Raw genomic sequence first — 113943 nt, 5'->3', positions numbered from 1 at the left:
GGTAAGACACCTTTACTTGCCAAAATGCTCAATGTTTGCAATAATTTACTCTTGATAGCAACAACAGGCTTTCTCTGGCATTTTCTTTCGGGCTACATGTGTTATTTGGGGCCAGATATAGTTAGTTTTCATGTAAATAAATGTAATTCTTTTACACTTTAAAGTGGAGTGAGTCCTTGGTAACAGCGACTCATTCCTCAGTGTTAAATAACTTACCTTTCATGACCTTGCTGCTTTATGACCGCTGGAGTATAAATATAGGCCCTGGTGTGGAAAATTATTTAATAAAAGCAGAGACTACTGGGAGCGATGATCTGAGGCAGAGAGGGAAACAGACCAGGTGTCATCATGAGAGCACTGATAGATCAATGAGGGAAGGAACTCAGCTCGAGGTCAAAGAGAGACTGTCTGGCACTTGGAGGTCGCAGGTCTGATAACATAATTACTTATGTTGCTGGCGATGTGCGTCAGTGGTGCACTGCTGAGAGTCACACAGGGATAAAATGTGAAGCCTTGGTTTTATTTCATCAAATATATTGTATGTTATCTGTGACAACACTGACACCACAAGAGGGTAGCGTAAGACACCGAGATGGTGATAGAGATGGCGATGGAGACAGGCTTGTTAAGAGGAAAACACTGATAAGAGTGTACTTTAACTGCAGCCATGGTGAAACAAGTGAAAACCTACATTTAAAATCATTAATATTCCTACATACACAAGATGCAGTTTGTATAAATAACAATTTAAATGCTGATCATTCAGTCACTTGTTTTTAAAAAGGCAATCATCTCATTTTAATTAAGTTTAAATGTCTCAACAGTTTTATTGACCAGTTAACATATAAAGTAAACACACAAAAACTACTAGTGAATATTTATTATGATAATTTTTGCTTTTTAAAGAGCACAAATTCTCTACTGTACATTGCACACAGATTTTCTTTTCACATAATCGCAGATTGACTAAATTATGTATTTTATTATTATCATCGTCTCTTCATGTTTTTCATGCCACAGAATGAACTAAACGAATATGCTGGTATCAGGAGATGGATAGGATTTATAATTTTGAGCAAATGCCTGATTGTGTTTGCAGAAATACTGTCCGAGAAACCTTAACCAGGCAAAAATCTGTGGTCGAACATGTCACAAGAACGTCATAGTGTCGTACGTGGTCAAAAATGTTTAAAAAACGCCATCTGTGGTTAAAAAGTCACCAAAACTTCATGGCCAAAAGTTTCTGAAAAATGTCCTAGTTTAGGATGTGGTCAAAAATGTCACCAAAACATCATAGTTTAAAGGCATTATGGAGGATGGTTTTTTTTGTTTAATTTGTCTGATTCACATAAAATGAATATACTGACCTTTAGTGGACTTGTATGTATGGTCTCTAAAAGAATAAAAAAATAACTGTGGACATGGCAGGACCTGAAAAACATCAGCCAATCAACGCGCTCACACCGAGGCGTTTGGTTTGCTCCCTTTCCTGTCAATCAAAAATCTTCCGGCTCAGGCCTAGTTACGTAGATTACGTACGCCTTGGACTTACGTGTTTTCTGTATGTGTTGCTTTGGTATAGCTTCGTAGTTAGCTGGCGACTTGTTTTGCTCATCTTTTTTTACATAATGGCAGCTAAAGATCCAGGGGGACCCAGCTGTAAAAGACAACTTCACAAGTGCTACGCAAGTTTCTGGAGGGGGGCGTTTCTTCGTAAATGTTAAGAGGGGGGGAGGTTATATGTGCGCATGCGCATGCTACGTTCAAAGTCGTAGGAAATTAAATTTCCTCTAATGCCTTTAATATGTGGTCAAAAATGTGAAGAAAATATCAGATTTCAGTAAGTGGTCAAAAATGGTGAAAAAATGTCATAGTTTAGTATGTGGTCAAAAATTTTACCAAAACATCATAGTTTAGTATTGTCGTCAAAAATGTCTCAAAAAAAATCATAGTTTAGTATGTGGTCAAAAAATGACACCAAAACGACAAAGTTTTATATGTGGTCCAAAATGTCTCAGAAACACGATATGAGGTCAAAATGTCTCTAAAACATCATAGTTTAGTATGTGGTCAAAAATGCCTCAAAAACACCGTGTGTGATCAAGAAGTCACCAAAATGTCATAGTTTTGTTTGTTATCAAAATGTCTAAAAACACCATATGTGGTCAAAAAGTCACCAAAATGTCATAGTTAAGTATGTGGTCAAAAATGGCGAAAAAACATTATACTTTAGTATGTGGTCAGAAATGTCTCAAAAATGTCTCAAAAACATCATAGTTTAGTATGTGGTCAAAAATGGCAAAAAAAAAATGTCAGTTTCGTATGTGATCAGAAACGTCTCAAAAACGTCTGAGTTTCGTTTGTGGTCAACAATGTCTCAAAAACATCATAGTTTCGTATGTGGTCAACAATGTCTCAAAAACATCATAGTTTAAGTATGTGGTCAAAAATGTGAAGAAAATATCATAGTTTAGTATGTGGTTAAAAATGTCTCAAAAACACACGGGGTGGCCAATCAGATCACGTGGGGGGTGGGGTGGGGGCACTGTACCCCCCGTGCCCCCACGGAAGATCCGCCACTGGTTTGTGGTCAAAAATGTCACCAAAACATCATAGGTTAGCATGTGGTTCAAAATGTCTCAAAAAAGTCATAGTTTAGTATGTGGTCAAAAATGGGGAAAAACATCATAGTTTAGCATGTGGTCAAATTTGTCACCAAAACGTCATAGTTAAGTATGTGGTCAAAAATGTCACCAAAATGTGATAGTTTAGTATGTGGTCAAAAATGTCAACAATATGTCATAGTTTAGTATGTGGTCAAAAATGTCTCAAAAATGCCATATGTGGTTAAAAAGTTACCAAAACATCATAGTTTAGTACGTGGTCAAAAATGCCAACAAAATGCCATAGTTTTGTATGTGGTAAAAGATGGCGAAAAAACTTCATGGGTACTCCACCAAGGAATGGTGGAGTTATGTGACGATTGGCGTACATTTGTCTGTGAATCTGTTTTTCTTTCTGTTAGCAATATTACTCAAAAATGGACCAACAGATTTGGATGAAATTTTTAGGGAAGGTTAGAAATGACTCAAGGACCAAGTGATTAGATTTTGGCAGTGATGCTACATAAGTCTGGATCCACAGATTTGTTAGGTATTTCCCATTGGGAGATATAGCTGTCGGGTCACATGTTCATATTATATCTAGAATTGTACTTTAGCGGTTATGGGCAATAATTATTGGTGGAAGAAGTATTTAATTCCTTTATTTAAGTAAAAATAGCAGCCTTATAGTGTAAAAATTCACTGTTACATATAAAAGTCTTGCATTTAAAATTCTACTTGCATAAAAGCACCAAAGTATTGGCATCAAAATACAGTTAAAGTACCTAAAGTAAAAGTAGTCATTGGATACATAAATTATTAGATTATACACTATCGTTCAAAAGTTTGGGGTCACTTAGAAATGTCCTTATTTTTGAAAGAAAAGCATTTTTTTTCAATGAAGATAACGTTCAGAATTCCAGCCTACACACTGTTAATGTGGTAAATGACTATTCTAGCTAGAAACGGTTGATTTTTAATGGATTATCTCCATAGAGGTACAGAGGAACATTTCCAGCAACCATCACTCCTGTGTTCTAATGCTACATTGTGTTAGCTAGTGGTGTTGAAAGGCTCATTGATGATTAGAAAACCCTTGTGCAGTTATGTTAGCACATGGATAAAAATGTGAGTTTTCATGGAAAACATGAAATTGCCTGGATGACCCCAAACTTTGAACAGTAGTGTAATTGTTGATTTGTTAATGTGTACATTACTTTGAATGTCAAAATTGGAGCTAATTGTAATTACTTTGCATACTGCTGGGTAGCTCAATGCAATGTAGCATTCATTCATTGATTTACAGTCACCTAGATGTACAACATAGCCACTAATTAAAACTTTAAAATAAATATAGTGGAGTATAGTATTAGCCTCCAAAATAGAGCAGACACAGAATATAGCGTAACATTGAAATATTTTAGTACATCAAATTTATACTTGACTAAATGTACTTTTTCACCGCTGTCAGTACTAATATCTGTGTCACCTGTTTTTTTTTGTTTTGTTTTTTCAGATTCCAATTCTTCATCCAGAGACATGTACAAGAGGAGGGCAGCTGCAGGGACTCTGACCTACACTCAGGTAAAAACACACAGAACCATATGGTGCAAAGGATGACATGATCAAAATGGATGACAGTGACTTCACTGACCCGTGATTAAACTGTAACAGCTTTCATTATGTGCTGACACAGATACAGGACACTGCTGCTTAGAGCAATACTGCCAATATGGAAACTAAGACAGATTTGAGGTTTTAAAAAGTAATTTTAACAACAAATAATGTCACAGTAACAGATTTCATCCCTAAAATAAGATAAAGAATTTTGAATTTAGTCACTATCTTCAATTTTTTCCTTCTTAAAATCCACAAACTAGGACCTCCTCTGTCACTATAAATTCATACGTGTGCCCGAGTGACATAAGAATCCCTAGACTGTCCTTGATGTTATTTACAGCACTTGTTGGCTGACATTTAGCAAGATTTTAACCAATATATATTAATCCTGTTTCATGCCGCAGGGCGATGAGCAGGCCTGTCATTAGGAGTCTGATCAGCATTCAGTGTGGTGTTAGCATGCAGACTCTGTCCTTCAGAGCCACACCACTCTGCTAGAAACAGGCCCTTGTGCTCCCAGCAGGCTCCTCCTGTTTCATTTACATCTTAAGCATTTAACTGATGCTCCAGCCTCAGAGAGAGTCGGCGTCAAGCGTCTGACTCAAGGACACTTTTCACAGGACGCACGGCTGCAACAGGATTGGACCCATAACTTCCTGTTTATAGGACAGTCTCTTTAATGTCAGGCCACCTGGCTGCCTCAGATGTTGCTGTGTAATATTTTGGTCTGCCATTTTTTTTATTAAGGATGTGTGATTAAAGTTTTTAGAAGCCAAGTCGGTACAAGTCGCACCAGATGCCATGCAGCTGAGAACTGAGGGTGAAATCCCTTTTGAAGTGGTCTATTTTTGGAGATAATTTCTTGGACTAATCTCACAGTATGAAGAAAATCTTTTGACCAAAACCATGCAAATGGATGGAGCAGTTAAAAAGAGAGCAGCCCAGCATGGGTGGTTCTCACTTTGTAGAGTCTCGAGCTTATTTAAAGTCCAGGAAAACAGAAATGCAGTACTTTCTGGAGAGTCAGTGACTGTTAGTATGAGTGCAACTACAAATTAAAGGGCACAAAATCCTAAATTACAAATGACCCTGTGCAAAATTCATCAAGACTTTTTAAAAATGCAAATCTATCCTCAGAAACAGTAACCATGCAGAAAAGAGGAAACCAGTTGTTTATTGGAAGACAATCTTGGGAGCAAAAATCCAACTGATAACACTGAATTAATTGAATAGATGACATCATATACATCTCAGTACATTAACAATTCCAGCCGCCAGCATTCCCACATTCGATTCACTTGTGCACTTTTCCATTTCTGGTTCGATCTTTCTCTCGTAGTCTGCACTTCCATCTCTCGTGTCCAAAAAAAAAGTGCTTCATTAGTTTTGGCCTTCTGCAGTAGTTATGGCACTCGGCAGGTAACAGAACAAATCGACTCAGCACAACTTAACTTCGTCCTCATGTGCGTACAGTACTTACAATCATGCTACAAGATGTGGTGCATCTGATGCTACAGAATGCTTCGAGTAAAAATGACAATAAAAAATTCAAATGTCGATGCCTTAGCCCAGTAGCCCTCTTGACAATATGATTTTTGAGGTGTTTTGAGATGACTTACAACAACTGCAAAAAATAGGCTCTAATACACCAAGTAATATTTATTGTTAGTGCCTTTTTCTTCAAATTATAAATATTTACACGGTCTAGCCTTTTAAAAGAACATAAAAAATCACTACTTGGGCAATTAATTCTGTTAAATTAGGCCTATCGCAAGTAGGCAGTCCTTGATTTTAAGGTGTCTTACATTAAAATTTGAGAACCCATAAAGCATCTGAAAACTACTGATGTTTTCTCATCAGTGCTTATTTCTGAAAGTTAAATTCCAGACATTTTATTCTTTTTCACATCTTAAAAGACATAACATGATACAGGAGGAAATATTGCAGAAAGACTTTGGAGGATCAAGATAGAAACATTTTATTCCCACATAAGACAGAACACAGTTTTGGTTGATTAAACTTCTATCCTTAAACCTAAAAACATCGTAGAGAAGTGGCACATACAGGAATTATGGCAACGTCACATCGAAAGTTTGTAAAATTCAAATAGAGAGAAACAGTCCTCATGCTAAACTTGCATCATTTTGAACGTCCACGTTGTAAAAAATGTTCCCCAACCTCCTCTCGGTGAAATCTTGACAGCACCTGTGTCTTTAAAACCATCCATACTCGAGTCTTTTCTTGAGCAGATAAGGATCGTTTGTCCATCGGCCTCGCTGAGGTCAGCTGACAGCTCTCGGGAACAGCCTCTGGTGTAATTGGTCCCAGTGAAAGTGGCCAGTCGACTATTGCTTCATGGTGTTCTTGATGGTCCACCTCTGGCCCGAACACGGCTGCAGGACCAGCAGGTGGCCGAAGTAAACGTTAGCCGGCACCACCTCCAGACAGCGTCCTGTAGCTCGGTTTATGATCGATTCGTTCTGCAAGGCAGGAGGAGTGACAGCATTCTGGTTTGAACTGGTTTTACAGATGCAGCTCATGTGACCGCGACAGGATGGAGCAGGAACCAGACCTGAGGAGGACTTCTCTCTTAATGTTGAAGGTAATTTATTAGTACAGGGTTCTAATCCTTAAATATGAAGTGACATCAAGTAATTTTGACCTAATATTTATACTAGTACCAAATGTTGATTGATAGTGACTTTTTATTTGACCAAGAGGTTTCTTTTGGCTGGACAGAACATAAAAAGACAGTAAGACATTATGTTGGATTAAGTATTAACCATGACTTGCAACTGACTAGAAAACACCTACATCAATTGTTCCCTATTTATAGCGTGTTAGAACGCTCTATTACATGGTAGAAATGACCAAGACTCCATTTGAAGCTGTATAGAAGCTGGATTTTCTCAAGAATTTCTGACAATTTCATGAGTTTTGAACGATCGTGGACATAGCACTACAGTAAACAGATAACCTATCATTAACGTTGCTTGTTTATGTCATTTCCAGCCAGAAGAAACTTACCGATCAAATAAAAATTCAACATGGGCATGAACACTTTTGGCCTCAACAGCAGAGTCAAATAACTGCCACATTAACTTTAAGGCCTTAGTAATGCTATCACCACAAAATGGCCACTGCAGAAAACAACGACCTGCTTCTGCTGGACTCTTTGCTCATTTTCAAGCTGTGTGACAGGATCAATAAAGCAAAAGGTCCATCGTGTTCTGTGTCAGCTCTCTTCTTCCAGAGCAAACACAAGAAAAAGCGGAGACTCTTTAGTTTTGAAAGGCTGTCACATGGAACTAAAAGGCTGAAAGGAAAAGACTCACAAGTTTTTGTTTTCAGTCAAGAAAAAGAAAAAAATCTGTCACCTCAACAAATTACCTCATTAGTTTGCAACTGCACTATAAACACTTTGAGAATTGTCATTCAAAGGTACCGCATAAACACGAATATTTTTCTCAGAATGTTTTGATGGCTGTTTACTTAAAGTCTTCTGACAAGCAAGAAGTTTAATCTTATTCCAGCCCCATTCTTGCAGAAGATTAGAGTCACTTTCAAAAAACAATATAACTCTCACTTTAACCTCAGCAATATGCAAAAACAAAGCCAAAAACCTTATTTTATAGTCAGAATACTGAGGAAAGTCAGACATTTCTGAGGACTACTTTGACGTTTTCTTGCAAAATGCTTTGTAATTCCTCTTCTCCGTGTGGACAGTTAGTGTGTTTGATCCACTCCAGTTACAACACGCTGTCAGTTTAGAGAAACACTCTGCAGATTGGGAAGATGAAGAGGAATAATGTGACACTTTATGTGAAGCATTTATTGCTCATTATTCTTTTTTACTGGTCCATCTCTGACAGTATCCAGCTGCTGGTTGTGGGCACAGCTGCAGCTCGGCGTGCTGTGCTGGTGAAGCTGTGTCTCGATAGATGGTTACTGCTCGGACTTCAGCTGTGGAAAAGTCCAGCTGCTTATATCTAAACCCCCGGTGCATCTATGAAAAATGTGTTTATTTAGATGTTCAAGAATACAGCAGCTTTAATGTGAAAATTGCACATGCTAATGCTGCCTTAGTACCTTAAACATAACAGAAGGTCTGTGTATTCATAACTGTATGAGCTGCGTCTGTAGTTATGTAACTGGACATAACTACAGAGCCGGTGCACACTCAGCTATGGCTGCTCAGGCAACAGTCTGCACCATTGCATTAGGAAAGAAAACTAGAGTGGCTGGTTCAGCAGCTCTCACTGACCGCTGTATGACTGCAGCCTCTGGATGACAGGACTGTCACTGAAGTCCAAACAACAACCAAACATCCAGCTACAGCTTCAGCACCACAGCTGCACTCACAACCAGCAGCTGGATTCTGTTGGACGCTGGCCTTTCTAAATGAGTCATGAGCGATAAGTACATCATCTTTCTTTTCTGTAGTATCTGCAGAGTGTTCCCCTAAATTAGCAGTGAGTGTTCGGCGGAATAGAACGACACACTAAGTATTCTCATGGATCAGAAGAAATATTAAGTGTATTTCTAAGGAATGTGAACAAGCTTCATAGAATTTAGAGTTTAATCTTCAGATTTTAATCATATGTCAGCCCTCCCATTCTTACAGAAGAGGATTATCTTCAGTAAGAGAGAGAAAAGAATTTTCTTAGAATTTTTTACTTTGTTCATGTATTTCTGGGATTAAATCTAAATTCTGAGGGAAGGAAGGGAGGCAAAATTCTTATTTCTGTTCTCCCATTCTTACAGAAGAGTATTAGTTTTCACTATTTTTCTTAGTGTTTTGGCATACTTTGCATATTTTAATATTTATGAGACTAAATCATAATTCTGAGGGGGAAAAAAAACACTCAAAATTCTAACTGCATTTCTTAGTTTACAGTCAGAATTCCTTGGTGAGAACTGTGTTTCTCTCTGTGGTTAGAAAAAAAAGGCAGAATTCAAAATGAAAATTTCGCAGCAGTGATCCTCTTCTGTACATTTTCACCTCTGTACTCCTTGTTAATTGTAATTTTACATCACTCAACTCTCAACACGTTGAAAGTCAGTTTTTCTCGTAAGTAGACAATGTTATTTCATTATTTAAACACATTCCTTTCTTCTTCTCACCTGAGTGAAATGCCACGTCTTCTGCTTCACGTTGGCCACCTTGTCACAGTTGAGGAGCTGAGGAAAGCTGCTGATCTGGTCGTCCACCACACAGCGAGTGTCCTCACCGGTGCTGCCAAGCGGACCCAGGAACAGCTGACCCTCTTTGGTGAAACGTCCTAACTGAAGGAAAACAGAGAAAACGTATGTTGAGCTGTCTGAAGGGGATTTCGGATGTGCTGCATTGTTTTTACAAACTGCCTGGGTGAATATTGCACATGTTGAATCACACGCTGCACTAGTTCGGTCCTTGCAATACCAATTATGGTGCGAAAATGTGCAAGTTGTAGGCGATGAATGCAATTCTGGCAGGAATTTTCCTTCCATCATGAAAGCTGCTTTCTGGCTCTGTCTGAACAGGAGATGGTGTTGTTCCAAAACAGTCTTTGTTCTCTACCGAGTCTTATACTGTAGCCTCAAAAGATTTTCCTGTAAATCAGCGTTATCACTGTAAACACAGCGTCGCTTCTGCAACGTTCCCACCCACTGAGAGCCCAAGATTAGGCTGCATGAATCAAATTCAGTGTTGTCTGGTGTGGAAACTAAAAGAAATCTCCTTGCACAAGATGTGACGGAGTAGAACTCGAGAGAAACATGATAAAACAGTTTTGCCTGCAAATATTAAAGCTCATAAAAGCTCAGATTCTGCTCTGGCTGCTTATCACCTTTTTATTTTTGGTCACAGTTTCTGAAACCTTAAACATGCCCCTGCAGTTTTCTGTCAGTATTCTATGATAGAGTAAGGGCACAATCAGTAACACTAAATAGTTCAAACACAAATAAAACAATGTACACTGACAGTCATTAAAAACTTTGAGACCATATTTTTCAACATAATTTTTATTTTGAAGCCCGAAACTGGATTTTCTTCATATGAATCATTTGTTTAGCATATTGGCATACAGAAACAAAAACCTAAAGTTTCAAGAATGATTTCAAAATAAAGAATTTCACAAAAGAAAACGGCACCTGCCAAACACAAAGTCACAACAGTCAATACCGAGTATGGCCTCCATTTGCTTCGATGCAGGCAGCAATCCGTCGCCGCATGCTTTGGACCAGGCTTCTGATTGTGGGTTGGGAACAGCCCATACGCCTGGCTACATCACTGTAGCTCAAACCGGCCTCCACCATACCCAGTGCCCGGAGACGTTGTTCATGTGATAGACGCGGCATGATGCTGTTCACTGGACTAACAATGGTGGCCTTTTTTGGGCCTTTATATAGGCCTTCAAAACCCATTCTCAAATTGTGCAGATACTCACTGAGTATTGCTTGGTGTGTATTTGGTTCACTTTTGCAAAGTGACCAACCCATGTCCAATGAATCATGACAAAATGACAACTCATCATTATCTCAACTACCAGGGCACTAGATCATCAGTAAATCCACAGGGGCCCTTCCATGCAAGAAACTTTTGAAATTTAAAGGCTGAAATGGTGCATTCTGGTGAACTCTGACACCTAGAATTCTTTAAACATGAAGGCTTAAAAAAATGTCTGTATGGGACCTTCTAGGCACCCCCCAAAAACAGCACAAACTCATGTTAATGTGATGAAACCAAATATTTATACTGGATTCAAATTTAAATGAGCCACATGAAGTCATCACTATGTGTGCTTTCCGATCGACCATGGGAGTGAGCCTCTTCTGTTGAGGAACTTGTGGGGCAATGCCACTGTGTTGTTGCAAGTACACACTACTGATCCCGTATGTTTGGTCCTGTTGTTGCGTCTCTTCCCTCCGCCGGGTGAAAAAAATTGCTGGGCATTTGGTGGTTAGAGCGCTTTTCGTACAATTTCCTGGCATGATTTTTCGTTTTCATGTGGTCTATCAGCGCTTGGCATCCTCTGTCGCTGTATTTTGTCTCATCGTCGCACACCATGAATCTCGCTTTCCCAGCTACATCTAACTTTCGATAATGCTCTCCAATCGTTGTTTCCAACTCGTGCTTTTGCCAGCGCACTGTTGACAACTACGTGCGATCCAACCCTATACCCCTTACACCCCATATTTTTTTTCTCATCGAATTTGGGCGATTCACGTTGGGTCTCAAAATTGATACCTTGATAAGCGAATTTTCGCATATCCGCGACCAAATAACATGCCTGATATTAAGATGAATGATTTTTCAGTCAGCTGTTTTATGGATTCCTGCCACAGCTCTGTGCTAAACACAAAGACTAACTTAGAATGTACTGATAAGTGCAGCATCTGAAATTCTGAATTGAAAGAATAAGTTGCTCACATTGCAGTGCAGAGATTCACAGGAAAAAGTTAGCGACAACAAGATGAAAGCTTTTAGTTGTGCTTCATTTAAGTTAAGCATCCAGACATTCTTAATATTATGCAGTCAGTCTGTTATTCTCTTTAGAAATGCTTAAACACATGCAGAGAGACTGTGTCATATGTTTGCAGTTTATAAGACAGATTTCGTAGATGTATTTTCCACTTTAGATCCTACTTATGGTCCCTAGAGGTCACTACTGTTTCTTAACCCACTGTGGAATATACATTAAAGTGTGAGAAACTGCTGCTGAAGCATGTATATTTATCAAATGGATCATTTTAAAAATGCTACTGAAGAGTGAGAATTTAAAATATTTTTTCATGTCTGTCAGTTTTTTTTTAGCCTTTCACTAATGGAGCCAAAACTTGCCCCCTGAAGCACCTGTTCACCACTGCGAGCTAAAAAGAGACGCCCCGTGGGCCGATGGGCCGAGGAGCTGACACCGGCTGACTCAGGGCTTCGGCACCAAAAGTGCAACACAGAAACATTTTTATTCTGACAGAAGTCTCTCCTAAGAGGATTTCAGCTGAGCCTCTGTGAGAAACACACTAATGAGTTGTGTGTGTTTTCGAGCGAGAGCTGAGAAAGTGGAAAAAGCATCTCTCTGTGGCCGTTTTGCTGAGCGTGGAGTGTCCGTGTGGTACCTGAGGACCCCACCCGTGGCAGGGGTGCAGGGTGGCCGTGTGGTTCTCCTTCATACCCTGATCCATACACAGGTGGCTCACTTTAGAGTTGCGGATCTGAAATTAAAAAAAAAAAAAAAAAAGCATTCAAACGCTGAATATCCCCAACTGTATTCAGTTAAAGAAACAAAAAACATGGCTGCTATTGGCATAACTGTATGTGTCAGAGTGAGATAAAGAGAGTCGTTGGTATTAAAGTGCACACTGTCACTTACAGTGTATTAAGGTATTAGATAGAGCATTGTAATGTCTAAATAACGTCCATATATCCATAATGTCTTGCTACTAGAAAGACACACTAAAGCACCAAATATCAGTATCAGACAGCACTAGATAAAGACTCAGATGCAAATGTACATTAAAAATTTATACTATTTCAGCTGAAACTGTGTATATGGATATGGACATGCCCTCTGATAACAACAGAAATAAATAGCTATAAAAATGCAATTGAGAAAAGTAGGATAAAAAAGCAGCACAGTGACACTGTTATTAAAGTGCATAGTGTCAACTAAAGCATATTAATGTCTAAAGAGATGGATTTTAAACAATTAGTATTGCAATGTCTAAGTAATGTCCACACATCCACAATGTCCTGCTATTGGAAATACACAAAATACACACTAAAGCACCAAATATCAGCAAACTAAAATTTAGACCACATTTTTCAGCTACCAGCATATCTATATGCATCACACAGAGAGAGATAAAGACTTGGATGCAAATGCAGATGAACAATTTATAGTATTTAGGCTTGAAACTGTGTGTATGGATATACTCCCTGATAGCTATAAAAATACTACTCTCAGGGCTACACAGAAAGAAAAACAAGTACTCACATCTATGGACAATTTAGAATGATCAGTTAACCTCAGCATATTTTTGGACTGTGGGAGGAAGCTGGAGTGCCCAGAGAAAACCCACGCATGCACAGGGAGAACATGCAAACTCCATGCAGAAAGATCCCAGGCCCAGGCCAGGAAGTGAACCAGGGATCTTCTAGCTGAAAGGCAACAGTGCTAACCACTGAGGCACTGTGCAGGCCCATCTAAATACAGTATAAAATTCAAAATAAGAATAAGAAGCCTACAGAAGGTCTGCAGTGTAGTTCATTCTCAGTCAACCATACATCCACAATGTCCTGCTACTGGAAATACACACTAACGCACCAAATGCCAGCAAATCAAAATTTAGATCAAATTTTTCTGCTATCATCATGATTATGTGTCACACAGAGTTGGGTAAAGTCTTGGATGTAAATGCAGATACAGCCTGTACGGATATACTCTGTGTGCTTTCTCACTTTTGTCCTCATAAACCTCTTAGGATTTGTCTCACCAATTTCTCACTCATCTGTTTTCAGCGCTTCCGTCAGTTTCGTGCAAACGCGCCAGACTCTAGGTGTACAAGCTTTTCAGTCTCTGTCTCCTTCACGGTTGGACCGATGACTCACCTCACCGTAGAACAGCGTGTTGTTGTACCTCCTCATCTCGGGGTAAACGTTGTCGAGGTACCACTGAAAGCTCTTACACTGCAGACTCTTCCTCAGCGAAACCCTCTGAGATACGTCTCCGTAATCAATACCGTGGTTCTGCAAGAGAGCAACGAGTCTTAATGGGAAGTGTCTGCTTTACAGAGGCACCATTTCCACATGACTTGTGGAATTAAAGTGATCATTAACAACATTTAAACCAAACGCCCGCTTTGCTAGTGCTTATGGATTGCTGATATAACACGCTACTGTTCAGAAAAAATATCTGACAAACAGGATCAGCTGTAATGTAGATTTCTATCAACAGCAGTAATGGTTCATGCCCAATAAACCAACAAATTTCACAGCCACTGCAGTAAACTTTGCTTTATAAGACACTATTAACAACAGCCTCTCTGCAGGAGTTGTTGCCACAGCAGCACGTCTCTCACCTCCATGGGGATGTTCCAGGCCAGGTAGACGTTGGACTTGTACTCATCCATCCAGACCTCGGCCACACGTAGAGCGTTACGCCGAGTGTGAAAAGCTATATTACTGTGGTAGGGCTTCTTCATTCTTGCGATGTGAGCCACTCTGGAGCAGGGCAGCACCTCCATGCTACCTCCACACAACCACACCTGCAGACAGAAGGTGTTATTGGGGGAAATAAAGTTAAAAACTCACAATTTTTGGCCACTAGATGGCAGAAAATATAACAATGATCATGTCCCCTGGGTTAATAAAAGCAGGAGCACAGGGAACAATCAGATGGACAGGTGTTTGTTGGCCAGCATTTTCCTCTCTTTTTACCTCTGGTTTGGTCAACACCAACACCTGAGGAAAATATCAATCTAGATGTTCCACTTTTTAGCCTGCTAGTTGCTAATTTGTGTCTGGAACTGATGAGTAATGAGACCAAACCAGTCAATAATGTCAATTAAAACTAAAACAAAGAGCTAAAAGAAACTGAAACATGTACATTTGGATTGCTGAGCACCAACTGACACTACAGCACCATTTGATCAAATCAGATTAAAAGTCTCCACTAATTCAAAGTCAGAAAATCTGTTACTTATAGTCAGATTGGGCAAAAAACAAACTAATGCTGCAGACCAACAACAGACTCTTCAATCTCTCAAAAAGCACAGAAAAACTTGCCAACCTTGCTGCTCTATGTGACCTATTTATCTCCATTGCCCTGCTGTGAGCTGCACACACAGGCCTGGTCCTCCAGGACTCTTAATGGGGCCTCATTTATCAGCGGTGCCACGCAACGGTGGCCACTGCTCCACTTAAACCTACAGGGGTAAAGAGGGAGCAGGAACAGGAGGAAACTGGGTGACACACAAACCCTGATGCCCAGTTCGATGTTCTCCCCTCCGTAGACGTCCATCCCCGAGTCCAGCAGGCCGAGCTCTCCGAAGTAGTCACGGTTGGCCACGAAGGAGCAGCCGATCATGGCAGGAGTCCTGAGATGAAGAAACCACGACATGAAAACAAGTTACACTGAGCATTCTGTCATTTGGATTTGTCTGTTTGAATGTGGAACGGATTATTTGATGTATTTTCGCAGATGTTCAGAATGTGAGCCTTCGTGATTTTATGCATGTTTATAAGATGCTTCCATTTTCTGTTTATTTTTAAGAGATCTAAAATCAGATTCAAAACAAATACATGGGTGGAAATCAGATAATTAAAATCCCATTTGAGCACAACCACTCTTTACTTCAGGCTGTCACTTTTGAAATTGCCTTGAGGCAGTCTGGTACTCAAGCAGAAGCTTATTTCTCATTTTCCTCTCATTCTCCCGAAATCTAGGTGATTAAAAACTGAGTAAAATAATCTTTCTGAGATATACATCTGTTTTCTTGAAGTGTGAGACGCATGTGTGTATACACAGATCAGCCACAACTCTAAAACCACTGAAAGGCGAAGCAGTTAGCTTTGTCGATCATCTCATTACGATGAAATATTCTGCAGGGAAACCTTGAAAACTGGCATTCTTGTGGACATTGACACAGAACAACCATCTGACACTGATCCAAAATAAAGCGAACCTGTGTAGCCTGATCTTTTTCCAAGATCGTGCTAAAAAAAAAAGACATATGGGAAGATTTGTGCGTACATAAAGCAGACAAACAGTGGTAATTCAAATATTACTGCAGCTTATAGCAGATTTTTTTCTAAAATAGACATCTAAGACGAAGGCGGATAAGCTTAAACTGTATTTTTAGTTTACGCAGAAACTGCTTGAAGAACGCGACAAAGAGCCCAAAGTGCAGATCCCAGTCTGATTAGGCATCTGTGAGTTGTTATGAATAATTTCTACAACTGCAATTTACAACTTCATTTAGCAGACGCTTCTATCCAAAGCGACGTACATCTGGGAGGAGATACAGACGAGCAAGGATCTAGTCAGGAGAAAACAACCTGGACAAGAGCCACTAAACAAGTTCGAGTATGATAATTGGACCTTGGTGCCTACAGGAAGTGCCGGAGGTAATAGGAATTTTTCTTTTTTTTGCAGTCTGTCAAGTGCAAAGGTGTTCAGTAAAGAGCTCTTTAAAGGTCTTTAGTCTTTTCTTAAAGACGGAGAAGGACTCTGCAATTTGAACAGAGTTTGTTAACTCGTTCCACCACCAGGGAACCACAGAGGAGAGTCTAGCTATCGACCGGTCCTGTTGTGGTGGTTGGATCAGGCGCCTTTTGTTGGTTGAGTGTAGACCTGAAAGTGAGAGTTCTTCTCCTCTGTGGTTCCCTGGTGCTGGAACCAGTTCAAGTCTGTTTGATCTGCAGAATCCCTCTCAGTCTTTAAGGAAAGACTAAAGACCCAGTGTGATAATAGGATTGTACTGCCTACAGGAAGTGCAGTCTGTCAAGTGCAAAGGCATTCAGTGAAGAGCTCTTTAAACATACTCAGTCTTTTCTTAATGATTGACAAGGGCTACGTTTGGCAACTCGTTCTACCACCGGGTTCCACAGAGGAGAAGGCTGTCGATTAGCTCTGTTGTGGTGGGTCTAACAGGCATCTTTTGTTGGCTGAGCGCAGTGACCGGGAGGAAATGTAGACCCGAAAGACCTGGAAAAACCTGATCTACAGATGCCCCATCCTGTAATCTACAGGACCTTAAAAATTGCTGCAGACGTCCTTATACCAGAAACCAAAGGAGACCCTCAGAGGTCCCATGTCCATACCCCGACTGGTCTGAAATGTTTTTGCATCATAAAGGGGGCAAACACATCAAGTGGTCTTGAAGTTGTGGCTGATCGGTGTGAATGCTCTGTTTGTGAATGACTTTTTAAAAGTGCGTTCATGTCGGTGCAGTTTACTTGCCTGATGGGAGCAGACATGTCTCCCTCGTCCCACCACTGTTTGGGCGGATTGATGTACATACACCACAGCTCCCAGTTGTAGCCGTGTCCCGAGTTCTCGTAGCGCTCCACCTCGAACGTGTCGTGCTTGATGTTGTCGATCGAGGGCAAGATGATCCTCTTGTGGTCCTCTTTTATCCTGGCTAGGACCGGCTCGGCCCTGACAAGAGCAGAAAAGAAAAAAAACACACACACTTTAACAGAGGCAAAGTAAAAGGCCGACAGCACAGAGCTTCTCCTGAGCTCACTGCTCTTTTCATTCACTTCAGTCGGATAGATAGTCCCTCAAGTTGCACCAACTTTATTACTAATTCTATTTGATTCAGCTCAGTGCGGCTCTAGAGGGCATCTGTCTACTTACTCTGAAAGAACCGTGTTGTGTACATACTCTAAAGTACGCGCTGAGCTGGAAAATGACCGGACATACAAAAAGGCGTAAGCAGGACGTGACTACAATGTTGTGAGCGGTCAAGTGTTCAGATCTGTCAAATCAGCTTCACTTTCTAAATGGTTCTATAAAATGGACTTCTGCAAACAGGCCACCTGAAAATGTTCTATTTAATTGCCTGTTTTTTGTTCTATAGTATCCTTCAATCTGAATCCTTCACAACTTTAGAACTCTTTAGGTGTGAAACAGACTGAATGCATGTTTTTCCTACTGCTGCAGCTACTCTCTGTCTTCTCATTTTATTTTTCTATAAAGCCCTTTAGAACATTATTTTAAAAATCTATGCACAAAGTCCATTATTGTAATTGCTGTTATTATGATTTAGAAATGTCATACACTAATAGATTAAAAAAATTTAGTTCAAATATTCACAAAAGTGCAGTTCACTTGCCTTGAAAATTGAAAATTTATCCTGAGATGTTTTCAGAATGAGTATTTAAAAAAGTCAAGAAGAAGAAGAAGAAACAAAATAAAGCGCAAAATATGAGTAAAGCAACTTTTTGGAGGCAACACCAAAAGTGACAATATTTCTAATTTGCAAAATAAAAAAATGGGAGGGAAGGAGTGATGGAGAAGGTGAAAAAAGTCAAAAAATGCTGAAAATGCAGATGCTTTCTAATTAAAATGTTTCACCTCACAGCTGAAACAAACCTTATCCAGACATAGTCATTTCTGTCCCGCACTGTCTTCTATTCAGACTTACTCACCATGATGGCGTAAACTCCACGTGGGCGTCAAAAAATCCTGTCACCTCAGCGGTGGCCACCTTCCAGCCCTCGATTCTGGCCCTGATCAGCCCTTCTCTCTTCTGGTTTCTTACGATCTTCACCAAACCCGGGTAGCGCTTGTTCACGTACTCCTCCAGCGGTCCCTTCAGCTGCTCTGCAGTCCACAAAACGAAGATCACACAGAAGAAATAGACAAACAACAGGTTAGACAAACTGTTCTCGAATCTACAGCTCAGCATCCTCCTTCCTGCACACCAGTCCTTGAACAAAATATCACAGCCTGCCAATTGTAGGTTTGCTACAGCGAACATGATCCTCACCGCTGACCTGCTAAGCTAGAGGGTAAAAGAGTAGACTCTTTCTCTGAAGACCTCAGTAAAGTATCATGTTTTATGTCATAGCCAGTCCACCTACTACAGACAAGACATGTACAACTACTTGATTTCAAATAGATATTATAATTTGAAACATTGCAATTAGCACATCACAAAGCCTGCAACTTAGGATCGACGGGGTGTGGCTATTAAATAATGAGACTAATGCTGGAATTCACTTTTAATTCATTAGAGCAGATTAAAACATTCAACAGTTGTTTGTGGTTGCCTACTGATCTATGTGTACAATGTGGTTCGGGCACATGACTTAACAGCCATCCATGTTTACATTCAGCAGCAGTTTAAACTTTTGTGTCATTGGTTTTACAAATTCATTCTCATTCACGTTACATTCACATACACAGCATATACTGAAGTGAAGCTTGATTGTAAAAGACTATATGGCAAATAAAATCACAGCTAGATCCCAGTAACATATTTTTCCCACATCGTCCGGCCCTGCTGAAGACGAGGAACCAGAAACAGCCAATAAAACCTATGAGAACGTGGCCGTATTTAAATTTCATAAATGGCATGTACATCTATGCAAATCTTCGCACTAACCTGGATATGTGCTCTTTGCATATAAATGGTGTGAAATAAAAGCTGAAACCAGCCTCTCCTTTCATCTTAATACAGTGTTTTAATCTCAGAAATTAAGCAGTAAATCCAGACAGGATGATCCTGAAGCTCCCATTTGGAAAGCACTTGCACACAGTGTTGAACCACTGCTGAAGAGAAGACAATTGCATCAGCTAAGAACCTAATATTACATTATCTCCTGTCCAAGCTCACATCAACTCACTGCTACATTTTCCGGGACTGACACAGATACGAAAAAGCCTCACCACAAGTACACAATGATCCACTTTTTATAAAAAAAAAAAGACACACACACAAATGACAGAAACAGAAATATGACAGAAAAAAATTTACTTGTTCGGTTCCCTGCGGTGCTGTTTTGAGCTCAACCGACTCCAAACAACACCAAAGGGAAGAGTGAGGCTTCCTGAGCGTCACCGACTGCTCCACCTTTGATCTCTCGATCAACTCATCAGCCTTTTCCCTCCGGACCCAAACACTCACAGCGCCTCTTCCTCTGCATCGCACACACACACATTCGCTCAAACAAAAAAAAAACCCACATTTCTCATGCTCTCTGTACTTTCTTTGTCTTTTCCGCTTTTATTTCTTTCTTACTCACGCACTCTCTTGATCACAAACTCATTTCTCATGCTGTGTTTTCTCAAACAGATCATCTGGAATAGAAGCCTGTACGAGGCGAGGCCACGGAGCTGGTGACTCGTGCCGGCAGTGAGGGTGGCGAGTGGTATTTGTTTGCATGCCTCGCCTTCTGGGCTTCTGCAAAGTCTTCTCCTCCGTGATGGATAGCTGGCTGACGGCCAACCGGTGGTGTCAAGAGAGAAAGAAGGGTGGAGGTGGGCTTCAGCTGTCTTAATGTGTTCACTCTCCCTTCTAGCTTCTTGCTCTGACCCTCACTGCCATCTTAAAAATATTCTAACACGTCTCTGAGTCGTAGTGGGTGACAAGAGCCTTAATTAAATGGCCAAATAAGATTCAAGATTGTTTTGCTGTCAATTGCTGTGTATTTGCACACATTAAAAAAGGAAACGCTATTCTCCCAGTAGAGTACAAACAAAAATGATAATAATAAATATAAAAAAATAACTATAAAAATGAGAAATTTAGGTTGAAAAACAAGCAATGAGACTCGTACTAAAGTGCATATTGTAAGAAGACATATATGTAATATATGTGATAGATAGCTAACTTTGTCCTAAAACTTTAAAGACACAGTTTATAGTCTTTAAGCTGTATAAGTATATGGATGGATGGATTGATGGATGGATGGATGGATGGATGGATGGATGGATGGATGGATGGATGGATATTTCTTTGTAAACAGTATGTAAAACCGATCTCGCACATGTTGTCATGCTGCTGGAAATACAAACTATAGCACCAAATACGAGCAAACCATCCTACTTGAAAGTGAAATCAAAAGTGATAGTAATTCTGCTTTGCAACAAAAATACAAAATGATGACAGGCCAACAGTGGGTTTGCAGTTGGCGAAAAAAAATTGGAAAATGTTGAAAAATGTCAATCAGAATTTTGAAACGTCCGAAACGTCTTGTTTTGTTCCAAACCCAAAGATATTAAAAAGAAGCCATAGAGAACAAAAGAAACAGGAAGACATTCAAACGTAAGAAGCTAAAATTAGAGAATTTAGGCAGATCTGCTTAAAAAAAACAGTCAAACTGATCAAATCAGTACTTCACAACTGATCGATTCAGTGATAAATCATTGCAGCTCAAGCTGAAACTAGCCTGTAGTTTCCTATTCTCTACATCCTGCTCAGGAAACATTTGCTACATATTTCAGGAAATTAAACTGTACATTTGTGACACTTGAGTAAAAAACCAACTGGCGTGGAGCTCTGGGAGTGAAACAGGCGGAGGAGGGATGTCAGAGTGTGTTGCGTGACAGAATAACACATTGTTGGTTTTGATCTCTTCATGGGATTAGATGACAATGCTTGAATTAGATAATGCCAGCCTGATCCTTCAAAGCCTCGACTATCTCATCTCTTTCTTCCCGTTTCCTCGTTATTCGTCTTTGCTGTCAGTTCTGTTCGATTGCTCCTTCTCTCTCTCTCTCTACCGGATATTCATTGCCTGAACTCTCTCTCCTCCTCTCTGTCCGACCTCATTTATCTTAGTGCCTTTCTGTTTCTCATCCTTTCCTCTCTCTCGCTGCCACTTTCTCTAATAGCCTGGTTTGCTCTGTCCGCCTCTCCTTTCATTCTCTGATGCTTCCACGTCTTTGTTCCTCCTCCCTTCCTTTCATTTTAGCTATTTTCAAGCCCTTCAGCCTTCTCTTTTTCTTTTAGTTTCATCCCTTCTTCCCCAACTTCTCTCTCTCTCTCACACCAACACCTCTTTATCTTTCTCATGCCTCCTCTCTCCTTTTCCCTTTGCCTGGTTTAATCTCCTTCCCATCCCCTCGTTTCACAAAGCCCGGCTCGGCAGGCCGGCCCAATAAATAAGACAGAGACATCACCCCCGTGACATCCAATTGTGTGCTCTGCCTCTATCTGCCCTGCAAAAATTTGACACCATCAGTCACCTCAGCAAATACTACTCCTCAAAACCAATGACTAGAGCTTTTGTGGAGGAGACACTCCTCCCTTTGCCATGCCAGAAAAGCTCCATCATAAGTTAAGACACCTTTGTCCCATTAGCCACACTATATAGACCGACTTATTAGCATGTTCATGTTCAAAATGGATGCAAAATGTATGAAGACTGGCTTTATGTTGTGTTTTATGTCTACTCTCTGAATGCAAAAGCTGAGATCAGGCAGATTACATGTGCAATAATCAATCAAGCATAGGGAGTTTGTGTGAAGCTTGATAATGTATCCTGCAATACAATTTTGAAACCATAACATAACTCTTGCTGCTGGCTCATTCAAACAACACAATAACACTGTGATTAAAGCATCTGTTTCTGCCTAATATTACAAAATATAAATTTCTACTGACAGTTTAAAACAAGCCTGTCTGTCTGTCTACACATCTCCTTTCAAAGCTCCCAAAATGAAATCATTCATCACAGTGAGATGTAGGATAAAGGGAGCAGATGTTGTGAAAATCTTGTGCAAATAACTGAAAACTGTGACCTCTGATGTTCACATTTTCATAATTGGGCGCTTGGTAACACAGGATAAAATTTACTTTCATAATTCAATACCTGCATGATACATAAGCTAATAAACATAGGCGTCAGTTTAGGGGGGGACGGTGGGGATGTGTCCCCCCCACTTTTTGTCAGGGGTCATTTTGTCTCCAACACATTCAAATTCTTCACATGTAAGCCGTTGTAAACCCAGTTATTTTCAGCAGTATAGAAAATTCCGACGCTCCTGAACGCACCATCCACACTCGGCCGAGAGTTGTACAGACATGCAGCACACCTTCGTGAGGTTAAAAAAAAAATGTGCAGATGCTAAATTTGCGCCCGTGCCAAGTGGAAGCTCCGACCAGAGGCGTGCAGGGGCAAAATTTCGGCCCGGGAGAATTAGTACTATAGTGGCCCACAGACCCCTCTACCTGCTTGTACCGATAGCTCAACAGGTTGAGCCTCTGCCTTTGGTGTGGTGGTTGTGAGTTCAAGCCCAGCTTGTGGCATTTTGCCGCCATTCTTCGACATTTTCTCAAATGCTGCTGTCTTACCAACGACGGCAGCATATGAGAAAAGCAGGCGTGCCGCACCAATGCTAAACTTTGATCTCAAGTAGAGGGCCACAAAATATCATCCCACGGGCTGCAGTTGGCCTGCGAGTTTGAGACCCATGATTTAAAGCATTATTATTATTATTATTATTATTATTATTTTATGACTGAGCGGCCCAACAATAAAGCGGCCCACCGGGGATATCCCGGTGTTCCCGATTACCCAGCACGCCACCCAGGGTGTGCATTTCCATCTGACAATGGCTGTGGTCTCCATCCCCCCCACTTTTAAAAACAAACTGATGCCCTTGCTAATAAATATACTTTATTCCTGTAATAGTAAAGTCACTCTTAGACTATTAGATGGAATGAAATTCAAGCAAATTACTACTGAGATACTGAATGATTACTTCACAAGTAGTTTGTTGTGTCCTCCATTATTGTCAGGACAGATTAAATGTTGAACCAAACCGTCTGCGTACACCCTGTTGTTGTTTTATGTGAACCCTAAGCCCCACTGATGGGTTTGAAAGGCGAGTTAGCTTTTAAAAATGACAAAATGACACCATTTATCAGAGACAGAATCTGCAAAAACAGAAAGGATTGTTGGATTTTCAGTTTTGTTGTAAAATCTAAGCTTAAAATCATGACATTCCATCAAAATCACTTTATTCTACATGCCTCATTTAAAAAAAAAAAAAAAAAAGCCAAACATAAGCCATTTGCACTAACTATTCTCTAAAAAAAAATTACAATTCTGCATTTTTTGGAGAAACCACTAGTGGCTCAGCTGTGACCAAAAAGCTGGGGACTTTTCAGCTGAACTGGGTTGAACTGCAGGCTGTGTTCACACAGAATAGAAAGAACAGAAAGGAGACAAGTGTGGAAACAAATTAAACATGGAAATAGTAAATTATCTATAGTAAGTAGCGTCAACATATTTTTCCAGTATTAAGAACACCTGGAATTGTTATTGCTGTATGTAAGCTGCTGAATACTTGAATTTCAGGATTAATAAAGTATCTATCTATTTATCATTCTTGCACAAAGACATTTTTTAGTTTTCTCTGTTTCTAGCCAAGACTGTTCTGTTTCCATAGAGGTGCAGGATTTTATATTACAGTGAAAAACGAGCCCACAGCAACTACAAATCTAACAGGAGCAAAAAATAAAATAAAAAAAAGTCCAGAAACTGGAATTCAGATGTTTAACCAACCTCTACACCGAAGATACTGTATCTCATTTTATATACAACAGATTCCAATTAGCGTATCAGCTTTCAGGATTGGTAAAAAGGAAACCCTTTGTCTCCACTGACCGTCATCGCTGTTGTCATCCACCAGGATGATCTCTTTGAGCAGATGAGCCGGTGTGTGATTGACAGCCGAGTGGACGGAGCGTAGGATCACTGACAGAGCCTCGTTGACGAAGATGAAGATGAGGGAGATCTGGGGGAGGTCTCTGGGGTAGCTGACCTTTCTACATCTGCAGAGAGACAAGCAAACACACCACAACCGTGTGGAAAATTAAAACCTTTCCATGCCTGCTTGTGAATTTATGCATTCTGGTCTTCTGCACGCTCCACTCATTTCCCTTTATTGCCGTAAAAGACCAAACTGCTTCCATGGAGCTGCTGACATCTTGTTCAATGGGGCTGAAAAGCAAAGCACGTGCCACTTCCTGTTCGACTATAATCACATGGATGTTTTTTTTTCCCTTTTTTCTTTTTCAAATTGGCCTTTTCACTGTGTGTCTGCTGCAGATAGAAGGTCTATTTTTACTGCTGTTTTGTTTAAACAGCTCTAATGAAGAGGAAAGCAGCAGGGTGAGGTTCTGGCTCTCAGTTTAGTGCATGTGGGAGAGGAAATGCCTTTGTACATTGGTCTCCTTTTCTTATCGTACTTGCTTTTATCGATAATCTTATTTCCCATGTAAAATGAAATGGTAGTTCTATAATTAATTTTGTGTTTTCATTAAAATTCATGAGCTCTTGTGACACTTTTCTCCTCTTTTTTAACAGGATATTTGATAGAAAACCCCCCAAAACAGCCAACATGGTTATTAGTTGTTGAAGAACAGTGATGTTGGCCACCAGAAGTTTTTTTTAATTTTCCCCTTTCTAATGTATTGAACAAGGTTGTAGGTTGCCAAAAACGAGGCTGTAGTTGCAAATATTGCAAACGTAATCATGGAGTACACCAATTTTAGAAATATCTGTCATACGTAGACATTAGATTGAAAGAATTTGGGACTATTTCTGCAACAAGAGCACATTAAGTTGAAGAAAAGGCACCGGGTTTGAAGAAAAGTCTGCAGTCTGCAGGGAGGAAGTGTATTAATAACCTAATATTATATGCATGTAAGGAAATTTCGGCTGGGCGACAAATTAAACGAAAAACACAAGGGGATCCAGCGGTTCCATTATGTTATTGGGTTCATTTTGCTGGCATGCTTCAGATCCACTTCACTGCCTAGAGGGAACCTATGATTAAACATTTCTATCCTGATTGGTGGGGTCTCTTCCAGGACGACAATTCAAACATCCAGAGAGCATGACAAGTCACTCAGTAGTTTCATGAGTGTGAGAATGATGTAAATCATGTGCTATGTCATCCAAAATCACCACATCTCAACCCAGCTGAACATCAATGGGAGATTTTGGACCAACATGCCAACAGCGTCATTAAACCATCATCAAAACACCAAATGTAAGAATTGCTTCTGGACAAATTCCATCTCTACAGTCATCTGTCCATATGTACATTAGGGATTGACCGGTATTGGTTTTTCAGTACTGTTGATGCCGAATATTGGTAATCAACAAATGTGCATAACTGATGTTTGGAACCAAAATGTAATGACTGAACAGCATGTGATAGCAGGAATCTGTCTTATAACTTTGCTTCCTCATGTATAAGGGTGACTCCAACTGAATGTGTAAATTGTAAATAGGAGTGATTAAATTATCTCTTTTGTTTATGTGGCATCAAATGAGATTGATCAGTTCGTCTCCTGAAGTTACGTCTGCTGTTACTATACTTTCTTAACTGTTCACTGTTCTATCGCTGTTGCAGGCCACCAAGGTCCATAACTTTAAACAGAATTTTTTTTTCCAGACTCTGTTTTAGGCTAATCTGTTAGCCTAGCCGTACTAGACCCAGGTCTGAAGACACAAGGGTCTAGGAACTTTCGACAGGGAGGGAGGCGGGCTAAAAGGTTGTCTATCAAATCACTCTGCAGCAATTGGGTAGGTATACAACCAATCAGCGCAACGAATAGGCTGACGTAGTTCCTAGAGCGCTGGAAATCAGAGGATGCGGTAGTTCAGTGAAGCCTTATTTATATAGTCAATGGGTGAAGCTCAAGTATATTACAGACATGTTAACAGAAAGATTATTTAGAGTCTGTGCTAATGGAGCTCAACGACTGTTGTCGTTTTTGTTGTCGACCCTGGCAGAGAATTAAATTCGTTGCCATGGGTTGTCTAGCGCGGCTAGGCTAGTTGTTTCCGGTTGTTTCTGTCAGAATCGTCACGCCTCTGTTGTCACTTAGTTACACCCGCCTTCTGACTCTACACTTCACGGTGATTCGTCGGCCAGTTTTAGGAGCATCCAACCTCGAGGCTTACCGAGGGTAAATAGACCCACCCTGGCAGAGAATTAAATTCGTTGCCGTGGGTTGTCTAGCGCGGCTAGGCTACTAATCTGTGGCTTCCTTCTAACTTAGCTGCTAGCCGTTAGCAGAGCAATAGCCACTGCGAGAGAAGCTAACTTCCTGGTTTGTGTTTCTTGTTCACTTTTAGCTGCTTGACAGACATTTCTGAGACCACAGAGTGAAGACAGACAGAGAGAGGAGGCTGATCAGACCTGAATTAGTGTATTTAATAATCAATAATCAGTCAATGAAAATACTGCTAATCAGAAAAAGGCCAAAAAATCAGCTCCTAGCCAATAATCGGTGTATCCCTGATGATGATGTACTAGGTAAGAGATGCTGTTGCAATAAGAGTTAAAAACAGAACAAGTAGGGTTTTTGTTTGCATCACCATAACTACTAACAACAATGTGCAGCAAATAGAAAAACAGAAGATAGCAGCAAGAATGATTACAAATGTGTGGGTCTAAACATGTCATTTTACAATTACAGCTTCGTTGCTTGATCTAAATGTGACTGTCAGTACTGTCATTTGTTATTACTTATCACATGATATACTGCACACACTAAAACTGACAAATTATAAGCTAAAGCGCCTCATACGTAATAAATCAGGAAAACCCGGCTTGTGGGCGTAAATATAATACAGCTGAGAGGCCTTTCGAACGTCCCCACCACTTCTTCTTTGTACTATTTGACTTTCTTCGCTCCTCCTCGCTCACGTTTCACCACCACCTGCAGTTTGAAGGGACCTTCAGTCAAACTCCTCAGACCACGACTCACATGCTGCTGCTGCTGAGCCTGAAGATATCACACCCCAACACGCCTCACATGCCACTTTGATCCCAGCAACATAAAAAGACCCCCCCCCCACCCTCACCCTCCTCTGAGTGACAAATGAGAGCGCTGGATTCTGATCCCGCTGCCCCAAAATACACACTCATGCAGCTGGTGGCGGTTACGGGCCGAGGGCTTTGTCATCATCAATGACTTTCAAATGCAGGGTCCAGCAGTGAAGGCCAGAGACAGACTTAAACAAGAATATGATGGAGAAAATCTGCAAGGTGGGGTCAGATGCAATAAACTGCACCAAGCTAGTCGTATGCGCACAAGCCGAACTTCATGGTCGTCCATATTTATCAATGAGAAAATGCTGCTGCTCACCAAACACGGCCGTATATACAATACAGGACATTTTGTTGGAGCTGTGTCCATGAATGAGCATCTGTAGATCGATAGCAGCCTGACCGAGCAGCTTCATCAAATATGAAAGTAGGAGAAGAGACTAGGTGAACCAAATACTTAATTCAAGCTTCTCAACGTGCAACTTTTCAACTTGTATTCATTGCTGCAAGTTTTTCTGGTTTTAAATATCCAAGCTTTAATATATCTATCTCTGTTTCTACCACGTCATTGGAGGTGAAATGAATTTCGTTAGTGGTGCCTTGAAACACGGAAAAATTGCTTTTCCACTCCTGTCAAGGAATTGGTGATTGAATTATAGCAAATAGCTTTACAGTAAGGTTTGGTGGGAAAGCCTCTGCCGTTTGAGGATGCTTTCAAATAATCCAAACCGCATAAGGGATTCTGCTAAGAGAGCGAATCTCTCAATAACAACACAAACATGTTCTAATAAATCTCAGGTAAATCTACAACAGCATGAACATGGCAGATAAAGAGAAGACCAGCCTGGCGGAGAGATGAGCTGCTCCTCTGGAACAGAATACTGCAAAGTGTCGGGTTATAATGTCGGCGCTGTACACCTGCGTGAATCTGATTAGACATGACTAGTGCTCTGATTGCCACACAGCTGCGAATTATCCAGTTACTGTGAAGCATGAACGAAACAGCCGATGCCAATCAGATAATGCAAGTGCCACTTCAGCGCTCTGCCTGAGACGATTGCTCCAAGTGTATGCGAAATGCAAAAGCCCTGGCACAATATGTGGGGAAAAAAATGTCACATGAAAGGACGTGAATATCTGAGGTAAACTAAAAAACACTAACTGAGACATGCATGAAGGTTTCGGCTGTCCAGTCTAAGATAACATCAAAAACATGTAATTGTGACTAATAAACTTGTTCTGAGTGTTACTCCAATTAGCATACACTGTTAAAAAGAATTAAGATCAGTAACTTTCACTCATTATTTGACAGATTTCTTGTCCATGTTTTTAGTACATAAAAATATCAATGAAATTTGAAAAAATACACTAATGTTTAATATAAAATAACATTAAAAACCTGTAACTGTGAATACCAAACCCATTTTTAGCATTTTATCAATTAACCTATACCGTAAAAATATCTGTAATTTGGGGAATGTTTTTACTTAAATACATAAGAACATCAATAAAATTACACGAACGTTCAAAAGTGTGGGGTCACCCAGGCAATTCCATGTTTTCCAGAAAAGTTCACACTCTTATTCATGTGCTAACATAACTGCAAGGGTTTTCTAATCATCAATGAGCCTTTCAACACCATTAGCTAACACAATGTAGCATTAGAACACAGGAGTGATGGTTGCTGGAAATGTTCCTCTGTACCCCTATGGAGATATTCCATTAAAAATTTCCAGCTAGAATAATCATTAACCACATTAACAATGTCTAAACTGGATTTATGATTAATTTAATGTTATCTTCACTGGAAAAAAATGCTTTACTTTCAAAAACTAAGGACATTTCTAATAGCCTAGCCGCGCTAGACAACCCACGGCAACGAATTTAATTCTCTGCCAGGGTGGGTCTAGTTACCCTCCATAAGGCTCGAGGTTGGATTCTCCTAAAACTGGCCGGACGAATCACCATGAAGTGTAGAGTCAGAAGGCGGGCGTAACTAAGTGACGACAGAGGCACGACGATTCTGACAGAAACAACCGGAAACAACTAGCCTAGCCACGCTAGACAACCTAGGGCAACGAATTTAATTCTCTGCCAGGGTCGACAACAAAAACGACAACAGTCGTTGAGCTCCATTCGCACCGACTCTGAATAATCTTTCTGTTAACATGTCCGTAATATACTTGAGCTTCACCCATTGACTGTATAAATAAGGCTTCACTGAACTACCGCATCCTCTGATTTCCGGCGCTCTAGGAGCCCATTCGTTGCGCTGATTGGTTGTATACCTACCCAATTGCTGCAGAGTGATTTGATAGACAACCTTTTAGCCCGCCTCCCTCCCTGTCGAGCGTGCCTAGATCCTTGCGTCTTCAGAGCATGGGTCTAGCGTGGCTAGGCTACATTTCTAAGTCATCCCAAACTTTTCAACGGTCGTGCACTTAAACTTGTAAATCACTGAGAACTCATTGGGCCTTAATGGTTTAGGATTGCCCGGCATTTCAAAAATTAGGACTTTTAAACTGATGACATTTCCAGAGCTGATTAATTCTCTGACTTTTTAAACCTTGTAACACTCAACCGACACGGGCTTCCCTAAACAAACGGACAGAGGATCTGATACAAAGCTAATTAATGACTACAAAGCAGGGGGAGGCTATAAAAAGATATCAAAGAGCTTCCCGGCTCACAGTTTCCACTGTTCAAATGTCATAATGAAACGGGAGTTCAGCAGAATGGTGGAAGTCACGACGAGATCTGGAAGAAACCTCAGTAAAAATTGAAAGGAAATGCAAAACTTCTATGTGTCTGCAAAGGAGCTGCAGGAAGATTTACAGGAATGATGGCGTTCCTCCTGAGGAGTCCTCTAACAGAAATATCATCTCATCACTACAATCAGCTTTTGAAGTGCACAAGGCAACATTTGGATATTGCAGCAGCCAGATGATTTTCAAATTGAACTCTCCAAACTGTATTTTTTGAGAAAAAAGGGGCAGCATTTGATGAATAGAAAACCTTGCCTACTCTTGAGCATGAGGGTGAAAATATTCTGCTTTATGGTGGTTTGGTGCAGATGGAATAAAGAATGAAAACCCATCAATAGCCTCCACTTCCAGCTTCTAAATCAGTTATCTTCACTATATTTCTTTAAATTAAAGCCACACTGGAAGGGCAAAGACAAAGTTGAAACCACTTTTTACCACACTAAAACAGAAGCCACCACTCAGCTTATCTGCCTCCTTGTTTCTTATCCAGCAACATTCACCTTAATGCAGCAAACACAGTTCTAATTGAAAACAGGTTTACCTCAATAAAGGGCTGAGTGGGAGTTGAGGTTGTGCCAAAAAGGGATCATTTGCAAAACACTGATTACCACCTGTAGGAACAAATTATCTTTACCTGCTCTGTGCTCAAAATTCTAACCAGTCCAGCTTCTTTTTCAGGTTCAAACAGTCTTAAAAATGAGATGTTTTACTCATAATGCAGTTTTCTACTTGTCAAAAAGTGATTCCAAGCTTCAACACTGTGATTTAAATGTTATTAAAGCATCACAATGATCTGATTTCATTCATGAGATATGAAATATATAAGATATATAATAGATAAGATTACAACCCGTACAATAATAGTAGAAGAGATAGTTTCTTTACTACATTTATAAAAAACATCCATAACTGAGAATATAAGAGATTTAATAGCCCAAACATAGGAAACAATGCTGTAGTGTTGCCTATAAACACAGTAATTGTCAGTCCGGATTTTATTTGGTCCCAATTATAGTGGTATAATTTTTTTTTTTATTATTTACAAAACATTGTGCAACGAACAAACAAACAAACAAAAAAACAGGCAAGAACGTAGGCTTTTCTGGAGTGGGAAATAAAAAGTTGCAAATGGATGAAACATTAGAGGAGCTGGTCAACAAATTAGTTTTGTAGGAAATTTATGAGTCTGGTTTGAAATTGGAGAGGGGTATCTATTCTCATAAACAAAAGAATCTCTTTCATTCACAATAACACCATAACTGACTCAGAGGGAAGATTTGTCATTATAAACATAACAATAAATAATAATCCAATAACAATAGCAAGCATTTATGGGCCAAATTCTGACTCCCCATCATTCTTTCACAACTTTTTCTCAACAATTTCCAGGATTTCAGATGGCCCAATCATAATTGGAGGAGATTTTAACACTGTAATAAATCCATCATTGGATAATAGTACATCTAACACCAGACTCTCACAATCAACTGAAATAATTAAGCAATATATGGAGGAGCTTGGTCTTGGCGATGGTTGGCGGCTGCAAAATTCCACAAGAGAATACTCATTCTTCTCTCTGGTCCATAAATCATATTCACGTATTGACTTCTTTCTCCTTAGCAATTCTATTCTGCCAAAACTTTCAAATTTCACAATCCACTCCATAATAATAAGTGATCATGCACCCGTTACTCTCACCTGGAATCAAATTCACCTTGATAGAATGATTACACCCCCTAGATGGCGCTTCAGTACTTCTCTTTTAAAAGATCAGGACTTCAATAACCTAATTCAAAGAGAGTGGACATCCTTCCTAGAAATAAATGATTCCCCAAAGTCATCACCATCGGTTCTATGGTAAACGGGGAAAGCAGTTTTAAGAGGAATAATCATTTCATACTCCACATACAGAAAGAAAAAAGAACAACAACAATCAGAATTGGAACGTAAAATCAAACAACTCGAAATCATTAATTCAAATAATCCTACAGAACAAATTGAAGCGGAACTGCGGCAATATAAACTCCAAATAAATGATATAATACACAAAAAAACAACATTTATGATACAAATACTCCGTCAAGAAGCTTTTCAACACTGCAATAAGTCCAGTAAATATCTGGCAAACCAACTCAAACAAAATCAGGAAAAAACACGCATTGTTAGCATACAGAACTCAGCAGGGAAGCCAACACAATCCCCAATAGAGATTAACAAAATATTTAAAGATTTTTACGCAAAACTATACTCATCTGAAAATGACACATTTCAAAACGATATAAACACATTTCTCAATGACATTGAGCTTCCAAAATTAACTCAGGAACAACAATTAATGCTTGATTCACCAATAACAGATAAAGAACTCGAGAAGGCACTCAAATTAATGCCAAACAATAAATCACCTGGTCCTGATGGCTTCCCTGCTGAGTTCTATAAACATTTCTGGTCTATTTTCACTCCACTTTTTCAAAGAGTTATCACAGAAATAACAGAAATATCTAGATTACCCAACCATATGAATTCCGCCATAATCTCACTTCTTCTTAAACCTAATAAAGATCCAACCATACCATCTAGCTACCGCCCCATATCACTCATCAACGTCGACCTCAAAATAATCACCAAGACATTATCCCACCGTTTAGAAAAAGTAATTCCGTCCATAATTCATTCAGATCAAACTGGATTTATAAAAGGTAGACACTCTTCAAACAATACACGCAGACTGTTCAACTTACTGGAATATTCGACATCACAACAACAACAACCAACAATCATAGTCTCACTTGATGCAGAAAAAGCATTTGACAGCGTTAAGTGGTCATTTTTAACATCTACTCTCCAAACATTCGGCTTTGGGGAATCATTTATAAACTGGATTCACATTTTACACACCTCTCCCACTGCCACAGTACTAACTAATGCATTAACATCACAACCATTCACATTGTACAGAGGAACTAGGCAAGGATGCCCACTCTCTCCCCTTCTCTTCACCATATTCATAGAACCTCTCGCTGCTGCAATCCGCCAAAATCCAGGTATCACAGGAATAAAAACTCCCACTGCACATCATAAAATAAGCCTATATGCTGATGATATACTCCTCTACCTTCAGCAACCATACACCTCTCTTACAGAAACATAATATCTCATAAAAACATATTCACATGTCTCGGACTATTCCATCAACTTTCATAAATCTGTTATACTCCCAGTACGGGGGGACGACTGGAATGTGACAGCCCATATACCACCTATTCCGATATGCACAAATTACATCACATACTTAGGCATTAATATTTCCCCCAGGCTGTCAGAGTTGGTCAATTTAAACCTCGCTCCTCTCATCAAAACAATAACAGACAGCCTTAACCGGTAGAAAAAAATCACCCTTTATCACTCATAGGTCGAATAGCTGCAATAAAAATATTCATTCTGCAAAAAATCACTTACCTTCCGTCTATGATCCCAATTCTTCCCAATCAATCCTGGTTTAAATCTCTTGATTCAATAATAGCATCATTTTATTGGAAAAATAAAACCCCACGAATCAAACTCTCCACATTACAAGAACCTAGATCACAAGGAGGTCTCAATGCTCCTAATTGTTTTCATTATTCATTAGCTATCAATTTACAATATATATACAAATGGACACACCCCACTCCATCTGACAGTACCTGGCAAGAAATAGAAGAAACGTTTTGTCGAAACATTCCACTTTCAGCTTTACCATTCTGCAGTACTTCAATAAAACAACATCCATGCTTCAAAATTTCAACAATATCCTCCACTCTGACAGCCTGGTGGAAACTCCACAAAACGACTAACTCCACATTAGCACCTTCTAGACTAACACCTATATGGAATAATCTGGATCTTCTAATGAACAAAAAACCCTTACACTTTGGCACATGGGCAGAGAAAGGCATCACACAGTCAGAGCACATCTTTCAGAATAACACACTGGTTTCATTTCCATATCTTGTCCAGAGGTTTGGCATCAGGAGAACACAGTATTTAGAATATTTCCAATTACAATCCTCAATCACGTCCTCTTACAAAACCAGAAATATAAATCTTGAATTATCCCCAGTACCTTCAGAACTTCTCCAAATTAAATCTAGAAAAAAAAACTCACAGCCAAAATATATCAAATAATAACTAAATCCGACAAAACAATCTCCATCCCACACCACAAATGGGAACATGACTTACAATTGTCTCCTGATGCCAGTTTCTGGACAAAGATCTGCAATAACATCTACACCATGTCAAAAAGCGCAAATCTACAATTGATACAATACAAAATAATACACAGAACACATTTTACAAGACAGAAACTCTCAAAATTCACCTCAATTTCAGACAAATGTATTAACTGCACCCAAGACATTACAGACAGCTACATTCACGCCATTTCGTTCTGTTCACCTGTTTTCCTCTTCTGGAGACAGGTGACAGAATCACTCTCTGCCCTCCTGGACTGCCACATCCCATTATCCCCCTCACTCTGCCTACTGGGAGACATATCATCCACCACACTCAACCCTTCATACACTCAACTCCTGCTGACAGCCCTAACCATCGCCAAGAAAACCATACTCACTAACTGGAAATCAAAAACATCAATAAGCATACCTCAATGGAAAAATTCTTATCTGACCATATTCTTACAGAGTACCAATCAACAATACCTGATTTTATGACAATGGATCCCCCCCAATTTCAAATAAAATTAGTTTAAACTTCACAAAGACACACTTTTGTTGTTATCAGAGACCATAAATTATGCGCGTATTTGTACATTATAACTATTTGATCCGGATAAAAGCAGCTCAAGACATTTAGAAACACTAAAAATCACTTTTTGGCACAAATTTTCTCATGTTATGTATTTTTGTTTCATTCACAGGTTGAATTTGGTGACGAGATTTAGAGTTTATGCCACACAAGCAGGTTTTATTTGCATAATCAGCATAAATATCTGGATCAGTGGAGGGTTTTTCTTAATTTCCATGTTAGGTTTGTAGTCCTACCTTTAGTTTTTCCCTCAGAACATGTGCTTTCTGCTGCTGAGCTCCCCTGCAGCGTCTTTAGCTTGATTTTCAGTTTCTGCAGCTTCGAGCCTTAATTTTCTTCATCTGCCTCTTAGTTTTAATCCACCTGTTTTGCTTTGTTATTTGTTTTTCTTAATTTTTCGTTCTTTACTAATCGATCCATTTTTATCATCAGTTCACGTCACGCTAGCTAGAGTGAGCGGCTTCATTAGTCAAACTTTTGCTCCAGCACACAGGTGTGCCGGGTTGCCACATTGGCGACAGTTTCCACTTCTTTAGCAAAATCTGTTAATTTCAGTTAAAGCCCAAATTTTATGTGAAAAGGCTGTACGTTTAGATTAGAACATTGCATATACACAGCACGTAATTTTAAATCACCCAGCACATTATACATTTATTTACCAATCAACAACAACAGCACCATCAACACTGTGGCGCTGCAGAAAGACGCCAGAACTGGCAACCAGGAAGGTACTAAAGTCCTGAACAGGTGTGAACAGTTTCACGTTTTCCCTCCACACTGCCACCTTGTGTATGAACAGCAAGCATATTTTGAGTATTTTAGCCAGGTAGCCCAAACTCTAAAATATATAATAAAATACATTTTTTAAAAATCTGCAATTTTATGGAATTTCTTTCTTTTTTTGATTGCTTTTGCTTTTTAAAATACATTTTCTGTTTCTATTTTTGGTAATACACAAAAGTAGCAATGAAACTGCCACTGTGAATTTATATGTCTAATGTAAAATACCATTAAAAATTTGTAACTGTGTACAGAAACTCATTTGAGTGTTATAGCAATAGGGCTACATCATGAAAACATACACTAAGAAACTGTATTTTTACTTAATTTTTGCGGACAAATTTTACTGATTTTATGTCCAAATTTTTCAATACACCAAAATGTTCATAAATCACAGCGCTCGATTTAGACGGTCGCCAGGTCGCCGCGAGCACTAGGAATCATGGCAGGTTGATGACATCATACAAAGTGGCTGCCTCCATGAAGAAAACATGATAGGCAGTTCAGCTCGATCGAGCGCTTCATTTCCACGGTCGCCAGGTCGCCATTTGCGACGTTTTTAGTCGCCACTTTGTATGATGTCATCAACCTGCCATGATTCCCGGCGCTCGCGGCGACCTGGCGACCGTCTAAATCGAGCGCTGAATCATGTAAATAGATTGTGAATTTACATGTGTAATATAGAAAAAACATTAAAAACCTGTAAGTTAATACCCATTTTTTTCAAACACAGTCACAAATTCATTGCAGTTTTACTTTTTTCATTTAAATTCATTTAAAATTAAGGTATAACAAAGATTTTTTTTTTTTAAATTAGACACAACTAATGACACTTAACAGATAATTTTACTGACATTTGTTTGTTAAATGAGGGACATTTTAAAATTAACTGCATGTGCTTTCACAACAAAAACATTGAATGTGTTTTCATCTGTATAATTTATACACACTGATACACAAAATAATAGTATATATTGTTTTTTATTTGTATTCTTCATTATACACCAAAAAGCCAAAGTTGTGGGTATCCACAATCTCTTATTTTCCAGTAGTTTACTGCATGTTTTTGGCATCCTGTTGTCTGAATATTAGTGTTTTATTACATTGTATGTATACTGGCTGCATCATTATTTAATTATGAGCTGCTATGTGAGCCATCAATTAAAGTTTGGCAACAAGCACCATGAGAAGCACTGCTCTAAATGAACAAACAGGTGGGGATAATAAAGACTGTTAAATGATGAGTATGCACAGCTGCACATACAGTTTCTGGTCTGGCCTAGTTCTCAGATCTGACTTATGAATTGATGCTGCTCTTCAGCACCGATTGATCTGGCGGCAAATCACCAAAGAAGGCTAAGCTGTCATTTAGTCACTGCCCTATTTTGTGAAAGATGGAAATAAGGGAAAAATGAATGCACAATATGGCCCAACTTCAACTGCCTGTTCCCTTTTAAACTTCTTAAAACAAGCTTAATTTTCAAAATAAAATGACAAAAATGCCCCCTAAAAACCAACTGTCCTGTCAACTGCAGTAAATTCTTGTCAGCTGATTTATTTGCTGTATCCTACAGTTAGACAAAAGCAGATTGAGATACATGTCAATTGAGTGATGCTGAAAAGACGCTTTCTACAACAGATCACGATCCAAACTTCAAAATACACCATTTAAGAAAAGAAACACAAATTAAAGCAACTCTCACTGTGTCCTGATTATAAACATCATTTAAGAGCTGAAGGAGATTTTAAACATACTGAGTGAAAGAACTTGAAGTGAGAATGGCAGAAAATTTGCTAAATTTCTTACAAAACCACAAAAATCGCTTGCTAGCCGTGTTATTTGCCCAAGAACTTGACTTTCACTGACTTTGGCATGCACAGAATGGTTCACTTTTGGGGTGGCATTTACACTGCAGTTCAAAAGTTTGGGGTCACCCAGACAATTCCATGTTTTCCATGATAACTCACATTTTTATTCATGTGCTAACATAACTGCTCAAGGGTTTTCTAATCATCAATGAGCCTTTCAACATCATTAGCTAACACAATGTAGCATTAGAACACAGGAGTGATGGTTGCTGGAAATGTTCCTCTGTACCCCTATGGAGATATTCCATTAAAATCAGATGTTTCCAGATAGAATAGTCATTTACCACATTAACGATGTCTAGACTGTATTTCTGATTCATTTAATGTTATCTTCATTGAAAAAAATGCTTTTCTTTCAAAAGTAAGGGCATTTCTAAGTTACCCCAAACGTTTGACCAGTAGTGTACATATTTCTGCTTAAAAAAGTCAACAAAATACATAGTTTGCCCAGACTTTTAGATTCAACTGAATGCTTCGTTTAAAAAAATATTGTTTTCGTTGTGATATTTTTCCAGTAGAAAGTGCTCCAATTAAAACTGTCCACAGTGAGGTCTGCATTATCCACAAAAACAGGGACGCTGCTTATGAAAAAAGAAGCTACTGCTGAATTATTTACTTGTATTTTTAATGCTGTTAGAAAATTAAAGTTCATCCATTGCCATTTTACTGGGCTGGAAACGGAAATCTCAGCCGTGGATTTCCCAAAACCAGAAGCAATCTGTAGGAAATGTGTTTCGTGTGATTTAAGGGCAGTTTCTCTATTTGACATGCACTCACTTGCTGGGCCGGTGGTCCGGTATGGTCCGATCCAGAGAGATCCTGTCGCTGAGGTAGGCATTGTAGCCGTACTTCTCCCTCAGGTATTTAGCATCGCTCTCCTCGGCCGGTGACAGCGTGGCAGGGAGGCCGCCTTTACCGCGACCCCCGAACCCCTCGATCAGGCCCAGAGATTTGGACAGACCTGGGCAAAGCAAACAGGAGAAGATTACACGTCAGGATCCTTTAGTCTGAGCTGAGCCACCCTCCTCTCGGTTAATGTGCTCTGAGGCCAGCAGCTGATAGTTTGCTTCACCGTCACAAACTCGCAGGAATATGTAGACAGTGGCTGTCAGAGCAGGTGAACCTCTCAGCTGGATTCAGATTATAACAAGTGACGTAAGTGGTGGCACAGATTCAAACAGAAGAGCCTCAATGCGGGGATGTGGAAAATATGGTGAAGCCGGGGTTACTGGAGTGAGGGTGTATTCAGCTGCAAGATGCCAGAGAAGATTCAAGGTTTCCATTGTTGCTAATTAGGGATAAAATAAGACTGCTGTCAGTGTGACCGGCTGTGTTTGTGGGTGCCACAATGATTAAATCGGCTGTCTTTCAAAGTGATGAGCTGCGTTGGCAAACACCTTGCTTCCTGAAGGCACCGAATCCCTGAAAGCGTCTCCTCTGTAGCCAACCCTGACCTCTAACCTCGGCGGTGGAAGAAAGACATCGTCCCTCCAGGGATTAAGGAAGTGAGAAACCACCACGTCATCCATTTAAACCCTAAATATGACACTTAGGTTGGCATTTAGAATGAAATGTTTCACTGGAAAATAATGAAGAATTAACTGTTGAGCTCTTCAGCCTTCCTTAAATATTTTTTAATAGTTTGAGACGTTAAGGTCAGTTAAGTAGATTCAGATTTTCTAGTAGAGTGCACAATCTCATCTAACATGCAGGAATTGGCTCCATAATACAACAGACAATATCAAGGGCAATGTTAAGAGCATTTACTCATCACTCTAACATTTCTATACCAGGGAAAGTCAATGAAGAATTACACAAGATCACTGAAAAAAATCTATTTTTCCTGCCTGAAGTTGCAAAAAATGATGAATATGGCTTAAAATTGTACTTGTTCTTGTACACAAGAACAAATTAGAATTTTCACAGCATGCTATCTCCATAAATAAAGCAAAAACCCCCACAGAATGGACTTATCATTAAAGCTCCTGTATGCATAACAGAGCAATGCTTTTGGTTTATAGTCAGCTCTGCAAGAAACAGTTGTACAATATATTTTAAGGGCCATCCTGGTGATGTAAAGGTGTATATTTAATGCAGTTTCACCTCTGATGTTTTTTAGGTTGCTTCTTTTTGGACTCATGACTCGCTAACATTTCTATATCAGGGAAAGTCAATGAAAAGTCAGATGAGTTCACTAAAAAAAATCAATATTTGCTGCCTGAAGTTGCAAGAAATGGTCAATATGGCTTAAAATTGTATTTTTGAACTGTACACAAGCTTTAATCTGCACTGTTGAACCTATAAAAGAACAAATCAGCATGAAATCACTATCAATAAAGTAAAATGCCTACAGGATGGGTTTATCATTAAAGCTGCAAAATAAAACGTTTTTGTTAGTCAGTTTTACAAAAACAGCTGTGTTTAAGTTGTACGGTACATTTTAACGGATGTAAAGGTGCATATTTAATGGGGCTTCATCTCTGATAGTTTTTACATTGTTTTTTTACTCATTACTCTTTAACATTTTTATATCAGGGAAAGTCAATGAAAAGTCAGTCTAGATCACTAAAGGATCTTTAATTTCTGCCTCAGTGTGCCTTAAAATTGTACTTTTGAAAAGTAAACAAGTTTTAATCTCAATGTTAAGCCTTTATTTGGACAAAATCATGGCTCTTCAAAATTTCCATATCAGGCAAAGTCAATAAAAAGTCAAACTAAAATAGCAAAAATCTACAATTGCTGCCTCAATGTGCCTTAAAATTGTACTTTTGAACAACAGACAAACTATAATCTCACTGTTGAGCCCTTTATTTCCTCATTACTCTCTAATATTTCTACATCAGGAACAGTCAATGCAAAATCAGACTAGATCACTAAAAATGTTTAATTATTGCCTCAATATGACTTAAAATTGTACTTTTGAACAGTACACAAGTTTTAATCTCACTGTTAAGCCCTTTTTAAAAAAAACTCATTACTCTTTAAAATCTCTATATCAGGGGAAGTCAATGAAAAATTGGGCAAGATTGCATAAAAAAAGCTGTAATTGCTGCTTAAAAATTGCACTTTTGAACCGTGTCAGAGTTTTAGTTTTACTGTAAAGCCGTTTAATTTACTCTAACATTTCATTTCTATATGAGGGAAAGTCAATGAAAAGTCAGACTGAATGACTACAACAATCCTTAATTGCTGCTTGAAGTTGCAAGAAATGTTCAATATGCCTTAAAATTGCACTTTTGAATCACTCACATGCTTTAATCTCACTGTCTAGCCTTTTATTTTTACTCTCTAACATTTCTATATCCGGGTAAGTCGATAAATCCAGTGTTCTGCAGGCTAAGTGTAAATCAGGTTCCTCTTTACCGTTTAATTGCCGGTACACCACGTCCTCCAGCGAGCTGAGCCTCTTGAGCAGCACCTCGTGGCTGATGCTGGGCCCCTGCGCCGTCCCGTTGCCCCGGGGCCTCTTCCCGTCAGCCGGAGCCTCCGGACCGACGGCTTGGACGCTGCGCGTGTTGCACTTGGCCCAGAAAGTCATGAAGCCGGCCACGGCGAGCACGTTGAGCACCAGGAGGACCCTCCATCTCCGGAACACAAAAGCCATTAAAAAGTCGCCGGTGTCCGGGCTCCGGGCGCTGAGGGGGGGCGGCGGGGGGCGGCACAGGAGAAGCCGGGGACGTGTCGCAGATTCAGGGCTGCCTCGGCTGGCGATGCGCGGAAAGCTGCGGAGGATAATTCACAACATGGGCAGACCTTTACACAGAAGCAGTGAAACCCATAGAGATATTCCTGCAATCCCGAGGCAGTGCACTGATTTCTGCCCCCGATTCTGCCCTCTTACCATTTGACACAGGGGTTATTTTAGGTTGCATCCCCCTTCTGAGCAAATTTGGGGCGCCTGGCCATCGGCTTTCATCCGCGTCCCCTCCGCTTCTCCTCGGCTGCCTTTAAGAATCATGCACGGGAGATGTAAGACAAAGACTCCAGCATATGTTGAGCTTGAGGAACAGATAAATAATTTAACAGCGAGGAGAATATCAAGTGTGTCTTTTTTCCCTCCTTTGCGCCTTAACACAAGTCGGCAGTGATGCGACCGAAGGGAGCTGCTGCGCGTAAAATAAAAATAAAAATAGAGAGAAAAAAAAATCCTCGCAGATGCTCAGAGAAAACCCGGTAAAGCCTCCCAGCTTCTTGTTTGCTCGCACATCGTCTTCCAGCGGTAATCAGAGTGAGATACAGCTGAGGAAGCTCGGATGATGAACTGATGATGAGAGCTGCAGCATCCTCTGAAGGCACCGAGGTTCCGGAAACGCAGCGGCGGAATCAGCAGAAGAACCGCGTCCTTATTCCCCGCTTGTCTTCACGTGTTCTTCCATTCGGTCAGCTGCATACCAGCGTCTTCCTGTTATTCTCTACGCCCTTCTTGTTTGTTGCGCCCTGTCATTTCCTCTGATTCTCCCTATATACGCGCTCAGCCCCTACAGGGAGTCGATCCGGCGACGTTTCGCTTCGCAGCAGCAGCAGGTCAGGGCCAGTGGATGTGGATGGGAAGGTGGGTGGGGTGTCTGCTCACTGCCACCCAATTATCCACAATTACACAACATTTAACATATTACAGAGGCGGGTGTCTTGTTGCCAGCAAGGGTGACAACTATTTTTTATAGATAATTGCACCATAAATCTACATTTCCACTCAGAAATCAGAAACAGATAGTGTCCCATTTCTGCACTGAATAATATAAAATTCTCTCAGGCAGTGTTCCTCCTCGCTAGAGGGTGAAGTTTGAGAACAATTTATCAGTGTTTTCTCTCTTTTCCTCAGGGGAAAATCTAACTTACTCAAAAGAAGCAACAAAATCCGAGTAGCTGATTACGGATTTTACATAAAAACAACATTTAAGCATACAAAACTGCACAACATGCATTGATTTTGCACATATTTTGCAAAAGAATTCAAGTGTTTAACCGCTTATGCATTAAGGTGCAACTCCAATACAATGTCATTTCAGCTTTAGCAATGCAAAATGTTACATTATATGTTCTTTAGGCATTAATAATACGCTACTTTGCAAAGCAAAAATCTGTAATTGCTGCCTAAAGTTGCAAGAAAAGGTCGCTATGACTCAATATTATACTTTTGAGCCATAAACGAGCTTTAATCTCTCCGTTAATCAGCGATTCACAGCATGCCCTCACTATAAATAAAGCAAAAACAGCCACAGGATGGGTTTATCAGTAAAGCTCTTACATGCATAATAAAGCAATGTTTTTGTTTTAAAGTGAGTTCTATAAGACGCAGTTGCATTTTAGTTTTACAGTATATTTCAAGAGCCATCCTGGTCTCCTCTGTGATATGAGGGTGCATATTTTATGTAGCTTTAGCTCAGTTTTATAGCTGGTAAATTGATAAATGTGTTTTTGCAAAAATTTCAGTCTTATATAGGCAAATAAAGTTTAATTCCCGAGTGTCAGTTAATGGAAAATGTGTTTATCTGCCTAAACTTTGCTTAGTTTAACATCTTCATTTAACTCCCACACCTCATGCTGCACCCCCTTTAGGTGCAGATGTCTGACTTATACATGTACAGCGGAGAGAGAGGCACATTGTGGTAGTATGGGTATACTGTGGAACTAATGCGGCAAAACACTTTATAGTACTTCATTTCACAGCATTAAAATGTGTGAGTTTGTGCAGAAATGGGTCACCCAGATAGCTGGTATGAATCAAGGAGCTTGGTAACTTTGCAGCTTACTGAGAGACACGCCAACTCTGATCTGCAGGCAACCCACGAGGAAAGAGACAGTCGGAGTGTATGCGCGGGAAAGAGAGGAAGACGGAGGGAAAAAGAGAGGTATAGTGAGATCAAAACCGGCGCTAGTTTGTGTGAGACGAATCAAGAGACAAACAGAAAGAAACATCAAGGGAGGGAGAAGACAGAGAGCATCAGTGAGACGCACACAAGGAGGCAGAGATACGAGGGGAAAAAGGGAAAAGAGAGTTTTAGAGGAGGTGGGAGGAGAGCGCAGACACTGGGGAGGAATCAAAATTCAAAGGGAGAAAAATTCCTAAAGCAGTAGAGAGACACGCTGAGATGCAGGAGAGAACAAAAGAGAGAAATGTAAGAGGGAGAGATTGTGTGACAGCAGCACAGAAGACAACTGGGTGAAAACGAAGTGTAAGAGTAGATTTGACTTGATATTTGTTGAAGGGGTGAATGTGATAGTCTCAACTCAAGTGCTCTCGTCAACCCCTGAAGTTGCTGAAGAGAAGCTAGTCAAGTGGTGGACAATTCGAGCCCAAAGTAGGCGGGCTGAACTAAAAACCACCTCTGGAAAACAAGGGAAAAACTCCAAGGCTGGCTGTGCTCTGGGGATGGAATCAGTTCAATGTTTCTGTGTGTCTGTCAGTCTTTAACTATCCTCAGAGTGCACAAACGCATGTACATAGCTGCTCCTACAGCGCAGTTTAGTCCGAGGTTATATAACACAGACGGGCTGAAAGAGAAATCTAACACTGAACAGGTGGTGGTTTTAACAAAAACATGCAATCTGCAAGGTTCAGTTTTATATTTGGAGAGGTTGCAAAAACACTCCAACACTTCAAATTCATAACATGTATGCATATATTAGAGCTATGTTTAGCTGTTAGCAGTATATTGGTATCAACGGACATAATAATAAGGGTTTTATGTGTTCATGTTTAAATGGATCTTACTGAGGAAGAACTATGTCATTATTTGATTCTTGGGCAATAACATGCATTCCATAAACAGCACTTAAATATTACTTCAGGACATGCAGTAAATATATGCACCCGGTCTTTTTGTTATCACTTACTGATTTTTTTTAGCCAAATCCATATTGAACTAGAAAAGCACTCAGAGAGTGCAGACCTCTGCCAAGGATAGAGAGGAAAACAGGAAACCCATACAGTAAAGGATCATGAGCTGGAATCGAACCTGCATCTCTGACACAGTTCTGTTTACAAACCACTTTCTTAACCAGTTGAGCCATCTGGACACCTTGCTCCAATTTCTTGGACGACATACTAACCTATGATGTGTTTGTCATATTTTGGACCACATACTAAAACATACTAAAAAATTCAAAGTGATCCAGAATCCAGGATCCTTTGTGGATTGCCACCAAAATTAAATCAGCTCTTCGTCTTACCATAGTCTAGCCTAGCCATGCTACACCCATGTTTCTGACGGCATAAGGGTCTAGGGAAGCTCGACAGGGAGGGAGGCAGGCTAAAAGGTTGTCTATCAAATCCCTCTGCAGCAATTGGGTAGGTATACAACCAATCAACGCAACGAATAGGCTGACGTAGTTCCTAGAGCACCAGCGGATTGTGGCTAAGTCCCATTAGCTTCCCAACCAGTGGAACCGCAGAGCCAACTGGTATATTAAGGATTTGCCATATCCCGTCGGCATAAGTCCAAATACGTCTTTCTTCTCAATGAAACACTTAAGTGCCGTCCTTTGTTTATCTTTCAAGTTGAATTTTAGCTTCAAATCTTTAAGGGCTGTGGCCAAAGCAGAGTCGAAAGATAACTGTTTATTGTGCGCTGGTTGTTTCTGTCAGAATCGTCACGCCTCTGTCGTCACTTCGTTACGCCCGCCTTCTGACTCTACACTTCATGGTGATTGGTCCGGCCAGTTTTAGGAGAATCCAGCCTCGAGCCTTATGGAGAGTAACTAGACCCACCCTGGCAGAGAATTAAATTTGTTGCCGTGGGTTGTCTAGCGCGGCTAGGCTAACCATAGTCTACATCCCCTCAAAATTTCATGTGAATCTGCCCAGGCGTTTTTGAGTTATCTTGCTAACAGACAGACAGACAGACAGACAGACAGACAGACAGACAGACAGACGGACACACAAACGCTGGGTGTCACATAACCTCCTTGGCGGAGGTAATTAAGGGTCTAATAAAAGAGGGTGTTGCATACTATACTGACAGTCATTCTCCTTGCAAAGTTAAGTGAAAAATCACCTTGTAAAGTTTTAACTTGAACTTGCCCAAGACTCTGTACGAGCTAACTTGCCATTATGGATTATATATTTAGATCTCCCTTGATAAAACACAAATGTGAGTCTTCATAAGGCAGCATAGATTCTTCTACTGTGTAACCATTTAAACAGAAATAAAAATGAAAGCATCTGTACTTGCTAATCTGAACAGTTCTTGAATTAAAACAATGAGCTGGGTTCTGGTCAAGGCTTCTCCCCATTAAAAGGGAGGTTATTCTTGCCACTGTCGCCGTAGGGCTTGCTCTGGGGGTTCAGGCATATGAGTTCTGTAAAGCATCTTGAGACTATCTGAATTGTAATTGGCACTATATAAATAAAACTGAACTGAATTCTGATTTAAATTGGTCTTTTTAAGTATTGTGAAGGGAAAATTCTCTCTTTCCCCTCATTGAGGTACTTCCTTGTAGTTGTTTTCTGTAAATTCTATGAGTCACCTCAAATCATTCTATAGGTTGATCCTTGTTCTTATTCTGTTTATCCCAAACTGAAGCAAAGTGCTCAGTATCAGGAAGACAGAGATGTGAATCTAACATCTGACCTACTGTAAGCAGTGAGGCAGACGGTGAATGACTAGAATCAGCATGTTGTGGTTCTGACTGTAATGCTTTTGTTTTCTTAGTGCTCATCTTTCCATGGTCACAAAGTTCAAAATGTCTTGGTTTCTCGTTAAAAGTCTTGATGTTGCACGAATCCTCGAATGGGGTGGATAGGATTGTCTGAGTGACCGCTGAAAGAAAAGCATGTTATTTTCTAAAGAAAACAGTACATAAATGCATTTTATCAATATCTGTAAATAACACCGCATGTTGTCTAAAGCAATAAAATGGATTATTTGTTGTTTGTCCTTTGGTCTATAATGTAAAATAAGATACAGTATTTATGACCTTGAGCCAACTAGATATTTAGGTCGACTTGTGATAAATAAAATTAAATTAACATTTTATTTGATTAGCATTTCAGATCTGGACTTTGTCGAGGACACAAAATGCAAACATAGGACTCACAGTGAACTCAGTAGAAGAATAGCTAACTATGTGGAGCGTTCTAGACTCAAAGACACCCAAAAAATTAAAACTACAGTGTACATAATCATGATACATCCTCACAGGGATTTCCTATCATTTGCTAAATGGTGCTGACAATGTCCTTCGACTATAACATTGCCTTTTTGTCACATTTTTTTCATGGACTGTTACCTTTTGAAACAAAAATATATCAATCATTTTTCCCACTTTAGCTTCCATCTAAAGATTTTTTACTTTCTTTGTCAATGTGTCAACTATTTTTCTGCAGGCTCTTTCAGTCATACACTTCTTTCCATTAATCTGCAATGTAGAAAATAATATACAGTATAAACCCTGAATGAGTAGTTGTGTCTTAATGGTTGGAATACAGTTTTCAGAACCCATCAGGTCTGAATATTGTAGGTTATTTTGCACCGTCTTCCTTGGAAGCCATTGATTATAACAAGGTGAAGGTTATATTTCAACAGCATTTCAACATGTTGACTTTGTGTCTGAATGAGCACCTTGCTCACTGTTAGGTAAAAGTTGTGAGGGCAATCATCTTAGGTTAGACCTAGTAACAGAATTTACAACACAGCATAAGTCCAAATTACAAGAATATAAACATAAAGTGACCTGTGTGTGAATGGTGTCACTTCAACAGACTGATGAATCCAGCAACGTTGCATATTCTCTGTCTAGAAGGTTCATTTTGGCTACATTACGTTTGAAAAACACTCGGTTTAAGAGAGAAAATCCATTCATAATTCTTTGACTTCACTCTCATTTTGTTTAATTTGACCACCCTCTCACAACTGTGCATGTTTGATAAGGTTTGTTTGGTCATTCTGGCTGATTAGAGCAGATTAATGACTAAAAATGGCTGCCTGGATGTGCAGCAGGTTCTTTGATTGTGAAAAAGGAAGGTCCATTACACTCCTCCGCTGTGGGGCAGGAAAGAAGTGGGAGAGTCAGAGAACAAAGTCAGCGTGATTATTATGCGAGGGTGATGGTGGGCTGGGAGAGGTGGTGGTGGTGGTGAGAGGGGGGGATTTCACAAGATTATCCTATAAATAGTGTGGCGAGTTCCTTTAGTCATCAACCCCAGTATGGAACTCTGGCACACGAGTGATATAACTGTTTTAAAAATTAGCCCTGGGCTTATACCTCTGCACAAGTTAATACCATTCTCCACGAGACTTTATGAGTTGCTGAGCAGGATTTGAGTATGATGAAGTTAATCACTGCACTGGGGGAGGGGGAAAAAGTGATCCGAAAGTCAGCCTGTGTCTTTTTCCATAAGCTTGTTTCATTCATGCAACGGCACATTTGCTGGTCCTGTGGGAGTCTATTGTGATCTCTGCTGGCTTCGGTGAACGCAAAGACAAATTGACCTTCACGTTGGATTGACTGGAGTGTTTCTTTCTTTCTATGGGATCAGAGTGTGTATGCAGCATGTGGTGGTGGGATGGCACTTCTCAGCTAAGCTCAGCCAGAGAGCTGAAGGCTATTTTAGGTCAGTCACTGCCAAGTGTTTAGACCACCTACATGTCTGTCTATAATTGTGTCATTATGCTAAAGGAGACATTCCAGTCAAACATCTGAATATTTCGTGGATTCTTCTTGCTGTATAGTTTTATCATAAAGTGATATTTTATTCTCCTTAATTGGATCACTTTATATTTTTCTGTTTTTTCAGGCCTAAGTCACCAAAACTCTATATCAAAACGATCAATTACGAGATCTAGGTCCTATCAAAAGAGCTTGAATGTGTATCTTTTGGTTCAACTGTGACTCTATTTAGGGATCAACCAATATGGGTTTGTAGGGTCGATACCGATTATTGGTGCTCAAGAAAGACCGATATACATTAACTGTGATGTTTTAACAGGATGTTACAGCAGAGAACCCGTCATTCATAACTAGACTTCATTAATAAGGTTGACGATAACTAAATATGTAAAATAGAAATAGGAGTGATTAAAATGGGATGTTCTCCTCCGTTTATGTGGGATCGACCGAGATTAAACCCGACATGCCAGACAGCGTTCTCCAAAACCATCATTACAACACCAAATACGGGAATTACTTTTGGACGAATTGTGTTAAATCTCTAGTCATCTGTTTGTAAGTACATTAGGGACCAATCGACATTAGGTTTTAAAGACTGTCGATCCCAAATAATGGTAATCAAGAAAGGCCGATAACTGATATTTGGAACCGCTATACATCACTCACAATGTTTGAACAGCATGTATATAATGGTGACTATAACAATGTGTAAAATAGAAATAGGAGGGATTGAATTAGGACACTCTCCTGTGTTTATATGGTTGATCAGTTTGTTGTTTTTCTCCATTTTCCAAATTGTTCACTGTTCTATCAGTTTCATTTCCCACTAAGGTCCAAATCTTAAAGCATTAGTAATTATTGTTTTCTGGACTCTTTTTTAGGTTAATCTGTGGCTGCCTTCTAACTTAGCCGTAGCCATTAGCATAGCATCAGCCACTGTGAGAGAAGATAATTTCCTGGTTTGAGGACAGAGAGGGGAGGCTGCATCAGACCTGGAGTAGGGCATGTAATCAATAATTGGTCAATAAAAAGACAGATAATCGGAAAAATGCCAAATATGGGCCACAATAATCGGTAAGCCCGATAATCTATCTCTAACTCTTTTGCTAACCTCCTTACCAATCTAAAAAGCCAACTGATCTCGACCTCCATGTGTAAACCAGGACAGAAATCTTTCTCAGATTTACTTCCAATGCCATGGTGGTGGAGCTCTTCCCAGAACCAATCAGCTGAATCTGTTCAAGTGTGATGTGAGACGACGAACTGACGCAGAACCTTCCGACACGAGCAGACACGTTAAAAGACGTAGAAACCGTCAACATGCCAACAACTGCCTTTAATGTGAACTCGTGCTACAGACAGGCGAGACTGCGATGGCAGCATCTGCTAGCGCTGTGCGTGTGTCATCCTTGTCCTCATCCTGTCAGCCCCTCTGTCACTCTGCAGCCTCCCTCATTCATGTTCTGCCAGGCCCCAGTGCTCCACTCAGCTCCCACGCTCCCCTCGGCAATACGCAAAAATCAAACTATGCAAACACGTCTGATTTCAAAATAGCTACACATTCACCTACTGTGACTGTGAGTCTGGATATTTAACACCCGACCTTTTCACCCCGTCTCTTACCCGAGCTGACACGCCAGAGAACAGGACTTGGATTCAAACCATATCTAAAGCGACACGGTTTTAGACCCACGTGGGGTGATGTGAGGCTCGTCGGGTTTCTCAGCTCTAATTTAAGCTGTCCCACTTCCCATCAGCCCTCGGGGCTTTAGGGGAATCAGAGGCAGCAATGGACCTCTGCGACGTGCAACTTTGCTTACATCCAGCGACACTCTTGGTGACCTTCTATGAGGTTATATTATGGAATTATATTTGTTTAAAAATATTTTTTAATGGTTTTCCAAAAAAAAAAAAAAAAACATAATATGTAACACACAGTGGACCACCAGTCAGCAGGGATTATTGCAATTTGAAAACAGGTACGTGAGCAATACTCGTGAGCTTAAAAAGAACATTTATTACAGATTACCAGACACATTGGGGCTATATGAAAACAGATGTTTACCTTTTAATGTAGAGCATTCATCACCCATAGTAACAGGAGAGTATGTTTTGGTAATCTAAAAAGGCTGATCTTAAAAAAAAAAAAAAGAATGAGTCAAGATGTCATGTGGGTGTTGTTGGTGTATTTCTGCTGAACCTGCTTTGAAAATACTGGCCGGTTCAGATTTAACATTTCAGAGGGGGAAAAAGTCCTTTAAAATTTTAATTCCAGTTATATTTCCCCAGTTTTTCCCTCAATATTGAATTTTGAAGTTGAGTAAATGAAGAACAGAACTGATGACATTAGAAGCCCTCCTCGCTTCCATGTTAGCTTCTGTATCGAGCTGTTTAAGAGTCACAGTATTTTCCAATCACATCACTTTACAGTTTTTTGAGCTTCAGGGTAAATTTAAAGGACAAACACTCTTACTTCATTCTCCTATGTTCCATCTGTTTTCACTACATTTCGTATTAAGTGTTCAGTGCTGTTTAAACAATACCTTTGAAATCCTCATCATCAATCCAACAAGTTTGACAGGTCTGAATATAGCAGTGTTCCACCAATATTTGGTATTTCTCAGATTCACAAATACATTTTAAACATTAAACAGCATTTAAAGTACTAGGATGGCTACTAACTATTTCACAATTACCATTACGTTGGAACTTTGCCCATAAATCCCACATGAGAACTTGCAAAGACAACTTCAGCATCGATACATACATTGTACCCTTCACAGCTTACCAGCTAAAGCTCAGGGCCACGCTAACGAACAGAACCACCCAGTGAAAGAGCTCTAAAATGTGTGAGGCTGTGTGGTTAAACCTTCTCATTTAGAACGCTCCTTATCAGTCTGTGGAAGCAGAGTTTGGACCAGACTTTCTGCGTCTCATCAACAAAGCATTTTTCTTCTGTCCTGCTGTTGCTGTCTGGCAGCTCAGCTGTCAAACCTCCTCAGTCTCCTCCACCTGATTTCCTCATCTGTGGCCTCGTCAGGGAGGTTGAAACCATACGGAGGAGGAGCTCTTCTCTGGTTGGTTTGTCCTGCAAAACAAAATATTATTAGCTGCATAGACCTTTTGTTTGAGATTTATCTAAGGTGACTTTAAATTAGAAAAGTTTCATAAACTCAGAGTGACCCCAGCCAGCTTCCATTTATCAAAACGCTGCCTTTGCTGTCTTACCTCTGTCATTCAGACTGTTTCTGATGGCCGCCTCCAACTGCTCTTCTTCTGTCAGTCCACCTGTATACGGTGCTGTATGATCTGTTGTGTAATGTGGTGGATACTGATAGTTTCCTGCATATCCTCCACCACTACCACTGTAGCCTGCACACACACACACACACACACACACACACACACACACACACACACACACACACTTATGGCTGGGATACTCTATATTCTTCTTATTGCCTACTAAAGCCAAGAAAATACCAAAAACAACAATATCTTCTCTAAAAACATTTCTCCATTATGATATCCCATCTGTGTTACTCAATCAGAAATAGCACATTTGCTGTTGACTATTTTCAGCCATGAATTAATACAAATTTAGTGCCCCAGTGAGTATTTACAGCGGCAGCATTGTGTTTCTGTTGATGATAATGAAAGAACATTTCTCTCAGTACTACAGAGTGGCTCACTGATGTGTTGTGTCGCCTCTTCAGATCACAGACAATAGATTCATCATCATTTATTAACAGAGACAGAACTCAGGTCCGGCACAAAGTCCTGTACTGCAGTCAATCAATTAATTAGAGTCAGGAAAAGCTTTTATATAAAGTAACTTTCATTGAAACTTTGATACCTGAATATCCCGAAGATCCTGAAGAGTTGTAGTATGAAGCAGGCCGTGAGTAAGATCCATTCGAGGTCACAAACTCTGGTGAAAATATATTTAAACAGGCACTGTCAGTACAAACGGTGTTTAGGTCGTTTCTTTTATGTTGTACATGGAGTAATACTGAGGTACACAAAACTGCTTCATGTTGTCAACATATGAACAGATGCACAAATTACCACTTAACCAACATGAATTGATAGTTATTGAAACTAAGAGATGGTGTGAGGCCAGTAAATGACCTAAATGACATCTGCCTCCCAAAACATTGCACTTTTTATGGCTTCAGGAAAACACCATTTCTTTTAGTAAAACTTGAATCCTTAGACCTTTTAAAGCAGACAGGGTGCTTTTACTGGATTAAAAGGACATGCAGTCAAAAAGGCAACACATAAACTCAGACCTGCACATTTCTTCATGATGGGCTTCAGCGGCCCGGTGGTGTAGAGCAGACCGACCAGGATACCTGCCAGGTGACCAACAAAAGATGTCCTGAAGAAGAAGAAGAGCTACAGATTAACTCAATGAAACACTGCTATCTGGTGGACACTTTGATTCATAGCATCAAAACACATCTCGTCATCGTGTCTAACTGTGTGCCAATTGCAAATCTGTGGAGGAAAGTAGGGGGTGAGAAGTTTAGAAAAGATTAAGGACTGGTCAAAACTAAATAAAAGAATGGCCACTGGTAGGAAAGTTACATTTCCACTGTTTGTTCTACACCTGGAACAGCATCCGGTACCAATATATACTTGAAAAAGCGGTGCTTGAGTAGCCCGTCAAATGAGCTCCGTTTGCTGTGGAGGTACTGGTGCTCCTGTCTGGCACTTTGTCTGCATTGTTGTCAAATTTCTGACTCCAAGGATCTCAGTGCTTCTTTTTTCTGCTCATGAAATACTGTAGTGCCCATCATGTGCCGTTTCCTAAAGAAAATTAAAGACTTTTTCATGGTGTTTTTCACATTTGACTGCACATTTTCTGGTACATAAATGCACTAATGCTAGAGAGGCTGTCTACAAAACAAAACTCCTTTAATGATTAAGTGTAGCTTCTCTTCATTCAACTGTTGAAATTAGCTTCTTTTCCTTTCCTTTCCCTCTCCTGCATTCTCCGTTGCTGTGTTTTGAGAGTTAATCCGTTTTTCTACAATATTCTTTCTAGTGCACCGGACAACAAAAAAAAATTATCCCACTGAAAACTCAAGCAATGCCCATTGTGAAGAACATATCCGAGTAGTGAATCCAGAATTCTGGTGAATTTCTAACAGACTTTTAATCAGAAACTCACCCAGGTGCTGTTAGGTGAATCAGGATTAGCTCCACCCAGCTAGCATAGCGATTAGACACGGGGAAAGCATACACATAGGTCACACCTCCAGGATGATAATGGTTATTGAGCACCTTCAGAGCAAATAGGACACCTAGAAAGAGCCATAATACAAAGATCAATAAACAGGGATGAGGAAATGTCATCACTTTTGGAAAAAAAGAGCCAAAAAAGGTGTGGTTGGGCAAGTGGTACGAGGAGATACCAGTTTTTTTTTTTATTCTATTACGCACTGCACCAGTAGCATTACAGTAATCAAACCTTAGATACCATTTAAACTATATTAGTAATTTGCAGTAGAATTTATACCTGAGAAGCCAACAGCACAGGCCATGCTGTACGACTGGTCCTGGGTCAGCTCTGTTAGCACCGCCTCCAGCACCAGATAGACCAATCCGGTGAGCAGAGAGAAGACTGACAGCAGGTAGACGAACCAGGCTCCTCCCAGCCGGCGCTCCAGTTTGGTTCCTTTGTAGAGGAAGGACACCATGTTGAAGTAAAGATGCCAGTCGTCCGCATGATGAAATGGGGAAAGGAGGAGTCGACGCCAGTCTTTAAACCAGTACGCCTGCTGGACGCTCACACAGGCCTGGGGATCGGATAGGAAGCAGTTTAATCATCAGCATTTACTACGATAAAAAGCAAAGAGCCAAACTTTTTCACATTTGATAAACTGGGAGCAGCAAGTATTTGGCAAAGAATTATTTCAAACCTAGAGCATGAGTTGTAATGTCACTTTGTTTGTATGCATGTTTGAAACTGTCAAAACTGTGTGTGATATTAGTGCTGTACTAGAAAATTACTTTCATCAGCGGAGCAGCGGGGAACAGGAAAAGGTAAACGTTGAGCCCCAGAACAGCCAGAGTGACCGGAGGGATGTTGTTCAGCCCCATCTGAAACACCTGAGAGGCCAGGAGCATCAGGCCCAGGTGGGATCCCCTCTGTCGGTTTCTCATAATGACAAAAACCTGCAGAGAAACAACCGTGAGAATAATTTTCAGCCATTTCTGTTTTACCATAATATTCTGATCACCGGAGAAGCCTGACTTTCATAGAGCAGAGATTTAGTGCTTTTGTTTTTGAATGCAAGTCTTCTGAATTCTAAACCATCTGAATGCCCATTTATTGTTTTCAGTGGTTTACTCTCCTTATTTTCTACACAGTTTTGCTTGGCTCCTCTATTCCACATGCCTGTTTTTGGCATTCAGTAAGAAATGTATACGATGAGGATACAGAGTTCAAGAATAGCACAGCTTGCAGAGGGAGCTTTGAACTGTGACTCGGCAAATTTACAGAGCAGCAGAGAGTTTTGTCAGAAGAATCAGACAGCAGCATGGCAGTGCCGGCCCGTTGTTCCATCGCTAGGCATGGACATTAAATCAACTTTCATTTTGCTTTGAAATAAACCAAACATTTCAATGACCATCAGAAAAAAAACCAAAACTAAAACAAACACACTCTCACTTTACAACACTGTCATTAACTTCCTCATTCATTTCATCTTAGAGAATTTGCATTCGCTTTCCATTTGTTCATTCCTTACCCTGACAGATAAACCACACCTTCCTTCTCACCATTACTGAATTTAAACTGTTTACCATTCAGAAGTTCATGTTTTTTTCTTTAAATTTTGATTAATTCTATGCGTTTCTGATGCTGAGTAATTTCTTCGTGATTGTTTTTAGTAGTTCGATACAGTGTAAATACATTTCCTTATAAATTTTGGTCTCTTGTTGTTCCTTTGCAGTAGTGAACAGAGATCACTGCGATCAGAAAGAGTCCCTTTTCAAATTTAAAATATAGTATCGCTTGATATGTAATCTTTGATAAAGCTATATGCGTTAAAAAATGTGAAACTAAAATCAGAGTGTCTAAACTTCAGTAGGGTGATATCAGGTAAATTGGGCCATCAGGTAAAATGGGCCATTTAAGCTTTGGATGTCCTCGCCCCTCTGATTTTTAGAGCCAATGACAGCAAATGGTCTCAAATGTTTGCCACAACTGTACTTAACATGAAACAACAGATTTTATTGGTCTGTGGTTGTTTTTGTGGGCGGAGATAAGATTCAAATTCACACTGCACCGGAAAACTGCGTGGTGAGTGGACTGGCATAAGAATTTCTGATAAAAATTATAAGGATGATAAGTCAATTGAAGAAATGTGTATATATAAAATTGTTGATGTATAATATCTGTCTTGATGACACCTATCAGAAATAATGCTTAAAGTTTGGTATTTGGACATTATTTTTCAAAGATTGACGTTTTTGTTAGTGGCCCAATTTAGCTGAACCTATTCAGGTAAGTTGGGCCCCCTGGTTTCAGCTAAAATGGGCCACCCTTTTTGTCAGTCACACATGCACACGTGTACACATTTGAAGGGAACGGAGTAGGCATTTATGTGAAAAGGATGCATCTGCCTAAAAATAATGATGATCAGTGTTTTTAGTAACAATCCACCGACTTTATCTACAGTGAGTATGGCAAACAAGAAGCAAGTGAGAGGAAAAGAGAGAGGGACTGAGAGATGGAGGAAGAAAGGAGACAAGCAGAGGAGACAGAAAGTGAGAGAACAGTTGAGGATAGATGAAGATAGGAGGAACAAGGACCAGAGAGGAAAAGAGACGACCCAAAGGCAACAGAGGAATGGATCAAGTGTCTAGAGTGTTCAATCTGGTGCCATGAGAGCTGTGGCAAAGAGAACGACATCTATGATGATGACGGCTTCACCTGTCAGGACAGTATTTAAATTTGTGGTTTAAGTAGCCTAGGCCATGACATATGTACCTACCCAAGCACACACACATTTTAAAATTTTGACTATTTAGATATTATCGAGGTTCAGTGTATGCATTCATCCCATTTGTAGGCCTAGTAGGTTGCAGTTGTTTTTTTTTAATCATTATTTATGTGTTTTATACCCAAGTTCACAGTGCCATGTGGATTCAATACATTTGCCATGAGCAGATCAGTTAATCATTTACAATGTAATGAATTGTCCTGATATTATTAAATTGTTCTTACACAGTATGTTGCCATATTGACAGTTTTTTTTACAATAAAAATTGATGACTATCCCTTTGCAGTTGGACTGGCCCAACTTACCTGATAAGCGTCCCATTTTACCTGATCAGCTGGCCCATTTTACCTGAACTTTGCTTGTGTAAAAAAATTGGCACAGCTGACGTATCAAGACCTGTAGGAACTAAACAATCCTATTTACTAGATAATTTCAATGCAAAATTAAAAGAAAACAACCATTACTAGCCATAAAACCACATTTTAATAGAATACATTGTTTTTTGTTAGTGCTACAAGCGATTTACCAAAAAGTGGCCCATTTTAGCTGATATCACCCAAAATGAGCTTCTGTCAGATGTAATGTTTGTTTAAAATGAATTACTAACCGACTCTCTGGAATCACTGATGTTATGTCTGAAACAGTATTTCTAAATCATTTTTAATTCAGGAGATCCAGCCTTTGCAGTAGCAGCTCGAATCAAATATTCCTCCTCTGTTCACACTTTCAGTTAACATTTTCATCACTTTCGATTGCTCTTAATCATCTTAACTTTTTAAAAAATATATATATATATTAGCTTACAAAGACTTCTTAAAAGTTGTCCATTTTTGGTTTATTATAGCAATTTATAATAGTATATTCTGTATTAAAAATCATTTTTAAGTCCTTTCTTACTTTTGCACATTATTTTGTTGCTGCTTGACTCATAAAATGTGCAGCTTTTTGGTCAACCCAGGATGTTTTCGACGTGCTATATAAACAAATCCGGCTTATCTAAAAAGTCTGTTGCGCACACACAAATTCTACAACCTCACAAAGATTTTTCAGACTCTACTTACAATTTAAATAAGAAAAATAATATAAGAAGAGACTAAAGAAAAAAAGAGTGCTTGCCCTTATTTGTCCATATTTAGCAGTAACATTACAACCACATGTGCCAATAAATGTCAGCAAAAATCACCACAGCTGCTGTTATGATGTCCTGAATGTTGGAGCAGCTTCAGGAATACACTGAGAAATCTGTCTGCCGTTCAGGTAATGTCACAGATTTACATTAAGGTGTATAATCACAGCCATTAAATACAGACACTACAGTTTACACACAGGGTTTACTAAGTTTTAAGCTCAGATATGACCCAATCCTAAAATCGTTTTGGGATCCTAAAGCGACCAGAAAAGAAAGCACATGCTTTAATAACAGAGAAGTGTTTCTACTGAACGTTATTCCAGAAGAGCGGTTAGTTTTTGTAAAGTAGCAACCCAACAGACGGCTAGAAGTAGATTAAAAAACATTGGAAGACTAAAACAACAAAGACAATGTTCTCTGTAACACATAAAATGCTACATTTAGCGAATGAAGTCCTCAGAAATACAAACATATCCGCATAACTTAACTTACTTTGAGTCCAGTCGGCTGCTGGGAGGCTCTTCCCGGTTCCGGCTAATGATAAGTTCAAAGTTAATTTGAGTGTTTAACCCGGTAAAGAAGCTTCAGAAGAGTTTAAGGTTCACGGACAAACTCAAGTTGTACTTATACTCCTCTTAGTGAAACGTCAGAAGTGTGTATTACTCCGTCTTTCATCATTCCTAGCAGCTTCCAGCAACGTCTCTCAAAAAGTTGGCGTCCCGGAAGAGTCCTGTCCCACGTGATAATAACAAATTGACGTGACTAGCGCAGGCGCAGTAAGGAGCTTCGTCTTGGTGCATGTTGGCGCTCACCCGCAGCTTCCTGTTTGTCTCTTCTGGGTTTCTCCCATGGTTTCTCCCGTTTGTATATATCTATGGTTTCTCCTCTCAGTCCTGCTTTTCCCTGCAGTTTTCCATCATGTCCTCTGGTTTTCTGTGACAGAAGTTTTATGAAAGTGGCAATAACATTATACCATTTATATCATACCTTCGAGTTGCCACCATATTAGAGAACAAAGTTAATTAAATCTGTTCAAGTTGTATTTTATTGTTAGCAAACTTTAAAATTTGTAATTAACGCACTTTATTGCATTTATTGTTTTATTTGAACCGTATAATACATTAGATGTATTCGTATGTGATGTAATAAGCACGTTTCTATATTCTTTTACACGTTGTTGCTGATTGTGTTGCTTTGGCATCAGCAATTGTTTATTATTATTGTCAGTCAAGCAAAGTCTTGAAGAGTCCAGGTGGAAATATGAATATTTACTGCCATCTGGTGGTCGCAGTCAGGAACGACGTCAAATTAAAATATGTTAAGTTGTACATAATAAGAGAAGAGTTATATTTCCGGTTAATATCTTCTAAATAATCCAATATGGAATTGTCCTTTTAATTCGATGTTTTACCCAGTATTTTTGAAATACGCGAAGTATTAATTAAACTGGAAACACAAACTGTGATTTTAAATGCGCAATTTAAAATAGTATTAACTGTTCATAACCAGAAAAGATTAGTTTTTTAAATAAAATAAAATATAATTATTTGACTTAAAAGAAAAAGTTTAAAACAAGCAAATTTGCAAAATAAAACCCAATTTCACAAAATTATGTTTCTTTAATAAATGAAGCTGTTCAATTCATTTATTTGTTTGTTTATGTTTTATTTGATTTATTTATTTATTATTTATTACTCTTATCTATTTGTTTATATTTATTTAATTTATTGTTATTTTATTATTTGTTTTTATTTAATTTATTGTTATTTTATTATTTGTTTTAATATATTTCTATTTTATTTATTTATTATTTATGTATCGTTTTATTTATTTATTATTTGTATCTGTATTATTATTTATTTTATTTAACATTATTATTATTATTATTATTATTATTATTATTATTATTATTATTATTATTATTATTATTACACGCGTTACATACCACGATGGACGCAACAGTGTAATTTTCAACAATTATTTATTTCATAAGGAGAAGTGGGTATCCCTGCTTACTTCATCATCTTGTCTCTGAAACTCATCAAACCTAATTAATTTTACAGCACCACAAAAGGCGGATCAACCCGCAGGTATAACATGCATGAACTCACTCTAAACTTATGGCACAGCAAAAGAACTGCAAACTAACACACCACACATGGCGGATCAACCCGCAGGTATAACATGCATGAATTCACTTCAAACTTTAGGGCACAGCAAAAGAACTGCAAGCTAACACACCTCACATGAAAACACACCACAAGATCGAGTACAGAGTTTTTACAGTATTTATGTTAGTAAATGTATATACTTTTTTTTTTTTAGCATTTTTCAAGGAGTCGTTTCTGAAATGAGGGAGGATATCTTGTTTAAGAGTTTATTTTCACAACAAAAACAATGCATGTCGGTGTGTAATCTATATAAGCTTTTGAAATCAATCGATCTTTATTGTCATTATAAGCAATGCAATAAAGTTTTGTGCATAAAATAACTGATTTCATTGTTTTCACACATGTCAGTGTCCTTGATTAATGATTAAAAAGCCAAAGGTTAAACCTGCCGCTTTTCCTAAACAGTCTTTGGCACGAATTGCCAACACGTGTGGCGGGTGGAGCCAGAAAACAGTTCGTCGGTGAATAATTCAACAGCTCGGCTCGGACTCCGGCGTCCCGTTTCTCCGGTGAGAACCTGAAACCTCCGTATGTCCGGTTTTAATCACATGAACCTTCAGTTTTGTTTCTCGGAATCTTTGCTGCCTCCAATGATCACGAGCTGCTGCTGCTGCTGGAGAGGCTGTTGCTATAGTAACAGCGGCACGCAGGCAGATTGAAGCGGATCAAGTTACAGACAATTAAATTATTACCGTAAAACGCATGATGCTCTCTTCAAAGTAAAAGCACTACTGGTCACATCCGCTACAAAATGTTGCTAAAAAATAATAAACAGTTACTGTGAAATACTCCATCTGGAAAAGGCTGCAACTTGGAAGTAAATAACTTGATTTAGAATATAAGAACAGACGCAATTACATAAAAATGCAGTGTTTTTAGGAGATATTAAGAGATTAATAAGGATAGGATTGATTCCACAGTGGGGAAAATTGCAGGGTCACAGTAGCAAAAAGGAATATTGCAAAAAAGAAGTAATATTAGGTTTAAAATAGATAAATAAAAACAAAACATAAAATCTATTTGCACACACGTATATATTAATACACATGGACATAGGGAGAGGGATAGCTGTGAATTGTTAAATGAATAACTATGCTATAAATAACTTCTGAACTTACATCTCACATATATGTGCCTCTGATATGGATTAATATTCATAAATGAACACTGACATATCTCGGAACACACACATGCAGATGACATTTTCTATCACAGTATTGCTCAGATTCCTCTGAATATGCAAAATAATAATATTAAACAAACTTATTCAGAGCATTGATGTTACAGAAATCTATGAGCATAAAAGACTGATATTGCAGAAATTCTATTGATATTGCACAATCTTTTCTGAGTAAAAAAAACCAACATATTCTTCTATATGTAGAAAAAGATAATATGCAGAGTGTTCTAAATACACAAAAATATTCATAATGCACAAGTTTGAGTATTGATGTTGCATGAAAGAGAAATGTAACAGTTTTTATTTGTTTAGTCTACTGGAAGCAGTGCTGGTTGTAAATGTGGGCCAGAAATGCAAATATGTCTGGATTTTTTTATTGTTAAAGTATGGCATATCTAGGAAACAGCTCAACAGGAGGAATAGCCTCAGTGGTATAAAAATAGTGTTTTTTAAAGTGTGCAGCTAAATATTAATTTAAGAGGAGAGAAGAGTGAGGATGATAATGAAAATTAAAATGTGCCATGGTTATTTTTATTATCATTTTAAGCCTTAAATTACCATAAGATCTCTAACTCTTGACTTTCCCTAAGGATTAATAAGGTATCTATCTATCTATCTATCTATCTATCTATCTATCTATCTATCTATCTATCTATCTGTCTGTCTGTCTGTCTGTCTGTCTATCCATCTAGCTAATCTGTGGATTTTACTGTGAAATCCAGAACAGGAAGTGCTTCCGGTTGCATGGTGGTCGCTTGACACAGTGAAGCAGCAGCGGGAGCAACTGAGGATAGAGGCAGGTAAAGGTGTGTGTGTGAGTGTGTGTGTTTGTATGTTTCTGAATGTGGGGGAGACTGGACGGGGCGACGGCGTGAAGAGGAGACGAAGAGGGGAGAGAGGAGGACAAAGGAGCCGGCAGAGAGTAGCGAGAGTCGGACGGAGAGGAGGAGGACCGAAGGAGGAGGGAAGGATGTCTGAGAGGATCGCTTCGTGTGGCAGCCTGTGTGACAGCAGCAACCTGCTGCTACAGTACTGCAACAACGGTGAGCAACACGAGTCTCTACACAGCTGCACACATCTGCTCAATCAGCCACAAAACACAGAGCTGCTGCATTTATTGTGAAGGATATACCTGCAGGAGCTGTCTCTCTAGATATCACCAAAATAAGAAAAAGAGATGGTAAACATGGTGCAAATTAACCTGATTGAATGCATTAGATGTAGATGTTATTGAATTTATCATGCTATAAATGCATGCATTATTATCCCATTAGATTTATTAATTTAATGGGAGCTTTTTAGTTTATTTTAACACTTTTTTGCATTTAAAAACATTCAAAAAAATAGCTAAAAGATTCACACGTTGCCACCAATTTTGTCAGTTTTTTTTGTTTTTTTTAAAGCTTGTATATTAAAGAATAGACTAAAAATATTTCTGTTAAACACATGTAAATGACATCACATAATCTGGTGAATTTGTTTAAATCTAGCTATATATTTGCTGCAGCATGGGGGGGGGATCACAGTATTTGGTAATATTTCAAACTGGTTTCACAGTATATTATGCAGACATGGATTTTTAACCAATCTGGTTTAAGGGTTAGGGTTATTTTTCAACACTATTTTCTGATATTGATGCTTTTTTGGTTTTAATTTAGGTTTAGACAGGGAAACATGTCAAGGCCATTTCTTTTTCTAACCTTTTTTAGTCGCTCATGGGACTGAATTCACACCATTCTGCAGCTACAAAACATGTTTGCACTTCCTGTCACACTAAGAACACAAAAGGATGATGGGTGGCATCATGAAGCCTGCAATATTTGCTGGTTTAGCTTTCAAATATGATGTATTCTCTGCATTTGAATGATGATTTTGCCGGCTGTGTGTGTCTGTATCTTTACAAATATAATGCAAATATCCTTCTGCTGCTGCTGCCAGACCAGATGAGCCCTGATGACAGTAGAGGATCGTATATGATGAGTTTTTCCGACTGTAGAAACCATTAGAGATATTATATGATCAGTTTAATGCAGGTGCACTGATGCAGTTTGAGGGAAGTGACTGACACAGTGTCTCTGCAGTCTGTTAAACTTCAGATGCCATATTGAGCAGCAGGTGGAGAGACAGCGAGGGGTCGTCGGATCAGAGCTGGGATGTTTCCACGATCTAACTACTGGGTGAACGTTCTTGTCCAATGCCTCCTGCAGCCCGTAATGTTTTAAACTGTAGGACAAATGCACAGGATCTGCTCCCTGAGGCTAAAGTCAGGTGATTTAATGAGCTGCATTAAAAAAATGAAGTGAAAAGTGTCATATGAGCGTGAGAGCAGCAGCTTGTTGAGCGACAGCTGGTCCTGCAGGGAGGGCAGCTGCTTTACTTGGGAGGTTTTTGTGTTTTGTCAATTGCATAATGCCTGAAGCTTCCTATTTGGCCTTCTTTTGGAAACGAATGTCAGTATGTGTCTTTTGTTTTTTCAAAATAAGAGCATATATATCTGTTATACTGTCAGCCATCTGTGAAATTATTTATTTTTTGGAATTATATTTAGCTTCTGTGAAAATGACATGATTATCATTTATTTTTAGGACGTTAAAAGCTTTGAATTCAGCTTGAATTATACTTGAAGATAAAGATATCAATGAAAATGTATCTATTTTTTCTGACAGATATTGCAATTTGAAGTCAAGCTTCAGTTCAACATTCACTCTGAAATGCAGTCAAAAGTGTGACTTTCACACCAGAAGGTCTGCATAAATCTGTAAAACCGTTGACAGAACAGTTTAAACTCTGCTGCATCGCGTATTTTCCAAATTACAACCTTTTTAATTTGTTATTTGCGTTTCTCCAAATTGCCAATTTGAATTTTAAATCGATTAATAGTTTAGTCTATTCGGTAACTTCAATTTTTTGTTTTAAAAGGTACATAAATTAGGCGTGTTATTTCAGCAAAGGTTTAATTTAAGATTATGAGGTTAAGATAAGTGGTCAGTAAGAAAACAAGGCGGTGCGCTGACATTTACAGACTTTGCGTTGATGCTCGAAAGGACAGATATGTTCCTTTTGCTTGCCTTCGACTTCTCAGAGATCAGAGGTCACAGTGGCTGCAGCTGGGAGGGATTCAGCTTCTTATTAGACTGAACTCCATCTCCTTTCTCTGTCTGACCTCTTCCTGTTCTGTCACTTTACCATCGAGGCTGTTAGAAGCTGCAGAGTTTCCATCCGAGCAGATCGAGCTGTTTTAAACACACGCACAGCCACACAACAGGGTGCAAACCTGTGAAATCTGCTACTTCACAGGCGCTATTCTGAGCCTGGGTTGAAGCTGTAATGAAGCACTGCTTTAGAACAGCCGTGTTAAAGCAGGGAAGCAGAAATGGAGGTGATTTAAGCCATTTTTGGGGTTGTGATTTTCAGGGGATGTAATTGAAAAGGTGCTCCAACTGCTGAGAGACGACATAAATCACTGGCAGACTCCTAAAAGCACGAGGAGGCTGATCTGCAGCATTTAATCTTGGTTTGTGATACTAGAATTAAAACAAAAAAACGTTGGAAACTGTGCTGAAAGTGATCAGAAAATTGAAAGTGGGCCCTTGTAAAATGTGAGTCAGGCCTGAGAATCCCATTAGTGAGATGCAGGTAAAGAGAAGCTAACAAGACAACAGAGTAGTGACAGAGTAAACCGTGTTTGCATTCAGACGGTCAACTGAGCTTCAATCAATCATCTTCTTTGTTTACTTCTTTGTTGTGTCAGTCCGGCTGCCTCCTGTCTTTCCTTTTCTTTAACTCTGTCCGTCTGTCTTCATCTGCCATCTGTCCTCTCACTGTAACCAGAGATGTTGATCCTCTCACACCTGCTCGCACCTTCAACCAAATACAGTCTAGATTCTTTATTTATTTACAGTTTTATTGTACGTCGGTGCAGCCAGATGTTCAGGTCATGTAGGGCAATAAAAGGACTCAGTTTATCTTTTCCAGTGCCGCCTGGTTTATGGTTATTTATTATCTAAATGATTCTGCGGAAGGAAATTCCACCCACATGGAACTTTCTATAATACACTTTAGAGCAAAATAAATAGCCTAAATGAAAACTGTATAAGCTTCTTTTGGATCATATACACTTTTTTTTGTGCAAATACGGATGAGAAATATGTAAAAATGATCAAAAATGGACTCTATGGCATGAAACCAAACAATAAATTCACAATTGCTAATTTTTTCCAATCTGCACACAGATTTAATTCATTAGCAGCCTCATAACAAACCTCAGTGCTTTGCTTTCTTGTTTGCAGGAGCTTTCAGAGGTTCAGTTATTATTGGCACATGCACCCTTTTGTGTTCACTTTCTATTTCATGGGCTAATTTGATTTACTCACCAGCTGGGTATGTACAGTATTTCCCAGTAATGCTCCCACCTACAATTAATTTGAGAAAAATGAGTTTAATTATTCTTAGTTGAAGGAGTGCTTTATTTCAGTCACAAAATCTTGTATTGTGCAGCTGTAATCTCTGTGAAAATACACATATTAGCACAATAATGACATCTGGCCCGCATTTACAGTGTAACAAGACAGCGAGCAACCTGCAGAGTACAGGCTGTTCCTTCAGCTCAGGCCTGAAGTGAATGATGTCTGAGGCAGTCTGGGGAGTGTTGCAACAACGACATCCGTCAATCACAGCAGCGTTGTGCCGCTGCACAGCTGCCATCCACTCATTTAGTGTTGATGAAACGAAAAAAAGCGTTACTTAGCGGCCTGATGAAAACTTAGCGTCTCCAAGGGATGAAGAGTCTGTTTTCAGCTCATAAGTAAAACGTTGAAAGAGGATTTTGTGAGATGAGGGATTGTGGGATTTTATAATAATCCGTCATAAATGACCAGGGAGATTTATCCGACCGTATTAGTGGAAAGTTAAGGTGAGAGAACAATAAGGTCGGCCACTCTTTGTTTAAGCTGATTTAACGACTGTATTTGGTAAAAGTGGTGTATTCACGAATTAAAATATAATGTAGTGCTGCTGCAGTGACCTCTGGGATTTTCTATATCACTGTTATTGTCTGGAAACTCCATGAACAGACCAACAGTTTGCCTCCTTATACTGTTTCTGGGTTTCTGCAGCACAATAATGATTACTAGTGGACACACAGGTCTATAAAAATGGGTAATTTTCTTAAAAAACATTCAATAACTTCCATAAATAGCTGGATTTTTTGTACCATTTTGGCAAATGTTCCATAAATCTGAGTAAATATAGCTTTTGTTGGGGACTGTTAACAGCTGAGGATTAATACACAGTCTGTGCTCTTGCATTGTATTTAGTGGTTTGAAAGGAGGAACATGTCACCAAACACAACAATGTGGCTCATTATTGTATTTTTTGACAGTGAACCGTGTAGAACAGTTGAGCTTTGACTGTTCAGACTAAAGCTGGGCTCACACTACTGGAGTTTGAGGAATATTTATCCCCTCATTTAAAGCCTCTCAACAGTCAGAGATCTAGTCTGGGATTTTGGTATGATCCAATGTTAGGCCTAGATTGTTACGCTGTCAAGGAGGTGGAGCCTTGGCAGAGTTATGTGACGATCAGTGTTGGTTGGTCTGTCTGTCTGTTAGCACCATTACTCAACACTGGGTTAATGAATTTGGATGAAATTTTGAGGGAAAGTCAGAAATTACACAAGGACCAAGTGATCAGATTTTGGCAGTGATGCGGCTTATAGTCTAGATCCACGAATTTGTTAAGATTTCTGTATCATTGTGAGATAGCGGCATGGTGTCACTGTAACCATGACAACAACTGAACACTACGTCAGCTGCCTGCTGATGATCACATGATTGTGATTCTACTACAAATCCACCGCTGTGGACTTATCAGGACTTGTCCATAACAAATCATTCAAGGAACAGTTGATTAAATTGTGGGGGTGTTTCTGAGTTCCATCAATTCTCGCCGTCCGCTACATATTTAGGTCACGTGATTCAGAATTCGTACATAACGTACACATGTACAACACACCTGAGCTCAGCGCAAGGTCATTTTGTTTGTGGGTAAGTGTTTATAAAATGGCCACATTCTATAGTGCCGTATTTCTGGCATGATTTTTTTCAAGTTTTTAGATGTTGAAAATGATATAACAACAGAGCAGCCTTGGCGGAGTGCTGTGCTCTCTGAGTGCTTTTCTTGTTTGGTAGTGTTAGAGCTTTACAGATCCAGTCTTAAACCTCAAAAGCTGCGTTGCAAAATTGCACTGGAGCCGCCTTTATTACATCGAGCATGTTTGATATCTACAAAATAAAAACTGTGTTGACTGTATTTCCCCAACTGTTTTCTCATCCAGACTAGTTTCTGTTTTTTTTCCTCGCTCACCATTAGCATTAGCAAATTGTTGCACCACCAAAGTCTCCATTTTATTTACATCTGCTTCCCCATGTTTGCTCCCTCTGGCACAATAATAATATCCTGCAGTTAGTGAGGCAACATTATTTTTAAATCTTGTGGTAGATTTACTAAACCGCCATTTAGATGTATTAGACATGAAGTTTCTCCTTGTGTGTGCGATGCAATGTGACTTCAAAATCTGTTAAAACTTCTGCTGTGTGAGCTCAGCTTAACCAGAAGATCCATTTATTATCGGATTTGTTGACCAAAAAAATCCCCACACTTATCCGGAATCAGCCCGACTGGTGGGGAGGTCATATGATCATATACTGTCTCATGATATTTACTCACTTTCTGCATTTCTTTCCATTTTATTTGTATATTTAGTTTACTGTAAAGGCATGTTGGTGTGTAACCTTTTATTTGTGTGAGTGTCATTGATTCCGTAGTCTGACTCTGCAGCATCTCTTCCTGGTGGTGCCTGGCTGTACAGATGCTGATGCTGGTGCAGTGTGTGTGTGTGTGTGTGTGTGTGTGTGTGTGTGTGTGTGTGTGTGTGTGTGTGTGTGTGTGTGTGTGTGTGTGTGTGTGTGTGTGTGTGTGTGTGTGTGTGTGTGTGTGTGTGTGTGTGTGTGTGTGTGTGGGGCCCTAAGCCAAGCTCCGCCCCCTTCTGCCTCTGCTCCCCCTGCTTTATAGCTAATGAGATGGAAGGAGGAGGGATGCAAGTGAAGGAAAAAGTGGAAGGGAAGGAGGGATAAAGGGGGAGGGAATAGAGGGAGGGAGAGGAGGAGAAGGAGGAAGTGGAGATGGAGGAGGGAGTGGTTCAATGGGAGAGGATGGGAGATGATTTGTGAGGGCGAGAGTGATCTCAGACGGGGAGGGGAGAGTCCAGGAAGCCTGTGGGGGAGGAAATAGTGGAAGCAAGTGGACCGACTGACCGATTGACTGACTGACTGACTGACGGACTGGCTGGGTGTTTCTCTGAGGAGTGTCTGACTGACAGGAGGAGTGACCAGGCTCTCAGCGTGGCACGATGGCAGGTAGGCGAGAGCAGCTCCACCTTCACCATCACTTCCCTGCAGCATGAATATTTCAGCAGCCTTCAGTTTTCTCGTTGCCCCACGGCGACCTCACGTTGTCCATTTCACTCCACCTCTGGCAGCAACACGCGACCCATTTCATGCATTTCATCATCCATATCTGTCCGTCCATCATCCCTCCATCTCTCCTCCCTCTTTTGTTCCATCCATCCCTCCTTCGTGGTTATTATTCTGCTCCCTGATGTCTGTCTGAGCCTCACATCAGCTTTTTTTTTTTTTTTAAGTAACAGCTTTACTGTAATGTCAGACAAAGTGTGTGTGTGTGTGTGTGTGTGTGTGTGTGTGTGTGTGTGTGTGTGTGTGTGTGTGTGTGTGTGTGTGTGTGTGTGTGTGTGTGTGTGTGTGTGTGTGTGTGTGTGTGTGTGTGTGTGTGTGAGAGAGAGAGAGAGAGAGAGAGAGTGTCGCCTGCTGCATATCAAATAGATGTGACCTCAGGTTTATAAGGAGAGTAATGAAACACCACTGAGGTGTAACCACTGTTATTGTGTGTGTCTGTGTGATAATTCAAGGGCAAATTGAAAAGTAGCCGCCACTGCAGGGCTTTAAACAGGTGTCCTGACAGCAGAGGAGATGAAGGTGAACCTTGCTGATCTCTCCATCTTTGTGTGCTCTTTCTCTCTCTCCTCTCACCATATGTTCAGATTCTTTGCACGATATGTAACATTTAAAATGCTTAGGTTAATGTTAAAAGCAATAACAGTTAGTGTTAGCATGTTAAAATGACAAGTCAAACATAATAAATGTTGAAATATACACTATATACTAAAAAGTTTGGGGTCACCCAGACAATTTCATGTTTTCCATGAAAACTCACACTTTTATCCATGTGCTAACATAACTGCACAATTGTTTTCTAACCATCAAAGAGCCTTTCAACACCATTAGCTAACACAATGTAGCATTAGAACACAGGAGTGATGGTTGCTGGAAATGTTCCTCTGTACCTCTATGGAGATATTCCATTAAAAATCAACCGTTTCCAGCTAGAATAGTCATTTACCTCATTAACAATGTCTAGACTAGATTTATGATTAATTTAATGTCATCTTCATTGAAAAAAAACTGCTTTTCTTTCAAAAATAAGGACATTTCTAAGTGACCCCAAACTTTTAAACAGTCAAAGACTGGAGACTTTTCTTACCTGAACTCTTTGACTGTTACCTGGTTTGATCTGCTTTCTTCAGGTTTTATCGGTTCCTCTACCTCACGCTGTCGGTCAAAACACCAAAACTGATTTAGGAGTGAAGATGTAAACTAGTATGTTTCACTAGTTTACATGAAGGCAGCGGGACCAAATTTTCCATAGTGACAACAGTTAAAGCTGCGAACATTGCATGCAAAATTTAGGACCTTAATGTAATTTAGCATCATTTCAAAGACCAAATGATCAAAATCACTGAATTTCATTTGTGTTAGCTTGTCTCAGTTTAGTGTTAACACCATAATACACACTAAAACAGCATTAGAGTTTATTGGACAATTCAGAAATACATTAAGGATGCAACTGTGTAAATGTTAACATTTTATGCTATATGCATTTCCATGCTAGCATGCTAAATTCAGTGTGCAAGCTTCCACGGTGGGCTGAACGATATACAGGAAGAAAAAAATAATGGCGATTATTTTGACTATTATTGGAAAACGAGTTTCACTTTTAATGGGAATTATTTTTGTTCTTTTTTCTACTGTGAAAATCTAAAAATGATGGTGTAATCTTTGCTGCTGCACGTGACAAGCACCTTTGTAGAACCACAACGCTTCATTTTTACTTGTATTTTGCGACATATTTCATTGTTGGATGTTGTCCATGATGCAGTATTTCTACAATATTTTGATTATTTGCTCATCCCTACTTCCCAGACTTGTCATCATGTATGGTAAGCAGCTGAATGTGGTATGTTAACATCATAACATCAGCATATTATCAGAAGATTGGAGCTTTAAGCACAGCTGAAGCTCAGTTCAGATTGATGACAGCTGATCCGACTCTGACAAGTCCAGCCAGGTCTGAGATCAGCCTCTGAACTGTAGATAAAACCCACAGATTTAAGCAAACAACATGACCTTTTTCTGGTGCTGCACGCAGAACAGATTTGACTACGTTGCGCTGGTCAAACAATAAAGATATTCTTTGTTTGTTGTGTTTCTGATGACTTCATTCGAGCCCTTTCTGAATATCTGGTGGGAATTTATTTACATGTACTCAAATGATCCTGCAATGAAGCTAAAAGTATTTTACAATCAAATGACAGCTTTATGATTACCCAACTGTTATCGTCCTTTTGTTTCCTCATTTTTCCTCTGTTTGCCCACTCAGTTATGTGTATTCAATGGTCACAGCAGTTTAGATAAACATGATAAGTTAAAAATTAATCTTTCTTCTCAGTCTACTCCCACCTCATCATCCTTTCACTCGGGATCTCCTCCCACCTACATTCTGTCCTCTCCTATTTCAGCTCTGTTTCTTGTATTTGTTTCTCTCTTGCTCACTTATTCTGTTTCTGCTTTAATGATCTCACCTGTTTTCTGTTTTAAAAAAAGAGGCATTTTGTCCACAAGGAGTAAAGTAAAAACAAGGACTTGATTTCCTCCCTGGTTACTTATGAAATGCTATGGTTTCTGTGCACTATTTATGTTATTAGATCGTGTTTTAGATTGAATTTTCAAATGTTGCACTGAGTCTGAATCAGCACTTAGGCCACAGTGACTAAAAAAGGGGAGAAGGAATCCATCTTTTTATTAAAGTAGAGAAAGGCCTGATCCAGTCTGACTTTATGCCGCCGCTTCACAGATCAGTTGTTTCATGCAAATCTCCCCTGAGTTTGATGATTGTATGTAAATCTGCTGCTTGATTTCCTTCTGGTCGCTTCCTGTCTCATTTGACTGTGAGATGTGATACAGTAACAGTAACAGTCCTGCCTGTGTCCCCCGGATCAGCTTACACTGCTGATCTAAGGCATGCTGGGAGCTTTGTGTCGCAGCAGTTTGATCCTTAAAACCACACTTTTGCACATAGTTTTTCCCTTTTTTTTAACTGCAATTTTAAAATTGATAAGAAATGACAGCCACATGATGAGTGTAACTGTTGATTAAATAACAGGAACAAAGATGGAAACTCATGGTGGATCTTCAATAGTCTGCAGAGTTGTTGCCATTCATTATGATTCTGTTCTTGTTTGTTCTATTTATTGCCTTACACTGTAAAAATTGTATTTGAGCTGTAGATGCAGCTGTGATGACAGTTTACTTTGTGGATTCTATTCACTTGAACATTGTTCCTTTAAAATTGTGATCCAGTTTTAGCAAAAGTGTGGAAATTCAGTTTACTGCTTCTTTAAATGTCCACGCTTCCTCAAATTTTCCTGCTGCTGGTTAGTTTCAGGAAGATCACTGCCTGAGGAAAAAGAAAGAACGGCAAGTGTAATGATGGAATTTTACGTTTAGATTAAGCAAATGCTTAAGTTGCAACAATTTCAATATCCAAGTGAAATTTTCTTAAAGTTAAATTACAGCAACAGTTCATTTGAGAGGAGTCAAATGATTTAAGTCGATCTAACCTAAACCAGTGGCATTAATGTGACTTGTTAATGCGGACAAACTAAATTTTAATTGCATCTTATCAACAATTGTTTCTTTCAGTGTTTTTTCAGCTTTTTTTTTAGGTTGATGTCTCTTTCAGTGTTAGAACTTACATATACAGTACTTTATTCAGTCTAAGAGTGGTTTATGTATCATTTGATGTAATGATAATTCAGTCGTTTGAATTAGCTTCAAATGAAGGCATGTACACACGTGGACAAAATTGTTGGTACCCCTCAGTTAAAGAAGGAAAAACCCACAATTCTCACTGAAATCACTTGAAACTCACAAAAGTAACAATAAATAAAAATTTATTGAAAATTAAATAATCAAAAACAGCCATTACTTTTGAATTGTTGATTAACATAATTATTTAAAAAAACAAACTAATGAAACAGGCCTGGACAAAAATGATGGTACCTCTATAAAAGATTGAAAACTATTTGACCAGAGTGACATGATTAACTCAGGTGTGTCATTTAATTGACATCACAGGTGTTTCCAAACTCATAATCAGTCAGTCTGCCTATTTAAAGGGAGACAAGTAGTCACCCTGCTGTTTGGTGAAAAGGTGTGTACCACACTGAACATGGACAACAGAAAGCGAAGGAGAGAATTGTCCCAGGACATCCAAAAAAAATGATAGACAAACATCTTAAAGGTAAAGGCTATAAGACCATCTCTAAACAGCTTGAAGTTCCTGTGACAACAGTGGCTCATATTATTCAGAAGTTCAAGACCCACGGGACAGTAGCCAACCTCCCTGGACGTGGCCGCAAGAGGAAAATTGATGACAAATTGAAGAGACGGATCGTTGGAATTGTATCCAAAGAGCCCAGAGCAACCTCCAAAGAAATTAAAGGTGAACTCCAAGGCCAAGGTACATCAGTGTCAGATCGCACCATTCGTCGTTGTTTGAACCAAAGTGGACTTCATGGGAGACGACCAAGGAGGACACCACTGCTGAAAAAAACTCATAAAAAAGCGAGACTGGAATTTGCAAAAATGCATGTTGACAAGCCACAAAGCTTCTGGGAGAATGTCCTTTGGACAGATGAGACCAAACTGGAGCTTTTTGGTAAGGCACATCAACTCTATGTTCATAGACTCAAAAACCAAGCATACGAAGAAAAGAACACTGTCCCTACGGTGAAACATGGAGGAGGCTCAGTAATGTTTTGGGGCTGCTTTGCTGCATCTGGCACAGGGTGTCTTGAAAGTGTGCAAGGTACGATGAAATCTGAAGACTATCAAGGCATTCTGGAGAGAAATGTGCTGCCGAGTGTCAGAAAGCTTGGTCTCAGTCGCAGGTCATGGGTCTTCCAACAGGACAACGATCCAAAACACACAGCCAAAAACACCCAAGAATGGCTGAGAGAAAAGCATTGGACTATTCTAAAGTGGCCTTCTATGAGCCCAGATCTGAATCCCATTGAACATATGTGGAAGGAGCTGAAACATGCCATTTGGAGAAGACACCCATCAAACCTGAGACAACTGGAGCTGTTTGCTCATGAGGAGTGGGCCAAAATACCTGTTGACAGCTGCAGAACGCTCATTGACAAATACAGAAATCGTTTAATTGCAGTGATTGCCTCAAAAGGTTGTGCAACAAAATATTAAGTTATGGGTACCATCATTTTTGTCCAGGCCTGTTTCATTAGTTTGTTTTTTTAAATAATTATGTTAATCAACAATTCAAAAGTGATGGCTGATTTTGATTATTTAATTTTCAATAAATTTTTATTTATTGTTACTTTTGTGAGTTTCGAGTGATTTCAGTGAGAATTGTGGGTTTTTCCTTCTTTAACTGAGGGGTACCAACAATTTTGTCCACGTGTGTATCTGTATATGGCTAACTGGTTTTTAGATGTTTTTAGGCTGATGTGTTTAATAGCTGCTGATACTGTGGAGATTTTGTGTTAAGGTTTAGTTTTGGGACAGATAATACAGTAAATATTTCCATTTCAAACTAAAGATGAAGGCATATTTGCTGATGCCAAAGTTATAAATGTAGTTTAAAATTAGTTTTCTTTCTTCTTTTTTGCATAGCAAAATCATTGTACAGCAGGATTCTGACCTCCAGTTTGCAATGGATACTTTTGGGATAACACCCTGATTTTGGACAATTAAACTAACAAAATAAAAGTTGAAAAAATGTACAGAAAATAACATTAAACTGTAGCTTTGACTGAGGAATCTCCAGTTCAACACATGACTGTTTGGTTCTTGACATTTACCTGATATCTGCTGTAGCTTTGTGAGGAACAGAAGATCTGTAGATATTCCTATTCTTTTTAAATGACACATAATCCTCCTCCTCCTCTGTCTCCGTGGCTGTAAGATTTTGAAAGCTCTAACTCACGTCTGAATGGAAAATCTACATTTATGATCATGGGAGTGTGATTGCAGTAGGTGTCATGACAGAATGGACAGCAAATGAAGAGCTGAGATGCTCTGTTAAACCAGAAACTTGTTTTTGACTTTATCGGATTGTAATCTGTTAATGTGGGGCTCAGATAAATAATCTGCACTGGGCAGTTTGCCTTTTGATAATCTGGTGATGTAATGGTGGTTGGGTGGGAGGATGGTGGACGATTAGGCTGGAAAGAGTTCAAGATGAGAGGAGGGAAGGCTGAGTGGATGTGAGGAGGCAGCAGCTCATCCGCAGCATCACAAGTCAGTGGAAAAAACATGTAGGGAATAGCAAATAAATGTGCAGCAAATTTGAATTTTAAAGGAATATGTTTTACTTTGAGTTTAAACCAGTAAATCAATCTGCTTATGGAGCTGCACCATTTAAACACAGCTGTGTGTATTGATAAGTATACACTAAAACCTTGAAAGTAGCCTAGAAAAGTGCTAATTCAATGTTTAATATCTTCTTCATGGAAACATTTGCCGTAACTTTTATTTAATATCTTCAAATGTTTAGTTCGGCCATCAGTCTTTTTCTTTCATTTGCATTACTGCCCTCTACAGTTGTCAGTGATGGTGACACAAACAAGAATGTTACCAGCAACATGTGGCTGGCCATGTGGCATGAAGTGACTTCTTTACGTCTTAATGTTCAAAGCTGTAATGAATAAAACAAAGCTTTGTTTCTCTTTCTGAACCTCCATCCTCCTTCCTTTTTTCTTCTCTCCCAGTCTGTCTGCTCAGGCTGATGCGGTTCGTCTGTGTTTCCTTCCTTCTTCTTTCCTTCTCTCTGACTCACACTCATACACTGTTTCTGAATTATTAAAACCAGTCAAGACTCCTTTAGGAGCTTTATCCCCTCCAGGAAACTCAAAACCACTGATTCACAAAGCAGCAGCAGCAGCAGATATCCATAACGCTCACCTATACCAGCTGTTTGTGACACACCCATGATGTTTAGACATCCAGGCAGCAGTTATCTGGTGGTTTCTTTGCTTTAATGATTCTGTTTTTTTGCATTTTTTTCTCACTTTCTCACACTCCATGTGATCTCATTTCTCTAACATGTAAAGTCAGCTTGTTAATCTGTATTTTGTAGCCTTCAGTGTTGCTAAATGCTCATAAAAACCACCCTTCAATGAAACATTTTGATGGATGTTTTTTCTATATTGATGTTTAACGCTCTATGTGACATGTTTTTGTTCTATTTTTTGACTTACTGATCTCATTGCTGTACTGGTCGACACTTTACCTTCCCACTGTGGCCCTTATAATCTGTATTCTGAGCTGTCAGACTCAGTTAAACTAACCCAAAACCCTTCCTCCTCCCGTCCAGATGACACGGTGTCGGCCAGCAGTAACATGGACATGGAGGACCGGGTTTCACACCTGGAGCAGCGGCTACAGCTGCAGGAGGACGAGATCCAGCTGCTGAAGGCGGCTCTGGCCGACGCTCTACGCCGGCTGGGTTACTGCGAGGAGCACAACCAGGGGATGCAACCGGGAGGTTCCCATGCAGGGAGGAGACCTCTGGCAACTACGGGCTCCGCAGCACCAACCAAAGGTCAGTAAAGCTGTCCGACAAACTCATATCAGACACCTCATCCTGTTATTCAGGCTGAAATGAACCAAACAATACACAATACTATCAATACTTTTGATGATTATATTATGCTGTATCTAGCAAAAAAAAGAGATATTTACACTAAACACTGTCACTCGTCAATTTTGTGTTTTCTTTACTTCTCATTTGAAACTGAGCAAAAATATTCTTTCTTTAGGGGTAAGAGTGGGGAGGAGACATTTTTGTAAATCCTTTTGGACATTCATCTCCAGCTCAGTAATTTTTTAATCAGTCATCAATGCATATCATCACACATTATTGTATTTCTGTAAAACCAAAACATGTCGCTGCTGTTTCTGTGTTCATATTCCACAGATAACCACATGTCCACCAACAGTTTAGCAACAATTCTTTAGCGTGTTCCATCAATCTGAGTCAAAGCATCATCTGTGCTGTAGTTCCTGAATGCTAACAAATCAACTGTTATGTTAAAAATCGATCTTTCAAGTTGTGATCCTCTTTTGCCTGCTTTAGTATTTCATACTTTTTAATTTACTTTTACAAATTCATTTTACAGAATTATTTTCATCTTAATGTTTGCACATATTTTTTTGGTGCCTCTCCGATAGCATCTGCAGCAATTTATTGAACTCAAGTTGTTCTTAAACGTGCTGTATGAAGAAGTTTGATTTGCTGTTATCTTTTCCCAACTGAATGGCTTTCATGCTAAGGTTGCTAAACAGTCCAGACAACACCTCATTTGAATATACTAAATCTTACACAAAATTTCCATAGTCAAAATGGCCTACCACTTGTCAAAAATACAAACATAACTGAATGAAAAGGGTGAAACTTGTTGAATGGCCTTAAGTTTTAAAGAAAAACAGATATGAATGTCAAAATCACACAATCCTCTAATGCTCAATATCGAAATCTCCAATTATGACAAATATCTAGAAGCAACATATTAAAGTTTCCCTGCAGTCTGGGGGTTCATTACTGATACTGTGCCATCCACAGGCTGCTGTCAGCATCATCTTTAATTCTTCCTTGGATGAAGCTGATGATGGTTTGTTGTGTTTCAGTGCGTCAGCTGCTGCAGGCTCTTCCCTCCAGACCACTGAGCAACGGCTACGTCCAACAGAAACGCCTCCTTTCCTCCCCTTCATCTCCAAAGAAAGAGGTGCTGCAGTCCATTAAGAGGTACAATTGGGAAAGGAAAACAGATTCAGTGTCTTTTAATACTCTTGTTTTTATATTTAATCTCAGCGGAAAGATGCAAATGTAAAACCAACATTCTAGTAAAGGCAGAGACCAAACAGCATCTTAGGAGACAAACTGACACGGTGAAGAAATCATGAATTATGAATTTTTGCAGTAATGTGTCTTTTTTTTTGCCCGTTTATTGCATCATCTTCAGATTTCTCCAAACACAGAACTGAAAAGATGATGGATGATTTAAGTGACTGTGTTTTCACATGACTGGCGGCAGATGTTTAATCTTGGGATTAGAATCTAGGGATGTTAGTCCACTCATGATTCTTGGTGTCTATGGGTGAAAAAGGGGTCATTTTAAGCACAAACTCTGTCCTTTCCCCTTCTTCAGAAAGAGTATGTCCACAGAGCGGCTCACCCTGGTGAGGAGAGAGATGGCAGCGGAGAGTCGGAGTCGAACCACCTCCTCCAGCAGCTCCTCCGGCGGCAAAAGGTGACTGTCTTCTTCTGCTGGATGGCTTTCTTATTTATGTATCTATGGAATGTTCCTTACTGCTCTGTGATACTAAAAGAAAACCATTGCCAGTCATTTTAAGCAAAAAAGATGGAAGGAAAATGAGGAAAAGAAAGCATTACAGTATTCAATGCCACGAAAAGAAACTGAAAAATCCTCATTTCGCTTAACAAGCTCCAAGCCTGTGCGTGTAGGTCAGCAGGGTGGTGCAGGAGGTCTAACCTTGCCAGCAAGTTGATTTCTCGCGATATTTGTGAGTTCACAAATCTCTCAAGAAACCATCTTGCTCCGCTTCCACATTCACTGTTCGTACAGAGCCAAGTTGGCACGGGCCAATCACGCAGCAGTATTCGTGTGTGGGGCGGGATATCCGGGTGTGAAGACGACACCAAGCGCCAGTAGATCAAAACAAACATGGCAACGGAGGACAATGATCGTGTAGATGCTGCTATTAAGTCAGTTTTAGCTGAATCTCCTATCGCTTCTTTGAAGGAAGAACAACGAGAGGCGCTTTGCGCATTTCTGGATGGTAAAGATGTTTGTGCTTTTTTACCTACGGGTTTTGGTAAGAGTTTAATCTACCAATTGGCTCCGCTCGTTGTGAAGATCCCGCGATTGGCTAAAAACAAACCTGTCAGAGGCGGGACATACTGTTGCATTGTCCAATCTGTGCCTCTTTCCTCCGAATGGATTTACATGGAGCGGTCCCAGATTGATATTGTGGAGTACTATCAAGTACTACACAATTATTAATCTGGCTATTGCCAGGTTACAGGAGGTCAGGGGGTCACTCAGACTGCTGTAATGAGCTGTCGTATCCGTCTGATTTATCTGTCTGTCTCACTGTAAACAGACATGACAAACCATAGTCAGTCAGTAGGAACTCATTTTGTGCCAGCCAGAAGTCAGGAAAATGAGTTGGCGACCTGTCCAGAGTGTGGCCTGTTTCTCTCACAGTGTGTGCTAGTATAGGATCCATTTCTAATGAATCTCACAAGGAGGTGTAGAAAAATTATATTAAATGTATCAACCTTAAGAAAAATTATATACAGTGAAAAATAAGGAGATTATTTGACACGGAACCAGTCAATAAAGTTGAGATGCTAACCTAAATGAACGGCAACAGCATCTTTAGACCGTCTAATACCACCAGATGTGTCTAGAGTACGTTAATTTTAATTAATTATCTAATTTTAATTAAGTGACTTTACAGGACTTTAATTTCTTCATTCACTTTATGTCTTATATTTAGCATTTGACACTTTAATGTGCATTTTGTAGTTTAGTATGTTTTTCTTATTTATTTGTGTCACAACAACAGAATTTCCCCTTGGGCATCAATGAAGTATTTCTATTCTATATTTATTCTATAAATGCACAGTATTTAGTCAAGATTGTGCTTTTTTTAAGTGCTGCAGTAGGTTCAGTATCTTAAACCTTTCATAGATGAAATGAGTATGTATACAGTACAACTACAGTCATACTGGTGTGTGTTAGTGAGTTGCTTCACTTAATAAGACTTTTCTGTGTTACACATTCATCATTAATAGTTGTCTTGTGTCTCTTGGTGTAAAGGTGATAATATAATGACTTTATTTAGATAGCACATTTTAAAGTCAGGGTGTACCAAGAGCTTTCCAGACAGGACAAAGAAAAGAAGAATACTTAAAGAGATGGTTGAACAACAGAAGGCTCATCAGTCCAAACAGAGAAGGAAAAAAAACAGAAGCAAAAGTGGAGAAATGAAGTTAAACATGGTAAAAAAAAATTTTTTTAAAAAGTGCAATATAAAACACTTCAGCCACACCAGATATAATAATAAAAGCACCAAAAATGCCATATCCCATTAAGGGAAAAGAGCAAGTGGAATAAAATAGTAAATTAAATAAACATGTAATTATGTAAATAAATCAAATGTAAAAGAGAATTACACAAACAAAATTAATAAAATTAAACCTAATAAGACCTCTGCAGTCCTTTAATGTCCAGATATCACCATGAAAATATGTTTTACATTTACTGAGCTGTTGTTTATTGCAGCATTAGAGCTTTAGACACTGAAGTTTCTACTTGTCACGGTCAAGTGAATGCAACACGCAGGTCTTTTGTCAGCAGTAAACAAACAGAGGACGTTTATTATTAGTTATAGTACATAAATTCCATCATTTTTCTTATTTTCAATCTGGGTGTTTTTGCTGCATGTTATCTTTCCTCTATGTCCATCTTTTTCTTTCCTAATTTTTCATCCAATTCTCTTTTTTCAGTCACTATAATCTGTACAATTGCACCCCTTTTCTTTTATTTCTTACTTTTCTCCACTTTTCTTATCCAAACTTTGTCTTTTTACATTTTCTTTCCCTTCTTCCTTCCTTTCCTCTCCTCTCTCCTATCTTCTCTGCTGATGGATCACGTTTCCACCACTTCTTTTTAAAATGGAGGTGTGGTCACGGTGCAGAGGGGGAGTGTCTGCACAGTTAGGAAGTGTGTTCTGGTTGGACGAACGAGGCTTTCAGGCTGAGCTAAAAGTTTGCTGAGGGAAGAAGGAAGTCGGTGTGTTGCTGTGGTTGTTGGACAGGACTGACTGCTCTCTCTGTTGACTCTCATTCTAACGGAAACCTTGCAGACATGAAGAGATCTTCCAGGTAAATGGCTGTTTTACAATACATAGTTAATGATTCACAGAGAAGCAGCAGGCTGTAATCAGAGAGGATTTATTACTGAAGCTTTTAGAAATCTTAATGATTCATAGGAGAAAAATGCAATGTATCTGTGAAGGAAAGCGTGTAACTTTAGTCTATGAATGACCAGATGGAAAGGGCAACTCACAAAATGATTATTTAGCTCTTAAGGTCAATTAGATAAATTTTAGTGCTTCCAGCGTCACACCCAGTTAGTCCCTCAGTTACTGTTTGATTAATGTTTGAATAGATTATTGGCTTATCTTCCAACATCTCAAGTTGTTCTATTCAAGTCAATAATCAGTTGTTTGGGTCTAGATTCACGACAGCCTGAGGAAGTTGAGTATTTCTCTTATGAAACTGTTGTCACGCAAACCCGTTTGATGCAGTGGGTTTCTGCAGGGCTGTGGGTGGCTGTGGGGAGGAGCAGTAACATGAATAAAACAGAAACAAGAGCCAGCTGTGTCAGTGGATCCAATGGCAGGGTCCGAGGACAAAACCGAAAAATACTAAATTATGTAATTCTGAGAAGACGGTTTAATAGTTCCATTGTTTTATTGTGGAGTTGAATTACGGAAGAGAAAATAGTGGGTTGAACTTTGTTATGTAAAACCAGTTTTTAATTCAACACACATGGGTTTAGTTCTGTTCGATTGGACTACACTGTGCATCTGTTTGGAAAAAGTCAAACTTTTTTGGAAGCAGAAATGTTTTTTTCTGAAATGTGGAAACTTTTATCCAAAAATGTGTTTCTGCGTGCACATGTAGACTCAGTTTATGCACCTTTTTAAGCATTGCCAGTGTTTCTTTAGTCATCGGGCTTCTGGGGACAGAGAAAAGAAACAGACATGTCACATTTCTGTGCGGTTATGAAACATGAGAACACACAGACAGGATGAGTTAATGTGAAGAGACAGACGAGCAGTCACACTGAGCTCAGCAGGTCTGTCAGTTATATTCTGTTAAAGCAGACTGATGCTGACAGCAGACAGGACAGAGCTGCTGATTTACTGGACACAGACATGATGAGAATATCACACATGTCCAGGCTTTTAAACTGCTATAGTTTTATTCACGACCTGCCTCGGCTGGTACACTTTTGTACCTCAACAAATGTTAATTTTAAGGGCTTTCAAAGGATTTCTGATGAATTAAATTTCGTCTGAAGCAGCTTACGAGTACATGCAAAATGCTGTAAAGACAAGGCGGCTAAAGGAGCTGTGGGACATACACTGTTTGAACTTCCTCAGCTTGCAACAAGACCGATAACATTGATTGGATCTCCTGTTTAACATGCAACAGACATATCGACCACATCTCTGATTGCAGACAAGCATTTTACGCCACCATTAAACAGTTCTAACATCACTGTAACAGCTTTTCCTTTCGTCTAATATGAACTAAATTTAATGTTTAGTTTGAGTAATCAAAGAGAATTGCATAAAGCACAAAAAAAGTTCACTTTATATGTCATTTTCCTTATGTTTTTATGAAATCTAGTGTTTAAACTGAAAACTTGCAACAAACTCGTGGCCCAAACATTATACTCGTAAGGAATACAGGCTTATACAAAAAGAATAACTAACTTTCTCTCAGTCAAAGTGAAACAATGCAAATACAGATCATGGAAGTTATAAAAAATATCTACATCATCTTGAAAAGAATGCAATTTCCTTATATCGATCAATTCTTTCTCCGTTTGAGTGCCTGCCTCTGAATTTCCACAGTGAGTTCATCCAGTGTAGCAGTTCAGTCTTTTCACATGAGCTGAGCGAAAATGTGAAGACAATCAGATGTGTTGATGTCTGTCAAGTTCACTAATGCACTGCTTCAGTCGTAATGGATCTGGAAATGGATGCATACTCAACCGCACCCACAGTTTAGGGGTTCGACCCATTAGTCCGACCTCAACGTCCATTTGCTATGCGGCTGTACCACTGCAGGCACTCCCCTCTTATAACTGACAAGAAATCTGTTGCAATCAATGTTACCTTGTAATCAAATTGGACAAAACTGTCAGTAGGCGGCAATATTAGAAAGTAATATTTGATGAAAAACATATTTCGGTTTGTTGCAAGCAAAAACAAGATAAGGGTTTTTTTGCAGCCACATGGACAAAATTAGTCTTCTTAAACCTTAGAATATCACTTGCAATGAAAGTGAGTGGTTCAGATGAGGAGGACAGTGAGAAGTTGTCGATTTAGAGTTTAATTCGAACCCTGGTGCCTCAGCTCTGAATAGCGGGAGCATAACAATGCTGCTGCAAAACTGCTGCTCCGGTTTTTCAGGTGCAGGAAGGGTTTAATGTTGAGATCTTTAGAGAAGTGGAGGACATCAGTTATTATACTTGTCCGTAGTACCAGAGTGAATGTCTGCTGAACCTGTGAGAGCTCAGAAACTTCTGGAGAAGCTTGAAATTCAAGGACTTTTTCATCGAGCTCTCTACAAAGGGAGATGGTCTTCCTTTCAAAATTCTGACATGATGCAGGATTTTTCAGGGGAACATTGATGCTCATTAGTTCCCTGTGATTGTTACAAGAGCCCATTGTGTTGAACTGTGTTCAGGCAGGCAGAAAAATGCCAACAAAACACTCAGTGCTGCATGCTAATGAGTGCTCTGTTTGTGCATTCCCTCTCCCTGGAAACCCGGTGACTCGGACAGCCGCCACACGGGCTTCAGATGCAGAGTTATTCGGCCTGTCTGGCTGCCAGCTACCCAGCATGCTCCGCTCTAATTACTGGGTCTGGATCAATCTTGTTCTGCCATTGGCTAGAACCGGGCCACGCCTCATCTTCCTGGCAGACTACACATACACAAACTCACACAGTTGAAGAAACAAGTGGGCCTTTATGTGGTTATTTTAGCGCCGACACCCTGCCTGGTCGCCTCCAGCTGCCCGGGGACACAACAGACAGCAGCCAGGTCCTCGGATCAGTCGTCTGTTTAAGCTTTTAATCTTCTTCAGATGCTTCAAACGCACACATGCGAAGCTCTGATCACATTTTTGCCATTGTTCTCGTTCCTCGTGTCCCTCGTTAATCTTTAAAACACACTGTGACAAACCTGTTGCGGCAAACTTACACTTCACTCGACGTGACTTCATTCGCTCAGAGAGACATTTAGACGTCTCAGCGCTGTGGGGCCATTTTTTTTAGTGAACTCCCCGTTGAGCAAATGTCAGGACAAGTAAATACACATCATCCATCCTGCTGTTCTCAAACGAAAGTTATATTTACATTCAGTGTTTCACATCAAAGTCTGTAATTTGAGGTTTAACCATCGAGTCCATTTCTATTCCACATAAAACATTTGTGATGTATTTGTTTGGTTGCAGAATTCTTCATTTTTTTGCTGTTTTGTTTGTTTCCTTTGTTTCAAATCTCCTCAGTCGTTGCAGTTTTCCTCCCAGTAGACATCTGTGTCTTGCTCTGACTTTGTGTTTTTAGTATAAACCAGCATGCTGAGGAGAAGTGTGTCCTCCGCTAATGCTGTTGTGTTGTTTTCTCCACAGAAACACTCAAACACATTGTTCTCCTGTTGCTGAGCAAAGAGAAGCCCAACCTTTAATTTCCCTTTATCTTATCAAGCCTTACTTTTAAACGCTGTTGCCATGGTGACATCCACCTGTCAGCTGAGGCAGCGGTTCAGCGTCCTGCTGATCTGATTGGTTGACAGCAGCCTGACAGGTTAAGGTTTCGTGGTCAGCAGGCAGTGAAACGCTCAACATGCAGTTCTGATTCTGGATGAGCAGCGACTTTCACTCAGAAAGTGATGAGACGGCTACAGGTTCAGACTGACGGGTCTAATTATGGATTTTGGCACAGTGGCTGACTCATCAGATGTCATTTTAGTTTTAGACATCCAACGTTGTTTTTATGCTTTTTTGTGTGATGCTCGCTGTTTCACTGTTTTGCTGAGAACCACATTCACTGTGTGTTTAGCCAACAGCGTCACCACTTCTGTGTGGATACAAAAGGACATCCCTGTTGACTTTTTGTCTGCTGACTTGATCAAAAGTGCTTGTTCTTTTTAATCATCCCTGCACAGAGCCACATTAAACAGCTGGAACCCATTCATTTTCCCCATTCATTAAAGGAAAACTGAACATTATGTTCAGTTTTGCGTAGTTTACAATTACAAAGAGTGTTGCACAGGGCTGCATTAACTTGGGTGGATAGATAGATAGATAGATAGATAGATAGATACTTTATAGTTCCCTTGAGGAAATTCAAGGTATTCAGTAGCTCACACATGTTGCACTCAGGATAGATAAAGATAGATATTGTACTAAAGAACATGCAATTAACATGCAAATCGAGTTAATGATAAAATACCGAATGTGCTGGTATTTACGAAAAGTTGCAAAGATGGTTGGTATTCATAACAAGGTACAAAGTTGCTGGCATTTACATTAAAAGAGGGTATTAGAAAAGTACAAAATGGTACAAAAACACTTCTTGGGAATATGTTTATGCACTATGTAAGCATGATTTCAACAGAAACAACAAATGCCTTCGAACTGTACACAAGAAAGGCACTCAAAATTGACTAAAATGCTATAACCTTTGCACTTTTTTGTTCTACTATGGATGAGTCAAGTATCATAACTTATTTGAGATTTTGCACATGATAATAAACCAGGTTGTCAATCTTGAGGTGTTCTGGTCCTGCTCTGGTCTTGTGTACTCGCCTCTTTGCCCAGTTGTTATCCAAACTTTCATATACATACAGCACACCAAAATAGCACCACACAGACCTTTAGGAAAATGCAAACTAAATTACGTTCTAAATCTTGTAGTGCAGCCCAATCGAATGAGCTCTAGTAACTATATTATGTACAGTAAATACAACCCATTACCCAGAGAGGCTGCTGGAGTTGTGCAGTCACACACATGGATCAAATTAGTAAATTAATTTATGTAACAAAAGCAGAGCCAAGAATCTGTCCATCCCATTAGACCGCTGCTAGCAGGGTGCAGGCATTTTAAATGACTGCAACACTACAGCTTTACTCTGGTAAAGAAATGCTTTGTGTGAAAATGTTAGTTGTTGCACCTCATTTAAATCTCCTAATATTACAGTGTGTTGTTCTGTCTGTTGAGATGTGGGTTTGAGCTGTAGTTGGCCAACGCTCAGAAACTCTTCCAGCCAACCTCTAAGACTTCTTGTTGCCATCATAGAAATCATCGTCTCACATTTCACAGGTTTGGTGCAGCTAGTATGTAGCATGAACACAAAATGCCAGCAGTCTTTCCGAGCCCCAGGGATCCCTCCTCCAGGGTGCATCATCTCACCGTCAGGAGGATAAAAGCTGTCTTCCAGTGTGTGATTACATGATGTAGAGGATGTTTCTGCTGACTGTGAGCTCTGCAGCTCTTCCCTAATGTCCAGTTAAACTGCATGGTGAAGGTTTCAGACTGTAGAGCGAAGAATAAATAATTTAGACTGGAATAATGTAGTAGAAAAACAACTCGGGAGCTTTGAAAAATATTCATACACATATGTGGATGCTGTGTATATTGTTTGATGTACTTCTTTCTTTATCTTTTTTCCATTATGTATGAAAATTACACCCCGAGTCACCTGATGTTGAAGAATAATCTTCATACTTACCTCTTTTCTCTTTTTCAGTAAATCCAAAGAATGCACTCTCAATGCAGGTAAGAACAGTCTTTCTCTCACCATTTCTTTGTTTTCGTCTGGAACACTGTGTCTCATGTCTGCATTGACTTATGCCGTCTCACCCTCCATTTACTGTCACACTTTAATTTGTTGTAAAGAGGATGAGCAGCCTCTGATGTGTGAAACTCAATTAGCCTTCAGGAGTCCTTGGAGTCCTCTTGAGGGATTTTATTGCTCGTTTTGAACCAATATTATTTCTCGTTAAAAATGCCAAACGTCCATTTGAACGACTGAAGAACCTGTTAGAAATGCTGAAGATCCCTCATTAAAGCAGACAGTAACTTCTGAGGATTACAAATTAGCTGTAAAAATGACAGAAATGGAATCTGTGTTGCTGGAAAATATTTGGAACTGGAAATTGAAAAAAAGTGAGGCTATCTTAGATAGATAGATGGTAGAATTTCTTTTCATTATGTCCAACAAAGACCAAAGAAATCACTCTTCCTCTGCTTGATTTTGGGAAATATTTGAACCAATGAAGCTCACAGTGACACAGCTGCCTTTGACTGTGAGCAGTAAAGTCAGTTTGGACAACTGGCAGGATTTCTTTTCAAAGAAAAACAGATTTTTTTGTTATTTGATCAGAAAAACATTTTTTTTTTTTTGTCTCAGAACTTAACACAAAGCTGCAGGATTACATAAACATCTGCATGTGTGTATGCAGACTAATGTATGCTCATTACCTTCAGTCAATGCAGTGCTGCTATTTTCCAATAAGAAACACTGTGACCTCCTCATTCTGCCTCTTCTACATGTCTCTGAAGCATGGCTTGTGTTTCTCTGTTCCTTTCTCTTCATTTAACCATCGATCTGACTGTTGCTTTTCTCTCTCCTTGCTGCTACAGAGGACGGCTACGTGAGGATGTTCCTCCGAGGTCGTCCCGTCACCATGCACATCCCCGACCAGCAGAGGGAGAGCTACAGCATCGACCAGAAGGTGGCTCTGCCGGACCACAAGCTCAAACTGCAGTGGGTGTATCCTTCGAAGCAAGAGCTGATGGATTCTTTGATAAACATTAATAGATGTGAAATGAATGAATTATAATCAGTGTTGGATTAGAAAAACCAGCTAATTGATTACCAGATGGACAGAAGGATACATCTAACTTATGTGACGACACAAACTTTAACTTGAAGCTTCACTTTCTCCATAGACTACAATAAAACAGATTAAAATTACTTTGTCATTGCACAGCACAATGAAATTCAGCAGGAACTCAGACATCTTTAAAAGTACAATAACAAATGTGCAAATATGAAATATAACATCTATTAGACAAAAACAATAGCATGTGTAAGTGTATCCATGAACACTGTGGAGTAGCTTAATCCTTTAAAAATAGCTTATTTGGTTTTCATATTTATAGGCTTTTCTTTAATTGAAAAGAAGAATAGAATAGATTTCCCTTTTTGCCATTGGACAGTGTACGATGAAATAAAGCAGCAATCCTGTCAGTGCATTTACACAATCAGGTAACATTTTAAAAATGCAACAAGAAATATGCAAAAATAAAATCTGAACATCTAGTAGAAAAGAGCTGTATGTGTGTCTATGAAAACACTGGAGTACCTTATTCTTTTAAAGATTAGTTTGAAATGTTAGGAATTACATACATGGGGCAGTTCCATGTAAACATATATAAACAGGTGGAGTTTCAATAAGTACATAAATATAAGGTGCATATGGTAGGAGATGCAAAGGTGTAGATATTTCCACATTTTGAAAGTTTAACAGTGAGTAGCTTAAGCTAAATTGAGTTAAGGTGCTAGTGCACTCAGGTTTAGACAGTTTAACATTTTCATCTTGCACTAAACATCCATTCTCTTAGTGTTTGAAGATTTCATTTTCTAAATTTCTTACGCAAAAAGCTGAGATCAAAATGCTTTGGTTACACAAAATATGCAGTGTATGTAAAAGTGTTTAGTTTCAGCAAAAAAATGATCTGAAGTGTGGCGTTTTATGTTTTTGGGAGGCACTGAGCTGATTGATATTCTTCAAGCTTCAGCACTTCTGAGTCGACTAAAAGTCTTAGTATAAAATATTAAACTTGTGTTCTTACTCCCTGGTCCTGCTCAGCTTCATTCATCTTCCCTAACTGAACCGTGACCCAGATACGGATACCGCGGCCGTGACTGCCGCTCCAACCTTTACCTGCTGCCCACAGGTGAGATAGTATACTTCAACGCTTCAGTGGTGGTTCTGTACAACACAGAGGAGCAGCAGCAGAGACACTATCTGGGACACAACGACGATGTCAAATGGTGAGAAAACAGCAGACTGATCAGCGATGACTGACTTTTAATATGAGGCTGTACTTAAAGACTAACAAACTGTATGTGTAGTACATGTATAGAATAATACATGGGGTATGAAGAGATCAGTTTAAGCTGAGAATTGACTCCTGATCTCTTGTGGTATGGCTTTTCAGACATTGTATACTGTTTCAGTTATTTTCTACACAACACTTGCAGACAAAAACTAAAAAATTCAAACTGCTCACATCGTTTCGTTATTTTTGTTTTTGCGTCATCGACAGCTTCTGTGTTTATCGTCTGTGTAATTTGTGGCTTTTTTAATGAGCACCAGTTGACATCCTGAATGAGCTCTGTGCCTGGAGCCTCTGGGATGTAAACACTAACCCCCCCAGGGGCATGCTGGGAAAGCTACTCATCTCTGCAGGGAAACGGTCCCGATCTGTTCTCCCACGCCGTCACACTGAGTCCTCCTCTGCTTTGTATGAAAGGGATTCTGTTAACTACGGGAGATTTTGTCGTTTTAACTTCAGAAACGCAAAGTTATGTACATATACATATTGTATTTATTAGGTTTTCCAAGTAAATAATAGCAAAATAGATCAACTGATGTGAACGCTCTCATCATAGAATAGTTTAGGTTTGAATAGAAGTCATTTATTGTCATTGCACAGTGTACAATGAAATTAAGCAATGACCCTGTCAGTGCATTCACACATCAGTACAGATGAAATGTGGAGATATAAAACATAAAAATACAGTAAAAAGAATATTTACAAGGGGAATCTATGTAAAAAAAAAAAAAAAGTGATATACGTCCATATATCAGCTTATTTGATGCATTAAGTACTATAAATACAGTAGTGTAACTGATGTTGTACATGATAGGGTGTCAGTAATGTGTTTTTAAAAAAAATACAAATACCTCAGATTTCCAAGGTTTTGAAAGCCACAGACCAAAAACAAAAAAGCATCTCTTGTGGGAACAGCAGCAGATGATTTTTCCAGTTGCCATTCATGCATTTACATTTTCTGTATTTAAAATATTCTTTTATTGCATTTGAATCTGAATCAGCTGTTTCAATCCACCGTGAAACAGGCTTCTGTGATTTCAAGCCAGAAGCAATGGAACATGATTTAAAATGACACAATAACTCGACTGTACATTTTATCTCCTTAGCCTGAGTGTGCATCCCGATATGGTTACCATAGCAACTGGGCAAGTGGCTGGAAACTCTAAAGATGGAAAGGTACTGTGAAAATCACACTTGCATCCTCCCACAGTGTGTTCTCCACACTGTTAAATATTGACATAGTTAAAAGCGTGTCTCAGAGGGCATTTTAATTTAATAGCACTTTCTTTTTCTTGCAATGTTTTCTTCACTGTAAAATGTTGAGTTTTATCATCATGAATGGAACAGAAATCACAACAGCAATTGAAAAATAAAGTGTTTAATTAGTGTAGTCCTGTATTTTTTTATTTTTTTGCTTCTACATGTTGGATTAGTTTGTCTAACGTGATTTATGATTTCATATCTGTTCAGCTGCTGGCTCCTCATGTTCGTGTCTGGGACTCTGTGAGCCTCAACACGCTTCATGTGCTCGGGATGGGAGTGTTTGACAGGGCGGTCACCTGTGTGGCTTTCTCCAAGTCGGTAAGCAGCGTTTCAGCCTGTAGTTTGAGCTAACTGACCATCATTGATACCTCAGCAGGAAAATTGACGCATTACAGCAGCTGAATGCAGATGAGACATGAAAATAGCAGGATTCACGCTACAAAAGTACAATAAGGCTAGTAATAGAGATATAATAAAGACAATGTGCACGACAATGGCACAATGGATAATGTACCCAATTAAAGGACACACATGTTGTGTAGAACTATACTTACACAGAATAGAAACATTTCTGTTATTGCAGTCAAAACGTTATGGAGAGAAAATGGTAATAATGTGTGATTTATAAAGTTGAAGTAAATGCATACAGTATTAATGGCTTCTTTTGTTTTATTTTTTCCAGAACGGTGGCACCTTCCTCTGCGCCGTGGACGACGCCAACGATCACATCTTGTCAGTCTGGAACTGGCAGAAGGAGAAGCAACTGGCTGACGTCAAGGTAGCTGATCTATTTTCTGCATTTCTAGCTGATTTAAATAGTTCTCAACTTTAATTGTTAAGCTGTTACAGAAACAAACTTCCTGCCTGCTCTCTCCGCAGTGCTCCAATGACTCCGTACTGGCTGCTGTGTTTCATCCCATGGACACCAACCTCATTGTCACCTGTGGAAAATCCCACATCAACTTCTGGACCATGGAGGGCAACACTCTGACCAAGAGACAGGGCCTGTTTGAGGTACGGCCAATATAGACCTAACAGATGGGTTACCTTCCGATCGATGTACACATGGCTAAAGGGAATGAAGTTTAATGCAGAAATCTTGGAGTAAATCTTATGTTGTTTGTCTTTTTCTGTGTAGAAACATGAGAAACCCAAGTATGTGCTTTGTGTGGCGTTTGCTGAGAATGGAGATGCCATCACCGGAGACTCCAGTGGAAACATCTACATCTGGGCCAAAGGTAAAATCTAAATGAAGCATTCTGATCCCAACTTTTTGTACAATAAATTTGCACACTGACAGACTGGCTGTTTAGTGCATGAAGACTGTCCTTACTAGAGTGCCTACTTGCAGCTTAACTCAATTTCTGTTTTATTTTTTACTCACTGTGAAATTTGCAAAACCAGGACATATCTGCACCTTTGCACCTTCTACCTTGTAGTCATTTACTGAGACATGATACATGCTTACATACAGCTGCACTTTCTATGTAATTTTTGCCCTACCTGAGGGCATTATTTTTTCATGAATGTTCAGCAAACTGCAAGATCCAAAAGTGCAACATCAGTTAGACTGCTGTTTTTATCATTTTTAATACACCAAATAAGCTACCTTCAAACTAATAAGCTTTCATAAATACACATGCTGTTTTTTTCTACAAGATGTTTAGATTTTATTTTTGCACATTTCTTATTGTACTTTTAAAATGTTATCTGATTGTGTAAATGCACTGACAGGATTGCTGCTTAATTTCATTGTGCACTGTGCAATGGCAACAAGGCAATTCTTTTCTCCTTTTTTGCTAAAGAAAAGCCTATAAATATGAAAAAATAAAACAAAATTTCCATTAGAGGTGTTGTCTTTCACAGCTAAACAAGACCACAAGCAGTTTCATTTTTAAAGGAGTTCCAGCATAATGTTGATGCGTCAGTAGAAAAATGTTCTCATCATTAAATTCCTGTAGATTTACAAAGTTAATCTTCAAAAAAGAATCTATCAGAAGCTGTGCTTCTGTCTTCTGCTCTGACAGGTGGTAACCGCATCAGCCAGGTGGTGTCGGGAGCCCACGAAGGCGGTATTTTCTCTGTTTGTGTCCTGAAGGACGGCACCATGGTGTCTGGAGGAGGCAAAGACCGCAAGGTGGTGCTGTGGGACCACGATTACAGGAAACAATCTGAGATGGAGGTAAAAGGGCTGATTGAACAGTCCTGTGTATGTAAAAGACACAATGACAGAAAAATCCTGAGGAGAAAATCAGTCAAGGATCAGGAGATTTACAGAAAGAATTTGTCACCATTGGTTTAATGTTTTTTAATTGTTTTTCTAAAGTATGTTAAAGTCTTAGGTTTTTTGTTTGTTTTTACCATGTGTTGTGTTTGTGTGTCCAGGTGGGCGACTCGTTCGGTCCTGTTCGGGCTCTGGCTGAAGGTAAACCAGGAGAACTCTTTATCGGAACCACAAAGAATGCCATCATCAGAGCCGCCTTCCCCGATACTTTAACTCCTATCGTACAGGTAAACACACACAGATTTCACTTTCCTACGAAGGAAACACACCTGTACTGCATGAATGTGGGATACGGGGATCTAAATAAGACATGTTCTGAGTTCCAGGGTCACACAGATGAACTGTGGGGTTTGGACATTCATCCGTCCATGGAGCAGTTCGTCACCTGCTCACAGGACAAACAGGTTCACCTCTGGGACACCAACTCCCATCAGCCCCTCTGGAGCAAGACCATCGAGGTGAGGAGGAGCAGGAAAACATGAAAGCAGACCTGACAGCGCAATAATGTCACAAAATACTAAATTAGAGAGCACAAATAGAAAATTAAATGATAAGGAATTAATATAAAGCTCTGCTAAATGAATGATAAATGGTCTGTCTTCTCTGCTGTGCTCCAGGATCCAGGGAGGTCTGCAGGTTTCCATCCCAGTGGGGCTGTTCTGGCTGTGGGGACCATGACTGGAAGGTTGGCCTCTCCACTGCTTTTTCCCACATTTTGTCCCCACAGTTAAAAATCAGAAACTGAACACTGAAACATTTCCAGCAAGAAAAATCTATTATACAACTAACAATGTGAAGCTCTAAAACGTCTTTGTGTTTTCTTTATATTGGTCATTATAAATGAAAATAGATACATGTGCACTTTTTATTCATCTTCTTTGTCAATTTGAAGCTGCTGCATTTTTTACAATGGCCACAATAACCTGCAGCTATCTAAAACGACCCCCATCGTGTACAGTGCATGCACTTTTTTTCCTTCTTAACTGTTAAATTTGAACCTGCTGCTATTTTTAGACATCCATTACATCATTGTCGTTGTCTCTGTTTTTAGTTATCTGAATGTTGTTGTTTTTTTGTTCTTTCTTTTTGTTTTAACCTTTGTAATGTCCTCCCAGTTGCCATAAACCTTTTGTCCTCTAAGGTCAGAATTACCCCGCCTGGTTTGACTGCTATTTAAAGCATATAGCACAATTTGCCAATAAATTCTGCGTTACACCTTTAGTCTTACTTCAGTCCAACCCATTACCACAAATTTGTCCCTTCATTTTGGAAATTAGAGCCAAAAAGACTTTGCTACATTCAAGTATACGACGGACAAAGATTTTACTTGGGGTCAGAATGACCCTTAGGACAACATGAGGTTTAAGTGATTGCACTGGTGAGAAACAGATTTTCTTTTTGCTGTGTGTGCAGATACTTAGACAAATGACATTAAAGGAATGTTGAATCGTGAAGATAGCGATATCTTTGCTGTTTAAACTGTTGGTCAAACAAAACAAGCTGCTTACAGTCATCATCTTGGGTTTTTGTGTGATGCGCATTTCCCCAAATTTCTGGCCCATGTTTTGCAGATGGTTGGTGCTGGACACCGACACTCGAGATCTCGTTTCTATGCACACAGACGGCAATGAGATCATCTCCAACGTCAAGTACTCTCCAGGTAAAACATCACCTGTTTATTTATCAACCCAGATCCATAAAACACAGAAGTCCCCACATAGAATCATGTTTCAGTTCTGTGTTAACTAATGTGAGCTCATTTGTGCTTGTAGACGGTAACTTCCTGGCTGTCGCCTCCCACGACAACTTTGTTTACATCTATGCTGTGACGGAGAACGGCCGAAAGTACAGCCGTGTGGGGAAATGCACTGTAAGTATAAAACATGCTGTAGGAAGTCATTCCTAAAATAATGTCCCCTTTTCACAAGTCTTATCTCAGTGGTGTTAGAATGTTAAAAATAAAAATAGCTTTAAAGGAGCAGTATTTGCCTTTGGATGTTTACGTCAAATCAGAAATTCAAGAGTTTTGACAAAAATAAAACAGATTTCAGTCACATTTTCTTCAGGATTCAGTCTTCAGACTCGGCTCCTCATGCAGTATATGGTGTCTCTCTTTTCTCCAGGGCCACTCCAGCTTCGTCACCCATCTGGACTGGTCGAAAGACAGCAAATACCTTGTTACCAACTCAGGAGACTATGAGATCCTCTTCTGTAAGCTGCCCCCACCATTTGCTCATGTACTTTCTCATTTGGCATCGTGACTTGTTGCACACATCTCGGAGCAGGACAAAAGCTTTTCAGTTTGCTTTTTCAGGGGAGGCATCCAACGGGAAACACGTGACCAACATGGACACGGTGCGCAACCTGGACTGGGCCACTTCCACCTGCACTCTCGCCTTCAACACCTTTGGTAGGTCCATAAAACTTCCTCCATGTTGTGTTTGCTGCTTTTCCAGCCCATTCCATAATGCATAATGGTGTGGCTGGACCAGACTGTCATTCTGCTGTAGGGGAAGAAACACTCTGATGATGATGCAAATCTGAATAACTTTTCAGTATGGTAGGTTGCTCCTTGGTGGTTGGGTTTGTTGTTGTTTCCCATTGTGAAGAGAACTGTAACACAATTCTAGGACAGAGCAGACTGAAATGAGCAGGCTGATACTCACATCCTACATCCAATGGATCAGACTGCTCGATATTTAACCTATTCATCTGACAACAGCGAGCCCCCTGAAACCAGTTTGACCTATAGTGTCAACAGGTGAATTCATACAGATTTTTAGACTGTTTGCAGGTTAGCTGGCTGATGTTCAGCACAGTTGGCAAGCGAGTGGAGAAACCATAATGTACATACTGCTAACCCTAAAGCAACAAGAGGCATTTAGAACCTTTAGACTTTTAACTCCCAGCTATTATGCGATGTTTGCCAGCCTGAAAAAAGTCCACCTTTCTACGTGTGGATCATCCACCCAGAACTGTTCCAGTAGACAGCTTTGTCTTTTCTTGTCAGTTCTGATGGAGAATACTGACCTTTGTTCAAGCCACTGCACAATGTTCTGTATTTCTCTGCAGCCTGGAACAGAACATGAAGCAAATATCAATATCTGACTGTCTTTTGCTCTCCTTCTCTCTCACTTATTGTTCCTCAGGAATTTGGCCAGACGGAGCAGACGGCACAGACATCAACGCTGTGTGCAGGTCACATGATGGATCCCTGCTGGCCTCTGCTGATGACTTTGGCAAAGTGCACTTGTTCTCCTTCCCCTGCTCTCAGCCAAGGGTCAGTCACAGTTACACACAACCAACACGTCTGGATCCGTGTCTGCATCTCTGTATGCACACGTTTCTTTTTTAGAAACGTATTTATCACTTGAAATTTGCTCTGCTTCATGCAGACTTTGATATGCATTCATATGGTGCCTTTAAACCTAGCAGCTCTACAAAAGGCTTTATGATGGTGGAGCAGCTTGGGGTTCAGCTTCTTGCCCAGCTTTGGCACATAGTGACGTCGAGGATCTAACTATCAACCCTACAATTAGTGGACAACCCACTTTACCACCTGAGCCACAGCCGTCCACTTTAACGCCTCTAGAGCCGAACAACCGCAATGTTTCTCTTGCCAACGCTGTGATTAAGTGTTAATGAACACTGTGAAACCCAATGAAAGCTCAGCAGAAACGTCTAAATACTCGACCACACAGCCTTCAGTGCTGGATCATCACCAGACCTATAACGTATTCAATTTCTGCCAGGTGTTTATTTCGTGCTCACAAACTAGTTTGGGCCGTTTCACGTCTTTGTTGTTTTACAAGTTTTCTAGCCAAAGCCATTTAAACATAATTGTCTGTTCAAACTGCCTTCCATTCGCACAGGAACTGCAAATAGTTACAACATGTTTTAACAGCCTTGGAGTGAAACTGAGTTATAGTTGTACATATATTTGGCTGCACAAACTGCAGCAGTTGCACTTAATGGAAAAATTAGACCTAGAATTTACTTTAAGCTTTGATTTTTCTCAAAACTGTGTCACGTCAAAGTCTTTATAATCCCTGTTAGTAAAGATAAGATTAGACTTTATTAATACCGAAAGAAATGGCATGACATGAGAAGTGCAGTGCATAAAGGTAAAAAAACAATAAAATATACTGAAATACTAATAAGTGAGCTAAATAAATCTGGAATAGAACAGTAAAAAGTAATGCTATTATTTGTTCAGAACTAATAAGGAATTTTACACATAGTAATGAAAAAAGGAACTAAAATATTATATTGCACCTGAAAAATGAAATGACAATGACGTATTTGCACATACTGCTCAAGTTTCTCTTAAGAAAAATCTGAAGATTTGTGACGATATTAATGCGAAGGGAAACAGTCATTGTACCTTTTTCATAAAAAATACTGAAATTTGAGATTACTACACAAATTCAGAAACCACCTGATATAAAAAGCATGCAGAAAAAGTTAGGTTTTATGAAGACACAAGCTGATGGCAAACATAATTGCATAATTTGTATTTTTGAATGAATTAAAAGATACTAATAAAACTTTACCACCAGCACTACTCCCAGTAGTACAATATCAATACATTCTGTGAATTAATTTTACAAATCCTGTACAATATCTGTTTTTCTCAAATACTAGAATATATGCTATATTGGTGTTTTTCTACTTGTGTACAATCAGTAGCCTAGCCGCGCTAGACAACCCACGGCAACGAATTTAATTCTCTGCCAGGGTGGGTCTAGTTACCCTCCATAAGGCTCGAGGCTGGATTCTCCTAAAACTGGCCGGACCAATCACCATGAAGTGTAGAGTCAGAAGGCGGGTGTAACTAAGTGACGACAGAGGCGTGACGATTCTGACAGAAACAACCGGCGCACAATAAACAGTTATCTTTCGACTCGGCTTTGGCCACAGCCCTTAAAGATTTGAAGCTAAAATTCAACTTGAAAGATAAACAAAGGACGACACTGAAGTGTTTCATTGAGAAGAAAGACGTATTGGGATTTATGCCGACGGGATATGACAAATCCTTAATATACCAGTTGGCTCCGCGGCTCCGCTGGTTGGGAAGCTAACGGGACTTAGCCACAATCCGCCGGTGCTCTAGGAACTACGTCAGCCTATTCGTTGTGTTGATTGGTTGTATACCTACCCAATTGCTGCAGAGGGATTTGATAGACAACCTTTTAGCCCGTCTCCCTCCCTGTCGAGCTTCCCTAGACCCTTGTGCCGTCAGAAACATGGGTGTAGCGTGGCTAGGCTATACAATCAGTGCAATGTAGATAATAATCTATGTAAGATTATACTTCTCTCGGTACTGTTATTTTTTTAACTAGTACTTACGCATTTTTATGGATATTTTTGTACTACATTGCTTAAATGTTTGCGCTGTCTTTGCTGCTGTAATACTGCAAATTTCCCCACACTGAGATTGATAAAGTTTTATCTTATCTTGAAATAGTGAAATGATTGACTTCATGAAGTCACTTCCTGTTTCAAACTTAACAGGCTCCCAGTCACGAGTATGGTGGCCACAGCAGTCACGTGACCAACGTTGCCTTCCTGCATGACAACAGTCACCTGATCTCCACCGGCGGGAAAGACACCAGCATCCTGCAGTGGGTGGTTGCCTAGACAATGCCATCCATCCATCTCCACTTACGATCCCCATAAACAGGGATCAGCATCATATCTGACCCCCGTCTCCTCACTGTTTTAACCTCCTGCTACCAGGGGGCATCACCTCCGCTGTGCCTACTGGAAACAAAAACAAAAAAACAGCATAACTTGACCAACCCACAGATGTCACCCCAGATGAGATGAGTATCACTGTAATCAATGGAAATGTACCGCTGTGTGTATTAATAGAATGTAGAGAAAATGACTTGGTTGCGAAATCAATTTCTGCAACTACAGTCCCAGCCTGATGCTGCAGATGGCAACCACACAGTAAACCTGTGGTTTTAGCATTAGTACTCACTGTGCCTAAACTGTATTTATTTTAACCCCCTTTAAAGGGAATTCCATCTATTTGAAGAGACAAGTTTGTTACAAGTTTTAGCCCCTTAATTGCAACGCATGTGCACTAAATTTTTGTTATTATTTTTTAATGCATGCAACATGGTTAATGTTGGAGTTATATTCAAATTTAAATGATTTATATTGTGTTGTTCATGTATTGGCTTCCTTTAATTTCCTTAAGGTGTGGAAAAAATAGTGGGCAAACGCTTGAGGTAGATGCAAACTATATGCGAACCAGTGAATTCTGAATTGGTTTTCAAAATAAGAGCTTTGATTTGGAATAACAGGGTTAATAAATGGAATTTTTCCATAGTTGAGTGTATTAGATTCTTGTGAACGTACACTTTCCTAAAGCCAGGAGTCACAGAAACAAGCCTTCAAACTTGTGACAAACTTGTGTAGAGATATCAGAATAAAACGGGCAACTTTTGTCGAGATGTGATATTCTAAAGTCAGAAAGAGTATTGCATGTTTGGAGGGATATTTGTCTTTGAGGGTTGGCTAGGGATCCCTAAAATGGGTGGTATTCCCCTTATAAATTACTTACTATAGCCCCATTGCCTTGCTATATTCCACATTTCCAGCCCTCAGCCTGATTTCTGAACTCTTTAGGTGCACATTTGTAAGTATTGCAGATTGCTCTAGGAGATTGTGAACGGTACGAAGTGGCTGTTTTGTCCCGGGCCTTTGTTTCACCTTCTCCCCTTCCCCACCCCAGACTGCTGTGTTATTGATTGTACTACTACTACTACTGTAACTGTGCTGAGAAGGCACTAGGTGGCGCTACAGTGCTAGAGAATGAGCATGACTGAAGCTGCCCTCCTGTAGATGCTGTTAATGTCGCAAAGGTCTCTAGAGTAAATATATATATTATGCAGTATATCCGAGTGGCTGTGTTATTTTAATATTTAACTGTAACAACGATGGATGTTATTATTATTATTCTTGTGGCACTTTTAGCGATTGACAGAGCGGTAATGTAGGCTGCTGTGCTTTGGAAGTGAGCTTGATGCTGTGCTTTGCCTTCTTCAGTTTTGTTAATAAAGTTTTTACCCAAATACTACGGTGGCTCCTTTTCTCTCTATATTGGCGAGAAACGTGAAAAAGATGCTCAGATCCTAATCAAATGAACCAATACATGAGTTCAATCAGAACTGTAATCCATGATTATTTTTTTTTAGATCTTATATCTTACTGTGCTCAATTATCTAAACTGTTTAAAGTGAAATATCGTGACAGGCAGCTCATGGTACAGTTGTAGTGACAGTCAACATGTGTTTGATGGTTAGAGTTGAGTTGCTGGTTCAAGACTGGTGTTCTGTGGAGCACTTCCTCTCTTGTTCCATAAAAAAGCAGCTCATGAGGTCAATATCATTAGTTGTATAAAAATTAAAGTGAAAAAAATGGCACTGCACTGATATTTCCCATATCTTGTTTCCTATTGATGATGTGTGATTGTAAAAAATAAATAGTTTAATCAGCACTTTTAAATCCAAACGGGGAAGGATCTTTATATATTTGACCAAAAGTGTGTTTACATAAAACTTTAAATAAAACAGAAAGGATATAATGTGTGCGTTGAGCTTGTTAAGACACCTAACTTCAGGTTAAACAGCATTGAAATCTCTAAACTCATTTGAAGATACCAAGACTTGGTCAATAATACAATAATGCACACTGATATATTGCAGTGAATATACATTTTCATCACATAATTGATAATTTTATGAGATCTCATAAAATTTTGCAAGAAAAACATTCATTTTGGTGATCTCGTGAAATATAAAAAATATATAGTATATATACTGTTCCTAAAGGTTAAATTGAGCTGACTTTGGTAGCAAGCAAGGCAAGATATTTATTTATCCTTTAAAACCTTTTTAGAGGTGTTGTCACAAACTTTTTAAATTTATGTTTCCCAGAGGATGAAGTAACTCTGGTGACCTTTGGTGAACTTTTGGTGTCTTTTAGAAGTTCATGCAACTCTTCAAAATAAGTGTACAAAGGAACATAGCTGGCATATTAGGAGACTTCCCAGCATGCACTGCTTGAGAGTTCTCTTCAAAGGCTGAACTCTCCAGAGACCACTAGTTTTTGTTGTTTGAAGCGAAATACACTGTTTGCTTTTGATATATATTAAATTAAGCTATACTTGATTCTTCTCATGATAAGAAAAGCAATACTACTAATGGTGAGGGTCGGTAGGAGTACTGGGAGCAGCTTTTGTCTTAATTATGAAGTGAAGAACTGTCTTATGCAACTGAGAAAACATAAATGTAAGGTTTATATTACAGTGACATGACTAAACAGTTGTAAAAATGAACTGTAAACTAAAGAAATCGACTCGCATATTTTAAGGCAGCTTGAGTCCGGTCAGTCCAAACTGAAAAATGAAAGAGCAGAGAAGCAAAAGTGAAGAAATTGAGTTGTATAATGTATAACATAAATCAATAAAACAACACTAAATAAATAAATAAATAAATAAAAGCACCTAAAATGCCATATCAAATTAAGGAAAAAGAAAATAAAAGAAAATAGGGGGTAAAACCAATAAAAACAAGTATACAAATAAATGCAAGTATATGGTTACAGTAAATAAATAAATGGAATATTTCAATAAATCAAGTATAAAAGAGAATAAACGAACAAATTTCACAGACAAAATTGCATAAAAGCAAGTCAAATATTCAACAAATTTGCTTTTTAAATACATTTATTGCTAATTCTACCTTAGTTTTTTTTATTTGTATGCATATATGTCTTCTGTTTCTTTATTCCTTTGTTCAGTTATTGTATATGAGGCCTCTACCTTAACATAGCTCTGAGTTTAAACAGTTTAAACACTAATTAGTTGATGAATCAGATCAGTTATTTTGCACATAACCACATGTCGCTGCTCGGGTTGTGAGCCAGAGAGGCACAGCGGTTGGTTAATATTGCACTGATGCAGAAAACAGCAGCAAAGATTGTGTATTTTAATCTGCTAATTGTCAAACCATATGACTTTCTCATAAATGTGTACATGTGTTCCTGCGTAGGGATATTTTCAGAGGGATGTGTGAACCAATCAGGATCAAGACGTTTGATTTGAGTGTAACAAAGCTGGCAAACACGGCTGAAGTCATTATTTTTTAACTCGCTTTAGTGTCTGATGTTGACACAAGTGTTTAAACAAAATAAAAACTACAGTCCAAACCAACATAATATAATAATAATAATAATAATAATAATAGAAAAAGTCTCTTACACATGGTTTTAAGAACCTTTTGTGCATATATGTGCCTCAGTGCAGAACTTGCATATGAACAGGCAATGACAATACTAAACAGAAACTACTCATTAAGCTCATATAGTCCAATTATTTGCTCTGCATACATCTTCTGAAATTAAATGATATCATAAATGGAAAAAATCATACTGGGCTTGGTTAAAAGACATTAGTTGATCACGGATTCAAGTAGTGGAGGTTATGGGAGGTGTGAAAAGATCGCTGAATCATAACCAATGAATGTAGTGGAGGGTGATGTAATCATTCTAAAGGTTTATTTTACCTTTACACGTAGGAGGAGACGGGGGAGTCCAAGGATGAGAATGATTCCAGTGTTTAGCCAGTAAAAAGCAAGCAGTGGGCAGGTTCTGGTCACACTGGTGTTGTGGTCCCGATGACTTGTTGTCTGTCAACAGCTCTTTGGATGAGGAGCTGGAGGAGGAGGAGGCAGCAAAACCTCCTAAAGCCAGAGCAGCATTTGTAATGGCCTCTGCAGTTTCCGTTTCCTACAGTTTCACCGTGCATCTGTTTCAGATACATGGTTTTAATCACAAAGGGTCAGATAAGAAGCCGATGCTTCGTTTGTGTTTCCAAGCAGTCATGAATCCATATTTTCGCACAGAATATTTGCCTTGCAAACTAACCAAACTAAATGTGAAAGGATGGCCAAGAAAGGTTTAGAAATTAAAATGCAATAATTGCTGACCACCAAGTTTTTACATCTGACTTCCAGCTTACAACACATGTGGGCGCACTTCACCAATAATGCCCATGTATTGAAGCAACAGTGGACTATAGCAGCAGCAGAATAAACACGATTGATTTATCATTTTTTCATGTAGAAAGCAACCATTTATCAGTATTAATCAGCAATTCTTCACTCAGAATTAATTTACAGTCAATATACAGTCTATTATGATAACAATTGACTCTTACAGCACCGAAAAATTTTGCCTTAAATGCTCAGTTTCTGACACATCACTGATGTTGAGGAAGCTTCATGAGTTGAATTGCATTATAAACTGTTCTGGTTGGGAAAAAATCACAACCTAACATTATAGTGTTTATAGTATATTATAGTAGCTGCATGTAAAGTAAATCCAAAGACATAAGCAGATGAACGAATTTATTCGTAGCAGCTAGAGTGAGTAGAAATTTGTTTACAATATCTGAAAAAAAAGTGCATAAAAGTCAAGTCAGGTAGTAAAATACATGTGCCATTGAACAGAAAAGATAACTAAAATAAATAATGGGCATTAACTTTAATAAATATTAACCAAATATTGGGTACTTGTAAATGATTGTGTTGAGCTGTATATTTGTCCTTGAAATATACTTATTTCTCATCATTTATTGTCTTATTTAGATGATACTCTCCATGATAGACTTCTGTAAAGATAACTTTCCAGCTTCCTTTCATAAACTGAGTAAAGAATAACTCTCTATATAACACTCTATATGATAAAATCTAAATAATGATTAATTTCGGTGACTCTTATGAGCTCTACAGGATGTTCTGACAGTATGAACAACACGAGGACAAAGGACTTTCCATATAGTGAAAGGAAGAGGCGTGCAATACCCCAAAATTTAACATAATAAACATCAACCTTTAGGACAAAGGTGACAGAGAGGACACGGTGGAGGAAGCAGTGCTCGAGCTTCCCAGAAGGACGCTTCTGAAACAGAAAATAACCATGCTGCTGGTGTTTTGACATTTTGAAGGTAATTGTAGTGTGTCTTGAAGCTCTCCTGAAGGGCACGGTCAGGCACAATGCAGGCAGGAACTTTAAATTATGGGGCCAGGAGCTGACTCTGGACACTCCTTCACTTTAAACTCTCCTCCACGCTGCAATTATCCCAGTTCTGTGTTGAGTAGTCAGGCCAATGTGCTGCCTCACATCTTCAAAATCTGTCTGTCAAAGAGAGAAATGTTGACTTCTTAAAATTGGCATACCTTACTCACTCAAAAAAAAGTTCATTTTGTGTTATGTTTCAAGGAACTTTGACATACATTGATACCTGCAAATAAGCCGACCTTTGTTCATGCAACACCCAGCTGATGAATCAAACCTGTGGCTTCATCATGAGATCATCAGTATCTGCAGCAAACATCTTGTGTTGCACATGAAGCAGATGTTTGTACTGAAGTCTTTAAAATCCGTTGCAATCAGCACAGCAGTCATAACCTTCAGGTCCAGCAATGATTAGAACTGATGACTGAACATATAAATCTACTTGACTCCACGCTGGAGACAAATATTGGCAGAAAGTTCTGCAACAGAAGAAATGGTTTCTGGATGTGTAGGTTTCCCTGAAGGTTCATCTGTCAACATGTAACTGGCTGGCAAACCAAAGAAGTTGTTGGTAATGAACTGACAGATCCTAACCGCTGTCAGATCAGGAGATTATTCAGGTTGACTCATTTCTTCAGTGTCATCCTGTCAGTTCCATGTTAGGTGGACTCTCAAAAGTAGGCTTGTTGGTCTTTGCAAAACTGTGCTTAAGTACTAAGTCCAAAGCTAACAGATGCTGCTTTTTAACAGACACACTACATTGCCCAAAGTATTCGCTCACCCATCCAAATAATCAGAGTCAGGTGTTCCAATCACTTCCATGGCCACAGGTGTATAAAATCAAGCACCTGGGCATGCAGACTGCTTTTACAAACATTAGTGAAAGAATGGGTCGCTCTCAGGAGCTCGGTGGATTCCAGCGTGGAACTGTGATAGGATGCCACCTGTGCAACAAATCCAGTGGTGACATTTCCTTGCTCCTAAATATTCCACTGTCAACTGTCAGCTGTATTATAAGAAAGTGGAAGTGTGTGGGAACGACAGCAACTCAGCCACCAAGTGGTCGGCCACGTAAACTGACGGAGCGGGGTCAGCAGATGCTGAGCCGCATAGTGCCAAGAGGTGGCCAACTTTCTGCAGAGTCAATGGCTACAGACCTTCAAACTTCATGCAGCCTTCAGATTAGCTCAAGAACAGTGCTTCAGCAGAGAGCTTCATGGAATGGTTTTCCATGGCCGAGCAGCTGCATCCAAGCCATACATCACCAAGTGCAATGCAAAGCGTGGGATGCAGTGGTGTAAAGCACGCCGCCACTGGACTCTAGAGCAGTGGAGACACCTTCTCTGGAGTGACCAATCACACTTCTCCATCTGGCAATCTGGTGGACCAGTCTGGGTTTGGTGGTTGCCAGGAGAACCATACTTGTTGGACTGCATTGTGCCAAGTGTAAAGTTTGGTGGATGGGGGTTTATGGTGTGGGCCTGTTATTCAGGAGCTGGACTTGGCCCCTTAGTTCCAGTGAAAGGAACTTTGAATGCTTCAGCATACCAAGACATTTTGGACAATTCCATGCTCCCAACTTTGTGGGAACAGTTTGGAGCTGGCCCCTTCCTCTTCCAACATGACTGTGCACCAGTGTACAAAGCAAGGTCCATAAAGACATGGATGACAGAGTCTGGTGTGGATGAACTTGACTGGCCGGCACAGAGTCCTGACCTCAACCTGATAGAACACCTTTGGGATGAATTAGAGCGCAGACTGAGAGCCAGGCCTTCTGGTCCAACATCAGTGTGTGACCTCACAAATGAGCTTCTGGAAGAATGGTCAAAAATTCCTATAAACACACTCCTCAACCTTGTGGACGGCCTTCCCAGAAGAGTTGAATCTGTTATAGCTGCAAAGGGTGGACCGACATCATACTGAAACCTATGGATTAGGAATGGGATGTCACTTACATTCATATGCAAGTCAAGGCAGGTAAACAAATACTTTTGGCAATATAGCATATGTGTGGTTGTGGAAAGAGTTACCTTCTGCAAACATGGAACCAGAGTGCTGAACTGACCAAAATTTCCACTAAGTTGTGGTAGAACCATTGCATCACCACAACTTTGTAGCTTCCTTTTACAGCTTTAGCATCTCCTTGCATGTTCTTTATTTCTGCTCGAGACAGTTACATGAGCAAATGGTTTCTAAAATGTTCATATGTACAGACCTTTTCTAGTGTTATTCCCTACTAAATAAGACACACTCTTAATTTCACAGCTTATCCTTGAGGTTCCAACTGCTTTTTTTTGTTGGAAACATGAATAACAGTTCAAATTTGGGTTTGCAAACCAGTACAGAATCAGGTTATTTGATGGTGTATAGGCCCGTACGATGGAAAACATGCAGCACAAAGGTAAACAACTAATATCAAACAGTAGCACAGTGTAAACTCTCTAATCAGTTAGAACTAAAATGGCCAAACCTACAGACTTACTCAAGGTCCTTTTGCTCCTTGAAGTAAGTTGAGTCTCAATATCTAGCTTAAGGTCACATTGGTGTGGTTTGTGTCCCAGTGAGTGTTTTACCATTTTTCCCCATCTCAGTCATTCAAACCAACATTTGGTTTTTCAGAAAGCAAACAGTTTCCTCAACAGTAGATGGTCTCTTTACCTTTAGCACAAATGATCATCTACAGGTGGTTAGTCACATTACCTTCAGATACCAAACAGCTGCACATTATCATGAACTGTTTCTTGCTTCCAGTCATGACTCTCTTCCAGACAGTTAGATACAGAGTAGAACAATGAGAATATTTGAGCACATCAGAGTTCATGGTCTGGACGACTCAGAAATACGTAATACAATAAATTGTTGTTTCTGCAGTAGTGAACCTGTATTTTCCACTGGTAAGACACATCATAACAGAAACTGAACAATTTTAAATAAGTACATCTAGATAAAAGAAATAGTGTTGAACACCTTGGCCTCATGTGTAAAACAAGTGATTATTTGTTCTAGGATTAGTTTTCTTTCCCCAGTCTTTAAGGGCTGAAGCTGGGTGACACCTCACTTTCTCTTTTGACGATACCATTCTGTTAATTGGGAAAATGTTGTAGTGTTCCTGCAGTTTCTCATTAGCGCAAAGAACAATCTGACTGTCGTGCCAAACACTGAAGAGAGTGATGTGAACTTTGCAAAAGTGTAGAGAGGATTTAATGCAAATCAGTCACTGCATGAGCTGTTATTTATTGATTGCCAGTGAAAGAGTGGGATTGGCATAGTTGGCGCTTTCTTCAGTGCAGAATAATAGAAAGGTTACATATTGAACGATACATTAGTCATAAATCAGCTCCGTGGAAGGGAGCAGACTGACGGGGCGACAAAGCTGCAGAGACCCGACACTTAATCATTTCAAAGTATTGATTGAAACAAATGTAAGATTAGAAAACGTCTCGCTTCTTTAACACTTGTGATGCTCTTACCAGTTGTGTTCAGTCTGGATGGCTAAACATGTAGGAGTCACGTAGAACACTCAAGTGGAAGAAAAGTACTGAAAGTTTGTGTTTTTTCTGATGGGAGGCGAGTCGTGAGAACAGAAAAGGGACCGAATTATTCTCAGAGACACTTAATAAAATACAGGATGGAAGATTCTGACGGTCTGGGGTCTCATCCGCAAAATGTACAACCCTGAGGCTGACAAACATTAACTCTCACACGCACATTGGATTTACATCGGCTTATATTCTTAGCCTTTAACAACATGTAATGATTGGGTGATGGGAACCTGTTTTTGTGTCACCAAAGGGTGGCTTGTTTCCACAGTGTGACCATGTAAACAGATTAGTCACCAAAAACACAAGTAGACATACATACCCAGACAATTTCATGTTTTTCATGAAGACTCAAGCTTTTATTCATGTGCCAGCATAATTGCAGAAGGATTTTCTAATAATCAGTCAGCCTTTCAGCACCATTAGCTAACACAATGTAGCATTAGAACACAGGAGTGATGGTTGCTGGAAATGTTCCTCTGTACACCTATGGAGATATTCCATTAAAAATCAGCCATTTCCAGCTAGAATAGTCATTTACCATGTTGACAAGGTCCAGACTGTATTTCTGATTCATTTAATGTTATCTTTATAGAAAAAAAATGCTTTTCTTTCAAAATAAGGACATTTCTAAGTGAGCCCAAACTTTTGAATGGTAGTGTAAATGTACATAAAGTAGTTTTTGCTCTGGTAATTAAACAATGAAAGGGCATAAATGTTGCCGACTGGGATGTTTCTGCACCACATCACTAGCTTTTCAACTACAAGCACATTCACATACAGAATATGTTTTGTGCATTTAAGTGACGCAACACGTGTGATATCAGCACTGGCCTGATTGTTGTGCAAATATCCTGTTAGCTTAACCCTGAATAGTATCATCAAAGGTGGAGTCTTTAATCATCACTGCTGCTGCTTTAATGGTATCTGATATTACTGTGTGAGATAATATATATTTCCACATTAACTGTTGTGTTTGCAGATATCTACCTGACATAATTTCCAGTACGTAGTCGTCTACTGCACTAGTCCTCTACTGTTCATCATGTTTACCTCAAGAACTGACAGTTCACAGTGAAGCTTTTATAACCTCCTATGCAAAATTTCTACTTATTTTGTCCATTTTTCAATAACACAAGCTGCCTGATTAGTGCTGAATTACCAATAATTTAATCTGTGGAAAATTGCGTATATTCCTTTAAAGGTCACAAGGACAAGACGGATTTTGCATCAACAAACGTAACACCATTTAATGCTTTTAATATACAGTTTCCTTTTGTATGACAAAATGTCTGATTTTATTGTTTCAAGAGCTTAAAAAAATGTCTTACGCTTTGGACAGTGTCAGCTGTGTTTGGTGAAGAGGTCTGGATATGACAAATGTTGAAGTTTGTTGACACCACAGACACAGGCAACAGTTACAAGAGAAGTGAAAAACATAATAATTGGAAGATTTGTTACGTGGGTGATTTTATTAGAATCTGTTGCAACTAAATCATCTGACTGAATGTCCAAGTCAGAGATTTCCAGATTTTCTACAGACTGATTTGTGATAAATTATGTAAAGATGTAGCCTAGCCGCGCTAGACAACCCACGGCAACGAATTTAATTCTCTGCCAGGGTGGTCTAGTTACCCTCCATAAGGCTCGAGGCTGGATGCTCCTAAAACTGGCCGGACCAATCACCATGAAGTGTAGAGTCAGAAGGCGGGCGTAACTAAGTGATGACAGAGGCGCGACGATTCTGACAGAAACAACCGGCGCACAATAAACAGTTATCTTTTGACTCGGCTTTGGCCACAGCCCTTAAAGATTTGAAGCTAAAATTCAACTTGAAAGATAAACAAAGGACGACACTGAAGTGTTTCATTGAGAAGAAAGACGTATTGGGACTTATGCCGACGGGATATGGCAAATCCTTAATATACCAGTTGGCTCCGCTGGTTGGGAAGCTAATGGGACTTAGCCACAATCTGGCGCTCTAGGAACTACGTCAGCCTATTCGTTGCGCTGATTGGTTGTATACCTACCCAGTTGCTGCAGAGGGATTTGATAGACAACCTTTTAGCCCGCCTCCCTCCCTGTCAAGCGTTCCTAGACCCTTGTGTCTTAAGAGCTGGGTCGAGCGCAGCTAGGCTAGTAAAGATGTATTTTATAGAAGAATTCAATTAATTTGATTAACCAACCAACCTGTTTAATACAGACAGCAAAACAGATGATCAAGGATAATTTATGTAATGGAGTGAAATCGAGTTGCTCATCCTGCTCAGTGGGAGGTTTAGCAGCAGCTCATACACTGAACTTCTGCAGAATACAACAGTTTGTCATCTGTACATGTGTCACAGTTCAGTTAATACACTATAACTTTTGCCAAAATGTTGTTTGGAAAAATGAAAACATCCATTTATAATCCAGACACAGTTTCATAACAATATAAGATACAGACTGAGATGGATACAGTCAGAGAATAAATAAAGGAAATAAAAATGACAAAGAGCATACTGTAATACATTCATTGTTTACTTCAAGGGAAATTAGTATGATGCTGGTCTGTGAAATAGAAAATACTCACATTGTGTTTGTGTTTTATCATACTGAAAACAGACTTTTTAGTTACATTTCATTCATTATAGTCTTAAAAATACACAATAACCCTTTTGAATTTTCAGAAAATGCCCCAAAACTTAATTTATGTTCAAGTCACAAAGCCATCTCAGTAGGATGTTGGATGATTTTGTCCACAGATGGAGGAGGTCAGGGTGCATGGACAAGCTAACAAAACACCAAACCTGAAAATGGTAGCCTGCTGTTTGTCATATTGCTGCCTTCATAATATCAACGTTGGTTTCTTTCAATTTTGATCTTAGAAAGTGTCTATTATTGCACCTTTTATTAGGGCAGTAACTTTGACAAAAGCCGAGATGTCTCTCTAACCAAATCAGTTATGCACCTAAATCTAAAATAGCCAGACCGCACCTTAACTGATGCCATAAACCTGCCTTTACAAGCTTAATTTGCAAAAGTATTGTAAGTTTGAGATAAATATATATAAGCCAATATAAAATGGTAATACAAGACCAAAACAGTATTCAAAAGATTTAAACAGGCAAGAATAAAATCATACCTAAAACAGATTACAATGTGAGCACTGTGGATTATGAGGTATGAATAGATTGTCTCATATTTAATTTAATAAATGCAGTGGCAAACGGGGAAGTCTTAATCGCTGATTTAAAAGAGTTTTTGGCAGACTTTAGGCTTTCTGAAAGTTGGCTCCAGATATAAATGCTGCTTCTCCAGGTTTAGTTTCCACTCTGGGGACAGTAAGTAAACTTCACACAGACAATCTGAGAAGTCTGACTGGTTCAGAATAAATAAAGCACATGAAATGTATTTTGCCCCTGGAGCATTTATTGCTGTATAAACCAACAATATAATTTTAAAATTAGTCCTCTGACAAACAGGAAGTCAGTGAGAAGGTCTCATAACTGGAATGATGTGATCGACTGCATTACAGTAGTTGAGAATAATCACTAATAATTAAATAAATGCAAGTTTTATTCTTATTGTTGCTTGATTTTAGAATTGTGGTTTTATAAATAAGAGTCAATGATTACATCAAGATGACTGAGTGAGTGAGTTTTCATCAAACTTCTTTGGTTCTAAAATCGATTATTATATTTTTGCTAACTGAGGGAAATTTTGTGACAGTATTGATTTGTTTCTCAGTACTGGTATGATACCATAACAACCCAGAGATGGTATTATGTAATTCTGGAACACTTGCATTATTGTGGTAAAATATTTTGTTTTTATAAATGTAATTTGACTGGAAAACATAAAATCAACTGGGTCAGACCAAGAGGGTGTTGAGCCACTGGAAATGACAATTATCAACTATTTTACTCTAAATTTAACAATTCTATGTGAGGATTTGAAGATTTTGGAAGATGACGTTTTATTGTTATAGCGTGGAAGCCGTTCTTTTAGTCATAAAAGAATTTTTCAGAGCATTAAGTAACATTCATCTACACCTCATGAACCGCATCTTTCATCTGATGTGTTACTGCATTGCCTGAAGTAGAATTATCTGTTCAAAGGGTTCCGGGAACAAAAACACAGAGAGAAAGTCGAGGAGAGCGCAGGCTACAATGTAGGAAAGAGGGAGTGCTGGAAAGGAAGAGCTCAGGGAGAAGGTCAGGAATGCAGATTGTGTTTAAGAGTCTATTCTCTGTAGCACCAGGGTGTCCGAGCTGCTGCCGGCGGCCTGTTGAGCCACGTGTTGATGTATGGGGCGTTGCTGAATAACAGCAGTTTATCTGGTGGTCATCCTGCAGAACGAAAAAAAAGCCTGCATGAAAGTCCTTCTATGTGCAGCAGAAATCCACTGAGTGCTGGTATAGTGGTATTGCACAATAGCGCACTTGTCTTCCATTGTACCTGCTATGTAAGTGTCTATACTGCTACATGACTGCAGGTGCTGATCCCATTTCTAATACTCAGTCTGTATCATGAGATTTTGGTTGCTGATTGAAATCACTCACAGACCTTCAAAAAATGTGACTTTTCCAGTTTTGCATGTAAAAAGAGCAAAAGCACACGAGCATTTCACTGTTCGAACGAAATCTGCTGCAGCACACATGTAGTCCAACATGATGCAATATGAAGGCAGCGGTTCGTCTCTAATGTCTTCTCGGAGGTCAGACCTCCTTGAACTTGGGCTGTGTGAATGTAAACAAACTAAACACAGAGATACAACATCGTAAACTCTTTCAATAAACTGTTAGGGTTACGTTACTTATTTAAATAAATGATTCACCACTAATGTCAGCTGGCTTACATGAGCTAAAACTAACGCTATCATGTTTTATGACAACCATCAAAAGTTGAAAGTAGCCTGTCAGACTGGATGCAAGGGAATTAGTTTTTCATGTTTTCGGTTATAAACTTAAATCGTTGAATGAACCAAAGTTTTGACCTGATAGTGATGCTAATCTAAATCTTTCTTATGGCTGACAAACAGTGAATGGATTATCAGATTCAGTAGGATTCATCTTCTGGGTGTCATGGATATCTGTACAAAATTTTATAAACCGAAACAAACAAAACACAGAAATACAACAGCATAAACACTTCTGGTAAACTGCTTGCACTCACGCTGGCAATTACTGTTTAAATAAATGGTTTAACACTAATGTCGGCATGCCAATGTGAGCTCAGACTGATTCTGAAGATTGTCAAATTTATTAGGATTAATCTTCTAGAAAGCATTGCTGTCTGTGCCAAATTCTATGGACATTAAAGTTGAGAGCAGCTCAGTGAAGCTGACTGCCTGTAGTTGTTGCACTTAATATAGCTTGAAACTGTACAACTTAAGTCCCCAAACATCTGCCTGGACGGATGCTGCCAGATGTCTGTGCCGCTTTACGGTAGAATATTGTTCCAGGCTCGCCCACCTCCCACAGCAGGTTGCCCTGAAAATTCAAAAATACGAAGTCCAGTGACAAAGATGAGGCTCAGTCTTTCATCTCCGCATGGTGTTGGTTTTGTCTGCGCTTCACACTGGCCTGGATCCACTCCAGTGTTCGGGAGATTCCACCTGTTTCAACAGAGCTGGTACAGGGTGATGGGTGTGATGCATGCAGAGAAACTGCAGGCTGAAGAGAGCTCGTTAGATAACACAGTACCACTCAGACAACAAAGGAACACATTAGATAAACTGGAAAGTCTATGCTCAACAAGCTTTAGCGAGGGAATTTGTGGCTGTTGCTGTATGTTAAATATTTATACTGAACCACTTGAACATCGGGATAGTTTCTTAAGCAGTCTTTGTCAAGAAAGAGTGGCAGAAATAAATCAAAAAAGACAGTTTCTGTGTAAGGACCCCACTGATACTACTAAGTACAAATGAATCAGTGTAGTGACAATGTTTAGTGGAGATACTGAGAACCTTATTTTGGAAGATGATTTTATAGAAATGACTTAATCCTGTTATCAACTTGCACTGTCATTGACTTCATATGAAATCAAAACTGCTACACGACTGTCAAAAACATTCTCCAAAAGTGTTTTTCTGACCTCTCAGTTTCACACTGATGCTAACAAGCTGTAGTTAATGTAAAAACGAAGATAGAGGAAGCTGATTACCAAGAAGGGACAATACTTTTGCACACTATCAGCAGGTAGAAATGCCTGTGAAGCATCTTGAAAGATACAGCAAACAAGCAGTTTAACCAGTCTTCTATTTATAGTAGGAAGCTAATGACTGAACTTAGAACAGCTGTGCAGGAGGGTGATTAATGGCCAGATGACTAGAGGACCTGTGCATGACTTAATGTTCCTTTAATAGGTTTATCTGTGTTACTCATCATAAATACTCAGCGTGCATCTGTGTAGCTCAGTAGTGCTCATGAAACTTAATCTTGGATATTATATAATAACAAGAAAAGCGCTCAGAGAGCACATAACTCTGCCAAGAGTTATATCGTTTCTGTCATATCGTTTCTGAAATCTTGAAAAAATTTGTGGCAGAAGTCACGGCACTATAGAATGTGTCCATTTAATATAGATGTACCCACAAACAAAATGACCTTGCGCTGAGCCCAGGCGTGTGTTCTGTATGTGTACGTTATGCACGGGTGCCAAATCATGTGACCTAAATATGTAGCGGGCGGCGGGTACTGATGGGACTCAGAAACACCCCTACAATTTAATCAGTTGTTCCTCTTCAAACATACTCTTTTGCTCAACATAAGGCACATTATGTTTCCCCGTACTTTGTGGCTTTACAGTGAGGGTGTTTAGTGTGTCATTATACCTAGGCAAATTAACAAATTCCCACTCAGTTGTTTATATGACAAGATTCTAAAAAGCATCTTAGAACATTGTTGGGACCAGATAAAGTGCAGGAAAAGCAGTAGGCTCGGCCACATAAACAAACAAAAGTAAAATAAAAGGAGCCAGATTCTGAATCACTCGGTGCTCTGCTGCTCAGTTTCCATAAAACCACAGAGTCAATGAGCTGCGTGGTGTTTTAATGAGATATAACGAGCTGACTGCTGGGAAACGCTTTACACCGGCAAGTTTGGCTTTTACTTAACTGCTGTTTAAACACACACACGTCAACATAAATCCAGATCTTTAACAAAGACAACAGGTTGAACTTTAAGAAAATGAGTGGCTCGGTCAGTGAGCAGTGTTTGGAAACCATCAGCAATTAAGTGTTAGAATTTTTGTCCCACGATAGCATACTTATTACATTGTGCTGCTCATAAACATACATAATAAACAAAGTGCAACTTGAGAGGAAAACATTTTGCACTGAGGTTTCAGCACACTCAGACATTTACTGTTTAGACCAAACCATGATGGTAAACTTAGTATTCTCGCATTTGACAGACAACCGAGCAGAAAGGGCGAAGGTGCCCACAGTCATCCTCCTCCAGCTTTCACACAGGCCGATCATCAAACACCAAG

The 113943-nt window shown here is 39.4% G+C and overlaps 3 protein-coding genes across 4 annotated transcripts; 1 reads left to right on the top strand and 2 right to left on the bottom strand.

Annotated features, from left to right (window-relative positions):
- Positions 1-5381: 5381 nt before the first annotated feature.
- On the bottom strand, positions 5382-42292 carry galnt17 (polypeptide N-acetylgalactosaminyltransferase 17). Its single transcript, XM_051957896.1, has 12 exons — positions 41573-42292; positions 41095-41453; positions 38509-38692; positions 24328-24494; positions 18358-18532; positions 17165-17362; positions 15182-15299; positions 14283-14468; positions 13813-13950; positions 12321-12416; positions 9348-9509; positions 5382-6703 (listed from the first exon to the last, which is right to left on the bottom strand). Exons 2-12 carry the CDS (start codon positions 41333-41335, stop codon positions 6569-6571), a joined length of 1800 nt encoding a protein of 599 aa, XP_051813856.1. The 5' UTR covers positions 41336-41453; positions 41573-42292; the 3' UTR covers positions 5382-6568.
- Positions 42293-50339: 8047 nt separating this feature from the next.
- Positions 50340-58220, bottom strand: rhbdd1 (rhomboid domain containing 1). Its single transcript, XM_022194164.2, has 8 exons — positions 57979-58220; positions 54361-54525; positions 53867-54146; positions 53519-53651; positions 52635-52723; positions 52199-52273; positions 51571-51714; positions 50340-51430 (listed from the first exon to the last, which is right to left on the bottom strand). Exons 2-8 carry the CDS (start codon positions 54511-54513, stop codon positions 51324-51326), a joined length of 981 nt encoding a protein of 326 aa, XP_022049856.1. The 5' UTR covers positions 54514-54525; positions 57979-58220; the 3' UTR covers positions 50340-51323.
- Positions 58221-68077: 9857 nt separating this feature from the next.
- On the top strand, positions 68078-98927 carry eml2 (EMAP like 2). Of its 2 annotated transcripts, XM_022194162.2 has the most exons (22): positions 68078-68252; positions 75646-75873; positions 76959-77076; positions 77480-77581; positions 85913-85941; positions 86809-86938; positions 88076-88225; positions 89397-89466; positions 89761-89871; positions 90236-90331; positions 90433-90567; positions 90692-90791; positions 91581-91735; positions 91939-92064; positions 92164-92295; positions 92455-92522; positions 93409-93497; positions 93610-93707; positions 93961-94048; positions 94152-94247; positions 94987-95117; positions 97352-98927. In XM_022194162.2, the coding sequence occupies exons 1-22, from the start codon at positions 68246-68248 to the stop codon at positions 97475-97477; spliced, it is 2385 nt and encodes a 794-aa protein (XP_022049854.1). In that variant the 5' UTR covers positions 68078-68245; the 3' UTR covers positions 97478-98927. The 2 variants fall into 2 exon arrangements, with proteins under 2 accessions (XP_022049854.1, XP_022049855.1); XM_022194163.2 differs by lacking the exons at positions 68078-68252; positions 75646-75873; positions 76959-77076; positions 77480-77581 and adding an exon at positions 80108-80244.
- Positions 98928-113943: the final 15016 nt, after the last annotated feature.

Source organism: Acanthochromis polyacanthus, chromosome 13 (genome assembly GCF_021347895.1).
Source record: "Acanthochromis polyacanthus isolate Apoly-LR-REF ecotype Palm Island chromosome 13, KAUST_Apoly_ChrSc, whole genome shotgun sequence".
Taxonomy (NCBI): domain Eukaryota; kingdom Metazoa; phylum Chordata; class Actinopteri; family Pomacentridae; genus Acanthochromis; species Acanthochromis polyacanthus.
Note: the sequence above shows the minus strand (reverse complement) of the source record. Positions and strands in the feature narration are given on the sequence as shown.

Coding starts and splice junctions, on each gene's coding strand:
- galnt17 (XM_051957896.1), bottom strand. CDS start 41,335: ATGGCTTTTGTGTTCCGGAGATGGAGGGTCCTCCTGGTGCTCAACGTG. Junction 12,417..13,812: donor ACACGCTGTTCTACGGTGAG/GTGAGTCATCGG, acceptor TTTTAATTTCAG/ATCCGCAACTCTAAAGTGAG. Junction 9,510..12,320: donor GCCACGGGTGGGGTCCTCAG/GTACCACACGGA, acceptor GTTTTCCTTCAG/TTAGGACGTTTCACCAAAGA.
- rhbdd1 (XM_022194164.2), bottom strand. CDS start 54,513: ATGAGAAACCGACAGAGGGGATCCCACCTGGGCCTGATGCTCCTGGCC. Junction 53,652..53,866: donor CTGTGCTGTTGGCTTCTCAG/GTATAAATTCTA, acceptor GGCTCTTTCTAG/GTGTCCTATTTGCTCTGAAG. Junction 51,715..52,198: donor AGGATCTTCGGGATATTCAG/GTATCAAAGTTT, acceptor GTGTGTGTGCAG/GCTACAGTGGTAGTGGTGGA.
- eml2 (XM_022194162.2), top strand. Junction 75,874..76,958: donor CTCCGCAGCACCAACCAAAG/GTCAGTAAAGCT, acceptor GTTGTGTTTCAG/TGCGTCAGCTGCTGCAGGCT. Junction 95,118..97,351: donor TCCCCTGCTCTCAGCCAAGG/GTCAGTCACAGT, acceptor CAAACTTAACAG/GCTCCCAGTCACGAGTATGG.